The following is a 144,179-nucleotide window of genomic DNA, read 5'->3' on the forward strand; positions in this document are numbered from 1 at the left end:
CTTATAGTGTCTCCTGTTCCCTTCCTCTCTCAGTCCCTCCCTCCCATCTCCACATCTTAATGTAAAATGTAGTATTAGTTGGAAATCTCAGTCATGCCACAATGGTTAGAGAAAAGTAATATGAAAATAAACGTTTTATTGCGAATAACAATTAGAAGTTGTGTTTGCCTGAATTTTTACTGAATATTTGCGAATTAAGACTTATAGTCATGTCATTCCTTACTACTGATTTAAAACATTAACGTGCAATCAAGAAGTTAAAACTTACCTAATTTCTTCTTTTGTGTTTATTTTGGGGTTGGTATTTCCATCTGTTTTCATGTTAAACAATGTTGTACCCAGCAAAATAGGTGATTTGTATGTATTCCTTAAAATATTTGTTATTATAAGATTCTACTAAGAAAAGAGTTGTCTGACACTAAGAATAAATTACTTTTTTTTTTGTCGGGGCCTGGGAGCTGTCCCTCTGCCCTTCAGTTCAAGGTGAGCACTCTACTGCTTGAGCCACAGTGCACTCCTGGTTTTCTAATGGTTTATTGGAGATAAGTCTCAAGGCCTTTCCTGCCAGGGCTGGCTTTGAACCATGATCCTCAGATCTCAGCCTTGTGAGTAGCTAGAATTACAGGCATGAGCCACCAGAGCCCAGCTGATAGATTACTTTTTACCTACACTCTCTTGAAGACCTTCTTCTTGATGAATATAATATTGTTGAATTAATATGCTATACAACTAATTTCTGTAACTTCTGTACCTTCAGAGACTGTCTCTCTCAACCCTGCCCATAAATACATGACTCCCATTCTCCATTTGGAGACACTGCGAACATTTTGTCAAAATCTTAGCTTTTTTTTTGTCAAAAAGCTTAGCTTTTTCTTGAAAAAAACATTTTTATAATAATTTTATTACTTAAGGATTCTCAACCATATGGAGAAATAGTAGTTTATATGTATATATATACACATCAAGTGGCTAGCTTTACAAGTTTAGAGATGTTGAAAATTAACACATTTTCCTACATAATTAATCAAACTTCTTCCAGGTTATAGTATCCAAATAAGTATAAATATCATATCTCTGTCTAGACTTTGCATGTATATGTATATACACACGTGTGTATATATACATGTGTACATAGAAAACATCTATTTGAAGGAATTGTTAGCATGCTTATGGAGCCAGAGATGTCCCACCAATTACTCTCTACAGTATAAATAGAATCTCAAAAATATATTGAGTCCCATTTGTTAGGAAATGGAAAGACTTGGAAAAATTTATATTAAGCAAAATAAGCCAGAGCCAAAGAAACACAGGTCCCATGGTTTCCCTTATTTGCAATAACTAGTATACGACTAAGATAATCTTTCCAGACAAGCAGAAAAGGTCAAAAGCTATGTACATATGACCATATGAGAGGATGCTAAGCAAAATGAACCCCAAGATAGGAACACAAGAGATTTTTTTTCCTTTGTCACTGTTGTTTTTAATGTACTATGTGATTTTTTTTTGTTTCTTTGTATGTTCTTCCCCCATGGTATAACCCCTGCTGTCACTGTATTTGGTTCCATTACCCTGCATCTTGTATATACATTTTTCTAATTTGGGGAGGGGAAGGTAAATAATAAAATGCTGAAACAAGGATACAGTTTGACCCATTGTAACAATGAGACATAGGAGACACTAGGTTGAAAATGAACCTTACAACTTTCAGGGGCAGAGGTGGGAGGAGTTTGGGAGGCAGGAGGAAAGGGATGGTAGGGAAAAAACAAAGGAGGGGTAACAATGCTGGCTAGGAAATGTACTCATAACTTTACTCATGTATCTATAATTCTTCTGTACAGTATCTTTACAATAAAAAATTTAAAAAAAGAAAAATCCCACTAGAATGCTAAATATGTGTGTGTGTGTGTGTGTGTGTGTGTGTGTGTGTGTATTGAGATGAACTTTAGTTTAACCCCAAAATTTGAGAACCAAGAACTAAACAGGTGCTCTTTTATTTGAACAATTTTCCTAACTCTTTTGCTTTACGGTGTTTTTGTTTTTCTTTTCTTTTGTGTTTTTGTTTTTCTAGACATGTCTCACAGTTTTGCCTGCGCTGGCTTGAACAAGGATCCTCCACATAGCCAGGATTATAGGCCTGAGTTACCAGGCATAGCCTCCCTCTGTCTTTATTCTCTCCTTGTTCTCCTTGAACTCCTGCTTCAATCTTAGTGCTAGAATCACAGTGGGCACCATCGCTGTAAGCTTCTCTAGTTAGATTTTAAACTAAAATGGAAAGCCAAAAACAAGAACTGATGAAAAACATGAATTGTAGAATAATATTTTTCTGAATAAAAAAGGTGAAAAAATAGCTTAGAGTTTAAAGACATCATATTTATATTGTTCTGGTATGATGCATTAGGATTTACAGCTTAACAAGTGATTTGGATGTTTCTCTTACTTTTCAAGACAACCTTGAACTGGCAAAAGCTAACTACCACTCTTATGGAGAAGGATGTACAGGTCTCTTCTGTAACAATTATACTGTCATAAACAATCATCACACTATAAAACATTGTCTGCTTTATGCCAAAACTATATGCTATATTTTCTGACAAGTTGATGTTCTCTCTAACATTGAACTTCACCATCAAGAAGGCAGGGCAAACCAAAGTAACAGCCATACTCAAAACACAATATGTTGGAAATGAACTGTACAACTTGGGGAGGTAGAGGCTATGGGGAAGGGAAAGTAGTAGAAAAATGAGGTGTGGGTAACAAGTTCAACAAGAACTGTACTCATTAGGTATATAATGGTAACCTCACTGTACATCACCTTGATAATAAAATTAATTAATTAAATTGATTAATTAAAGTGTTTTTTCAATCTTTATATATTACCACAGCAGTGTAGTTCAAGCAGATTTGTAAGGACAATATTTCATTTTGGTGGAAAATTGGTAAAAGGAGAGATAGAAAAGAGCAGGAAACAGTATAGACTGAATGATCCCAAAGGCCCTGTCTTTGGGAGAGATAAAAGGAAATCCTATTCCAGAGAAAATTGCCCATGCTAATAAACATTGTATCATCCTGTCTCCATAACTCCATCATTCCCCCATCTGCCCTAAAGATCCTGAAAGAGAGATCAAAATTGCCTTTGAAAAGGTTAATTCATTTTGTCTCAATTACAAAATCTCCTATATAACTTGAATTTCATTCATAAGACAGTCTTTAACCTTCCAACCTTTACTTCAGATTGAAGAACTCAAATTCTTTTCTTTGTTGTTTTTTTCCTGTGTCCCCCAGGCTTTTCTCATTCATTGAATTCTGACCACATATGATGATGCTAAGTGAAATGACTCCAAGACATGAACACAAGGGATTTTTCTTTGTTGTTGTTTATAATATACTATGTGGTTTCTTGTTTCTGTGTGTTCTTCCTCTATGGTTTATCCCCTGTTGTCACTGCATTTGATTTTTGTACCCTGGATATTGTATATATGTTTATCTGAACTAGGGAAGGGAAGGCCAAAAGCAAAATGGTGAGACAAAGAACAAGGAGGGAACCAATGCAACAGCTATACTCACAAGACAATATGTTGGGAATGATCTGTATAACTTGCTGGGGGGGGGGGGTAGGATTAGGAGGGGAGGGAAAGAGGGAGAAAAATGAGGGAAGGGATAACAAGTTAAACAAGGAATGTAGGCCGGGCGCTGGTGGCTCACACCTGTAATCCTAGCTACTCAGGAGGCTGAGGTCTGAGGATCGCGGTTCAAAGCCAGCCCGGGCAGGAGAGACCGTGAGACTCCTATCTCCAATAAACCACAAGGAAACCGGAAGTGGCGCTGTAGCTCAAGTGGTAGAGCGCTTGCCTTGAGCTGAAGAGCTGAGGGACAGCGCCCAAGCCCAGAGTTCAAGCCCCACGACCGACAAAAAAAAAAAAGAAAAGAAAAAGAAAAAAAAGAAACAAGGAATGTAATCATTACCTTGCTTATGTAACTGTAACCCCTCTGTACATCACCTTAACAATAAAATCAAAAGAAGAATGAAAGAAAGAAAGAGAGAGGGGAGAGGAAAGAAGGGAGGAAGGAAGGAAGGAAGGAAGGAAGGAAGGAAGGAGGAGCCAGTTTTTGAAAGGCCTAGATCATGCTTAGAGTCAGGGACTTGTTTTTCTTTACCAATAGTCCCTTGTGTTTGGCACTAGCAGAAATTATTACAGTGCTAGTCTCCAAAGAAAGTGTCATGACATTTGACAGCAGTGATTTTTTTCCTGATTCCAGCAGGCCAAGTTCACATACATGTGGCTGGTACAGCCACAGTGATCGAAGAGAAACAGGTTCTGTTCTGTGAGAGAATTGTTTCCTAGATTTCTTTAGAACATTCAGGAATGTATCTGAATAGATGAGTAGGTTAAATAGGCCACAGGATACAATGATTATCTAAGTGATGCATTTGAAAACAGACAAATTTACTTTTTAAATAAATTTTAGTATTACTCCTGTTAGTTTTACTTATAGCCAAACTTTAACAATCACTGCCCTTTCTTCTCCTGACAATTTAAACTCTTTTAGACACAACATAACACATACAAGCAGTTAATAAGTATTCTAATGTGGTTGAGTCCTTAAATTATACATCTAATATTGTTCCTAAAAGCTTTTGTAGGAGTCAAAAATACCATGAGAATTAGATATCAGTTCTTATGTAGTGAGCTAAAGCAAAGATTGTCATAGGATGAGTGAAAAGTTGTATCTCTGTTGCAGAAATTCCAATTAATAAAATGTTGAATCTAATATACAATGTAAGCTTTTTTTTATAATTTCAGGTTTAGAGTAGGACGATCTGTCCATAAATAAGGTGAGTATACGTCTGGTCCCTGTCTTATCTATTTTCTTTCCCCTCATCATTAAATGATGCATTAAAACCAAGTACACTACTATTCAGAATGATATTTCCATATAAAAATTTGGATTAGTCCCTGCAATGATCAAGAGTATTGTAATAACAGATAAGTGCTTCAGTTTTGAAAACTTTAATCTAGAAAATTGTATCAAAATATGAAATATTTACCTATGGTAGTCTATGACAGAGCTTCATTGGTCAAACTTCCCATGCAGGACCTTGCAACAAAATCTTGGAACAAAAGGAACCAGACAATTTATAAACTTGTAAGTACAACTAAAGAGAAAAAAAATGAGGAAAAATAAAGTCTTACTAAAATCAAAGAAATGAGAATTCGTGTGACAAAAAGGGCTTGACAGAAACTATTTTTGCTTTTCACATTGAAACACTTACACGGCAAAGCCTAAAACTGTAGGAGCACAAATTTGTATATGTTTTTCTTTTCACTTAAAATGATTACAAAGGCAAAAGTAAGAGGTCATAATTAAAATTTATACTAAAAGCTTGAAGTCCAGCCTCCTAATTGCATGAGATCTCTCTCTCAAAAAGCCATGAATTTCCTGGGAATTTAATTTGACTTGAAAACACCATGAGCTATGTGAATAAATATATTTCTATTCTAATGAATTCTTCTTTCCTGCAATTACCTGCTACAAATTCAAAGTCCAAATTGATGTATATCTTTAGTGAATGTGTAAAAATTTTACATATTGAAGTCCACACCTCATTTAGTTTCTTTTATTGTGGATGCCTTTTTTTCCCATTACCCTGAGTTTTAGAGACGTTATTTTCATCTTGTTAGCTTACAATTTTGCAAAGTATTTTATTTAACAGTTTAAGAATCTTAATAAAGATATAAATACATTCTCATCAGATGAGAAACTATATAGAAAATTAGTTTGACAATACTGAGACTATACTTAATAAATATATGCTAAATTATATTTTATTTATATAATGAGAAATATGAGTCAAAATATAACTGTTAGTAAATTATAGTATAATAATTTAAAGAACATGAAGAATAAAATTGAAAGTTATTGTATAATAAAATTTAACTTGTATTATAAATTATAAATTATTATTGGAAGCATTAGTGAAAAATCTGAAGGAATAAAAGTACATTATTTTGTGCATATGAAAGCAAGAAATAGGAAACAGGAGAGATCAGTAAAGGAGTATTATAGTAAGTTAGAAGTGCTTTAGTTTTGAAAACTTTAACCTAGAAAATTTTAATGTACCATAATATGAAATACTTACATACAGTAGTCTCTGTCAAAGATTTGTGTTATACCCATAAAAAGAAATATTTAAAATTGTTAACAATCTTATTAAAGGCAACTTCTCAGGTTATATAATTTCAAAACATTACTGTTCTGTCAGCTCTACCAAAATAATTTTATCTTTCCAAAAGAATTACTGTTAAATTTTGGCAAACATTAACTATTTTTATCTACATTAGAAATAAATTACTTATACTTTGCATAGCTAAGTCTTTAGTCCTTAGGCAGAATAAATGTGACAATTTTTAATCTATTCCTCACACAATTCAGACATTGTTGAACAAAGAGACTTCCTGAAATCTAGGATTTCATACATTTGGGGTTTTATTGTGGTGAATATAACATATATATATATATATATATATATATATATATATATATATGTGATGCAATTATGCTACATATCTCTTGTCTACTAGGCCTGATAAGAGATAACCTTTCCATCTGAATTTAGTATGATGTAGGCACATTGTTTAATGCTTATTTCCACAAAGTTGAAATTAATTACACTGCCAAATGTATGTAAGAAAAAGCAGAAACATCACGACCTCTTGGTAGAATAGACGTGGACTTCCCCCTGGAGATGGAAGCGGGCAGAATGCAAGGAGGTGAGCATCTCTGACTCCTTAAGCGGTTCAACTGCGAGGCATGGCTGGGCAGAATGGGTTTATTAAAGCATCTCCATGGCTCCTCACAGAGACAGGAGACAAGCAAAACGGACCAGAGGAGCCGTGACGTGTGGCGTCAGACTGACAGCAGAAATGTGAGAGGAATCTGTGCAAGTCAGGGCTCAGGCTGAAGGCAGCTGGACGATGACAGGGGAGCCGCGAGGGTCGCTCCTAGCACAGCACTTGTGCCATGACTGAGGGAGCCCTGGGGCTTGCCAAGGAGGAAGCAGCTGGACTGGGAGGCAAATGCAATTGCTGAGGCAGGAAGCAGGTGGCCACGGGAGGTGGAAAGGTTGATGCACATGCAAGGGAGCAGCTGCCCCTCACATTGCCTCCTGCAGACAACTCCACAAAGATTAAAACGTGAAGGCAAAAGCATTTATTTTGACTAATCATCCTCCAAGGCAATTTTGACACCATTGCTGAAAAGTAGGAGTTGCTGTGGACCAACATTGCAAAAACGGTGGATTCTCTTGGGCTAAATTGTCTGAGAAGAGCAGTAGCTACAAGCACGTTTCCATAGAGGCTGCTGGTCAGTGAGGAGGAATACATCATTTACTCCTGACTTACATTGACTGATGTGTGCTTCCAAGCAAACTGCTAAGTCCCTCTGAACCTAGAGTACCGCTGGAAAAAAAAAAAAAAAAAGGAAACCTTGCTATAAAATATAATCCTTCTTCTTGCAAACAAAAAGTTCCCGGACAGGCTATGTATACAAAATGCTCCAATGGCCAACCCAAAGTGCTTTGGTATAACTTCAAATTAAGTTGAATAAACAACTTTCAAATTAAATGAAAGTCCTCTTTGTAACATTGTATTAATAAGAATACATCCTGAAATCATTCAATGTGAATTTGCTGAGCTGCTTATTATTAAAGTTTTCTACTGAATTAACATAATCAATAAATCAAACATCAAATTTTCTTCATATTGACCATTTTAAAGGAGATAAGCAAAAAAATTAAGAACATTTTTCCACTCACTCTGAGAGAATATAACTTTAGAGCTTAGTTTAGACAAAATCCAATTCAATCTAGCTTGTTCCTGAAAAAGCTCTGGTGTCACTCCAATATGAGAAGTCTCCTCACCAAAAACAATGGTGTTTTTCCAAACCTAAGGAACAATAGATAGCAGATGCTTAAATTCTTAGTAGATTTTTGGTACAGCAATGTAATCTGCATTTTAGTGTTCCAGAGAACAAGGAAGTTTCAGAAACACAGCTCCACTAGTTATTAGAGAAATAACTCAATTCACCTAGATTCTGTCTTAGGACAGACCATCCGTGACAACAACTAATAAATTGTGCATGAAATTGATTTTATCTATACTGGAGGTACAATTTGTCCAGCAACATGTCCTGTTTTCTGTTGATGTACATTTTCATTTTAGTTGTTTGTATATAGTTTTAATCTGTGCATAACCTCATTTATAGGAAAGATTTTAATTTCTTTCAATTATGAAGTTTATTTTTCTCCTTCCTTTCAGCTGACTGATTTCTCAGTGAGGAAATTTCAAGTCCTAGAATTCAATTTCTCTCTAATTGATTTTACTCCAAGGTAAAAATTCTTAAAACAATCAAGGATCAATTAAACAAAGACTATGGTCACAAAAAGAAATGAACATCATACTTCTGTGAATTCTATTTATTTTTGTTTTATGCTTTGTAAATACTATTCACTTGCTGCAAATTAAAACTGATGTCGTAGTTAATTTCAGACACAAATAGGGTGGTTCATGCTCTTTTTATCTTATCCCATGCTCACTGGTGCTGTTATAATGGAATTAAACTGAAATAAGAAATAAACATTTGAGTTTGTTTCCTTGTTTTACAACCTTTGCACATTCCAGCTTCTCAGCATAAAAAAGGATTAACTGAGCAGAGGGCACTGTACCAGAATACTAAATATTTCTGTTTTGTATGTCCTTGAGCAAATTTGAACTGAAGAAAGAAGGAACACAACCATACTCTTTACTCACCCAGTACAATAAAGCAACAGACTTAGGGACTAAATTCTTCCACCGTCTAAGCTATGTCTCATGAATAAATAGTACACTTTAAGAAACTACAGAAGATCTTTCTGATCACTAGACTTTTATTCTAAATACTGTTGATATAATTTTTCATGTTATATATAACAAGTGAGTATATTTGTTGATGAAACAATAAAATACTGGAATGACAAAATTATGTGTATTTATACCCAAATTATGCATTATGTCAGAGTATTTTTTCCTTACTTTAATAGATGGATGGCATTCTGTTAGTTCAAGAGGAATGTGAAATAAACAACAAATTTAAGATTTGTTGAGAAATTATTAATTTTCAATTAGTAATATGTAAACCAAGTTTTTACAAATAAAATATTTCTTACCACTTTAAGATGTATAAAATAAAAGATATATAAACTTTCAAAAAGTAGAGATTCTGTAATTGTAAAACTGAAATAGCTTCATTCTAACTATTTACAATATTAACTAACTTTACAACTTTGGGGCGGAGGGAGATGGGAGGGCACGTATGGGAAAGGGAAACAAAGGAAGAGGCAAAATGCTTGATAAGAAATGTACTCATTACCTTGCTCATGTAATTGTAACCCCTCTGTATGGTATTCAGTTAAAAAAACTTATTAATTAAAAAAATATTTACAATATCCAAACAAACCCAAGAGGAAACAATTACCAATCTTAAATTATAATTTTTCCATATATGACTTAAAACACATAAAATCTAGAACCAGGAGGTGTTTATCCTTCATTTAAAGTTCTCTGGCAGCTTCTTTGCCTTGACTTGTACATGTATATGCATATGGGTATGTATATGTATATGTGTGCATATATGTATACACGTGCATACACATGTATCTACATGTATGTGTTCATATATGTATTTGTATATATACATATGTGAATAATACATTCATGTATATATATATATATATCCTTACAGAGTTTTTGTTTTTGTTTTTGTTTTTGTCGGTCATGGGGCTTGAACTCTCAGCTTATGCACTGTCCCTGTGCTCTTCAGCCCAAGGCAAGCACTCTACCACTTGAGCCACAGCGGCACTTCCGGTTTTCTAGTAGTTTATTGGAGATAAGAGTCTCATGCACTTTCCTGCCCGGGCTGGCTTTGAACCACGATCCTCAGAACTCAGCCTCCTGAGTAGCTAGAATTACAGGCGTGAGCCACTGGCGCCCGGCTTCAGAGCATTGTTTTTAATGACTCATCAACTCAAAATATGTGATCTTTTTCATGTGGATTTTTTTGTTTAAGTTTCTTTTTTGTTTGATGTCAGTCCTGGGGCTTGAACTCAGGGCCTGTGCTCGGTCCTTGAGCTTCTTTTGCTCAAGGCTAGCGCTCTGCCCCAAATGAGCCACAATTCTACTTCCAGCTTTTTCAGTAGTTTAGTGGAAATAGGAATCTCACAGACTTTGAACTGTGATCTTCAGATCTCAGCCCATTTAATAACTATGATTACAGTTACAAACCATCAATGATTAGAGTATTTTATGATTTTTGTTGTTGTTGCTGCCCCTGCTGCTGTTTTGCCGGTCTTGGGACTTGAACTCAGACCCTGAGCTTCTTTTGGTCAAGGCTATTGCTCTGTCACTTGACCCACAGTGCCACTTCGGGCTTTTGCTGAATAGGTTATTGGAGATAAGAGTCTCACAGACTTTTCTGCCTGAGCTGGCTTTAAAATATGATCCTTAGATCTCAGCCTCCTGAGTAGCTACGATTATTGGTGTGAACCACCAGCACTTGTATATTTTATGTTTTTATGGGCAGAATTAATTTCTCAGATTTCATGCATTCTACAAAAAGTCTGTTATCCCAGAATGGCCTAATTCAGAACACTCAGTAATATTGAGCATCAGAGATGTTCCAGGATCCAGGGCCATCTCTGTGACTTAAACACTACACATCTGTCAAAAAACAAACTTTACAATTTGTGGTGGGGGGAGAAAGGATGGTAGGGGTGTAGCTGAGGAGGTAGGAGGAAGGGATTGCAGGGGAAAAACAAAGGAGGAGGCAACAATGCTGGATAAGAAATGTACTCATTACCTTGCTCATGCCATTGTAACACCTTCGTACAGTATTTTCACAATAAAAAAATTTAATTATAAAGATGTGAGCTGTGTTTTCTTTAAAACAGATTTTATCCTTTTCAAATTTTCTCTTAGGTTTAAGTAGAAAAAAATGTTCAAAGGATGAGTAAATTTTCAAATACTAATTTTCTGAAAGATCTATATTGAACAATCTGCATTAATTTAAGCCAATTTAGCAGCCAAATAGCAACTCATAAGAAACACAAATGTTAATTGAGAAAGATGGAACAGTACCACAGTGACCTGTTTCTGTGAATTTGATGTTCTATTGCTAAATATTAATATGTCTGCCTAATTTTAAAAGCAAGCCCCATCTCTGAACCACTCAAATGTGAAAGTAAGTACTTGGATAACACTAAAGGTGAGCACCCTCTTAAACATTTACACATTGGAATATTCACTCTCCTTATTCTGATCCCATTCTACAAAGAGAAAAAAATGTTACTATGTTCCCAAAGGAATGTCAAAATGTCAGTTTAATGCCTAATTTGGTTATGACCAAAATCTGATATAAAATCAATTCCCTATCATCCAGTGACCAGTCACTCCATTGTAATAATTCACCAAATTAGTAACTGAAATTATACAACTTATCTGTTGCTACCTTTTTCTTATGATTATGCTCAAGTTCATGATTATGTTTACCTCTGTGGATTTCATCGAGCAAATATTACTGATTGGTAAATGAAGAAATCATCGAATTATAGAAGTTTCACATTAATTTATTAATGTCTGGACACTTGGCCCACAAAATCAGCTTTTATGAAATAACATTCCTTTAACTTTTCTCTAATAGAAATTAATTTCTGATTTTTGTATATCTGTTTTGAGTGCCTGATGGAAAAGTTGTAATCTTATTTATGTTCAAAGAGCTCTCCACAGCTTCAGGATTCTGTGAACAATGAGATGTTGTACAGTTCCCAATCACTAAAGCAGGATATGAGAGAAACCGTAATATGAGTTCAATAATCAGAGTCCCTAGAATTATTTTCAGCCTCAAACTCACAGTTTAAATATAAGTAATACACAAACTCTATTCCTTAAGCGATAATGTTTCAGGGTCACGATGAGAAAATCTCTTTAAAAAAGGGAAATTTAATCACAGAATGCACTATTAACCAATGAGCACAGTGAAGAAAATTGAGGAATTACCAGCAAGGACAAGTTGACAACTGCTAATTGAAACACTAAGCAAAGGTCAATCATGGTAAATGATTGCAATTTTCCCAAATACTGCTAAAATGAGATCTCTGTTTCTGCTGTACTAGGGCACTGCTAATTAATTTTCACACTGGAAGGTGAGCGTAGATGACTATGACTTTTTAATTCATAGTTTAGTTCCACTGAATGAGGGCATACCTCGGAGTGGGCCTCTAAGGAAAGTTCAAAATGGTAGAAGAAATAGGAGGGGGAAATTTCTCCATTAATTTGAGAAACAGCCTGAGGCTTTAATTCAGTTTCTTCCTTTTCAAAGGCAAGGGCACTTCTAAAAGGATTGACAAAACAGCAAGTAAAGTGGGACCAGTCTTCTGCTGTCAGTCTTTCAGTCTAATTTGATATTGCCTCTTTCCACCTAAATTCCCATCTGATTTCTCAGCATAAGAAGCTTTGCCTGTTGATTTACAAATAGGAATCCCGAATTTGGATTTGCTATTGCATGACTTCAGTGTTTTCAGGGAGTAATAGTGAATATTCTGATTGTTTCCATTTCTTTGAAGAAGAGTTACTTTAATGATAATTTCATAATCTGAATTGTAGTGAAGCAAGCATTAAGAATAGAGGTAAGTTAAACACAATTTAAGTAACAGACCCAAGTGTTCTATGAGAGGAATTACTTTTAAGGGCACATTTTGATCTGGGTTCACTTCTAATCATAAATAATTAAATTGAAGAATCAGTAAAATGACAGCTTCCACTTCATTTCTATTAATCACTGTTACAGAGGAGTGGGAAAGTGACATGTAGTTTTAAAATCATGATGTGATTTTGCTTTATAAATATTTATATCTGACATAGTTTGATTTTAACAGCTTTCCAATAAGTGTATGAGAGCAGAAAAATGCCACACTTCAAGAGTAACATTTTATCGTAGGACAAATAATTTCCCTTTCAAATCATTAGCCACATCAGAGACAGTTAAAACATCATTTTATATTGTGATCAATAATGTAGATATTTTGTACACTTGTAAACGAACATAGTTACATACTCATAAATACATACACACTTGCATGCATATTAGTTAACACGAAGGTATTTTCCTCACTCTCTCACCACATATATCTTTTTTTAATTTTTTTTCTGTATCTGATCACATGAGTATAACTGTAAAACAAAATGTTGCAGGAGGCCAAATATTATAGAAAGCCAAACATCATTGAAAATAAAGCCAATAATGTCCTTTAAACATACAATGTGTGTGCAAATTAAGAGAAGCATGACATATAATGCTGGATTAGCATTGTTCATTTGTTACTAACATGTAAGCATTAAGACCACAATACTATCAAGTAAAAAATATATGCCTTGGTGTATGCATTAGAAAACATCTTATATTTATAAATTGTGGCTGGAGAGAATGATAAGTTTCCAGTATTCTTTGATTTTTATTTAAATTACATAATTTTACATACAGTCTAGTTTATACATACCTATTTTTAAAATGTGGTTTTGTATCACTTGTGAAGTGTGCTAAAGGAATCAATCATATCTTTAAAATTTACAAATAACTTTTAATGTCATTAAAAAAGATTAAAATAAGATCCAGGAATTCAAATTTGACACATGTTTATTATCAATTTACTCAACAAGAACAGTGAGTTCTTCTAGTGAATATGTGTAATTAGAGGTCAGTTACATTGATATAATCAACTGGACATCTGATTGTAATATTATTATATAGGACTTTTTAAATTTTTTTAATCGAGGACTGTCAGTTGACCCTAATTATTATTTTTTACAATATATTTAATAGTCACAGGCATTTTTTGCAATAAGGTAAAGATAACAGACAACTCAATACAGGAAAAAAAATACAATACAACAATAGTTTCTGTGTTGGCGATTGGAAAACATTTACAGTAATATTGAATTTTTCATAAAACTGAATATAAATGTAATTTTGTAAAGTTATACGTATAATTTCATATAAAATGAATATTGAATTAAATATTCAAAGTTGCTGAGACATTCACCCCACAGAAAATAAGTTGAAAATTATCATAAGAGGTCCATAGAAATCTCATTTCTAACTGACTAGTCTAAGAAAGGCTGCAAAACTACTATATCAGTCTCAGATCTGAAGAAAATTAACAATATGAGTCAATACATTTCTCAGCATCTATTAAGTTTTAATACATTTTATGCAACTTAATTATTGTTTTTAATTTAGTTGTCAAATCTTAAAACGTTGAGAGGACAAAGAGGACATGTTGGTACTTTAACTATATAAAATTCATGCACTTTCTCATATACTTACCAGTATTCTCTTTTTATGTGATGTAATGAATAGCAAGAAGTTGAAATATTTGTAGGCCAGACACTACTATAGAATTCAATATACTACAAAAGTTTAAAAAGTAATTAAAGGACTGGGTAGGGAATGGGTGAGAATGTTGAAATGAGTGACCTTGATCAAGATGCATTAAATTCATAAACTGTTTTGTTAAATGGCAACTCCTTTGTGCAACAACTTAAAATAAGTTTAAAATGGGCGAGTATCTAAACAAACATGGACCAGAGTGCAAGTAAAAATTTTTATCACTTGTCATGGAAATAAACTAAAACACTGAAACAAAACACTGAACAAAACTGTTCTTGGATAACTATTCTTTCTTTATGCTGTTTCAAATGAGGCTAGTTAGTGTTCTTTCTAGTTACCTTTCTAACATTTAGAGCACTCGTAGAATATATTTTCTTCCAATCAATGTTTAGTAATAAGCAAAGGATCATAAACTCATCTGTGACTATAAGTTGAAATGCAACTTGAAAACTATTTTAATTAGAAATTAATTTATTCTGAATTAAAAAGAGAATAAAGAGATTTTGTCTAAATGTTACTTGAATAACTAGAGAGAGGTTTTTTGCTATAACTGACAGAGGAAATATTATGGAAACTTTCAGGGATTTCTTTGAGCATAATGACAAGGACTCTTTTCACCAAAAAGGAAATTTAATATGGAGAATAAAGGAATGCAGCAAAAATATAACCTTCTGTGAAGCGTCATTTACTCAATTCCAGTACATGTAACTTCTCCATTTCTTCTCCCTCCCTTTCACTATCTTATACACATTTATAAACACAAACATACTTACTTTTCTCATGTATGCACCTTCTCTCAGACTCATGCTTCAAAGCAGAGCTTTTCAATAGCAATTTCAGATGTACTAAAGTATTAATCTTCATACCACACAACATGTAGTGAGGAACTAGTAGCAACCCTGGCAAAAGGATCTTCTTCCTAATTCTGTGTTCTTAATCTATCATCTACCATGGACTATAGTCCATGCATTCATGAATTTCAATTTTTTTCCATTTATGTTTCTTGCTACATCAAGAAATCTTAAGAAACATCCCAGTTCGAAGACTATTTATTTCATGTCTCCATATAGCTAATATCTATACCTGCTACACAAATAACAAAAGATTTAGTGTATAAGTAATGATATGCATATTTACTAAATAATGATCATTATATAATTTACATAATAAAATGTCAAGATGGGTCATTTATCATAGCCCTTCTGAAGATTTCACACCTAACAACACTAAGTACTATTTAATCATACATATATCTTTTTTATTTTACAAAATGGTTTATCATAAAATGCTGATACATATAATTTAATGACATTACACAATAAAAAGTAGTACTTCTTTAGTATAGGGAAAAAATCATCAGATTTGTTTTTCTGGTTTATAAGTATAAATTTGTCATTCCAGATAGAAAAGTAAATAGCTAATTTTACTTGATATAATGTAAGCAGCTTCGATCATTCTTGGCAAATTCATGATCACAATAGTGATATATGCTTTTGAAAAATGATTTTTATTGTTTCAACTAACAATATGAAATACACTTCTAAATGTGTAAAGTGAACATTTTATTATATCTATAGGTGATAATTCTTATGAACAACCTTTCTGCAATAATTTAACTTTTTTAAAGCTTTTTATTGTAAAAATACTGTACAGAGGGTTTATAGTTACATGAGCAAGGTAATGAGTACATTTCCTATCAAGCCTTGTAGCCTCTTCCTTAGTTTTTCCCCTACCAGCCCTTCCCTCCCACCTCCACAACTACACTACACTCCCCCCACCCTTAAGTTGCCCCTCCCCCCATCTACATTGTAAAGTTCCTTTTTCAACATAGTGTCTTTCGCATTGTTACAATGGGTCAACCTGTATCCCTAGTTAAACATTTTTTCCCTCCCCCTCCCCAAATTAGAGATGCAGGGCACAGACATCAAATACAGTGAAAACAGGGTTATATTGTGGGGGGGAATATACAAGCAACAAAAAATCACATTAGAAACAACAGCAAGAAAGAAAAAACCACTTGTATTTCTATCTTGGGGTTGATTTCGCTTAACATCATCTTATCTGGTCATACGTACATAGCTTTTGACCTCTTCTGCTTGTCCCAGACATATACTAATTATTGCAAATAAGGGAAAACATGGGACCTATGTTTCTTTGGGCCTGGCTTACTTCACTTAATATAATTTTTCCAAGTTTTTCCATTTCCTAACAAATGAGCGATTATATATATAACACCTCTTCAGTAAATGATGCTGGCAAAATTGGTTAATCACCTGTAGAAAGCTAAACCTAGATCCTTATATATCCTGCACCAGAATCAACTCCAAATGGATCAAAGGCCTCAGAGTCAAAGCAGACACCCTGAAAACATTACAGGATGGAATAGGAGAAATGCTAGATCTCCTAGGCACAGGCCAACATTTTCTTAATAGAGACCCAGAAGCACAACAAATCAAAGAAAAGTTGGACAAATGGGATTGCATGAAGCTGCAGAGCTTCTGTATGGCAAAGGACATAGCTAGCAAGATCAATAGAAAGCCCACGGATTGGGAAAAGATTTTCACTAGCCATCTTCACTAGTCTCATATCTAAAATATGGAACTCAAAAAATTAAATTCCCCAACAAATTCTCAGAGAAACAACTGCCCGATAAATAAGTGGGCTAAGGACTTAAAGAGAAACTTCTCTGAAGAGGAAATAAGAATGGCCAATATACATATGAAGAAATGCTCAAGTCCTCTGGCCATAAAATAAATGCAAATCAAAACAACATTGAGATACCACCTCACTCCAGTCAGAATGGCTATAATCAAGAACTCTAATAACCACAGATACTGGAGAGGATGTGGACAGAAGGGAAACTTACTGCATTGTTGGTGGGAGTGTAAAGTTGTTAAACCACTTTGGAAAGCAGTATGGAGGTTCCTCAAAAGACTCCACGTAGAGCTTCCCTATGACCCAGCAATCCCACTTTCCGGCATTTACCCAACTAATCACAAACAAGACCATACTAAAGCTACCAGCACAACTATGTATATTGCAGCATTATTTACCATAGCTAAGATATGGAACCAACCCAGATGTCCCTCAATAGATGAATGCATACATATATTTTTTATAATAAAATGTATTCCATTATGAAAGCTAAGCTTAAAAATAGAAAATTAGACTGATATTTGTATTAGTTTGTTCATTTCCTTTCAATTTACACATTTCTCATAATATTTTAGTCACTGTATAAAATTACACATACAGTTTTGTACAAATTGCCAATTCCCAAATATTGTTGATGTCCCTATCTATACTGTAAAAATGTTCTTATTACATATTTCATAAAGCCTATTAAGTTAATTAGCTATATATTAATCATTGCATCATGCATGAAGTAGTGCATTTAGTAATCACACCAGCAGAAAGTGACATTTTATTAACCATTGAATGAATAATTCCAAATTAATACTGATAATTCCAAATTAATATATGACTGGTTAATATTAGTTTTCCAGAATATGACACCAATGTGAGTATCTGTATGTGTGTCAACAGAATTGCATGCATATCAAAGTACATGAGTATACATATAACTCTTAACTGCTTTCCAAGAGATTTGTACTGAATTTTAGTGTCCCCAGTGATATGTGAACACATTTTAACAGCCTCTTTACTTTTAGCAAGTCCTTGCTTTTAGCTTGTGGAAGATGTGTACTTTTAAGAAGATTGGTAGTCAACAGATATTCAAATTTTCCTCCTTTTTCATTGCCCCTGCTGAGTTTTTGGCATCACCCTCTCTCTCTGACTCTTCATCTTAACAAGAGCAGCAAGAGCAGCTGGTGTCCTATGTCAATGATTTTATATCCTTATGATAAAATTATTTTTTCCTTTTAGACATTTCTGAGAAGCTATCCAAGGGGACTTCTCAGCAGTAGTAAGAGGGCACCAGGAAAGCCCAGCAGTGTGCACAGTTTTGCCTGACTTTGCACAAGGAAGTTTCTACTCCAGGATTTGTCGGTTTTGATTTTGCAGCTCAGTCAGCAATGCCTTGTGCTGTTTGCTTCCTGTTTGAGTTGCAAAATAAGGAGTCATTTTCTCCTCCAAGGTGACAAGTTCAAAGAAATAAAAATAAAAACCTTTATCTCTCCATATCTATTATTTGTCTACCTGGATGATGTACATTTTTGAGACATAAGAAATATAGAATCTTGGAAGGAAAGAATATACAGGAAAAGTTAAGCCTATTTTACTAGCTACTACATAAAAAAGAGATTTCAAATGGCAACAATCATCAATTTTATTAGATGATGATGTGAATCGCAAGACATTGAGTTATAGAGAATAAATTTCTAATTCATTATAAATCCTGAAGAATGAATTTGTAGAAAATGTAAATAATGTAAATACTGAAATGTGTTCTTTTTACTCATTTACACAATGCTTAATGTTTTAATACAGAGTACTCAATATCTCTTCTGAGTTTACTTACTATTTTTTATTAACTTACTTTATTGTTATTATAAAGTGATGTACAGAGGAATTACAATTACCTGAGTGAGGTAATAAGTGCTTTTCTTATTGTACAATGTCTTCTGTTCCCTCATTCTCTTCCAGTGCATTCTTCTCATCTCCACTCACAAGTTGTATAGTTTTCATTAGTGTCTAGTGAGCTCTACTGCTGCACTTTTCACTCTTTTTCCCTCAAGTTGTTAACCTTTCCCGACACTTTTCTGAAGACATACATTTGAATACATGATACATGAGTTAAAGAACAAAGAATCATCAAAAACTAATTACTAAAAAATGAAAAGAAAAAAAGAAAGGGAGAAGAAAAAAAGAACTCTCTTGTTTCCAGATCTTGGGGTTTGTTTTAATGTATATATTATTTTATATAAATATGAAGAATCACATAAGCATTGTGCCTTTGTGTGTCTCTTGTAAGAGTATTCTCCTGTGGTCTCCTTGTGTATGAGTATCTAGAATCCTGTAAAATTTGTCATAACCCAGTTCATTTGAGTTCTAATTTTCACATATTAGTGAGAACATGCTCCTTTTGTCTCGCTGAGCTTGGCTTACCTCACTTAACATGATTTGTTCTAATTCCATCCATTTCCCTGCAAATCACATTATTGTAGTCTTTCTAACGGCTGTGTAAAATTCCATTGTTAATAGGTACCACATTGGTTGGGTCCACACACTATTGTGGGACATCTGTCTGTTTCTGTATCTTTTAGGAATAGTGTGGCAATGAACATGGATGTGCAGGTGTCTTTATCATATCCTGGTTCATGATACTCAGGATAGATGCCCAGGACTGGTACAATATGTCTGAGACATAGGGGGATGATCTATATTTAGTTTTTTTGAGAATCACCAGACTGCTGTCCAGAGTGGTTGTACTAGTTTACATTCCCTCCTACAGTGAAGTAGGGTTCCTTTGTCCCCATATCCCCACCAACAGTTTTCAAATTCACAATATTAACCAATATTAATGAGATAAGATGGAATCTCAGTGTTGCTTTGATTCACATTTCCTTTATGACCAAGGATGATGAGCATTTCCTCATGTGTTTTTTTGCCCCTCTTACTTCTTCTTCAGAGAAGTCTCCTCTTAACTCCTTTGTCCATTTAATGATTGGTTTATTAGATTTGGGAGAGGTTAGTTTCTTGAGTTCCTTGTATACATTAGCTATTAAGCCTTTGATATCTTGCTGGTTAAGATCTTTTCCCAGTTTGTTGACTATCTTTCTAGTTTTGTAACTATGTACTTTGCTGTACAGACACTTTTGATTTTGATGTAGTCCCATTTGTCAAGTCTCACTCTTACCTTGTATGCCCTTAGGACTCTATTCAAGAAGTTTCTGCCACTCCCTCTTGCAGTAGTTACAAAGTTTCAGGGCTGATCTAGAGGTCTTTGATCCACTTTGAATTGACGTTAGTCTTGCTTACTAATATATGACTTGTGTTCTAAGTCTGTTCTCTGTTATCTTCAAAGTGATTTTAACTGTTCATTAGATGAACTATGTAGGTTTTGCAATACTGGGATACAGTTCTGTCAAAATTCCTCCATAACCCCATTGTGAGGAAGTAAGAGGTGAGGAACTGACCAGACTCTAGTATTTCAAGGTAGGGCTTTTAAGAAACAAGTAGGATTGCCGTCATTTTGGTAGAACCCTCATGCAAGAATCCTGGTGGCTTTGTAAGAATTGAGATAAGAACAAAACCCACATATATACTGCCACATGATGATTTGTCCCTTCACAGACTTCTGTCAACACAAGCTCTTCATTAAACACAGAAAGAAGAATCAAAATAATTAGCTTTTCTTTTAAATTTTCCCAGTTGATGGCATTATATTATTACAAACAGAAAATTAAGACATCAACATTTCTGTAGTATTCAAAAATAAAAAGAAACCTTGGCAAACCAGAACAACTTCAACTATAAAGAAATAAATACTACCAGGCATATGAGTATCGTTCTTTTGATTATACACAAATACAGAACATATTTATGTGACAAAGCTTGACTCAGACCTCAAACATTTCTTAAAGCTTTCTTTCATTTTCTGTTAAAAATTTATTTACCTGCATCCCACCTCATTTCAGTCTGATTCTGATGCTGGCTTTGTTTATTCAAACTTCAAACTAGGGATTGGAGATGATGTATTTTAGTATAAGTTTTATATGAAGGTTGAAAATACCCTGTGGTGAATTGGCCTACAGTCATATGGTGGAGGAAGTGTGGTGGAAGAGGAAATGTTATCTAGATCTGTTGTTTGGTTTTTTGATGATTTTCTTTTGTTTTCTTCTACACTATAGCATTTAAATTCAGTGTCCCACATTTGCTCAGCTTGCTAGTGTGGCTGGTGCTCTATCATTTGAGCCATGGCTCCTATACAGCTTCTGGCTGGTTGTTTTGGAGAGGAAATTTTGTCTTTTGGATTTTTCTTCCCAACAGTTATCCTCTAGATTATCCTCAGCTGACAGAGCAGTTAGAACTATAGGCCTGAGTGACTAGAACCCAGCAAGTCTCAGTACTTTGATGAATCTGGGTCAATACACTATGTCCTTCACAAGGACTATCACAAGTGCTTCTCAAATTTCTTTCCTATAAAATGTCAAGAAATGACTGCACTTGAGTACATCTCTTCTTCAAGTTGAGACTCAGATAAAAACACCAGTAGGTTAAGTTCTGGTGAGATAGTTTTTCTTCAGATGTTCTTAAGAAGAAGAGATGGCATTTTACATATTTAAAAATGGCTAATTACCCATAAGAAATCACCAATACTAGATGAGCTACAGTTTAAGTTTACTTTCTACCACTGGTTCTTGTGCAAGTATCTACTTAGGAATTCTATAATGTGCAATTGCGATCTCCCATGTAAATTTGTCTATCTCCCTAAATTTATGGCTTATGATTGCTGACTTCCATTGCATGATATCCCTATGAAGAATTATTAATTTTGAAGTTGATTGACTTTTTAACTTGTTGCTAAGATAGAATAATAACTTCCAAGCTCCTATTTGCAAATCTGCAGTGTAGAATAGAACAAGAATTATTAAAGTGGCCAATACTGAAGGAAATGGCAAAAGAAAAACCTTTAGTCAGCATCTAGTTATGTCAATCTTTCTTTTGAAAAATGTCCATTTTTAGTCTTATTGTAAAATATTATTTTTCATTCCAAGCTTAATTTTCCACAAATCTAACATACATATATATGTATATATTCCAAAGGTACCCTAAATATACAAGTACTATTGCTACCTTGCCATATGTGCTTGTACACTAGATGTGTTCTCATTTCTTCTCTGCTAAAACCTTCCAGACCTATGATTTTATGTTTAAAACAATTTTTCCATATTTCACAAGTAAATAGAGATAATAATAATATATTGATCATCATTAATGGTTGAACTTTTTTAAAATATGAGAGAGTATGAATTACTTAAGATTATGTTTTAAAGCAGAACTCATTTTGATAGCTAACATTGATAGAAACTATCCTTTTTTCTTAATATATATTTTAATTGTAAAGATTCTGTATAAAGGGGTTACAATTACATGAACAAGGTAATAAATCCATTGTTACACCCTTCTTTGTTTTTCCCTTACCATCCTTTCTCTTCCCACCTCCCCAACTCCTCCCCCCACAAAGTTGTAAAATTTGTTTTCAACATAATGTCTTATATGTCTCATTGTTACAATGGGTTAGCCTGTATCCTTGTTTCAGCATTTTATTATTTCCCTTCCCCTCCCCAAATTAAAAAAAATGTATATACAAGATGTAGGGTATAGTTTGTTTAGCATCAGGTTATATGGTCATATGGTCATGTGTAGGAACTTTATTTTACTACTTAGATAGATCACAAAAAGGAGTGCTAAACTTTCTATTTTTGAATTATTTTCTATTAAATTATTTTTTGCTGCTTTCCAGATAATTTATCTTGCAGTACCTCACTGCACAATTGTAAATAATCCATGTAGTGTAACTTCACTTTCAGGTATGTGTAAAAAAATCAATTAATAAGCTGCTCGTTGGTTGAAAAAATAATTATTTTTCTGTTACTGTTATTTTCTTTTCACCTAGGATGGAGTATGCATCACTGAGGTGAAATTGAAATACATGTTATAAGTGAGTTGTAACAAATACTCACCTGTAATATGGAGATCAGTCACGAACCAAATCTACCTTCAAGATTGAGAGCATTCTTTCCTATGATAGAAAGGAAGAAAATGAAGGTAGGAAGGAAGGAAGGAAAAAAGGAAGGAAGGAAGGAAGGAAGGAAGGAAGGAAGGAAGGAAGGAAGGAAGGAAGGAAGGAAGGAAGGAAGGAAGGAAGGGAGGGAGGGAGGAAGGAAGGGAGGGAGGGAGGGAGGGAGGGAGGGAAACAGGGAGGGAGGGAGGGAGGGAGGGAAGGAAGGGACTATTAACTCTTCTTAAAATGTTTGTCTATCTCTCTATTTATCTGTCTGTCTGTCTACCATGAGAGAGAGAGACAAAGGGTTCACAAAGCAATAGGTTGCCTATTAACTTAGAGAAGCAGAGAAATGAATATAGAAAGTCACAATTTCCCAATCTAGAAACTCATTTGTATCCTCTTTAGAATTACAATGTCTTAGAACAAGATTATAACAAAAAACAGTTTAATCTGCTTATGTGACTATTTACCTCTCATGGGAAATCCTGACTCCATATTTTCTTTTTGTGTTACTCTCCCAATCTAGTATACTAACGTAAGTCATGTACACAGAAGACCAATGGCTTAGAATGTTATTATTTTAGATGCTATCAGAAAATAATTTATAACACAAATAAATGATTGAAATTATACAATACTTTACAATGAAATTTTGTATTTTAATTTGGTTTATTTAAAACACTATACTATTCTAGTAGTTAGGCCAAAGGAGTTACTCAACCTAAATATGATCCTGATTATACTTTTTAATATTGTTACTTCTAATTAGATTCACTAGATTTTATACAGAAGGAGGAGTGAGGGAACAAGAGAGAGAGAGATCATTAATTTTGTTTTATAGCAATGTTAATGAGGGATAAAATGATGCATTTAATGCTAAAATTAAGTAGAAATACTGTGAACTTCAACTATTCATCTCCTCTTTCTCGCATTAATGTGATTAATTAAAATGCCTTTTATTTTATATAATAATGAAGTATTTCAGTTTTATATGAATTATAGTTGTAACCTAAATGTCATCTGGCCTTTCTAGGTTATAGATAAAAATAGTCTCACCTTGATATTTATCCCCTACTTCAGTCTCACCCCTTTCTCTCTTTAAGGTGTCACCTACCATTTCAGAAATTCTCCAGAAATCTTTCTTGTCCACAGCATCTTCAAAAGTCCATCACCCAACTTTCTTCTCTTCTCAAACAATTTTGTCCAGTGAAGCTACTGTCAAGAGCATCAAAAGTTTTCAGCTGCTGCCACTGAAAGGACACAAATGTCCACAGGAAAATAAGTATCTCCTTGTACAAGGAGATCACATGTAGCTGTATCACATGTAGCTGTAAAAATTTAACCTGAACTCTACTACTTACCACACTGTTCACTTTTCCCTAGGCTCCAAAATAGTTTAGTATATATTTGCAGTTCCATAGTCCCATGAAATTAATTTAATTGTCCTCACCTCATTACGCATTAGTGGTCTCCTAAAAACTATGCTCACTTCCTTGCTCATATGTACATCATGTTCAGGGGGAAGGGAGAAAACGTAATAATTGAGTATGAAACAGATGAAATTAGGTTAAAAAATCTCAAAATTAGATCAGCCTAGATTTGGTATATCCTACAAATCCACCAGCAGTTGACATCATATGAAAAAGGAAGATGGTGAAATACACAGAGACACAAGGATGAGACAGAAGAAGAGAGAAACAGATCTTGGAGTTATGCTTTCACAAACCAAAGAATGAAGGGGGCAGGCAAAAGATAGTAAGAAGCAAGCAAGGTTTGTTTTCTACTGATCCACATTGCATTGCTAAGCCCTACAGGTGAGAACCATCCAAAAGCCACATTTCTAGGTGCTAAGATGTAGGATCTCAACATATCTGTTTTTAGAAGATACAATTCAGTGGATAAAAAGCATATTTCATAATAAAGAGGAAAAAACTTTTGAAAGATGTCTGGCATTTGTAGAGGAAGTCTCCAATTAAATGAGACATAGTGGATAGTGGAGAAATACTAAAGTCTAATTGAGTGCAGTGAGGTAAGCCAAGCACAGTGAAGTGGCTAGATGGAAAATTGTGTGTGTGTGTGTGTGTGTGTGTGTGTGTGTGTGTGTGTGTGTGTGTGTGTGTGGTGTGTGTGTAGAAACTGAGTCTAAAGATGGATGTTCCAGTGGGAGCATTTCAAACCAAGGTGAGAGAGAGAGAGAGAGAGAGAGAGAGAGAGAGAGAGAGAGAGAGAGAGAGAGAGAGAGAGAGAGAGAGAGAGGAGTCAATCTACAGGATATGTGAAACGTGGGATAGCCAATCAGCAAAATCCCCCCTGTAACCCACCAAAGCCTGTGCAGCAGCAGGAGCAGGAGTAACAAGATCAGCAGCAGCAGCAACAGAAATAGCACCAGCAATAGCAGTGTTATTTTCCTTTCCTAGCTGACCAATATCTCTGCAAAATGTCTGTCTTGTGCCAGTATCATAATAAATATTTGTTTCTCCTCTTCCTTTGTCTCAGTAAATTGTTTTACCCACAAGTGGCTTTAAAAAAAATTCCACAACAGAACTCTTGGGTATTTTGACATAGAAAAGGAGAAAGGAATGAAGGGAGAAAGGAAGGGAGAGAAAAAGGGATCAAGGGAGGAAGGGATAAAGGGAGGGAGGGAGAGAGAAAGGGAGAGAGGAAGATTGAAAGAACTTCGTAAATGATTCTAACTTCAGTCACAAACTAGGATAGTGTCTACCCAGAAATGCCCATATTTTTGTTTTTATCCAAAGCCTTAGCCTCAAGGGAAATGCATTTCCTCTCCTAATTACAGAACAGAAGTTCCATAAATTGCAGTGATTGCTAAGAAATTGCCATGGGGAAAAATAACAACAAAAAACAGAGAAAGTGTAAAGATATTCTCTATGTTATATGCTAGTATCTGCGTCTAGATTAGCCCATCTAGATAAACTATGATTCTTGGATTTGTTTTATGAGAGTATGAAAAACATTTTCCCTTGTAGTTAATCAACAAAACATCTTAAGAACTTCAAAATATATTCAGAATATACTCTAAACTGATAGCTATGTAAAGCAATACATTAGCATATTTAATCGGGTCTCACATGAGGATAGCTAAGGAAAATGAACCTCCATATGATTTTCTTATTTAAAAGATTGTATAATTTCTTATCTTCCTTGAGGTACGTTTTTGGATTCATGTCAGGTCACTTTCCATTCATTTCAGCACAATAAAATGGCCATTTTCTGTTTGTATCGTGTGTGTATGGGAACTAACAGATATTACAATATTCAGGGAGAACATACAAATGCACAACCATGTTAGGGAAGTGTCCAATTTATAGGAAGATAATGAAATGTATGTTTTATGAAGGGCAAGTGAATTTTCTCAAGGCTTATTCTTAAGGGAATCGTGTCTGCTTGAAAGAGTACACTCAGAAAGCAAAATCTATACTGTTCTACAGCAGACACTATAAAAATGCAAATTAAGGTTGAAACATGCTTTATTCATGAATTTCAAAAAGTATTGAATTTGAATCTCTTAAAAATACAAAGCTAAAGACAGTTTTCATTTAAAAAGCCAAAAAATAAAATATGTATTTAAAGGGATAAATTATACATAAGCATGATTTATAATTTATTGCCTATAAAACTTTTATCAAAGAAACAAGAAGAGTGGTATGTATGCAAATACAAGGATGCAAAATAAACATATTTCTATAAGCTGTGCAATGGAAAAGAAAGGGCATTTGATTTATATTGGTTTTTCTTTTAAATGCAGCAGCAATCCAAATAATATTTTTAAATAGTAATGCTTAAGGTATTGCTTAACACTAGAGATGTGCTTTTTTATGTGTGCCTTGGTATTAAATCAAAATATTTTGCTTGAGTAGGGGTACCTTCTGTTCCGTTTCACATAATCTAGTTAGTAGTGGTACATGTGCATTTATTGACTTTAAAGACCATTTATTTTCTGTCGCTTGTACCCTGTTGAGTCCTGTTTCCTCTGACTTATTTCCATAAATGCCTTATGTCTGAGAGTTCCACACATTTAATAATCAGGTAGAGTATCAGAATCCTAAATCATGTTTAGACTTTCTAATCCACTGCTTCTTGCCTTCCTCAAGAGCCTTTGTGTGAGCTATGTAAACCACTCTTTTTTCACTTGAAGTCTCCTCTTCAGCTTTATGATAATAGAAAAATATAGCCTGTATCTGGGCCTGTTAAAAGAAAATTATAACCATAGTTCAAAACTTAATGGACTATAGCATTGGTTCAGATTCACTCAGGATTAGTTATTAGCTTCAAGAAATTGGTTACATTTATTACAGTACCACACAACCATTTTGACAATATACAGTAAATAGAAGGAAGAAGGGGGAAAAGAAACCATTGTTTTTAAACTTCTTTCTTTCTCTCACAATATGAGTACATTTTCAAGATTTCAAGCACTTTGTTAGTTTGCTTATTAAACACTCTTTTCTTCAAATGGTATATTCCTCATGAAAAGTATATATTCCCAACCCCAAATTTATAAACTGTTACTTACTCATTCCATGAAAATACATGGCATTTAGAATTTTTCAGAAAGAACTGCACAGGTTAGAGAAGAACAAGAGTGAAAAAATATTTCCCATGTAGTGTTCTGAAAAAGGAGGAAAGAATTTAAAGAGGTTTTTCTAATTGTAGTGCTTAATTTTGTAATATATCACTTCTTAAGGGATGATGAAAGGGATTTACAAAATTATTATCTAAATTTAGGATAATTTTATACTTAAAATGTATTTAAAGGACTTACTTGACATCAGTTGGTCTTAACTGTCATCAATAACTCATTTTATTTTGTTATATTTTCTGATATCTTTTCATGAATTCATTGACAAATCTCTTATTTCCCAATGACATTACCATTGGTTATATTTATTGCAGAGTATCAAGTTACTTAAACAATTTCTTGAAATTTAGAATTTGATGAGGGAAGATAAGGCAATTAGTAGCATGGAAAGGTGGAAATGGAAATAGGATAAAGTCTAGAAAAAAATGTTGGACATGTATTACAGTCTAAATTGTCAATGTCCTTCAATTGCCATGCATTAAAGTCTCAATTATCTGCCTGTGACATTATTATGAACTGGTGAAACTTTCAGGAGTAGGATTTCATGGAACAAGGGTAAGTTATTGGAGACAGTCCTTTGAAGGCAGTATTAGTACTGTATCTCCTTTTTCTCTCTTGTTGCTTCTCCACCAGCTATGATGTAAAAAGTTTTGTTCTACCCTAAGCTCTCCACCATGATGATCTGCCTTATCACAGACGCAAAAATGATGCCAACTGACCATGAAGGAAAACCTTGGAAACTCTGAGTACAATTTTATTGTTCCAGGTAGTTTGCCACATCTATGGAAAGTTAAGCACTTATGACACACAAACCTGTACCAGATTAAGAAAAAAGAGTACATCATTATTGATGAATATTTGCTATGATCTGCAAGTTTCTGTCCAACTAAACTGCCTATGTTGAAATCCTAACCCAAGGTGATGCTATTAAGAGGTGAGGCCTGCCTTCAAAAAATGATTTAAGTCATAACAGCATAGCTCATAATCCTCGTGATGGGATTATTTGTCCCTATAAAATTGAACTGGTTAGCTAACTGCAATGACTAAATAATCGCCTTTTCCCTTAAGGAAATTTTAAAGGTATAAAAGAAATTGTACTACCTAAGGATTATAGTTTGACGGAGCCTGGTAAAAATCACCTCATAATGGAGAAAACAAAATCTTAATTTGTTACCATGGTGAGTAATCATTTCTTTGTATTTAACACTATTATCAGGGTTTAATAATTTTAGAGTATAAATATCTATAGCAAAATAGTGAGAGTGGAAAAGGAGGATGTGATAATGAAACAGTCTATACTCTGTAACCTCATCTTCTTTTTGAAAGAACTGTGCTATATATTTTTTTAATTTCATCAAAATGACATCACTATGAAATTGACCGGACTATAAATAAATAAAGATTTGGGAAATTAGAATGAGTTGCCACAAAATATTTATATATAAAGCAGAGCTAAGCTTAGGACCGTTAGTTGACATTTTCCTACAAGGTCCTGATGATCTTGGTAAGCTGTACAAATCCTTACACTGAAAAATTATAAGAAAGCAGTGGAACCCTGACCCAGCCTCTCCCAGGGCCTCACTTCAGCATTCTGGGACAACTACTTTTTCTGGGATCTGAATTATTTCACCAACCAGATATTTCCTTTCTTTCTTTTTTTTTCTAGCAAGATTTCAGTAATAAACAACCCCTAGATTTTAGTGGCCCACAAGAAGATTTAGTCCTCACATTTAACTTCAGTTGGCCACAAAAAGGAAGTCTTCAGCTAACTTCCATATATTTCTCCACCTATTTCCTCTTTCATTCTCCTAAGACCAGAAAGTGTATGCTCATAGAAACCCACTGCTCTAGGCCCTGCCCCCACTCCTTTTTTCCTAGTATTCTGGCATGAATTCAGGGTTGCATGCTGTGTAACAGTTACTCTACCACAGGAGTTACACTTCTGGCCCTTTTTTTACTTATTTATTTATTTTTTAATTTTCAGGTAGGGTCTGCCTTTTCTTTTCACTCCAGGGCTGGCCTTTGACTTCAGTCTGCCTACCAGTGGTTGAAATATAACGTGTGTTAACAGACTCAGATTACAGACAGTACCTGTCTTCTTTGTTTCGATGGGTACTTGGTAATATTTCACTGTGTGAACCTCAAAACCATGCTTCTCCTGTCTTTTACCTCTTGAGCAGCTAGTATTATAGGAGTGAGCTACCTCATCCAGCCTCCTAACATCTCCTAAATCTTCTTTCCAAGCTCTAGCTATCACATCCCTTTGTATCCCATTGGATGAAATAAGTCACCCAGCCCAGCCTAAGGAAAGGATAGTCTTTCAAAAGGAAACACTGAAAATTGTGTAGCTCCTCCTGCAAGATTACATAGCTCTGTCAATTGCCATAGGACAGCATTGCCTTCCTGTGAGAGATGTACCTTAAATGTCAGAGATGATTTTTTCTGATAATTGAGAATAATATGCAATCTACCAAAGTTAGATGCTGTCAGAAAAATCATTTCTGACATTTAAGGCAAGTTATTGATGATTCTTGACTTCCCGGCAGCAATTCACCTATTGTCACTTTTATTATGTTTTTCCCTGGGGGCAGTCTAGTCTCAACTGATAACATCTGTGACTAAAATGCATTTCCTGAGAAAAGTTGTCATTTTATGAGCATGGATTTCAAATACACAGTGTTTCCTCCTGGCATCCTCTTGTACATTAACCCTAGTGCCTTATTAGCTAAATCCTTCTCTCTAACTTTTCATCCCTGTCCCTTGGCAACTACCCACCCTCCCCATACCTGATTATTCTGTGCTTCCATTTCAAAGTCATTTGGCTGTTTTCTTTTGCACCCTTCTGTCATTGTTTTCACTAATGGTTGCATTGTCAGTCATTCCTTATCATGTGACTCATTTACTTCTTTGTCTGGTACCCCTGTCCAGGAATGTTCCCCAGAAGAATTAGTGCTTATCACAGTACAGTCTAATTTCATTCTCCATATTATATCTGCATCAAGATACCCTAAGTTCATTTGTGGTAGTCATAAACCATAGTAATTTGGGCTGATCTCATAGTTCTCTAGTGCCTTAAAATAATTTTTGATGCAGTTACACTAATTCATTGGTTCTTTTATTTTTATTGTTTTTTTACATATAAATATTTTAGGATGTGTATTGAGCTTTGAATTATGCATTGATTATGTTTTGTTTGATTCAGGCCATTCCTTATCTTGGCAAGAATTTTAGAATATACATTTTGCTTCCAATCCACTTACCAACAACTTACATTCATGTTACCTGCATATAAAATGATCATGAGTACTGTCTGTTATTAAAATATATTGATAAAACTGATGGGTGGAACAGTTTTAAAGCACAGTATTCTGAAATATGTGTGAGATCTTATCATCATCATAGACCATGATTCAATAATCAGCAACCACCTGTCCCTCAATTCATTGTCCTTTCCAGCAGCCAGTGTGTTTCTGCTTCTTATCCACAAAGATATCATGTCAGAGCTGGAACTACTGTCAACTTGCAATCACCCTATCTGTTACCAGAATCAGTGATGTGGCACTAAGAGTTTCTACAGATACTGCCTCCCCCTTGCTACTTTCCACTGGGTCCTCCAGAGTTGTATGTGTATTCCTCAGAAGAGGGCAATCTTGCAAATACTCATGGATTACTATGTTAAATGCATTGCTTACATTTATATTTATTATGTGTGACTTCCCTTCAACTACCAATCAGAAATGAAAATGAGATTAGTTTATAATGTATTCAGAAACTACTCCTTTAATAATGATTAAATGGCCCTTTGATTTTTTCAGCCCTCTACTGATTACAAATTTAAATATTACCATCTACTAACATCTCCCAATCCATATGAAGATTTTTTTGTTTTAATTTCACAATTTTATTTATTAACTGGAAAAAATTTAACTGCCTGATTGGAGCCAAACCACCACATTTCGTTCCATCACCCACCTGGTAATTACATTTTCAATTTACTAGAATTATTTGTGATTAAATGTAATTTGTTTCATCTATTTTTTTTTCTAAAATATTAGCTACTTCTGTCCTAGTTTTCAAATTGCTATATATATATATACATATATATGTATATATATACATATATATGTATATATATATATATATTCTATCAATTTATATGCTATCTACCAGACTATAAGAAAATATTCTCAGCATTCAAGATCAGGTATAGGCTCTTGCATCTCAATTTTGTGAGACTTGTGTTAAACATGATCAGTCACCTCACTCAGAAGAACTGGACATGGGACAATTTGTGAGAGAAGAATGGAATGTGGCCATGTTCTTAAAAGTCTGATGAAGCCAGCAAAGAAGAACAAACTTACTGAAAAACATAGAAGCCATAGGATAAGTGGAGCAAGTTGTAATCCCTTTTGTCAGAGACCTGAAGGGTGAACTATCTGCCCACTCAGTGTGAAATCTCTGCAGCTTTTATATGCTCTACCTCCTGTGAAGACAGGTTTTTTTTTTCTCTCACTAATAAATTTTGGTATCTTAATAGGAAATTAAAGCCTACTTTCCTGAATTAAATGCAAGGTATTTAATTATCCCTGGTTTCTCAGTACTGAGTCAGGTTTGAGGTAAGATATATCAGGAGAAATGAGGCATAGGGAGACAGTAGTGCTGAATTCAAGACAAACATTTTGCACTAAGCTTGATTAAAAGCTCACCAAGTCTATTTTTGCTTTAAGCCTTACACTCTCTTATCTGCTGCAATGGTAGTAAAAAGAGGAAAAAATGAGAAAGAATAGGTTCACTCCTCTGACCTTGACTAATTGTCCAAATAATTAGTGTGCTCTGGAACTGAGCAAGAATACCTGAAAGTAAGAAATTTATTCATGGGGGGGAACCTAGAATAAAAACTACTTTGGCTGGGCGCTGGTGGCTCACGCCTGTAATCCTAGCTACTCAGGAGGCTGAGATCTGAGGATCGCGGTTCAAAGCCAGCCCGGGCAGGAGAGACCATGAGACTCCTATCTCCAATAAACCACCAGAAAACCGGAAGTGGCACTGTGGCTCAAGTGGTAGAGCGCTTGCCTTGAACTGAAGAGCTGAGGGACAGTGCCCAGGCCCAGAGTTCAAGCCCCACGACCGACCAAAAAAAAAAAAAAAAACTACTTTGGGCACAAATTTTGTTTAAAACTACTTATCTCAAAGATGGACACCTGTCTTGAAGGAAGCATGTGGCAATTCATGCTTCATTTGAAGAGATGTCCAGCCATCAATGATCCAAGTTGAGTGAGAAAGACGTTTTTTTTGTTTCTTAATTTATTCAAAATTTTAACATGGATGCATGCACAGTGGTAACATTAAAATTATTAATCAAAATACAAATATTGCAAAATCATAGACAGGTATCATACATTCAATAGTTAGCACTTATGATTCTAATAATAATTTTGATTAAGATGATGATGACCACAGTGTAGCTTGATAATGACAAGGTTGTGATTGAAAAGGAAAAATTTTTAGACATCTTTTAAGCCAGATTTCCCACATTGAATACATAGTACTAAAAAGCATTGGATTAATACAATAAAAATAACAAAAGGAGAGTTTCAATATCAAGAAATACAATCACATAAACATGTGAGAGGCTAAAAACCCTAATGTTATTCTTTCAGTCTCTCTAAATATACTCACTTTTCTTGGTACTATTGTTTCCTTAAAAATAAAATCATTTATTTGCACATGTTTATTATCTCATATAGATAAAATATAATAAGCTGAGTGCTTTCTGTTACAAATGATCTTGTTTGTTCTAGCCTTGGGAATTTAGGAGAAAGCCTTTCACTACCCACATAGCCATTGACTTAGTTATATATCCCTTAGTTATATATCCCTAGTTATATATATATATATGCCTCAAGCATGCTTCATTCATTAGGCAGAAGTCCATGATAAGTTTTAGTTTCCATCCAGTTAGCTGGAGAAAATCTAAGTATAAATTTATTAAGAACACTTGGCAACAAATAAAGCAATAAGAAATACTTTGATAGACTAAGATGTAGTTTTCAACTCAGTGTGATTAGTTCAAATACCATTCTCATAAAGACACTATTCAATAACCAATGATTTCCAATGACATATTCTTCAATATGGCTGTAAACACATGTCACAATTTACATAACACAATTTACATAACAATATGGCTGTAAACACATGTCACAATTTACATAACACCACTTACATATCTGGAGTTACCTTAAAAAGACACAGTTTTAAACAGATGCACAGCAAGAATGATAGAGTTTACCCAACATCAGAGAAAAGGCAAGCACTTTTCCAGATAACTTTGAACCAAAAGTTCAACTTTTTTCATCGTAAGTACCTCCCTGTGATGTGAAAGCATTTGTGGCACCTAAGATCAGATGTGCTCATCCATACCCAAGTGTTGGTTTTGCAGTATCTTCATGTTATGTTGAATTACTAATAAACTTTCTTGCTAACTACCTTGGTGTATCCTCAGATTTATTGTTTTAATGAAATTGTGAACTCAGTACTCAAGGGTCAAGAAGAGGCCTCTTTCCTTTTGGAGAATCCTTCCTCCATTGGTTACTGATCCAGTAATAGATGTTCCCGGAATCACTCTGCTATCTGTCGATCATATCCTAACTTGTCATCTTTCCCTCTGGCCCCACTCTGACTTCTACTCTAGGCCTTATAATATAGCTTATTCACTAATGTCAGTATCCTGATGAGGAATCAGACTGTGATATGTGAAAGCCTTGCAACATTGACTAATAAATATTCTTTTTCCCGACTTCAAAAATCAGTTTGATTAATGTAAGGCTTGTGCTTTGAATTGTTTTTCTGAATTTCTTATCAATATACCCATACCCACATAGATTTAGAAGAATTCTTCAGGGCTGAGAAGGTGGCTCAGTGGTAGAGCTCTTGCCTTGCATGCATGAGGCCTTGGGTTCGCTTCCTCAGCACCACATAAGCAAAAAGAAAAAAGCCGGAAGTGGTGCTGTGGCTCAAGTGGTAGAGCGCTAGCCTTGAGCTGAAGAGCTGAGGGACAGCACCCAGGCCCAGAGTTCAGGCCTCACGACTGGACCCCCCCCAAAAAAAAGAATTCTGCATAAAATACTAATATGTGTGTATGTGCACCCATTAATACAACTCCAGTACTTTTCAGTGACCATGAGAGAAAAGATGCCCAAAGTATTTTCACTGTCCTCAGCATCTTATTATGGTACCTGTGTATGTCAATCAGATCATAAGATAGAACCCCTCACCAGAACCATCTTCACATAGACTAAATGTTCCACCGTTTCCTACTGATACAAATACATAGCATTTTCTGAAAGTTTTGTAATAATAATTTTTAAAAACTTTGTTTGGGCAGGCTTAAGTTCATGCAACTGTATAGAAATGTTGACAATCCCCTCACTGAGAAGAAAACAGTTATTTATGTAAGCAACTAGTACAGACTCTTCTTTCAAATATCTTATAGGAAGACACAAAATTGTTGAAATAAAATGACTTTGTCATACTACCAAGACAAGAAGAATTCTGAAAGGGAGTTAGTACTAACTTACAAAGCATTGATATAATTTGGAATGGATTTCTAGAGGAGCTAGAATTTATGGTCTAAGGAAAATAGGGAGTAATCATACCATATTTGGAAAGAACTGAACCCATTTTTTTCCAGGCTTTCAACTGTACCAACCATAGACCTAATAAGAGGCATAGAATTCATTATTACACTGTAACAAACACTGAATGGTATTTGTAGATTATATATATTGATCTCTGAATCAGACAAAATGCTAATAACTTTAAATGCACATGAATTTCACATGAATTCTCTCTCAATCTCTCACATCTAAAAGCATATAAAGATACACAACTTAGAACATAAAAATAAAAACAGTAGAAATGTATTAATCATTACCCTCATTTTGTCAGCAAAGAAACAATTTCTCATTACCCAAGAAGATAAAATGAAGATTTTTTTTAATATTTTAAAATATACTTTAGTTCTGTGATAGAAGGTTTATCTTAAGTTTCACCCTACAAACTCATCTAGTAATCCTGAGGCCTTGAGTTCAAACTCTGCTACCACACAAAGATACACATATACACAACAAAAACTCCACCAGAGACTTTTAAATGAGGGGGAAAGAATGAATAAGAATACCTATGTACCTGGGAAATATATATATGTATATGTATATATATATATATATATATATATATATATATAGAGAGAGAGAGAGAGAGAGAGAGAGAGAGAGAGAGAGAGAGAGAGACTATGTACAATGAGGAAAGCATATAATTTCAACTACTCCAAAGGCAGAAACTGAGAGGTTCATGGTTTGAGCCCTGCCCAAATAAAAACTTAGTAAAACCTCATCTGAACAAATAAACTCTGTATGGCGATTTATGCCTTTAGAAAACTCTACACAGGAGATGCTGGTAGAATCACAATAAAGTCTAGCATAAGACACTACCTGAAAAATAACTAAGGCAGAAAGGGCAAAGTTCAAATGGGAGAAGCTTTGCCTCACAAATTTGAGACCTTGACTGCAATCCCCAGTACCACCAATAAATAAGTAACTAGGGACTTTGAGATCAGACTGAGATCAGAGAATTAAGGTTCTGAACTAGTCCAAGTGGAAAAATCCACGAGATTCTATCTCCAATAAACACCAACAGACTGCAATAGAGGCACAATCACGATCAATGAGCAAGAAAGCTGAGTAAGAACATGAGTTTCTAAATTCAAGCCCCTAACCTACACAATAAATAAGTAATACTATTGTAATCCAAACTTTGAAAGGTGTTATTTCATTGAAATAATATGATTTAAAACTCTACTGTTCGTAAAATGCCAAAAGTAATTATTCATAACTCTACCCAAATCCATGTAGTCTATCACCAAAAGCAAGAAACCATTTTAAAGGCACAAAACTACTATGGTTCCCCACACCACCCCTGTAGTTTATGTCACCACATTTGCCATTTTAATGACTGGTGTTCGGTACTGAAAGACAGGTGTGGTAATGAAGTACACAGGATATAGCAGTTGAGAAATTGAATTAATAGTTCTGTAGATGCAGTGTTTCTACTCAACTCAATTCTAAATCAGCATACCCTTATTTCATTTTTGTTTTTTTTATTTTTTTTATTTTTTTGGGGGGGTCCGGTCGTGGGGCCTGAACTCTGGGCCTGGGCGCTGTCCCTCAGCTCTTCAGCTCAAGGCTAGAGCTCTACCACTTGAGCCACAGCGCCACTTCTGGCTTTTTTCTTTTTGCTTATGTGGTGCTGAGGAATTGAACCCAGGGCCTCATGCATGCAAGGCAAACACTCTACCACTGAGCCACCTTCCCAGCCCCACCCTTACTCATTTTTGAGAAATGAATGCACACATTCTCCCATATAGAAAAGGACATTCATTCATTAGCAACATACAGGCAAAGAACACTTCCTTCTTTCTCTAAGTTCTTTCCTATGCTATATAGTTAAATTTCAACTAATTAGTAAAACTTCTAGACCACCTTTAATCAACTTAATAGGCATTTAACAGGAATTTTACCAGCACTTTCCTAAGTGTTACTGATGGTAATGATGATGATGATGCTTTAAACCACAGGTTAACTTTTGTGAAGTCATTATGGATAACTTTCAGGAGTAATCTTCCAAGTCCCTTGGAGATACTTGAGAACATATGCTATTGCTCTCTGCTTTCCTCTTTCAGCATTGCTATCATACTAACTTTCCCCTCAACACTCATTTTTCCATGAGATAATGCATACGGGCAAGTCAGTGGATATAATTAACCCTGAAATAAATTTGTAATAATGCACATCTTCCTATCTTGCTTTCATCCATGCAAATGCCCAAATCTAAGAGAATTCTAAGGATCCTGATGGTTCTATTCTATTAAATTCCTATGTTAAAAATGTCAAGTTTGATAAGATTCTTCTTATTTTTCAATATTTTATTTATATTTTCATATATTGAGTATTTGGGAATTCTTGATAATTTTTGTATTCTAAAGATTTAAGTTATTCATTTTTGTTTTTTTGTGTTTGGTAGTATAAAATAAAACAAGCATTATTATTCTAAGATAAACATCACATACTTCAGAATTTCAAAACATAGTTAACATTTTTAAATGATGTTTAAATACATATGTGACTTGAGAAATTATTAATATGTAATTCCTTAAACATTGTGTAATCAGATCAATAATATACTATGCATGTTAGCATATGTACTTGTTATTCTACACAACTTGAGATTTCTTTTATTTTATTTTTATAAGTTGTTTATTGTGGAAAAACAAAACAGAGGGGTTACAGTTACAAGAGCAAGGAAATTAGTACATTTCTTATCAAGCATTGTTGCATCCTTCTTTGTTTTTCCCCTACCATCCCTTCCCCCATCCAGACTAAATTGTAAAGTTCATTGTTCAACATTATCTTGTACATCTCATTGTTACAATGGATAAAACTGTATCCCTTTTTAAGCATTTTTTCCCTTCCCCTCCCCAAATTATACTGACATCAAATACAGTGAAAGCAGGGGAGAAACATACAAAGCAAAAAGAAATCACATTGTACCTTATAGATATATTAGAAACAATAGAAAGAAGGAAGAAACCATTTGTGTCCCTATCTTGGGAATCATTTAGCTTAACATCTTCTTATCTGGTCATACATACATATACATAGCTTTTGATCTTTTCTGCTTGTCCCAGACATACACTATCTATTGCAAATAAGGGAGACCATAAGACCTATGTTTCTTTGGACTTGAATTACTTCACATAATATAATTTTTCCAATTCCATTTTCTAACAAATGGGGCTATGTCATTCTTTCTGATGGAGGCATAGAATTCCACTGGAAATATATATATATACATATATAGTATATTTTCTTGATCCATTCATCTACTGAGGGGCATCTGGGTTGGTTCCATATCTTAGCTATGGTAAATAATGCTGCAATAAACATAGTGTGCTGGTACCTTTAGTGTGGTCTTGTTTGTGATCATTTGGGTAAATGCCCAAAAGTGGGATTGCTGGGTCATAGGGGAGCTCTATGTGGAGTCTTTTTAAGAACTTCCATTCTATTTTCCAAAGTGGTTGAATAAGTTTACACTCCCACCAATAATGCAGTAGGGTTCCCTTTTGTCCACATCCCCTCCAGCATCTGTTGTTATTAGAGTTCTTGATTATTGCCATTCATACTGGGGTGAGTGGAATCTCAGTACTGTTTTGATTTGCATTTCTTTTATGGCTAGAGAGATTGAGCATTTCTTCATGTGTCTATTAGCCATTCTTATTTCCTCTTCAGAGAAGTTTCTCTTTAAATCTTTAGCCCACTTATTTATTGGGCAGTTGTTTCTTTGAGGATTTGTTTTTGAGGGATTTAATTTTTTGAGTTCCAAGTATATTTTAGATATGAGACCCTTATCCATTATATGGCTAGTGAAGATTTCTCCCAATCCGTGGACTTTGTTGATCTTGCTAGCTATGTCCTTTGCCATACAGAAGCTCTGCAATTTCATGCAATCCCATTTGTCCAACATTTCTTTGAATTGTTGTATTTCTAGGTCTCTATAAAGAAAATTTTGGCCTGTCCCTAGGAGACCTGGGAATTCTCCTATTCCCCTGTAATATTTTCAGGGTATCTGCTTTGACTCCGAGGTCTTTGATCCACTTAGAGTTGATTCTGGTGCACGGTGAGCTATAAGGATCTAGCTGTATTTTTCTACAGGTGATTAACCAATTTTGCCATCACCATTTACTAAAAGAGGCTGTCTTTCTTCTATTCTATTTTTTTTAGCTCCCTTATCAAAGATTAAGTGGCTATAGGTCTGTGGGTTCATTTCTGGGTTTTCAATTCTATTCCATTGGTCCTGATGTCTACTGGTGTGTCAGTACCAAGCTGTTTTGATTACTCTGGCTTTATAGTAGAGTTTGAAATTTGGTATTGATATTCTTCCAACACTGTTCTCTCCGTTAAGGATCATTTTTGCTATTCAGAGTCTTTTATGTTCCATATGAATTTGTAGATTGCCTCTTCTATTTCCTGGAAGAATGAGGTAAGAATAGTAATAGGTATCACATTGAATTTGTAGATAGCCTTGGGAAGTATTACCATTTTCACGATGTTGATCTTTCCAATCCAGGTACATGGGAAGTTTTCCACTTTCTAAGTTCTGTTTTGATTTTCTTTTTTGCGGTTTTTAAAGTTTTCATCATAAGGCCTTCACTTCTTTAGTTAATTCCTAGGTATATTATTTTTTGTGGGGCTATTACAAAAGGAGTTGCTTTCCTGATTTCAGCCACACTCTTCTCATTGTTGGCATACAGAAAAGCCATTGATTTTTGAGGGTTAATTTTATATCTGCTACTTTGCAAAAGTTGTGAATCACTTCGAGTAATTTGGTAGTGGAGTCCGTGGGATTCTTTAAATACAAGATCATGTCATCTGCAAAGAGGGAAGGTTTTACTTCATCTTTCCCTATTTGGATCCCTTTTATGTTTGCATCTTGTCTTATTGCTGTAGCTAGGCATTCTAATACTAAACTGAAGAGAAATGGAGAGAGTGGACATCCTTGACCGGTTCCTGATTTAAGAGGAAATGGCTTTAGTTTTTCACTATTAAGTATAATGCTGGCTGTAGGTTTGTCATATACAGCCTTTATTGTATTGAAGAATGTTCCATGGATTCCTAATCATTCCAAAACCTTGATCATAAAGAGTGTTGGATCTTGTCAAATGCTTTTTCTGCATCTACTGAGATAACCATGTGATTCTTATCCTTGTTCTTGTTGATGTGATGATTTATATTAATTGATTTGCATATATTGAACCAGCTTTACATCCCTGAAATTAATCCTATTTGATCAGGCGTATGATTTTTTGGATGTATTGTTGAAGTCCATTGGCCAAAATTTTATTGAGAACTTTTGCATCAATGTCCATCAAAGAAATGGATCTATAGTTCTCTTTCTTTATGAGTCCCTGCCTGATTTTGGGATGAGGGTTATGATGGCTTCATAGAAAGAGTTCTGTAGTAAACTTTCTCTTTCAATTTCATTGAAGAGTTGGAGGAGTATTGGTGTGAGTTCTGTTTGAAGACCTTGTAGAATTCTACTATAAATCCATCTGGTTCTGGGCTTTTCTTAGATGGGATGTCTCTTATTGTTTTTTCTATTTCAATGCTTGATATGGGTCTTTCATGTTAGTTTAGTTCATCGTGGTTTAGTTTGGGGATGTCAATATTTGCTAGGAAATCGTCCATTTCTTCCAGAGTCTCAAACGTAGTAGCATAAAGGTTTGAGAAGTATTCCCTTTTAATGTTCTGAATCTTGGTTGTTTCTGTGGTGATATTTCCATTCTCATCTCTGGGTTTGTTTATTTGGGTGTGTTCTCTTCTATTTCTGATAAGTTTTGCTAAGGGTCTGTCAATTTTTTCAATTTTTTGGAAAAAACAACTCTTTATTTTGGTGATTCTTGCTACTTTTTTGAATTCGAATTCACTTAATTCTGATTTAATTTCATTTATTTATTTCTGTCTACAGGTTTGGGGTTTAGCCTGCTGCTCTTTTTCAAGGAGGTTCAGATGTCTCATTAAATTGTTGATTTCAGATCTCTCCAACTTGTTGATGTAGGAACTCAGAGCTATAAACTTGCCTCTGAGTACTGCCTTTCTTCTGTCTCAGAAGAGCTGGTAATTTGTGTGTTCATTTTTGTTGAATATATTGAACATTTGAATTTCCTTTCTAATTTCTTCCATGACCCACTGATGATTCAACAGTGTGTTGTTCAGCCTCCATCTGGTACAGGACTTTCTTTGGTGGTTTTCAGTGTTGAGTTCTAATTTTATTCCCTTGTGGTCTGAGAGAATGCAGGGGATAATTTCAATGTTTCTGAATTTGGACGTTTTCTTTGTGAGTTAAAATGTGGTATACTTTGGAAAATGTTCATTGTGCTGCTGAGAAAAATATGTATCTGATGCTGCTGAGTGAAATATTTGGTAGATGTCTGTTAAGTCTAGTTGATCTTTGCAGTTGTTTAGATCTGTGGTTTCTCTGTTGAGTTTTTGCTTGATTGATCTGTGTAGGGGTGATAGTGGTGTGATAAAGTCCCTAACAATTAATGTCTTTGGATCTATTTGAGATTTGAGGGAAAGTAGTATTTCTTGGATAAATTTGGATGCTCCATTGTTTGGTGAATAGATATTTAGAATTGTAATATCCTCCTGAAGGAAAGATCTATTAATTAGTATGTACTGACCTTTTTTCTCTTCTCACTAATTTTAATTTGACATCTATTTTATCTGATATTAGGAGTAAAATTCCCTCGTGTTTATGGGGGTCATTGGATTGGTAGATTTTATTCCAGCCTTTCACTTTCAAAATATGTTTTGTTTTTTTTTTAATTAGCAAGATGTGACTCTTGAAGTCAGAAGATAGAAGGATCTTGCATTTTCATCCAACTAGACTGTCAATGTCGCTTAATTGAAGAGTTAAGTCCATTAATGTTGAGAGTTAGGACTGAGAGGTGTTTGGTAGTTCCTGACATGTTATCCACCTTTGTGAGGGTTGTGACAACTGAGCTCTTCCTATGGTTCTTAGATTCTCAGCTTGGTGTGGTGTCTTGTCCTTTTTTGTGGTCTTATTGGTTTTCTATGTGTAGGACATCTCTAAGTATCTTTTATAAGGCTGGTTTGGTGGAAGTATATTGTTTCAGTTTTTCCTTGCTATGGAAGGTTTATATCTGACCTTCTGTTTTGAAGGAGAGTATTCTTGGTTGATAGTTGTTTATCTTTAGGGCATGACATACATCATTCCAGGCTCATCTTGCTTAAATTGTCTCTGCTGAGAAATCTGAGGTGATTCTAATTGGTTTCCCTTTATAGGCGATTGATCTTTTCTCCATGACAGCTTTAAGGATCCTTTCCTTCGTCTGAATTGATCCTGTACGGATTAAAATTTGATAGTGGGATGTCCTGTTCAGGTCTGATCTATTTGGGGTTCTAAAAGCTTCTTGTATCTGAATAGGCCTAGCTTTTTGCATGTTTGGGAAGTTCTGCTAGGATCCTGTTAAATAAATTTCCTATACCATTAACTTCTGTCTCTAGGTGCTCCTCTACACCCATTATCCTCAGACGAGGCCTTTTGATGGTGTCTTCCAGATGTTGAATAGATCTAACATATTTCTTGGATTTGTCTTGGATAGTTGTGTGTTCTTTCTCTATAATATCTAGGCTGTCATCAATCCCTGAGATTTGATCTTCTGCATGGTCTAACCTACAGTCAAGACTTTCTACTTTGTTTTTGCTTTTTTTTTTTTTTAAATTTCCTTTCCTTCTAATTGGTCAACTTTGATGGCTTCAAATTTTTTGTTGTAGCTTTGTTTTAGATCTTGTATGGACTTCTTTACTTCCTTAATTTGGTGTTCAGTGTTTATTCTCAAATCACTTAGTTGATTGGTTATAGTTTCCTTGGGCTCCTTTTCCTTTTTTTTTTTTTTGGTCGGTCAGTGGGGCTTGAACTCTGGGCTTGGGTACTGTGCTCAAGGTGAGCGCTCTACTGCTTGAGCCACTGCACTACTTCCATTTTCCAGTGGTTTATTGGAGATAAGTCTCACGGACTTTCCTGCCTGGGCTGCCTTTGAACTGTGATCCTAAGATCTCAGCCTCCTGAGTAGCTAGGATTATAGGGGTGAGTCACCAGCACCAGGCTTCCCTTTCCTTCTGATGGGGTCTATTCAGCTTTTCCTTTGTGGTGTCCCTGGATTCCTTCAGCTGTCTGTTTATGGATTCCATGAATGCCTCTTTGTCTATTCTCTTCCCACTCATGCAATTCCTGTATTACTCTTTGACTGTTCTCAGCCTGCTCATGCAATTCCTGTATTAACCTTTGATTAGCTTCCTCAAGCTCACAAGATTCCTGTATTAAGTTTTTGTTAGCCTCATCATGCTCACCTTGGATGGAGCTGAGCCTGGCAGGTCAGGTCAGGTCAGGTTCCTGTGACCTGTGGAATGTCTCCTATGTTTTTCTTCCAAGGCCTGAGTTGGAGCTAGCTGCTCTGGCCTGGCCTTTGTCAATATCAAAGATGGAGATCTTCTCTGGTAGTGGGGGAGGGGCTACCTTCCCACTGCTGCTCCATGTACTCATGTGAGGATGTCTTGAGGGTACTCATGCTCTTGGTTCCTGGGCCTTCCTTGGTCTGCGATCAGCAGGATGAAAATTTGTGTTCCTTGTCAGTTCTTGCTGGTGGTGAGTAGAATCCACTCACACACTGCGCCTGGCACCTTTGTCCCCAGTCTCTCTCTTGATATGGCAGCTGCAGCAGCTGCTGCCGCCACTGCCATCAGGCAAACACCACCAAGTGCTCAGATCTGTCTCCTTGACCAACTGCCTGGATTTTCCCTCTCTGGCCAATCTCTCTGTACATTGATGGCACGTTTGGTGTGATTCTCTAGCCAAGGACTGTTCACTGGAACACTAAAACTACTTTCTACATGTTTAGCCTCCAGCTTCTCCTCTGCCATCTTCCTCTGGTTTACAACTTGAGATCTTAGAATGAAAAAAGTTCCTTGTACCTTTATGAATCTTTTCTATTGATTTTCATTCCTGAACAAACTGTGTTTTTATAATTACAGAATGATATTTAAAATTCAGTAAATTAGATTCATTTTATCCATATGCCACCAAAGGTCAACTTCCATCTGTGGCTTTATTCTAACTTCTAAAATGAATAATGTTTACATTTCTGAAAGATATACAGATACCATTAGCCTCAGGGAAATCTAACCTTTTTGTTTTCTCAATAATTTTTGTGGATTTTGACATCACTGCAGGAGATTGTGAATTCAATTTATGGTCCCTATTAGAACCTTAGTAGTAGGCATAATAAATGGCATGACAATGTTTTATTCATTATTATGTGTTCATTGTGTTAATGAACAGAAATATGTGTGCAAGTAAAAACCATGTTCCATAACAAGAAAATGCTGCTTCCAATAATGTAGTCCATTATGAACTCACTAGCCATACTAGTTACAAATTTGCATGAGAACCTCTTATTTTTCTATAGGGAACAATAGTATTTTAACTAAGATCATAGAGATGATGAGGAAAAAAGTATTGAATACCAACCACTTACCTAGGCAAATGGGCATTTATGTTTCAGGTGATTTCCACTGAAACATGGTACATACTTTATTATGTTAAATGCTAAATTTGTATTTGTATCACTTAATCACAGGTTTCCATCAGTATGGAAATTAAGTACATAAAATGGGAATGGAACACTCTCAGAAATGTGTGGATAAGCACAAACTGACCTGTTTTTAATTCTGACTTCATTTGTATATTATCAGGTTTGTCACCTTGTTTCCCACCATAATTCAATTTAATATAGTGCTTTTGAATATTTTTATAGAGTACAAAAGACAGGTTACTCAACCATTATGCACCATGTGCAGAGTTCCCTCATATGGATTCTTTTTAATTATCAGTCTTTTATAATTACAATGGTAGAAACCATGGTCTTGCCTTGCATAAATTTCTCTAATGGTGGAAAAAACAGATAAATGCAAATAAATTTATATTAACATTTTATATAAATCACACATAATCAAATGTCATCTACTCTCATCATTTCTGAATTGCTAAGGTAATTAGATAATAAGACTCAAATGAAGTTACCAAGAAAGTTACATTTTGTGTAACTGTAATACTTCTGTATTTCCTCCTAATGCTCAGGATAGAACACAGAGGTCCACATATCTTTGGAAACCATTCTAGAACTAAGACACAGCCCATGTCCTTTAATGGAAATTCTTAACTAAATGTGGCTATAGGACAAAGAAGAAAAGACATTTACTGCTTTAGAAGTTCTGCATTAAATTTTATTCACTTTTAAATAAGGATTTATTAAATATACTTAATTTATTAAGTATACTTAAGTATATTTATTAAGGGTTATCTATGAAACAGGTCCTTTTGCATGCACCAACTTAAAAATGGGAAGGTGGCTCAGTGGTAGAGCGCTTGCCTTGCATGCTCGAGGCCCTGGGTTCGATTCCTCAGCACCACATAAGCAAAAAGAAAAAAGCCGGAAGTGGCGCTGTGGCTCAAGTGGTAGAGCACTAGCCTTGAGCTGAAGAGCTGAGGGACAGCGCCCAGGCCCAGAGTTCAGGCCCCATGACCGGACCAAAAAAAAAAATAGTTATGTAATAAAAATATCCTTATATTTTTAATGGGAAAGGAAATAGTATTGTGTGAGTAGTAGTAAAAATCTCTTTGTCAGGAATAGAAATCTAAAGCAAGGTGATTATTCTGAACCTGAAGTAAGTTCAGATTAAGAATATTACTTGAAAATGTGGCATATATACACAATGGAATTCTATGCCTCCATCAGAAAGAATGACATTGCCCCATTTGTTAGGAAATGGAAAGACTTGGAAAAAATTATATTAGGTGAAGTAAGCCAGGCCCAAAGAAACATAGGTCCCATGGTTTCCTTTATTCGAAATATCTAGTATATGTCTGAGTCAAGCAGCAAAGGTCAGATAAGGTGATGTTAGGGAAATGAACCCTAAGATATGTATTCAAATATTTTTTCTTTCATGCGATTGTTTCTAACACATTTATAAGATTAAGATTATTTCTTTGTTGCTTTGTATGTCCCTCCCCCACAGTATAACCCCTGCTTTTAGGTGAGCTGAGCTGAGGCAACCTTTAAGGTGTATCATGGCAGGGAGGAAAAGCCCAAACAGCTCAAGTACCAGATGCTAGCCAAAATCTACCAGCCTCCAGCCTTACAACGAACCGCTTCCTGACAGGTTCCACCTGAACCCTGCTATATCTGTTTTCAAAAGAGGCCCTAGATGGAAACCTGCCCCCTGAAGAAGCTCTGTTACCCAGATGTGGCCAGCCAGGCCTCCCACAGCCACATGAGCCAATCCGACCATGCCCCAGGTTCAAAGATTCAGGGAATTGGGCCATGGACTGTCCATCATCGTCTTGGGGACTACAGCCATCCACTAAGGCCCCATCGCCTCCTCCTGGCACTCTGGGATTGGCAGCCAGAGAAGACTGAGGCAGCCCTGGACTCCTGGCTCTGACTACTTCCATCACCAGCAGGAGCCCAGGGTGACAACCATGGTTGCAGGTAGGATGACCTTGATTTTGGTGGACACAGGTGCTATGAATTTGGTGCTCACTAAGTTGCATGGCCAGACCTACCTAGCCGACACCTCCATAGTCGGGGTAGAGGGAAAACCTTACAAACCCCAACCGCTCCTAGGAGTGTTCTGTCACTCCTTCCTCATTCCCCACTGCCCAGTTTCACTTTTGGGAAGAGATCTTTTGGCCAAATTTGGAGCCTCTATTACCTTATGCCCCTCCCAAATGGCACAATGTGATATTGATTTGGCCTCCCCTGCAATCTCCTTGTTGATGGTGTTAGTAGGGTCACCTAGTGACACCTCAGATTTCCCTTTTCCACCCTCTGATGTGGATCCCAAGGTGTGGGATACCCACACTCCTCTATTGCTAAACACCACCCTTCTATTCATATCTCTCTGAGGGACCCCCAATGCTTCCCTTTACAATCCCAGTACCCCTCCCTTGCCGCAGTCTTCTGGGACTGCAACCAATTATAAAAACCTTACTAAGAAAAGGGCTGTTATGCCCCACTAACTCTCCCTATAATATCCCCATCTTAGAAATATCCAAAACTAATGGTTCATTTCTCCTGGTACAGGACCTTTGCCTTATAAATGCTATTGTTACCCCCTACAACCTGTTGTACGCAACCCCTATATTCTGCTTTCCACAATTCCAGTGACGGGTGCCTCTTATTTAGTATTGGATTTAAAAGATGCCTTTTTTTTTTTAACTATCCCTTTAGCCCCCTCCTCCTAGGATCTTTTTGCCTTTACGTGAACTGACCTGGTCACCTCTCACTAGTGGGTATTAGGGGTCCCCTATCTAGTTTTTTTTTTTTAATTTATCCCAGATGTCTTAAGCAGATTGATTAATAAACTGAGGAATTAAACAGTGAAGTTTGTCCACAGATTCAGAATCTAGGTTAGTATATTAAAGGAAGGTCTGACACAGTCTGGCCCAAAAGACAGATGGGTTTTCATTTCTGTCTTGTATGACCATGGCCATTTTGTCATAGTTGATGGCTTTGCGGCCTGCATGCTTGAGACCCTCCATTATACAGACAATAAATTGGTTTCACCTTTGGCGACCACCCAGGGATTTATAATCCCAGTGAGGGTCCAGGTCGGGCTCTGCCTCAGTCCCAATTGGGCGATTGGGGGTGGTCCGGTGGGTCTCATCTGCATAGTGGCGGGCCTTTTCTCAAACATCCCGCTGTTACCCTGGACTCAAGATTCATATCCATCACTCCAGGTTACCCCCTACGATAGGGCAGCTCCTTGATGTAGGCAGTGGAATTGATGGAGAAAGATCCCAGGCATGTCTCAATCTGTGCTAGATCATTTAATCAGAACGGCATGTGTACTCTGACTATACCATCAGCCCCTGTCACCTCATGTAATGGGAGAACATGGCTTGAGGTAGAACGAACTCTGATCTGTAGCAGGCTCTTGGGCCTGGGTAAGGATGGTACTCAATGTTTCTGTAAAGTGTACAACAACCTCCAGGACGTCTTTCAGCTGAGACAGCTGGTTTGCAGTGGCCAGGCCAGGTGTGCTTTTTTCCTGTGGGGGAGGAAGGGATGCCAATGGAAGGGGGCCTTGGCCTTGGTTGGTAGTGGTAGTGGAGGGTGAGAGAACAGGTGACCATTGGTTTGGGGGTTGCCAGATCAATGGTGGGGGAGAGGGCTGCCACCTTTATTGGAAGTCCCACCTCCTCTGGAGGAAGTCCCACCTCCTTTGGCAGAAGTCCCACGTCCTTTAATGGAAGTCCCCACCTCCTCTGGTGCAATGGGACAGGCTGGTGCCCCACGTGTTCAAAATGGTGGCAACTCATCCGCTGGATCTGGAATAGATTCTGGGTTATGAAGTGGTGGCCTTGTGGCCAGGAGGAATTGGGCAGAGCAGAAGTTGGACTCAGGAAGAAGTTTAGATTGGAGGAAGGAGAGAAAGAAAGAGAAGGCATCTACCTAGCTAGTTTCCTTTAACTTGCCAGACCGCCTGCATAAGTTAGATAGATTCTGTATAATATCAGGATCCAGTGTCCCATGAATGGGCCACGTGGGCTGATTGTCCAGTGGATAGTTGGGCCAGCTCTCAGTACAGAAATGTATGAGCTCCTGTGAATCAAGGTCAGATTCAAGGTTAAGCATTTCTATATTATTTAGGAGAAAGCCCAAGGGGGATTCCAGAGGATAACCAGGAATATTAAATTGTGTCCCGACCAAGGTAAGTTATCTGGAACCAAAAGCTTCTGTGAAGCATCCTATGCAATGCAATTTGCCTCAAAAAGTGGGAAACAACCAGTGGGAAATATGTTTCTCCACGGCTTCCTGGGCCATGGAAGCCCTCAGAAATGCGGCTTAGATACTTGGCCAAGTTTTTCAGGGGTGGGGGCTCTGAAGCTCCCTGAGAGAGGCATGGAGCTTGCCCAGTGAAATCTAAGCCTCTATACTTCAATTACCTAGGGGGTCCAAATTGATCAGCGCTGCTGGCCATACAGGATGCGTTCAGTCAGTAGGAAACCAGCTGGGCTGACTTTTGGGTCTGCCTAGAATCGTGGCTTAGGTCCCGGGGTTGTGGCAGGACCCTCCCAGTCACTGAGGGGAGCAAATCCACTGGGGAGCCTATCCCCATACGGGCCACCAAAATGAAGGAGAAAAATGTAAACCTGGGTAGGAAGAAATCCAAAGGAAGTAACCCAAAAGCTACACGGACAGAAGTCAAGTAGAAGGAAAAATTTATTGCCAGCAGAGCTGACAAGGTCAAGTTCTCATGAAGAAAGGGAGAAAATGGTGCCGTCTGGCTCTTTGGAGGCCCCTTTTTTATCGGAGGCCAGAAGTGAAAGGTGCCTAACCTACTGCTCAGGTGCCGCCATGAAAGGCAGCGATTAGGCCTGTGAGGTGAGTGTTTCCTTATAGTAAGTTCCTATGTCAGTACAATAAAACAAAACTGAACAAAAAAATCTGTATACTTATAGTTTCACCCTTGCAGTACTTTTCAGAATTTTTGTTTGGCGGAGTATTAAATTATTATCTCTCTCTTGCTGCTATGAAAGCTGAGATTCAGTGTATTCAATGGGAACTAGATAGTGGAAGAGGCTGAACTCAATTTTTCTGATTCCAAAATTGGTTGTTTATATATATAACCTATCCACAGGAAGTGCTTTTTAATGTGTCTGATTTGATTTAAATAAAATCTTAAAAACCAGAGGGTCTGATGGAAATGTATTGGTGCATATAATTAGTCAAGAAACTAAATAGCTTTCATCTCCCATGGGGTTTCTTATGCTGTCTGGTTGTTTTCAAATTATTATACACTATTTTATATGGTCTATTTCACTCTCATACTGTCTGTCTGTCTGTCTTCTCACTCTCTTTTCCAGTGAGATGATTGAAGCTAACTGAAAAAAAATAAACATAACCAAGATAGTCTGTTGTGAGTTTTTAACTTTAAAAATATCTTTTGCCTTTTAATATTTTTTTCAAAACAAACTCTTCCTGAAATGCAAAGTTCAGTATGAATGGGATTATATCTGTGTCATTCTGAAAACATGAAGAACTCTACAACTTTTCATCACTTCAGTAATGGTGTGCCATTCTTTTCCTACTATGATCCAGGGTCACGGGAATTAGTAAATGTAACTCAAAAGACCTTGAACACTTTGGAGGAATCAGTGTCACACAAAAGTAGACAAGACTTCTGCAGATTCTGAAAATATAAAAGAGAAACTACCAACCCCATGCTAGTTCATTTTCACACATAGTTTCTAAGTCATGCATCATTACAAAATAGAAAAATCACCACAAGTACCCTAAAAATGAACACAACAGTCGTGTTCCACATTAACTGAGTACCACTTTATGACAAAACTGTAGGTAAGTATCAAAATGTTAGAAAGAAAATACAAATTATCTTTGACTTCCGATGGTTATATGTCAGGTTTTTTTCAACTTTATGATAGTGTGAGTTTTATGTGCATTTGGTACAAAATACACTTTACATTTTAAATTATAGTCTTTTCTCAGGCTAGGCATAAACAGAAGGGTGACTTCTCTCACTAAGTACTGAGAAGTGACAGGAAGTCACAGCCCCCAAACAGTTATGTACCTACGATTCTACAGGGTCCTGTGTTGGTAAGCTAGTATTTAAGTATGTTAAAGTTCATTAAATGTATTGTCTGTTAAATTTTTTTTACTTAAAATATTTTTTAACATACTATATGTTATCTATGGCAACCCTACTGGACGTCAATGAACTTGTCTAACGGCATAATGTGCATAGGGAAATTAGAAATGGAGTTTCTATCTCATCATTGAGTCATGGGAACCATACTAGGATGAAGATAGGAGCCAAAATAAACTCATGGCAGCTTAAAGAAAATGCATTTTGTGTATTAATAGAAACAAACACAATTAAAATGATGAATACATTTTTTTCAACACAATGTTAAATGCTCAAAAAAGGTCAGAAGTTTGATTGGCTTTTCTTTCTCTGAAATTCTTCATAAAGTTTGGTTTGTGAATATATTTCTGCAGCATCAATTTCTTTTAATACTAGATTTGTATTATCATTAAGTAGTTGCAGTATTGGCATTTTATCATTTCAAGCCTTTTTATATATTGCTATTTCAATTTGATAATAATTGTATTTTAGACAGTAGAATTGATTAGTATGTCATGCTTTTTGTATCTTTATTTATGCATATTTTTATTATCTTAAGCAGTGTATAAAGGAGATTCCATTCAATTCATCCATTTGTAAGTACAATACATCTTTTCTTGCGGGATGGTAAAGGAAAGAAAAATTCTATTCTTGGGAGTATGCCACGGCTGCCGCCTCCTCCTCCTCCTCCTCCTCTTTCTCCCCCACCTCCCCCTCTTCCTCCTGCCCCTCCTCCTCCTCCTTCTCCTTTATTTCGCAATAGGGCTGTTTTCTATTATAAGTTAGTTTGACAGTCTTTATGATGTTCTTGACAGTGCTTTATATATTTTTTTTCATTTTCCACTATCTGTCCCATCCCCTCAAGTTTACCTGGTTCCATTTACTCATAAATATATAGATTATTTTCCTTCCATAAATTTGTCTTTTTTAAAGTTTCTTCCCTTCATTATTAATTATCATTCTATTGTGCTCCATTATCCTGCATTGTTTATATATTTCCATTACCAAGACTGTATATTTCCAAAAGTTATTACTTTTATAGTGCAAGATAATTTAATAAATTTCACATTTGAGAAACCTGTTCTAAAATTGTACACATACCATTCAACACTTATGTTAATACATAACTATTTAATAGAAACATTTTTAGATGTGTAAATGATCCATCGGATTCATCTCACTTAACATTTGACTAAAGTATTTTATTAAAACTTTTAATAAAATTGTATCACACACACACATATATGCCAATTTATTTGTCTTTACAGTGAATAGGTGAAGAAAATTACACAATATTTGGCTGATATCTAAGGGAATTCCATTTGGTGATTATTTCTTTCATTCAGTAGAGTGGGCATTCAGCCTTTAGGGAGCTTGTACATGTGTATCCAGAAATCCTGGCATTAATTAGGGAAACTAACAATAGAGCTGTTAAAATGTACCTGAGCCACACATGTAGCCTTGGATGACTGTTTTGGGGGGTTTTTGTTGTTTTGGGGGTTTTTTTGCTTTTAAAACAATTGTAGAATTAATTCATAGCCAAATGATAGACATCTGGTTACCATGAACAAGAAAATCAAGGAAATACAATGAGAAATTATGCTTTGTTAAATATTGAATCTCAGTTGACATTTCATCTTGATGTTATGGAGGAAAGTAGTAGCTGATACATTTTAAAATTATAGGTACATATTGGTATTTAGTATTCTAAACATTATTCCAAATTTGACCACATTTATCTTTTTTAAGCAGGTGTAGAAGATTGAGATATACAGCTACTCTCATAAGAAATATATATATATGTATATGTGTATATAAGTATACACATACACACACACACACACACACACACACACAGAGCAGCTTAATGTATATGGTAGGTAGAAAAATAGCACCACAAAGACATTTTCATCCTAAAGCTATGAATCTGTAAAAATCCTGTCACAAAGCCGGGTGCTGGTAGCTTATGCCTAGCTACTCAGAAGGCTGAGATCTGAGGATTACGGTTCAAAGCCAGCCAGGGCAAGAAAGTCTGTGAGACTCTTATCTCTAATAAACCACCAGAAAACCAGAGGTGACACTGTGGCTCAAGTGGTGGAGTGCTAGCCTTGAGCCGAACAGTTCAGGGACAGCACCCAGACCCAGAGTTCAAACCCCATGACTGACCAAAAAAAAAAAAAGAAGAAGAAAGAAAATGTCACATGGCAAGAATATCTTGCAGATGGGATTAAGTTAGAGAATTGAGTGAGTAGATTATCCTGACTTATTTAGATTTGACTTCAAAATGAATCTTTAAAATGAGAATAGCTTTATGGAGTGTGGTCAGAGAAAGGGGGAGGTTTAATATATACATCAAGTGGTAATCTCCTTTACATATCTACATAAAATAAAAATATGCAAAATAAAGATATAAAAACATGACATTTGATCAACTCTGATCTCTAAAAATATAATTATTGTTATCAAATTGAACTATCAAGATTAAAAGGGCTTGGAATGATTTTTTTTAAAGATACCATTTTTACAAAGCCAGATTTGCAAGACTGCTGTCTTTGAAGCTTGAGGGAAGGCTAGCAGGAGTCAGAAAATGTGAACACCCTGTGGAAAAGTCTAGGAAAGTTTTCTCCTGGAGTCTCAACAAAGTAACAATGTGATGCTCACACTTTGGTTTGAATCCACTGAATCCTGTCAGAACTTCTGCCTTAAAAATGGAAAGATAGTATTTAAATTAGTTTTAGTCACTGGGTGGTGTAACAGGAGCCATAATAAAATGAGCACACTGTGTCTTCTATATCTCATTGTAGAAGACACTATGTTGAAAAACCAACTTTACAATTTAGGAGTAGGGGGGAGGAAGAGTGTGTAGTTGTGGAAGTAAAAGTGGAAGTGGGAGGGAAGGGATGGTAGGGGGAAAAGGAAAGAGGAGGCAGCAGTGCTTGATAAGAAATGTACTCATTACCTTGCTCATGTAACTGTAACCCTTCTGTACAGTAGTTTTACAATAAAAAATAAAATGAGTACACTTTAGTTTGTACTTATAGAAAAAAACTAACTAGTTTTTTGTCTACATAAACTTTAACAAATCAATGTTACTATGGTCATAGTGACCTCTAGGTACTTCATAAGCATACATACTATTTCCCTAAAGGTAATGAGATTTAAGCATGTTTCCCTATAGATTGAATAACTCTAATTTTTACCTAACACTGGACCTGGGATGCAAACACTACTGTCATGCATTCACTTAAAAGATGAGTTTCAGAGCAGTTTGGCTGGAAAAAACACACTTTTATTTCTACTAGAATAATTTGTTAGAACATAAAAGTAGTGATGCTGTCTGTACCCTACTTCACTTTTGGCATCATGGGACACTAAATATTAAATTAACTCTCCAGCAGGTGCATCTGTGTAGCATGTGGTTTCTGCCACTTCCCATACCATGGTCAAGTTAGCTGAATGAAAACCCATTCTTGTGTGACCAGACACGTTGGAAAACACTTAGTGTACTCTGCATGAAATAGAGATGTGAATTTGATTATGGTTAAAAGAGAGTTGGGTATTGCCTGGTCATATTAAATTTAATATATATTAAGATATAATCCTGATCACAGCATCTACATTTTAATGGTATCATTAGGCATGATCATGATAGGAGTTAGAACAAAAATGTGAAGTTCTTTCAAACCCAGCCTAACTATTTTTACTGTACTTATTTATAATTTATGCACTGATATTTTAGTTTATAGACTAGAATATGTGGTTTGTTCTCATCATAAATTATTCTATTGCTGAATATTCTTAAGTATGGGTCCTAAGAAAGGAGTAGCTGCATGTCTTGTCTAGGAAGAATAAATGCTTCTTTGCAGGTGCATGCTGGTAAATATCTGCTAAGGCACTCTAATGTATGAGGAAACAGTAGAAAAATTTATCTTATACCATTTGTCCATTTCTGTAGTGTGAGTAATTCCACTATGAATAATTTCAAATTACCACATTGAAGTTACAGAATATAGTAATTTAGTAGACACTGACACTGGGACAGTTGTCTGGAGACAGAACTCTGGGAATCCCATACCCAAGGTCTGAAGACAGAGCATCATCTCCATGAGTGGGGAAGAGTAGCTGAGCATCTTTGGATATTCAGTCAATAGTGAAGATGCTATACTATTTTACTATAACATTTCTTTTTACAGTCTAAAACTAAAGATTCACTTAGTGGTTTTGTGGTTATATGAATTCAAACTTGGAATGAACATGAATTACTGGAGAAAAGTTATTCCTAAGTAATGAAGCCAAGGGAGCAGAAATGGATGTAGAAAGACTGGATTTTCTCTTTTCTATTGGATACCAACCAGATTTTAGAAGAATGAACACTTGAACAACTATATTGATATTGGTTAATTTCTTGCAATAGCATTAAATGTAGTTAAGTACAACTTCTAAATTTAATGTTGTATTTTCTTCAAAGTTAATTGGCAAAAATCTTAATAATTAAATAAGCAAATCACCAGTAAATTTCTTATTTTTGCAACAAATAGCAGACTAAAATTATTGTCCAAAAAGCAGAAAGAGGTTGAAAATATAGTTCAAGTGGTAATCAGTCTAGCAAGCAGATGATCTTGCACTCAAATTCCACACTGCCAAAAATTCATAAGGCAATGGAAAGACTTGGGAAAAAATACATTAAGTGAAGTAAGCCACACCCAGAAAAGTGTAATTTGCATGTTTTCCCTCATTTCTGGTAACTAGCATGTACTTTAAAATCTATAAGAAAACAAACTAGATGGTAAGCAAAGGGCTGCAAATGAATGAACTGAAGTGCAATAGACTCTACACAAAGCGTAAATAGTACTGTTCTTTAAAAAGACAAAGGCAAAATCCAACAAAATGTGTACCAGGATATTGGTACTAGTAAGAGGGGAAAGAGGAGCTAAGGAAAGAAAGGAAGAAGAATGAAAGGAGAAAGGGGTGAGAATGTAGGCAAGAACTCATTGTATGTACAACAGAATTGAGAAATGGGTGAAGATGTTGAAATGATGGCACAAATCAAGATGCATTGTACACATAAACTACTTTGTTTAATGGCAAAAAAATCAATACATAACCTTAAATTAAGGAAAGAGTTGAGTTAGGAGGAGTGGGTGAGAATGCTGACATTGGTCGAGACATCCTATGTTCATAAATTGCTTTGGTTAAAGGTAAATCCTTTATGCAACTAAAGATAATAAAAAACACTTAAGAAAATAAAACAAAAAAAGGAAAAAGAATATTGTATCCCTATAAAAGTAGTAAGGACTGTACTTACTAAAAATACACAAACGGTGCGTCAAGTTTAATTCTGAAAACATTGTTTTAAAACTTCATTATATCAATTATTGAAAGGATTTTTATTGAAACTTGTTTTTAATTTAAAAACTGAGATCTTCAATAAAAGTAGGATAAAATTGACTTTCCCTGAAATATCATAGATGTGAACTTTACAAAGCATTTAGATGAATTATAAATAGTGAAACCTGAATTTGATATGACTTATATTTCAAAGTAAATTCATTGAAGACTAAAAGAAGTACTTATAAAACAATTATGCATTTCAATATGTAAATCACAATTGAGAATAGCCCCCATTTGCAGGTTGGTCTTTAGCCCAAATGGACCACTTTATCTTAACACCTAATGGTTTAGAGAGAAATTATTGGAGGCATGACTACAATTTTGATTAATTAATTAAAATATTATTGAATATATATTTTCAGAAAAATGAAAATAATTTGATTGGAGACAGATTTATTAGAGTGTTGATATACCATATATACAAGAATAAGTCACCTGAATGGTTTAATATTCTAATATTCACTAAAAATTTAAATATTGGCTTGGTGCCATTTGGCTCACACTTTTAATTCTAGCAATTGAGAGGCTGAGATCTGATGATCATGATTTGAAGCCAGCCTGGGCAACAGAGTTTGTGAGACTTTTCTCTCCAATAAAACACCATAAAAGCTGGAAGGACTGAAACCAACAAAGTAAAAATAATCTTTAAATATTTCCTTTAGTACACACCACACACACAGTGTGTATGTGTGATGCAAAGTTTCACTATTTTGGTCAGATTGATCATAAATTCATGATCTTTCTGTCTGAACTGCTAGGATCATAGGCATGCCCAGTTGTTGGTGTATATTATTTTACATTTAATAAATCATTTTATATATAATTTTAAATGACTCTATTTAAGAGCCAGTTAATGATATTAAGAAACCAGTTAGTTCATGGTCCTGTATGTGTTTTTAACTATGGTAATATTTTAAGTCCAAATTTCACATATGAGAAAATGTTCAACCTTTTTCTCTGAGTCTGGATTCCTTCACCCAATATGATTCCCCCCCCCAATCTGTCTATTTCCCTGCAAATGTCATAAAATAATTGTTCCTGATATATACATATACATATATATAATCATAGTGTATACAATGAAAAATGAACTAGAGGACTTGAGGAGATAAGTGGGTACAGAATAGATGGAGGAAGGTCAATAATGGAAGAGATTACTCTGATCATGTTGCTTTATAAACATTTGGTGATATGTAAACTGGAAAACTCTTTATACAGCTATTGAAAAAAACATTTAAAAATGAAGCCAGTTCGTCAATCCATAAATTAATATTTCAAAGCATGAGTTAATTTTAACTACTAAATACCATAAAATAAATATTTCAAAGCATGTGTTAAAATTTAACTACTTAATCCTACCTTTGTTCCATCATTTGGAAAGAAATGGAAGAACCTAGAAAAATATGTTTAGTGAATCAGGCTCAGAAAAAAAGGTTACACTTTTTTTTCCTATATGGAAGCTAGAATTAGTTTATAAATACATAAGTAAATAATTAGGGATGCATGCAAATGTACACAAATGCATTAGCTGAAATACAGAGGAGAACTCAATTAGTGTAATTTCTTAGAAAGGCTACATCAAAGGACAACAAAATAAACATCAGGAAATGGGAACTTGAAAGGGGAGGGTATGTTTAAATGGAAGGGAGTAGATGAATGAAGAGAAGAAGGGAAAATGGGCACTGGTGGCCCATGCTTATAGCCCTAGTTACACAGGAGGCAGAGATCTGAGGATAAGGGCTCAAAGAGCTTTGTCAGGAAAGTCCATAGACCTTTTTTTTATTATTGTGAAAATACTGTATAGAGGGGTTACAATTACATGGGCAAGATAATGAGTACATTTCTTATCAAGCATTGTTGCCCCCTCCTTTGTTTCCTCTTCCCATCCCTTCCCATCCTCCCCCCCCCCACACCACCAAAGTTGTAAAGTTCGTTTTTGACATAACAACTTGTACATCTCATTGTTGCAATGGGTCCACCTGTATCCCTATTTAAATGATTTGTTTTTCCCCTTCCCCTTCACAAATTATACTAACATCAAATACAGTGAAAGCAGGGGTTATACCGTGGGGGAGGGACATACAAAGCAACACAGAAATAATCTTATAAATGTGTTAGAAACAATCGCATGAAAGAAAAAAACATTTGAATACATATCTTAGGGTTCATTTCCCTAACATCAACTTATCTGACCTTTTCTGCTTGACTCAGACATATACTAGTTATTGCAAATAAGGGAAACCATGGGACCTATGTTTCTTTGAGGCTGGCTTACTTCACTTAATATCCATAGACTCTTTTTGCCAATTAATCACACACAAAAAATAAAGAAAGAAAGCTAAGTGGAGCTGTTACTCAAGTAGTAAAATGCTAGCTTTGAGCAAGAAAGCTTAGGGACACTATAAGGCCTCAAGTTCAAGCACCAGGGTCAGCATTAAAAAAAATAAACAAATATTTTTTAAATGCTAAGCACAGGTGGCTCATACCCAATCCTAGCTACTCAGAAGGCTGAGATCTGAGGATCACAGTTCGAAGCCAGCCCGAGGAGAAATGTCCCCATGAGACTCTTACCTCCAGTTAACTACTCAAAAACTGGAAGTGAAGCTGTGGTTCAAACGGTAGAGTGCTAGCCTTGAGTACAAAGAGGCTCAGGGACAGCACCAGGTCCTGAATTCAAGCCCCACAACCACCACCAACAACAACAAAACTGTGTATCTTATAATTAAAAAAAAACTGAGGGAAAGGGTTTTGTAAAAGGGAATGAGAATGTTCAAAGAAAGACATTGATATTTGTATTCATAAACTGCTTTGCTGAATGGCAACTCATTTTTATAATCACTTAAAGATAATACTTTGTCTTAGTTTAGATAACTTAATATATAAATATCTATTAATATATATTTATACATTATATATTATATAAGTATTTTATTATCTTTAAAAAGTTGTACAAAGATATTTCAATTCATCATATCAATTAGTGAGTACAATTCATCTTGGCCAATGTTACCACTTCCATCCTTATTCCTCATTTCTCCCAACTACATCCATCCCCTCGAGTTATCTAGTTCCATATATATGTGTGTATAATATATATAATATATATAATATGTATGTATATATACACATATATATGCTACTCTAGGACTCATTGCTTTCTCTTACCCTCTAGCTCAAGACAAAATTCTCTCCTTAGTTCAATTTAAGAACTCACCAATTTACCACAATCTTCCCTTCCCCCATCATGTAATGAGACCTGATGGTCCCAGCAATTTCAGGTAACCAACTATTGGGATAACAGAGATTCAAATTCAGAACATGTAGAAAGAATTGGCTTCAAGCAATTTTTGCTTTTTACCAACTTACTAAGAAGTAATTGTATATGAGTTTGAGGAATGAGGAAATGAACAATGTTGTACAAGCTATCATCTTACATAGTATGTTATTTCTCTCTAGTTACAAAATAATTCCTGTGTTGTAACTAGTCTTTGTGTAAACTTTTCTCTTTCTCTTTATGTCAGGACATTTTCTTTCTGCCACCTTGAATTGCCTACGGAGAGTTCCTCAGATCGGAATCATAATTCATGTCTAAGAAATGCTATTTTCAATTAGTAGTGCTTCCCCAGATTTCTTTCAATTGACTTATTTGATAATATGTGAGCTGAAATAGAAGCTGGATAACGTCTGCTGTGAAAAAGGATTACAGTGGTGAAAGAACTGCTGAGTTTCTGTGAATAACTACAAGTGGTGTTTGCAAGGAGATGTCTTGCAGACATAATGATCGAGTGATGTGAAAGCCTTTGTTAACATGCAGACATACTCAAATTGATTGACAGTTAAATCTTGTAGAAGAAATGTGTCCTGTCCTCATAATATTCTTATGAAATTCATCAGTAGCAATTTGTTTATACTCTAGTATAGCATATCTTTGCTTTTTAATAGTGGTGTACATGCCTATCTCACTCGCTCAAGATTTCAGATATTCTTATTACTTTGGGAACAAAATATACATTCAATGAGTAACTGCTGGATGAAAGAATCACAAATTCAATCATTTGCACAAATATGTCACAAATACTACAGATGTTTGAAAAATTAATGAATTATTTACATTCCTTTTTAGTATTTTAGTACCTTTAAAAACTTGTACAAAAGGGACTGGCAAGGTGGCTCAGTGGTAAACCGCTTGCCTTGCATGCCTGAGGCCCTGGGTTAGATTCCTCAGCACCACATATGCAAAAGGAAAAAAGCCGGAAGTGGCTCTGTGGCTCAAGTGGTAGAGTGGCTAGCCTTGAGCTGAAGGACAGCGGCCAGGCCCAGAGTTCAGGCCCCACAACCGGACCAAAAAAAAAAAAAACTTGTACAAAGGGATTTCAATAGCAATTTATGATTACAACTAATTTTGACCAGTGTCATCTTCCATCATTATTTCTCATCTCTCCCAACTATATCCATTCTATTATGTTATCTCGTTCCATTTTCACATATGTACATTGAATAATAAGACTGCATTTGCCCATTCATGCACTCTACCTTTTTCTGCATTATTGTTACATGGCCTGTTACAAATCATGGAGAAGCCTGGCTTTGTCTCATTCCAAATATCTTTGCTTTGGGAAACACTGTTTATAGAACTTATGCTTATTTTTCTAATGTTCAGTACTAGATTGCTTAGGATTTAAAATGTCTAGTGTTTTTGCTTTATATCCATAGTCTCTCTAGCTTCAATTGCTGAGATTTCCATGTAAAATTTGACAGAGGTTGGAGACATGGGTCAGATGGTAGTGTTCCTGTCAAAGAACCTAATGTGTCAGATAGCAATTTTGAGTTCTGATCACTAATGAAAATGACTTGACAAAAAGGGAAGTATATAACTTTTATAATTACACAATAACATAAAAATTATTCACTTATGATGCTGTCTTCAATTAAGAAATAAATTCAGTTTTGACCCAAGAAAGATTAATTTGTCCAGGTCTAAAGGACTAGTTAGTAGAGAGATCAGAAAATGAACCAAGCTCCTTATTTTTTTTCATGATACAAACAAATTATTTGCAAATAATATGATTCCACCAGATTCTCAGTGCTAAGAAAAAGGCAGAAATTAATCTTGACTCATCTTGATATATCCCCCAAAAGTGAGGATATGCTCTGTCCATAGGAATTTAGCTAAAGTTATAGGTATGGAGTATTTCCTCTAACTAATCAGAATTCTCTTTACTCCCTGTTTGAACCCAGGGATCCATCTTACATTTCAGAGCATGATGGCTATGGCAATATAATAAATTGGTCGTATATCTTATCATGCACCACACCTCTCGAACAACTGCCACCCAGCTAATCAGTGGAATGGCTATTGCAGTTATATCTGAAGCACGAGCATGTTATCCTCCCTACCGAAACTGCAGCTTTCCAAATGAAGTGAGAATTTTGACTCAACAACCACTGCAAGTTGATTGATTATCCCCCCCCCCCGCCTTTTTTTTTACAAAGTTACAAAAATTTTTTTGGGGGGGGTTCTGGTTGTGGGGCATGAACTCTGGGCCTGGGCGCTGTCCCTCAGCTCTTCAGCTCAAGGCTAGCGCTCTACCACTTGAGCCACAGCGCCACTTCCAGCTTTTTTCTTTTTGCTTATGTCGTGCTGAGGAATCGAACCCAGGGCCTCATGCATGCAAGGTAAGCACTATACCACTGAGCCACCTTCCCAGCCCCAGTATTACAAATTTGTAAAACAAGGACTGAAAACAATGTCCCCACAAAATATTATTTCAAGTAATCAATCCTCTGTTTCCACTTGGAAAATGTGTACTTTTTACTTCAACAGCTTTTGACTTCTAGATCTAGAAATGATGACTCCCCAAGTAGGAACGTGATGCTCAAGGGAAGATGTTTTGATAAAGACTGAGTACTTCATGGTCGTATATACTTTGTATCTTTTGGCCCCAGCAGGAACAAGATCTGTTGCATGAATGGAAATGCATGCTATTAATCCCATTCATGATATAAAGAAGAGTGTCTAACTATACTATAGAAGCCCTTAAGCCTTTAGATAGAAGCACTGGTATTTTTCCATCATTTTCTATAAATGTGCATAGTGGAAGAGTGCTTCCAGTACAAAGTGTCCTCAGAGTCAGCTTGCAGGAACATCTGGCAGTAGCTTTATTCTCAAGTAGTTGCTTCACATGTCCCTCTTAGCCCTTATCATGTCAAATAAAATGGAAAATAGGAAAACTTGTAGAAAAGTGAATCATTTCCATCTTTTCAGATAGGAAGAAGTAAATAGATAAAAGTTTATTTTTTAGATTGTTCTATTTTTTTAGATTGTCCTATTTTTTCTGTATTTGTTTCAATATATTCTCAATCTTACTTCAATAAATTCTCAATATTACTTATACTTTCATCTCATATTTTCCTCTTCCTTATTATCTCTTTCTTCCTTAGGCTCCATATTTTATTTGTTTATTATTAGTATTTTTTGTCTATACTAGTTTTAAATTTTTGGAGTTTCCTATAGTTATATTAGCTCTTGTCTTCATCTATTATTTTGAGAGAACTTCCATTTTTTTAGTATTTATATATTTAGCATGTATGTATATATGTCTCATGTATATTATTTCTGGAGTTATTAAAATAGACTTTCCTCAGAGTGTGAATTGAGGCCTCAGGAAAATGCTGATTATTAAACAAGGCATTATATAAAGCAGGAAAATATGTCAATCTCAACATATGTTTATGTGAAAATTAGAGATATAAGAAGTAGAATACAACAGAGCTATATGACTTCTCAAAGGTTCCTATGTATGAGTTATTCCTGTCTATATCTTCAGGAGGGTGGGAGGAGTACACAGAACTCAAGAGAAAAAGGTATAAAGTACAACAATGAAGTTTACTGAACATTCATGGGTGGAAACAGGAAAGAAGGGCTGGGGAGAGTGAAGGAAGGGAAGATACTATATGAAAAGAAATATACTTATTACCTGATTTATGAAATTGTAATCCCTCTGTATATCATCTTTATAATAAAAATAAAGTAAGTAACTTTTCCTAACAAACTGGACACAAGTACCTCACACCTGTAGTTCCAGGTACTCAGGAATCTGAGATCTGAGAATGTATGTTCAAAATCAACCTATGCAGAAAATTCTGACTCATCTCCAGTTAACCAGCAAAATGCCAGAAGTAGAGGTATCACTCAAGTGATACAGAATCAGCCTTGTGAGAAAAAAAAAAAAAAGGAAAAGTGCAAGGTGCTGAGTTCAAACTCCAATAGCAAAATTAAAGTTCATAATTATCTAACAAATGAATCTAAAAATAGTAAATGGTTTGAAATTGATCCAATTTCTTTATGAATATTCTCAATTAAAAAGTAGAAAGGCCTTCTGACAGAGCATAATGAACTACAGGACTTAAAGGTATATTAGAAATAATAGAAAGGGTAGAGGAAGATATCAAAGAAATACAGTTACAAGTAATTCAGGATTCAATATAAAAGACCAAACAAGGTATGGGCATTGATGAATGATAAAACATGATAGCTACACACACAAATATATATATATATATATATATATATATATATGTATATATATAATATATTCAACAGTAATATCATAAGTTTTTCCAAATATTAAAAAAGAGAAGCTTAAAGAACGACCAAAAATAAAGATCAGGGAAAAAAATTATATTAAGTGAAGTAAGCCAGGCCCAAAGAAACGTAGGTCCTATGGTTTCCCTTACAAATATATGTCTGGGACAAGCAGAAAAGGTCAAAAGCTATGTACATATAACCAGACAAGATGTGTTAAGTGAAATGAACTCCAAGATAAGGACAAAAGTGGTTTTCTTTTTTTTTCTTTTGGTTTTGTTTGTTTGTTTGTTTGTTTTTGGTTGGTTGTGGGACTTGAGCTCTCTCAACTTGGGCACTGTCCCTGCGCTCTTCAGCTCCAGGCGAGCGCTCTACTGCTATTGTTTCTAACATATTTATAAGGTACCATGTGATTTTTTTGTTGTTGCTTTGTATGTCTTCTCCCCCACAGTATAACACCTGTTTTCACTGTATTTGATGTCAGTATAATTTGGGGAGGGGAAGGGAAAAAACAAAATGCTTAAATAGGGATACAGGTTGACCCATTGCAACAATGAGATGTACAAGACACTGTTGAACAATGAACTTTACAATTTAAGCGGGGTAGTTGTGGAGGTGGGAGGGAAGGGATGGTAGGGGAAAAACAAAGGAGGAGGCAACAATGCTTGATAAGAAATGTACTCATTACCTTACTCATGTAATTGTAACCCCTCTGTACAGTATTTTCACAATTAAAAAAGCATAAAAAATAAGACCCAAGCATCTCTTGTCAGCAAGAATCGTATCTATATTGACAATAACAAACTTTTGCATCACAAAAAAGCTGGGAAAAGACTTAACATAGATTAGAATAGCTATACTTGTAACTAAAAAGGTAGATTTCAAATCAAAATTAATCAAAAGAGACAAACAAATTACTTACTGTTAGTAAAGAAGACAATAGCTAACAGCTATCGACCAAATGTAGGGGTACATATCTTTGTTATAGAAACACTATCAAACTTAAAAACACACATAGATGAAGTAAAAACACCATATTTTTTAAAGAATTCAATACCCTCCTCTCATCAACAGATAGGTTATCCAGGCAAAAACCTCAACCAAGAACCTTCGAATTTAAAATATACCATAAACAGTTGTACCTAACAACTATCTGCCAAAATTTCACCCAGCAACTACAAAATACACATTTTTTCTCAGCAAACTATGGGACTCTTTCCAAAATCGATAATATTCTAGAGCATAAATGCTTTAATATTTTATGATGGAAGAAAATTGGAGGATAACAGAAAAAATACTTACAGAAAATATTTGGGTTCATGGAGACTGAACATGGAGATTGAACTATACTGAAAGGCAAATCAATCATTGAAGAAGTAAGAAAAGAAAGTTTCTAGAATCCAGTGAAAATAAACGCAAACACACTCACACATATATATATATATATATATATGCTGATATATATACATATATGTATATATATATGTATACACATATACAAACAAGCCAAACCCAGGAGATGGAAAAAATTAAATTAGGACAGAAATAAATGAACATAAATGAAAAAATATACAGAGATTTTATTATTTTATGGGATGTAATAAGAAAACTTCAGCCCCTATCCTCCATCATTAACCTCTTTGTTTTTAGAAACTAACAATATTCTTGCCAGCTCTCAAGGTGTTATTCTCAGACTTGCCACAGTCAAATATGTACTTATTCTATGTGAGTCAGTTCTCCACAGCTGTCATTTTGACCTTGCTGACCTACCTCCACCCTATATTATTTCAGGATTATATATTTCCCATTTCATCAGGGACGTTTCAGGTCCCCAGATATCAGTGTTAGCTCTGTCTTCCTTCCAATTTTATGAAACAACCTCTTCTACTGACAAAATTTTTCTATGGAGGATAGTAACCACTGACCTGAACAGCAAAATGAATGTCTTCTCACCTTATTGCTGTGGAAAACAAAATGAAATCCATCTAGGCCACCACAAAATTCAGTCTACTCACATGTTTGTGGGCCTTAAGAAATTTATCCACTCTCATAACCTGACTTCTCTAAGTATTTTTTTTCTTTTATTACACTATTTGCCAACTTAGATTTTGGTGATTGTATTACATTCAAAAAAGCCACCATTTCCGCTCCTCTTTCAAAAACCCAACCTGAAAATAAACATAATTCTCTGTCACTCTTGTCAGAATGTGTCTGATCTGATTATTGACCAAGATCCTCAAGATCTATTCCTACATGTTCATGGCTCCTGGCAGTACTTGTAAGCTCAGTCTCATAGCTCTTTCTGAATGTAGCTCATTTTGTCTCTAGGGAGTTTTAACAAATATCTGAATACATTTACTATGACTTATTGCAAGTTTCCAGTCTTTGGCAAAGACATCAGGATGAGTACATCTGGAGAACATAGGATAAATGCTCTTCTTTTACACAAAGATCTACATTGTCTTAATCACTTTTGAATTGGAATTCTGACCTTTACATAGCGTATTTGCTAAGGCTGATAATTCAGTCTTCTTTAGGCCTCTGCTACCTGATCAATAAGACTTGCATCTAATCCTCAGCTTTTTATTTTTGGCTGTAGGAAATGAAAATTTTCATACTCTGCTAAAGAGCTTCTCTAGTTTTCATATTGCTCTTTAAATAGCAGATTAATCATACATGCTTTTTTAAATTCTTTCTCCAGTAAATTGATCAAGTGCAGCAATAAACATTCACCATTGACATACATTTATGGCAGTTTAAGGGCACCTTGAATTTCTAACTTTGCCTGGGCATTTTCTTTTATTGGTATTATAAACTACAAGACACTAAGAAATAATAGCAATTAATTTATCTCTTAATAGGATCAAATGAACCATCTGGATAGTGGATGATTAGTATCAAAAAGCTTTTTTGTAAATCTATTTCCATCAATTTCCCTCAAATCCTAACAAATATCATTTTGCTGCACTTTTGCAAATAAGCAGTACATTTTGTTTTCTATTTTTGTTTCTTTGTTTTTGCCCGTACTGGCGCTAGAACTCAAGGGGCATAGGCATTGTTCCTGAGCCACCACTTTGTACTCAAGGCAAGTGTTCTACCACTTGAGCCACAGATCCACTTCAGTCTTTTTCTGAGATAAGAACCTTAAGGACTTTCCTGCCCAGGATGGCTTTGAATTGTGAACCTCAGATCTCAGTCTCCTGAGTAGTTAGGATTGCTGGCATGAGCCATTGATGCCTGGCTCCAGGAGTACTTTTATTAGTGTCTACTACCGGTGCAGTGTGGTTGGTTGCATTATTTCCATTCATACCCATGTCTTTTTTTTATCATAATTACCTTCTCTAATACCTTTGATTGTCACCCTTTTAACACTTTAATGTGTTTCATTAATATGGTTTCTTGTTTAAATTAATTCTACCTTTATCTTTATATAATTGGTAAAATGAGGTTGAAACAATTGCTTTATATTTCAATATTGATAAGAAAAATGTGTCTATACTACATTTGGAATAGAGATGAGCAAGTACATTTAAAAATATAGTCACATGATTTCTATATACAGATTTGATTGATAAAATTAAAGTTAATAAGCAAACAAATAAAGTAGGCAGTTGATTAGTTAAGGTGAGGATGAAAAGTTGATTAGTTAATGTGAGGACGAAAATCTTCTCTTTAGAATTTATTGGATAGAGTAGGTTATTTTGCAGTAAGAAGATAAATAGTTGGTGGATGACAATGGATGGAAGGGAGAAAGGTCCCAAACCTTTGCTCTTCCCACTTGCAAGTCCTCCCTATGTAAATTTTCTTTTTTTTCTGGGTTTTTGGAAGCATATCTTCAACAAACAAGTAAAACACCTTGCAGATATTATATTTCTTTGTGCACTTGTCCTAAAATTTCTCATGCCAGGCTTTGTTGGAAACTGTTCTCTCTTTGAGAATCAGATCTCTTATCATCCATGCTGTACTTATTAGTTGATAATATTCTTTCCACATCTTCAAATTTGTACATGCCCTGGAAGTTTTGGAGTTTGTGAAGATGCAGGTATGTGGTGGCCATTTCTACTCTATTATCTTGTCCTCTCCCAAAATGTTTTCTACATTCACCATATTAAGTTTTTATTTCTTACTCGAAGAATCTAGGACTAGTATCTTACACAATTAATTATTTGCTTGGTAGAAACAGAAGTTTAAAAAAATGAGAAATCAACAAAAGAATAGAGCCCCAAGATAAGGATTCAAATGGTTTTTTTTTCTTTCTTGCGATTAATTCTAACATATATATAAGATATTTATTTGTTGCTTTGTACATCCCTCCCCCCACGGTATAACTCCTGCTTTCACTGTATTTGATGTTGGTATAATTTGTGGAAGGGAAGGGAAAAAACAAATTCTTTAAATTGGGATACAGGAGGAACCATTGCAACAATGTTATGTAGAAGACGTTATGTCAAAAAACGAACTTTACAACTTTGGGGGGGAGAAGAGGAGAAAGGGGATGAGGGGCGGGGATGAGAAGGGGAAACAAATTAGGAGGCAACAATGCTAGATAAGAAATGTACTCATTACCTTGCCCATGTAATTGTAACCCTTCTTTACGGTATTCTCACAATTAAAAAAAAAGAAATACAATGATATTGGAACAAAATATACACCCAATTTCAGGAAAGCTTAATTATATTATAAATTAGAAGTGATCCCTTTTATGAATTCAAAAATATTTTATAGCCTGGCACTGATGTCTTATGCCTGTAATCATGGCTGTTCAGAGGGCTGAGATCATAGGATCATAGATCGAAGACAGCCTAAGCAGGAAAGTCTGTGAGCCTCTTATCCACAATAAAATCAGAAAAATCTGGAAGTGGCACTGTTGCTTAAGTGGTTGAATGCTAGCCTTGAGAAAAGGAATTTCAAGGACAGTGATCAGGTCTTGAGTTTGGACAGAAGAAAAAAATAGTTTAAGATACATGTACTGTATTTGATGTTGGTATAATTTGGGGAGGGGAAGGGAAAAAACAAATTGTTTAAATAGGGAAACAGGTGGACCCACTGCAACAATGAGATGTACAAGACGTTATGTTGAAAAACAAACTTTACAACTTTGGCAGAGTGGGGCGGGGGGGGGGGGGGCGGGAAGGGCAGAGATGGTAAGGGGAAATGAAGAGGGAGGCAACAATGCTTGATAAGAAATGTACTCATTACCTTCCTCCTTGCTCATGTAATTGTAACCCCTATGTATGGCATTTGCACAATAAGAAACTTATTAATATTAAAAAGATACATATACTGTTATTTAAGTTAATTCAACACCTAGAGAAAAATGTACAAATATTATACACAGTAATGATAATTGTGATAATCATGAGATCATTAATTTAATAAAAAAAGATTTTTGAACTTTTTTTTTAGTAAATAGGAATAATCAAAGGACAGAAGTTAGTATTAATTCTCAAGGAAATGTGTATACATCCAAGAATCCCTTTGCTATCCAATATGTTTTTGCCCATTTATACAAACATATGAGCAAATTTGGTGGGAAGTATTTTTATTTAGATTTTTAAATATATCTACAAAAGAACATAACAATGATATATATAACAAAATTGATTTTTTGGAGGGGAGGGGGTTCCGGTCATGGGGCCTGAACTCTGGGCCTAGTGCTGTCCCTCAGCTCTTCAGCTCAAGGCTAGCACTCTACCACTTGAGTCACAGCCCCACTTCCAGCTTTTTTTTTCTTTTTGCTTATGTGGTGCTGAAGAATTGAACCCAGGGCCTCATGCGTGCAAGGAAAGCACTCTACCACTGAGCCACTTTCCCAACCCAACAAAATTGATTTTTTTTTCTCTAACACTTCCTCTTTGTATGAAAAACATTTCTAAGAAAATGCTTAAATAGGGATACAGGTTAACCCATTGTAACAATGAGATGTATAAGACACTATATTGAAAAGGAACTTTACAACTTCAGGCTGGGTGGGGGAGGGAGTAGTTGGTGAGGTGGGGAGGGAAGTGATTGTAGGGGAAAAACAACAAAGGAGCGGGTAACTGCTCAATAGAAAATATACTCATTACCTTATTCAGGTAACTGTACCCCTCTGTACTGTATCTTTACAATAATATATATATTAAAAAATGAACAATGAGGGATGAGCAAAGCTAATTACAAAGGTAAGAACAGGAAAAGTATGTTTCTCATTCATAGAAAAGTTTTGTGAATATTAAGTTAATTATATAGGTAAGGTGTCCTTTTATGAGTTGCCCAGTTAAGGATCCAGAATCTCTCTGAGTGAGTTATCTTTGCAGAAATTTTCTTTTTCAGGATTTAGGCTAAGGTTTCCATGAAAAAGAAATATCCATTCCTAGCCCCTGATTTTAACTGGGATGCTTAAAACCTATTATAAATTGTAAAATACCCAAAAAAGAAAAAAAATATTTTCCTTTCCATTTTTAATCTATTCTATTTACTAATGTATGCAAAACTTCCTCTTCTTCCAGTTTGATAAAGAAGACTTCTCCACTGATGAATTTCAAAACTACTTATATACTAGTGATATTGAAATGAGAATACCTAAGTAAAAAGGGAAAAACAAGAGAAAGAGAGAACCCATCAACTGCTATGTTTATGGCCTGTATATTGAGTATTATATGAGAATTAATGAGCAGACCACCCTATCCCAGCCCAAACAGCAGAATGAGCCAATCATTTTCCCCAGTCTAACTAAGTTTGAGATTCTCTACAGTGTTCCTCCTACATATCCCTCACTATTCTTTCTGACCACAGAGACAGCAAAGATAGAAAAATCCTGTCTCCTGGTGAGGACCACTGGGTATATTTATACCCTGGCACAGAGCTTCAGTTTCATCACTTACCGTATCTTATTATCAGCAAATTTTAGTTCAGTGGCAGCTAAATATTGGTTGAGACATTGAGAACCTCTAAGTTGCAGACTTAAGAGAGAATTCCCAGATAATTAATACTCATCATATTGTTTTAGGAAAGGGCTAGGTATTAGAGAGAAAATGAAATGATAATAATTCAGTACAAACAAATGGAAGAGCCCATGTCAACTTTTATTTTAAAGCTTCAAAAAAGGAAGAAGTTTGAATAAAAATGGAGGCCAAGATGGTTAAAGTAAAGAATGAGCTGCTGTTGTTTGATAACAAATGCCTTTACAAGGGCAACTTTGAAAGAACTATTGTTTTGCCAAGAGCATAAGAAAACTCAGTCTGTCAGTTAGTCTGTTATGACCCTATGCAGCAATACCCCAATGCTTAACTACATAGTTCAGTAACAAACCACATCACATATGTCATATTTTGCTTAATGCTAGTTAAATTCTAGCTCACTACTTCTCCTGGTCATATGCAAACTCAAAAGAAGACTTCTTGAATACCTACTGTAGGGAATAAGGAACTCTTTGCCACCAAAAGCATAATAACATTGAAAAAGTCTTAGAGACTTGTTTGAAGTGAAATCTCCAATATTTAAGGAAGCAGATTTAGAGATAGCCCTCTTTAGAACAATAAAGCCAGGAACCAAAAATAAGAGGATACATTATTACTATGAGTTTTTTTTTTAAGTTGGTAAACTAGCATTCTGGGAGGATAGACAGCATTTGCAATTATATAGGTGTGAATACCTACAGTAGGTCCATTACAAAACCTCTCATGTTCTTATAGCTGACTCACTAACTTCCTACATGTTTAAAAACAATTCTGTCATGCCACTAGTGCAAATATAAAATGGCAGGGGCTGGGAAGGTGGCTCAGTGGTAGAGTGCTTGCCTTGCATGCATGAGGCCCTGGGTTCGATTCCTCAGCACCACATAAGCAAAAAAGAAAAAAGCCGGAAGTAGTGCTGTGGCTCAAGTGGTAGAGAGCTAACCTTGAGCTGATGGGCTGAGGCCCAGGCCCAGAGTTCAGGCCCCACAGCTGGACCCCCCCAAAAAAAATAAAATTAAAAAAAAAAAATATATATATATATATATATATATATATATATATATATATATATATATATATATATATAATGGCAGTAAAAAGTATCCACAGTTGGATAAGGATGTTTTTCATCCCTTCTTAAACTCAGAAAAATAAACGTTTTCTTAGTCTCAAAAATAGGAACCTGAATGTGTTGGCACATGCTTCTAATCCCCAAAATCTAAAAGCTAAGCAGAAGGATCACAACTTTGAGACCAAACTAGGATAAACATAGTTAAACCCTATCTAAAATTTTTAAAAAGGCAATAGAAAGCTAGTGTTTCACACCTGTAATCCTAGCTACTCAGGAGGCTGAGATCTGAGCATCATGGTTCAGTCTGCCCAGGCAACAAAGTCTGTGAGATACGTTTTTAATTGTGAAAATACCATACAGAGGGGTTACAATTACATGGGCAAGGTAATGAGTACATTTCTTATCAAGCATTGTTGCCTCCTCCTGCCTTTCCCCTTCCCCCTTCCCCCCTCCCCTCCTTCCCCCCCCCAAAGTTGTAAAGTTTGTTTTTCGACATAACATCTTATACATCTCATTGTTGCAATGGGTCTACCTGTATCCCTATTTAAACAATTTCTTTTTTCTCTTCGCCTCGACAAATTATACCAACATCAAATACAGTGAAAACAGGGGTATACCGTGGGGGAGGGACATACAAAGCAACAAAGAAATCATCTTATAAATATGTTAGAAACGATTACAAAAAGAAAAAACATTTGAATCTTTATCTTGGGGTTCATTTCGCCTAACATCGACTTACCTGACCGTTTCTGCTTGTCTCAGACATATACTAACTATTGCAAATGGGACCTATGTTTCTTTGGGCCTGGCTTACTTCACTTAAAATAATTTTTTCCAAGTCTTTCCATTTCCTAACAAATGGGGCAATGTCATTCTTTCTGATGGAGGCATAGAATTCCATTGTGTATATATGCCACATTTTCTTGATCCATTCATCTACTGAGGGGCATCTGGGTTGGTTCCATATCTTAGCTATGGTAAATAATGCTGCAATAAACATAGTTGTGCTGGTAGCTTTAGTGTGGTCTTGTTTGTAAACATTTGGGTAAATGCCCAATAGTGGGATTGCTGGGTCATAGGGGAGTTCTATGTGAAGTCTTTTGAGGAACCTCCATACTGCTTTCCAAAGTGGTTGAACAAGTTTACATTCCCACCAACAATGAAGTAAAGTTCCTTTCTGTCCACATCCTCTCCAGCATCTGTTGTTGTTAGAGTTCTTGATTTTTGCCATTCTAACTGGAGTGAGGTGATATCTCAATGTTGTTTTGATTTGCATTTCTTTTATGGCTAGGGATGTTGAACATTTCTTCATGTGTCTATTGGCCATCCTTCTTTCTTCTTCAGAGAAGTTTCTCTTTAAGTCTTTCGCCCACTTATTTATTGGGCAGTTGTTTCTTTGAGGATTTGTTGTAAGAAAGGTTGGACAAATGGGATTGCATAAAGTTGCAGAGCTTCTGCAGGGCAAATGACATAGCTAGCAAGATCAATAGAAAACCCACGGATTGGGAGAAGATCTTTACTAGCCATACAACGGACAAGGGTCTCATATCTAAAATATACTTGGAACTCAAAAAATTAAACCCCCCAACAACAAATTCTCTTTAAGTCTTTAGCCCACTTATTGAGACTCTTATCTCCAATTAACCACTAGAAAACTGGAAGTGGTTCTGTGGCTCAAAGTGGTAGAGTGCTTGTCTTGAGCTGAATTACTGAGGAACAGTACCTAGGACCAGAGTTCAAGCTCCATGACAGATAAATAAATATATAAATGAATAAGAAAAAAAATAAATTTAAAAGAAAAAGAAATAAGATGAGAAAAATATACTAAAGAGTTTTGACTTATTTGCATTAATAGTTCAATGTAGCATAAAATCAATAGTTTCATATATATATATAGGAATATATATATATATATATATATATATATATATATATATATGATTCCATCCATTCCAGCTTTCTTACCCTTAAATTCCAGGACTGAAGAAGTTTTGTAGATACAGAAATTTATATCTGAACATACCTGAACTCTGTAGACCTTGACTGGCAACTGTAAGCTGACATATTGTACTAAAATGAAGATTTGAGGGAAATAGCTGTCTTTCAAGAACTTTGGGTCTGGTTATGATATATGTTATGTATTCAAAGATGCATTTTCTACATATGTGATCCTATAGGGAAATCATATTTGTGTTGTTGATGCCTACATTCTCTATTAAAAACAGAAATAAATTATGTATTATTAAGTGTGTACTCACATATTAATATATCTAAACTTGTATATTGATATCACAAGTAAGTTTAAATTTAATAGCTTTGTTTATATGCAAATACACATTTGTTCCTATGATGGCAAAAGAGGGAAACTCTGTATAACAGACAAGTTAGAATTTAAAAACTAGAAATGAGAACAAAACTCCTGTTCAAACGGTAAAGACCTAGAATTTTTACAACAATTTTCAAGTTCATAACTTTATAAGTTATTAGACAGATACAAAAGTAGTCATTTTTGAAGCACTTTATGTTAATTATTCAAAATGATGGGTATGCTACTTGTTTTAAATATAATTATTTAATTATTTAAACTGCATTTATAAATTATGATATTACTGTTCACCTAATAGATTATTCAGTTTGAAGTTATTAGAAACCGTTTTTAAGTAAAAGTTTATGTTTAGGTTCGTTTCAGAAGTCGTTTAATAAATACTTTGCCTAACTTTTCCCAGGTACTTTAAATACCAATTGACTTTTTTCTTTGTGAATTCATATTTTAGAGGCAGAAGGGTATGTTAAAAAATAACAAAACATGGCTATGATAACTATTATCACAGAAACTTGAAGTCCTTTAGTTACTATGGGATTAGATGATACAGAAATTTATTCTAATTATAAGATTTTATAAGACCTGTTGATACAATGAACATTCAGTACATCTAGGATTTCAGTTGTCAAGTAAAGTTGTATAAGGCTGGGAAGGTGGCTCAGTGGTAGAGCGCTTGCCTAGAATGCATGAGGCCATGGGTTCGATTTCTCAGCACCACATAAGCAGAACTAAGCCAAAGTGGCGCTGTGGCTCAAGTAGTAGGATGCTAGCCTTGAGCTCTTCAGCTCCCAGTCCCAGAGTTCAGCCCCCTCAACCGACAAAAAATAAAAAATAAATAAAAATAAAAAGCATACGCTCTCAAATTAGAAGCAGTCAAAAAATTTTTCATTGTGTCTTAAAAAAATGAATTAAAAATGATAACGTCATATCAAAATTGTATGAGATGAATAAAGCATGATAAAAAGGAGTTATAAAATTGTGGCAAGGCTCAATAACGGACAATCTTAAATCTCATGGTTAAAAATTTAGGATTTTTCAATAGGTGATGAAGAGCTTTTTAAGGTAGTCTGATCTCATACCTTAGATAAGAAGAGTTGTGTGGTTCTTTGCCACAGGGAAGATTTTTTTTAACTAGAATGATTTATGATATTTTGAACATATTTTGGTAAGAGCAAAGAAAAGTAAGTTAAGTTGGCTTATTTCAAAAATAGAATTTATTATATCAGACAAATGAAAATCAAAACAGTGATTGATTCAAAAGCTCAATAGATGTCACTTGAGTGTCATCTCTGTCCAAATATTTGCACTCTTGCACAGATATGGCTCAACTTTGTTCCAAACTTCCTCATGATTACAGAATATCAGCTCTAGGTCCAGATTCTAATGAGTAGATTTTTGACCTGCAGAAGGTTGAATTTTTTTTTTACTTTTTAAAGATATTGACAAATCTATTCCAGTAATTACAGTGAGAAGAAATAGAATTAGCAAAAATAAAATTTGCTAAAAGAAAGAACAGAGTTAAAAATCTCACATTGCTATCATCAAACTACATTAAACACAGAGTTTAATAGACCTGAAGAAACCAACTAAAGGTCTATAAATTGACTCACTTTGACAACCAGTTACTGTAAGGTATTTTCACAATTAAAAAAAAAAAGTCTCATGGATTTTATTGCCCAGGCTGGTCATAAACCACGATCCTCAGATCTTGGCCTCCTGAGTTAGGCTAGGATTACAGACATGAGTCACCAGTGCCCAGCTAACCCCGGACATTTCTAATGAGTTAATTCTAAGCAAAGCCCCTTCAGATAATACAGCACAACTGTTTATCCCAGCATTATTCACCATAGCTAAGATATGAAGCCCAACCAGATGCATTGTACATATAAATTGATACATTGAGTTGAAATCCCTTTGTAGAACTACTAAAAGATAATAGTAACAATCTCTATATTTAAGGAAGTATTGATGGCATTCGTGAGAAAGGTTTCTATAGTGTGTTTGAGTTTAGTATTCATCGAAGAAATAGCCATCAATGTGTGCTCAATCTCAGCCATTTCTTCCTTTCTTTTTTTTTTTTTTTTTGGTCTCTCGTGGGGTTTGAACTCTGTGATTGGTGCTGTCCCTCAGCTCTTCAGCTCAAGGTCAGCACTCTACCGCTTGAGCCACAGCACCACTTCCGGTTTTTTAGTGGTTTATTGGAGACAAGAGTCTCACGGACTTTTCTGCCCCGGTGGCTTTTAACCGTGATCCTCTGATTTCAGCCTCTGAGTAGCTAGGATTACAGGCCTGAGCCACGGGCACCCAGCTCTCTTTCTTTCTCTCTTTCTCTCTTTCTTTCTCTTTCCTTCTTTCTTCTTTCTTTCTTTCTTTCTTTTTTTTCTTTCTTTTTCTTTCTCTTTCTCTTTTTCTTTCTTTCTTTCTTTTCTTCCTTCCTTCCTTCCTTCCGTCTTTCCTCCTTCTTTCCCTCCCTCCCTCCTTCCTTCCTTCTTTCCTTCCTCTCCCTTACTCCCTCCCCCCCCCACTCTCTCCCTTTCTTTCTTTCTTTTTTTTTCTGTCAGTTGTAGGGCTTGAACTCAGGGCTTGAGTGTTGTCCCTGAGCTCTTTCACTCAAGGCTAGCACTCTACCACTTTGAACCAGAGCACCACTTCCAGTTTCTTTGGTGGTTGACTGGAGATAACCCCAAGATAAAGACTCAAATTTTTTTTCTTGCTTGTTATTGTTTCTGACATACACGAGAACTTTACAACTTTGGCACTGTGGGGGAGAGGGGAGGCGGGAAAAGCTGGGGGTGAGGGGAGGCAGGGGAGATGGGAAAGGATGGAAGAGGAAACAAAGGAGGAGGCAACAATGCTTGATAAGAAATGTACTCACAAGTGGAAAAGGTCAGATAATGTGATGTCAGGAAAATGAACCCTTAGATGTGTATTTTAATGTTTTTTTTTCTTTCATGCATGTGTTTCTAATGCATTTATAAGATTATCTCTTTGTTGCTTTGTATGTCCCTCCCCTACAGTATAACCCCTGCTTTCACTATATTTGATGTCAGTATAACTTAAGGAGGAGATGGGGAAAAACCAGTTGTTTAAGGATACAGGTGGACCTGTTGCAACAATGAGAAGTACAAGTTGTCATGTCCAAAATGAGATTTATAACGTCGGTGCGGGGGGGGGGGGGGGGGGGGGAAGAAATAGGATTGGGATGGGGGGGAGGGGGGAGGCTGGGAAGGGATGTGAAGGGTAAACAAAGGAGAAGGCTGCAATGCTTGGTAAGAAATGTTTGCATTATCCTGCCCATGTAATTGTAACTCCTCTGTACAGTATGTTCACAAATAAAATAAAATTTAAAAAAAAAAAGAAAAAGAAATGTACTCATTACCTTACTCATGTAATTGTAACCCCTGTGTAAGGTATTTTCACAATTAAAAAAAAAAAGTCTCATGGATTTTATTGCCCAGGCTGGTCATAAACCACGATCCTCAGATCTTGGCCTCCTGAGTTAGGCTAGGATTACAGACATGAGTCACCAGTGCCCAGCTAACCCCGGACATTTCTAATGAGTTAATTCTAAGCAAAGCCCCTTCAGATGATACATGACATTATATATATATATAAATATATATACATATGAGATCTCAGCTCTGATCAGCTAAACATGCCTCACACCAGCATGATACACCTAAATTCAGAAGGTGAATTAAAAAAAATTGTTCTTTTAAGCCATTAAATGGGATTTTTTTTAATTCAGCAGTTACCTACTACTCCTTCAAAATATTGTTAAAATACAAGTTGCAACTAATTTACTAATTGTTCTTGGTTGGTATTTGGTTTAACTAATTCTCCTATCACCAGAAGAATTCAAAAACAAGTGGGTATAACTGTATGGAGCATTATAATTCACAACTACACTAGCTAACATAAAACTCAAATATTAATTACCAGTATTTTTAAATTTTTCAAAGCATATACTAATTATTACAAATGAGGGAAACCACGGAGCCTATGTTTCTCCGGGTCTGGCTTATTTCACTTAATATGATGTTTTCCAAGTTCTCCTATTTTCTTATGAATGGGGTCATGTCATTCTTTCTGATGGAAGCATAGAATTCCATTGTGAATATGTACACATTTTCCCGATCCATGCATCAGAGCGACATATGGGTTGCTTCCATATCTTAGCCATGGTAGTTAGTATATGTCTAGGATATCCTAACAGAGGATCACAGTAGCTCAATAAATATGTGCATATGATCATATAAAATGATGCTAATGGATATGAACTTTAAGATATGGAAACAAGAAGGGTTTTTTGTTTGTTTTGGTTTTATAATATATTATATGAAGTTATATATTTTTTTCTTATTTTTCCTTTGGCTTATCCCCTGTGGCCACTGTTTTTTATTTTGGTACCCTGTGTCATATATGTATGTTTATCTGATTTGGGGAAGGGAAAAGGACTAACAAAACAGTAAGACAATGGACAGTAAGCCAATGCAACAGTGATACAAGACACTACATTGAAAATGAACTTTACAACTTGTAGGAGGAGAGAGTCAAGGAGGAAGGAAAGCAGGAGAAAAAGAGGGATGGGTTCACGCTATTTAGCAAGAAGTGTACTCAATATCCTACTGATGTAAATGTAATCCCTCTGTACATCATCTTTATAAGAAAATATTATTTAAAGAGTTCTTCAAAGTTTTAAATAAAAAGTTATAATGTACATAATGTAGGGATACAAAGAACTAATTGAATAATTTCTCCTTGAATTTCAAAGTAATTGCCAGAAAGTCAACAGATAATATTTTAACTGTAGTTTTAAAGTTAGAAAAAAATCATACAATAAAACAGAAACCACCAAAACCCACATTGGTCATATTACAGTATAAATCACCTTTAGACACATACATCAATCAAATAATATATATACATATATATAATACACAAGGAAAAACCTTGTAGGAATAAAATATCAAAAAAAATTTCATTGCATATTGCCAGAAATATGTTACAGGGATAATATGTAGTTGTTTTTGACTGTGGGGACACTCATAAAATTGGTACAATAACACAACAAATCAATCATAAGAAACTAGAGTTTCATAAATATAAGAAGCAGTGGCATATTTTACTTATTTCGTAAGGGAATATAATGATAAATATCAAGCAGTAAAAATGACTCTCTTATTTGAAAAAATAATGATAATAATGAAAATAATAAGTATACAGTAGAATCCACTAAAATGTAAAATAAAAGGACAATTATGGGACCATGAAAATATAATCATAAAAAATGACTTGTACCTCATATTTCATGACATGTGAAACCCTATAATCCCCTGTGAATGTGTTTAGTCTGATGATACACCAACAATCCTAAGCTCTCATAAAGTACTTGAGAAGAAAAAGTAACCCACTTAGAACTAATAATGTAGCTAGCTTACCCATAGGAAGTAAAATGAAAACCCATAACTCTAATTCCCTTTCCACTAATTAAAATGGCTAGTATAACTACAGATAAGTTGGAATCCTATCACTTCTAAACAGCAAAACTTACTGGTGTGAAAAGGTTCATCTCATGCATATTCTTGATCATCATATTAGAAGCAGAGTGATTCATTGATTACCCATATCATTTACAAGCTCTAATTTCAGTTGTAAGAACAACTGCTCCTGTGGTAATTAATTCTGGCCAGGGAGTTAATCAGGCATTCATCTTTATTGGTTCATTACATGATTAATATGCTCTTGTTTGTTAGGGTGTAACAAGATTGCATGCCTGATTTGGACAGGTCAGATCTAGTAGATTATTCAAACTATAAAATTCAGTAAGGATTTTTTTTAATCGTAGGGGAAATTATTTGGATAAGTATTTGAAAAACAGATGTATCTTAGATAGGCAATTCAGATTTCAAGTGCAGAATTAAGAAGAAAGAATTTCAATATTGCAGGTAATACGAGAGGAAATAAGTTATATTGAAGTATAATTGAGTATGCATCAATTATAATTGAGCTACCTAAAAATAAATTGTTTTTCAAAAAAAAGTTAGAGCTGAAATATGGAGGTAGTGTACAGAAAAGGGTAAAAGCATCATAATGGATTATAATGGTTCTCATTGTTTGAAGGATGCCAATAAAACATTGTTGAAAATGAGATAATCTGTATCCTACTAATATGCTCACAAGTAGGTTTCATTAAGGAATACTGCTGAATATATCTAGGAATTTTAAAATAACATCACCGAAAATTAATTCTCACAAGGTGGTGATGTTCCCTTGTGTTTATTTTCCACCACATAACACTCTTCCCATCAAATGCTTTGGAGCAATGCCTGTTGAGGGCTGTGATATATTCTCACATAACAAGATCATTTAGTGCATGTTGATAGTTATGAGTTCATGGAGATCATATATTTATTTCACTAATGATCTGTCAACCAATCTCCCCATTGTAGTAAATAGCTTAATGGTTTCCTAAGCAACAGACTGAAGATTTTTTCAGGAAGGAATGACTATTTTGTGTACTTCAAAGAAATCTGGACATAAATACATAACTGTAGGTTGAATGTAATCCTAAAAACAGATCGATTAGTAAGCGATTACCAGCTTCACATAGTTCTTATTGCCTCATTAATTTCTTTTGAGAAGTGCTTGGGGAATGTAATATTTTATTCTGTTTGTTACTGTTATAAAAGTAGTCAACTAAGTTTTACTCATTAAAAGCAATCTAATGTTATCAACTTAGTGTTGAATAATATTTTCAATTTATTAATCAATGTATGTATATAATGCTAAAAATGTCTCTAGGTAGCTGTGATTACAGCTGCATCCAACTTAAGCAACAGTTAATCAACAAGGGACTTGTAATTGTCTGAAATATTCTATATCAACTCATTATTAGCGATATATTTCATTTAGTATGCAACCAAAGACCAAAAACATCTGCCATTATTTCAACTATAAATTCAATTAAAATCAAGTATAAATAGCTTCTTAGCCCTGGGGGATACTGATCACCCGCAGAAACACTTTGAAACAGATATGAGTATGCTGCATGTGAAGGTAATCTTAAGGAACAAAACTAATACAGATTGAGATTTCAGATTTATAACTACAAGTGATACTTGAAGGCTAATGCAGTCCATAATGAACTCACAAACAACAAAACAAATACAATTACTTTCAGCCTATCAAATCTTAATCTACATCAGATTCTCATTTTTTTGTCATTCTAAATTGTCCTTGGTCCAAGGGAATCTTTTATCTTTTTATTTCAGTTTAGTTATATCTTCTGTCTAGCAAGACAGAATACAAATTACACTGTGTTATTTCTTGCTGTATTTAATGTTCCATGAAATGTCAAATAGTGATATATTATCTTTATGAAATAAATTTACATGTGTCAAGCTATGGACAATTCTTTAAAAATCACTTTAATCTATAATAAAACTGTATCTATCCTCAGAATTAGGACATTTGCTATTTAGAATGGTAAATGAGATGTGGTATTGAGTCATTAGAAACTAATCCTGTTTGTTTCCCACCTAAGCCTTAACTCAAACTGATACCTTAATTTTTTTTCAAACCCAGAACACATACCTGTTACACCTTAACAACTTATTTTTGCTTTTGTAGCCATTGTTCAGGTGGATTGGCCTCTTAGATAAATAAAATAAAATAAAATGTGCTGCAAGAGATGTTCTATTTGTATAAGTACCTTCTCCAAAATTGGCAATATAACATGTAAGTCTTGAATTAAAATTAATTTTTAGTTACAGATGCCAAGCCTCAGTTGAACAGTTCCCTTGTGTAGTAGTACATTATCCAGGGATTTAAGTATAAAATATAACGGCAAAATGGCTCCAAGGTTTTCTTCTGCTTGCTACTTTGATACTAAAAACTTAAAATGAGACTATCCAACATCATAATATTAAACAATAATATAATTATTAAAAACACCATATTTATTAAACAATAAAGTAAAATCTTTTTTAAAGAAAATTCTTATCACTAGCCGTACCATTTTGAATTTTTTAAGAAATTAAGTTCTTCATTTTTTAAATGGGAGAATTGTAAGGACTTTTTTTTTAATTGTGAAAATACTGTACAGAGGAGTTACAATTACATGGGCAAGGTAATGGCATTTCTTACCAAACATTGTTGCCTTCTCCTTTGTTTCCCCTTCCCATCCCTTCCCATCTTCCCTCCGACCACCAGCTCCATGCTTCACCCTTCCTCCCCCGCAACCTCCCCCTTCCCCCGCCAAAGTTGTAAAGTTCGTTTTTCCACATGAAGTCTTGTACATCTCATTGTTGCAATGGATCCACCTGTATCCCTATTTAAACAATTTGTTTTTTCCCTTCCCCTTCACAAAGTATACCAACACCAAATACACATTTTTAAGGCAACATTTTCCACTGTAACTGCAGTCCAATTTTATAGGAGGACTACAACCATGGTTAAACTGCCATTTGAAATATATTTGAAAAATGCTCATACAACATTTTGCAGGCTTGTTAAATGTTACATTTGGGAATGAGCAAAAATAGATATTTTAATGAATTTATATTTGAAAAGGTATGAGCACTAAAAATAGATAATAAAATTTGGTTAATAAACATTTCAACCATACTGTTATAATATTTTCAGGAGTTCATTGCCATACAACATTTTCTGTTTTTTGCTATAATGTGAAAAAGAAAATCTTAAAAAATACTTCCCTGAGTAGTTGATTTTGTTTTGTAATAAAGACATCATGAATATCTAGTGCACAAGCTTATATCTGTCTAGATGAAGACAATAAATAAAATAAAATAATCATAAAGATACTTGATAATGGATTTGTAAATACATGAAAGAGCAAAGAATAACCTAGTTCCATGCTCAAACTCAAAGAAAAGAACTATGCCTACAATACCATGTTTCCATCATAAAATATACTGTAATTATAAAGGAAGACACAAAAAATTCTATTATATCATATGCACATTTTTGTTTAATAACATTTTTGTGATATGCATATTTTTAACTTTTCCATTTTCAAAGTTGGTTTTGAAAGGACAAAGGATGTAGAAGCATTCAGTGACATTACGCTAGAGGAAGTGCTGTACTTGGGATTCCATTTATACATCTCAAAGAGAATCTCAAAGGAAAGTGGATTTTTTTTCTTTATTTCATTTTATTTTGTTTTATTTTAGTTTAGCTGCTAGAGTGCTTTTTAGTCTGTAGATAGTGTGTGAGCTGGGAGAATTCTGTTTGTTCTTTTAAAAATAGTCCAAAACATTTCAGTTGTAAAAATTTTTCTTGAAACTTAAATAGGAAATAAATTCAAAGTCAAAATCCCTATTAAACTATCCATGTTACTTGTTTCTTATTCCACTGAGAACAGTGTATCATAGAACTACTGAGGCTAAAATCAGCTGCATACAAAAATGGGAATCAACTGTAGAAAAGTCTTTTGATTTTACCTGAAAGTCAAACCAATCTTGAAGTTACACAAGGACATTTCTAGTTTGCTTTTATTTTTATAGTTTAAAATGGTTACTATTGCCAACTTTAGTACTCACACATTGTTTAAAATTGCCTTATAGGAAATTTGTATAGTCATATACATATTTTAATAGTTTATATTTTCTTATAAAATTAGATTTCTGTTTATGTATGTTACATGGAGAACTAAGCCAATATGAGGCAGCAAAAATTCCCTGCCATTCTTTATGAAACCTTTAATGAAATGCTACCATTTTTAATTGTTGGGGTAAAGGAATAAATAAATAGTTGCTAGATCAAAGCAGTTAATTCTAAACAACATTTTTATTCATAATGTATCCGACTCAAAATTTAACATTAGTGTGGTCAAATTGTAATGGTAATGTACACTAAACTAATTTTCAGGATTTTGAGCGTTCTCATGAAAATCTGTAGAAAGAAATAATGAAAAAGTAAATATACAATTTTTAGTCACATTATATGTAATAATAATTTAATAATGCTAATAAGATTTTTAAAATTCATTCCTTAAGATGATTAAACATTACCTGCAAGACTCAAATAAATTATTATTTCTTAAAAGCTATCAGAATTAAACAATGAAGGAATTTAGAGGCTTAATTTTTTTTTCAGGTAAATTCAGGTATTTTTCCTCAAATGAATATTATTGCAACCTTGTGTTGAAATGGAAAGAACTAACAAAAATCTGCTTCTAGTTATTGGAAAGAGTATTATCTATGAGGAGATCAAAATAATCTAAGCGATTAGATTTTAACACATAAATCTTTGCATGGGGGTATGCGAATATTTTATTCATACTCACATTGACAGAAGAGCCCATCTCTGATTTTTATATTTTCCCAAAAGCAAGGTTTGTCTGTTATCTCTTTCTTCTAGTTTCTTATTTAAATTTTTAACATAATTTTATTGTTATTGTTAAGGTTTTGTACAGAGTCTTTACCATTTAATATATCAGGAAATGAACACACTTCTTTTGGACAATGTGTTGCTTTCCCCACAGCCCTGACCACAAGTTGTGTAGTTCATTTTCCAGCTAGTGTACACCAAATATCATCATTGCATTTGTTCTTCCATCTATTTGGAAATGGTTTCAAATGTATCTTTTTATGTTTTGCTTTATTATTTTCACCATATAATATAAAAGTATTCAAAAAGTTATTATACACAACTAATTTATAAAGTATAACAACATAAACTCCTACTAATTTCCATGCCCAGAATAAAAATAAGAATATAAGCATGAATTTTCATTTCCATATGTATTCCTTACCAGTTTCAGCCTTTGGATAATCCTAACCTGGGAACAAGTTCAGAGTTCAAATCCCCAAGATAATTCTAAACTTTTTGGCAGAATTAATTGACCAATTCATAATTTCATTTTTTTAATCCTTCTATCAACTCGTATTGTTTTCCTATTTTTTGTTTTCTTCAAACATTTTGGATAGTAAAAAGATATCCAACTCTGGTACTGATTCTATTGCCTAATACTTTAGGAGATCATGAATGTTTGCTTGGTCATACATCTTCCCATTTTTATGAACTACCTGTTGGTTAATTACCTGTTATTATAAAACAACTTTTCATAAACTTAATTATCATCTCAGTGAGTAAGTCAGAAATTTAGAAAGGGCTTAGTAGGGTCTTTACCTTTTGAGTCTCACAAGACTGTGTACAGTAAAGTTTCACTTAGACACTGAATTGTAAAGAATTCATATGATCTCAATCTATTAGTCAACTTTATTTTGTTGTTAGGATTGATGGCCTGGACCTCTTAATTTCTATCAGCAGAAAGATAGACTTGATTTCTATCCATCTCTTAGAGGTTCAAAACTATTCTATGTCTGAGGATTCCCTCAAAATAGTAACCTACATCATCAATATGTTTCCAAAATAATTTTGTTAGACAAAACTCTTGCTATAATACATCATAATCTTAAAAGTGTCATTCTGTCACAATTGCCAGAATTTTTTATGTCATTAGAGTAAAAAAACAAAAACAAAAAATTTAAAAACATGCTCTTTTGCTAGATTGGTAGTAAGGTTGTTACCACTTGGGTCACATTCCTAGCCTTTTTACTTCCACTGTTGGTTGTTTTGTTGTAATAGATTCTCATATTTATACCCTGGCTTGCCTAGAATCTGATCTATCATACTTTCTGTACAACTAAAATCACAAATATGTGAGATATGTGTAACTACATGCAGCTTTCTTTCTTTCTTTCTTTCTTTCTTTTTTTCTTTCTTTCTTTCTTTCTTTCTTTCTTTCTTTCTTTCTTTCTTTCTTTCTTTCTTTCTTTCTTTCTTTCTTTCTTTCTATGTTTGGTTGAGATGGGCTTACTCGAGCTTCTTGCTTGAGTTGGCCTCATATCAGAATCTTCCCAAGTTGCAACCACTGCAGGAATAATCCTAGTAAAACTGGACTGACGTTTGTAACGGTTTTCACCAAAACTCCAGGAAACCAGATTACATAATACATGAACAAGGAGTCAGAGTATATATGGGGGCCACCCTAATAAACATTTCCCATGTGTTTATTCTGTTTGCCTATGCCTTGCTCATGCATTTTCTCTAGTGATTTCAGTTACTAATTTCCAATCATAATAGTCTAAAAATAATAAAATATTCAAAAATGAGCAATTCATCACTTTTCACTTCTATATTGCTCTGATTAGAATGTTTAATTTTCATTTCATTCTCTTCTTTTTGGCTGTGATAGAAATTGCCATTTTTGTCCAGTCTAGCAATGACACATATATAACCTAATCATTAATCACTAGTTATCTCTGTTATCAAGTTACTGTTAAAATATCACAGATTTTATTAAAGTAAATCATTACTTTGCATAAGAATGACTGAGAGAATGAGTTGTGATTTTATTTTAGTTCCCTGTTATGATTATTCAATCAGTAATAATTTTTAATTTCTGCTTATGACTAATATGTGGAGTTAGGTTCATCATAAGTATTTTAAAAGTACATAGAGCACAATACTGTCTCTAATTTCAGGCTGTCTAAGGTCAAGGGCTTGAAAATGTCTCTTGCAAGTAATAAAAGTTAATATATTTGCTATTTTTCTTCTCAGCGATTTATATATTGTCATATGATTTTTGTCAGATACTTACATTTCACATATTTTGTACTAGTATAGCTTGTCTTTCTACTATTATAATGGGAAAACAATTTTTGTTTTGTTTTGTTTTTCTGGGTCTGGTTCCAAACACAGAACCTTGCAAATGTTAGATAAGTGTTTCACCATTGAACTACTGCCCACATTCAAAAACTCTTAATTTTAATGGAAGCAATTTTATAGATTGTGTCTGTGATTGTTACCATTAAAAAAAAACATTTTGAAAGACATTCTTCAATCTGGAACATTTTAATGTTTGAACTTCATTTTTAATTGGATCCATATATTTCTGGCTTCTCTGCTATTCAGCTGATACCATTAATCCATTCTGTCTAATGTTCTATGGCATTAGATTTGTAAATAGCTTTGAAACAGACTTTTAAAAAGGCAACCCTCCTCTTTCTATGCTTTAAGACTAACTAGGTTAATGGTAACATTTGCTTCTATAAGTTACATCTTACAATTAATACTTAAAACTATATTAGTATTAAAATATTAATGATGTTTTCATTGAATTACTTCAAATTTACTGGTACAAATGAGAAAATAAATGAATGCTAGATTGAATATTCTTTCTTCTTTCCATGTATACCTCAGTGTGAGTCAGAATTTTTCCAATCATAAAAATCTTCCTATTTTCTTTTTGGTTTTGTTTTGTTTTATGTTGCGTTTTGTTTTGTGGTACTGGGGACTGAACTCAGAGCTCCTTCTTGATAGACAAACATTCTTCCATTTAGGCAAAGCTTTCAGTATTTTGCCTTTTAATTTTTTCCTAAGAAACGGTCTTGTGTTTTCATGGAGTTGGACTTGGACCAAGATCCACTGACCTCTACCTCTTGAGGTTACAAATACATTCTACCACATCTGGCTTATTTTTTAAAATCCATTTATTTTATTATTTATAGAGGTGATGTCCAAAGAGATTACAATTTCATGAGTCAGGTAATGAGTATATTTCCTTTCAAGAGTGTTTTCCATTCCCTGATTCTTTCCCAGTCCTTCTCTCCTATCTCCACCCATAAGTTGTAGATTGCCCTTTCTCCTATTGGGGAACTGAACAAAGGAAGTAAGTGTTTCCTTGTGAAGTAGGAAAGAGTTGGTAAAGTGGTCCCAAATGGGTTGTTGATCTCCACATTGGTGAGGAGAGTAAACACATAGGGCAAGTCTGACTTAGGTTTCACAGTCTAATAAGAAAGAATCTTGTCAGAGGTAGAACATGGTAAAGTGCAATAAAACATGTGGAGATAAGAAGGTGAATTGGATGAAAGCTAGGTGTAGGGTATCACAAAATAAGACAAACTGTGATAGTAGTATCCATGTGGGAAAAAGTTAATATGAAAATCTTTGGGGTTATTTTAGTATCTAAAGCTTTTAGGATTTATTTGTTCACAATGATAAGGACTAACTTAAGTTACAAATGAATATCTGGAGATGATGCAGAATAGTATCTGAAGCTAGGTGATAAAAGATTTTAAGCCTGTATCTTACTTTCTTACTTTCTGTGGGACAAATCAACTTTGATATTGTGAGGACACTTAAGCAATCCAATGGAGAAGTCTATGTTGAAAGGAACTAGAGCTTTTTATTTTTAATTTTGTTTTATTGTAAAGATGCTGTACGGACGGGTTACAGTCAGATGAGTAAGGCAATGAATACATTTTTTGGTTGAGCAATTACCCCCTCCCTTGTTCTTCTCCCACTATCCCTTCCCTTCCCCACAAATAATGACAAAAGACATTAATTATCTCTACCAACAGTCATACAAGGAAGCCATGTTTAAAGTAGACCAACCAGTCACAATCAACAAAACTTCAGTAGACAACTTTCCCAGACAACATCCAAACTCTACCTCTTAGGAGGTTCATATCAAAAACATTCAAATAACCTAAGGCACAGGAACTTTCTGAGTTAATAAATGTTGGTTGTTTTAAGCTGTGAAATGTTGGAAAATGTATTATAAACTTTTTAAATCAATGAAGAACTATAAAAATAAAAATAATTAAATGAAAATTTAAACACACTTATTCAATGAAATCCAAATTTATAGGATACTAACAAAAAAGATTACCTTATTGCATTGCACATTATAATGTCTGAAGTTGGAAGACATAGCCATTTATTTTTTGTGAATTTCTCCTGAGAACATAAACTGGAAAATGCTTTCAAGGAAAACACCTAACAGATAGACACTTTGATTCCAACAGGGTTTTAAATCCATGAGATGAAGATTTTTCCTTTTAACTCAAAATAGCCATTAGGAAATGGAGTAACCAGCTTCATTATTTATCAAAAAATAAAGTGAAAGAGAAATATGGAAACACAATTTTTCAGAAGATTCATGCAAGATAGCCACCTCATTCTAAAGCTTCTTCCTGAATTCACTCAAGCAACTCAACTTTAAGATACTAAATTAAGATCCTGGCAAATCTTAGCGGTCTCTTCACATAGCTTTGAGACAGTTTTAATTCCATTTCTGAACACAAGTTTTCCTTTACATATTTGGAAATCAGACAGGCACATGAACACAACAAAGGAAATGTTTAATTGTTTCATTTACTTCAAGAAACTGTGGGAAATGTCCAAGTATTTGGGGGTCTTTGTCATAGTCTAGCAATCAAATCAAGTAAATAAATAGAATTAAAATTGTAGTACCTTGGCCTTTCAAATGGTCAGATAATTTTAACTGTTACTTTCCATGGTTAAGCTAGAAGTAACAGAAAATCTTAGATACCACTAATTAAAGAACAAATTGAAAGTTTGTTCTGAAGGAAAAATTAAAGTATATAATATATAGTCTTTTGATGTAATAAAAATTATAATTATAAACATCAGTGGCACATACTGATACACAAAATATTAAAAGTTAATTACTTATAATAAAAAGTAATCTAAATGTCAACAACAGAAAATCAGTAAATAAATAATAAAATGGGAATGTCAAACAATTTTCATTTGCTTAAAATGAAAACCAACTTAGAAATAGAAATTTAACTCCTAAGTCCTAGTTTCAAGTAGGAAGCAAAAGAAAAAAATTCAAATGATAAAATTCTTCTGTTGATCTGTTTATTATTTTATTTATTTTACTTTATTATTTTATTTATTTTATTTCAATTAGAGCACAACTCCCTAATTTTCTTTCCGACATGACCTAAGTTTCCGTAGCAACTATCTTCCATCCTATTAACTTTTCTGGTCTTGTTTGAGTATTTTCTAGTAGCCACTGTATCTATCATATCTTCTATTCATGCTCAGGATACCATCAAAGCTTTTGATCTCATAATATTATTCTTTGGGTCTACCCAATCTTCTACCTGTTGATAGATTCACATATATTAATGTAAGCTAGAGGCTCAGAGCCACTGTTGTTTTACCTGTACAATCCAAGAGTCTTCCATACTTCCCTCAAAAACACTTCTTCAGCACACCTCATGCAGTAATCAGGTTCATGATTGTATATGAAGCTTTCATGACTCTATAGTCTCCACTGCACAATCTTGGAAAGCCTAAGGCTCAAAGTTCTATGAAACTCACATCCAGACATTTAAGGCTGAAAGAGAGCAGTAACAATGTCTCTGTTGTATGGTAATGACTCTGATGCCCAATCCCTACAAATCAGTTTTACTATGTCAATCTGAAAGGAAAGGAGTTCTTAAGAGAATTATTCTGTAGTACATGTTATAAACTCACACTTTAAGTCATCCAGACTGGTCCCTTGAAACCTGAAATCTTATTTTGTCTTACTGAATGCTAGTAGCTGCAAAAAAAAGCTTTGTTCCCAGGATTATAATATATTTCAAAATCCACTTTGCACTTCAGTTACAGGATTTTTTAAGTTGTATATAACTGTTATTTTCAGGGCAGAGGGTATTCAATTCTTTGAAGGAATCAAAGAATCATATGATAAATATGATAAATAAAGATGGGCAGGCCATATCTTAATATTTCATTCATGAAAATACACTGAAATGAAAAATAATGCTAAAATATTTAACACTCATATATAACTATACTCAAGATTTTCTGTAAGAAAATTCTTACAGTGAATATACTGCTTGTGTAACCTTGCATAATACTTCTGCACATCTCTATTCTCATACTTTCTGGTTCTATTATTGATACAGTAACATACCTAGTTTTTTTTTTGAACAAAGTGATTTCTCTCCACTAACCCTACCACTTGAATTTACACTTATTCGCATTAAAATTCCCCTAATTTTCCTTTGTAGTATACTACAGCATACTTGCATATTTAGTACAGACTTAAAATATCTATATCTGTATGAGAAACTTGTCAATACAAAATATAAAGCACACCATCCATAGAACATGTTTATCTTTAGCTGTATATTATATCTGATGTGCTTTCTACAAGGAATTTAATTTCTACCCAACAATTTACCCTGTCAACCTTCAACTTTTATTTTTGTCATGGTGTTATTTTTTAAAGAATCAAATAGAATACCCAATATTTCTGTAATTTTTATTTTATGGCTGTGCAACCAAGATCTACCATGAAAAGAAGATATAGGTTGTTAAAATCCCTACACCCTAGTTCAACAGAGCCTAGACATAAAAACATTGAAGAAGAAATCCAATACCTCTTTCTTTGAAGTATGCTTTTGTTTCTCTTAAAATACTCTATTTCCCCAGGTCCCTAGAGTCTCTTGGACAATGCCCAAGAGAGAATTTTTAAGAAACCTGTGTGTTTCTTATTTGTTGACTGCTGTTGGAGTTTTCCTCTTTAAATTCAAGGTGGCTATGAACAATTTTTTTTCATGACAACAGGGAATTTGCTTTATTTGAAAGGAGAATATCGGATTTTAGTGTATGATTCTGATAGAAAAACTAAAGTAAAGAAACTCTAATACCTACTGAAAATAGTGTATTCAGATCTGTTATGCTATAGTAGTATAAAGTCAATTCCTACAGTGGTTGGCTGCCTTAGCTTTTTCTCTCTCAAATAATGTAGTTTAAGAAAACATAGGAAATAAAATAAGTTTTTCAAATTGTTTGGTAGAAGATATATTACTACATTTGTGTGTGTGTGTGTGTGTGTGTGTGTGTGTGTGTGTGTGTGTGTGTGTGTGTGTGTGTGTGTGTGTGTGTGTGTGTGTGTGTGTGTGTGTGTGTGTGTGTGTGTGTGTGTGTGCTGGGCCTCGGCACCGTCTCTGAATTTTTCTGCTCAAGGCCAGTTCTCTATCACTTGAGCTATACTTCCACTCTGGCTTTTTTAGTATTTAATTGGCATTATGGACTCCTGACCAGGCTTGCTTTGAACCATGATCCTCAGATTTCAGCCTCCTCACTAAGTAGGATTACAGGCATAAGTCTAGAGCACTTGACTTACATTTCTACATTTTAAGTAAGATAAAATGGGTCAGATATTGTGTAAATTTGTCACATGACAAATATGCCTTATTTACCAAAGGGTCTCTGGGAGATATTTATCTTCTCTTATTTATACTGCTTTAAAAATGTTATTGCTAAGGAAGTCTTAGTAAATAAAAGCAAAATGGCTACTAAAACTGGCAATTATAATTTATCTAGTGAAATTATTCCAACCCTTTCATAAAAATTTAGTGAACACTTTAACCAAAGATGTATCATGATATTTGGATTGGCTGCACAAAGGCCAATTTCTGGTAGCTGCCAAAACTGCTTATGTTACACAGACTCCTGTTCTTCTTCATTTTAAAAAATGAACAGTGAAGCTCTTTATTTCCACCATTCCATGTTTTACAGCTGAGTCACATTTTTTATTTACAAGACACCTGCCTCCCACATTACACATCTCTAAAGCAAAAACTGGAGAAAAGAGGAAGCCCAATTTTAAATTCCATCAACACACCAGGCATTTGTTTCAATAGATACCATTCCACCCAGTGTCTCTGCCTACATTTTCCATGTGGGAGAGGAAAAAAAAATTAACTTCCTTTCCAGAGCTAAACATGTGCACAGGATGGCTAACATTCAATTTAAGTCTGCCCAGGTGTAGGATTATTGACAGCAGTCATGGTCATAGTTATAGACTTTAACCCCACAGAACATTCTCTGTGCTTCCAGGAAATCTGATGGGTGATATTCTAACTGCCCTGAGCTCCAAATTGTAGACATCAAAGTGCATTACAAAAGGGAATCTCACACAACTGCAAATACAGCTCTGTGTGGTTCTTGGAAGTGAACGTTTACTGGAAGATTTACAGGAATATATAATGTTATGAAGATCTCTGGAGAGAAAAGTACAGGAAGGGGCTCTCAGCCAAACAGAAGTCATTTTCAAAAGTAGAGTGCTGGTGGTTGTGTAGGTATATGATTGCTTCAATCCTCTGTTAGAGTTGAATTCTTGAGTTTTTCATTATTCTCTTTCTCAGACTAACTCAAATGTGTTACATAGTACTCACAATTGAAATTGGCTTTTCAGGAACATATAGCTTTGGAGACCTATTGTTGGCATATGAACTGATATTCTATCTTCTATTCAAAATCAAAAGGCAGGGTTTCATCACAAAGAAAGTCCCTGATTACAGAAATTCACAATGTGTTCGAATGACAACTCATTATGGTTCCTTTCCACATGTGGAAGACTTTAATTGCCATAGAAATGCAATTTGTCCTTTTGGTTTTAGCTTGAAAAACACTTGATCCGAGACTCTATCTCAGTCTTTAAGCAATCCCTGCACCTGCTTCATGTTCAAAGACTTCTGAAGCTAGTTCATAGGAGTGTTCAATAAAGTGAAACCTGGGATTAAAAAAACTGCTGGTTTTCAGGTTCAATATGGGTCATAATTTGAATTTAAAGAAATATGGAATCAAACCCTGTTAAATTTCATGATATCCTTTTGTATTTTCTAATGCTCTGGATCAATCTAGAAGGTTATTTGGTTTAGACAGATATCTACAAAGGAAAAAATTTTTGTAAAATTGCATTCAGAATGAGAGTATATTGGCATAAATTTCCTAAAGAGAAAGAAGTTTGGGTACATTTCAAAAATGGTTTACTTGATATTATATGAAAAGTTCATTAGGGTCCTGGTGGCTCATGCCTGTCATCCTGTTTATTCAGAAGGCTGATATCTGAGGATGACAGTTCGAAGACAGCCCAGGTGCCTGGAAGTCTGTGAGACCCTTATCTCCAAAAAAAACTACTAAAAAGAAACCCCCAAAACAAAAACAATCCCAGAAGTGGTGCTGTGGCTAAAGTGGTAGAACACTAGCCTGGAGCAAGAGAAAGTCAAGGATAGCTCCCAGGCTCAGAATTCAAGCCCCAGGACTGAGGGAGAGGGGGGTAGGAAGGAATTGTCCTTCACCAAGGTCCTATAACTGAACAGAAAACTGTAGTAAAAATTGCCCCCCCCCAAAGAACCTTTAGACCACACAGGTTCAGGATTTAGCTTCTCATTACTAACATAATTATCACATAAATAACGCTATATTACATTTATTCTAAAAAGGATAAATATACGCTGCTTTTTATACAATGTGAATCAATGTAGTCTTCTTAAAAAAAGTTCCATGACAAACATGATTTATTCTTGATTAGATAATAAACACATAGATGATAGATAATAAAAACCAATATTTAATTTAAAGTACACAGAATTTAAATTGTTTACTTCTTTTTATAACTGAACAAAGGAAAACACAAATATTAAAGTAATTTGATTTTCATATTCATTTAAATGTAAATATACTTTCTGTATATATTTTATTTTCTTAATATTTTTGTTGTAAACATGATGTACAGAGGGGTTGCAATTATATAATTCAGGTAATGAGTAAATTTCTTTTTGAACAGTGTGTACATATTTTAAAAACTTAAGTTACATACATGTAAAATGGTGATTATAGAAGAAAGGAAATAACATCTATCTTTTTCTATAATTTTTTCCTGTGATATAAGTAGCTATAATTGCTTCATTTAGCAAAAATTATGAATATATGTATGATTTTATATTGCTGTCTTTCTTTCTGCACACTCTCTGCTTCATTCTCTATTTCTATATATTTAAGTTTTTGGTATATGATTTTTAGATTATACAATAGTTTCCACTATGTGGAGCTGGCTCATTGTATTAAGCATACAATCTTTTAGTTCCAATTCATATTGTGGCGAATTATGTAACCTTTTTTTGCTATAAATATAGGCATACACACAGCTTCTTTATCCAGTCTTCCATGGATGGAAAATTAAGTTATTGCTATTTTTTGGCTATTATGAATAATGTTGGAATAAACATGGCATTACAGATACCTTTTTGGGTGGTGATTTCCTTTAGCTTTCAGACTATGCCCAGTAACAAGATTGCTGTGTTTAGAGCTCCCCTATGACCCAGCAATCTCAGTTTGGGGCATTTACCCAAATGATCACAAACAAGACTACCAGCACAACTCTGTTTATCGCAGCATTTTTTACCATAGCTAAGATATGGAACCCACCCAGATGCCCCTCAGTAGATGAATGGATCAAGAAAATGTGGTATATATACACAATGGAATTCTATGCCTTCATCAGAAAGAATAACATTGCCCCATTTGTTAGGAAATGGAAGGACTTAGAAAAAATTATATTAAGTGAAGTAAGCCAGGCCCAAAGAAACATAGGTCCCATGGTTTCCCTTATTTGCAATAATTAGTATATGTCTGAGACAAGCAGAAAAGGTCAGATAAGTTGATATTAGGTGAAATGAACCCCAAGATAAGGATTCAAATGCTTTTGCTTTCATGAAATTGTTTCTAACATATTTATATTTCTTTGTTGCTTTGTATGTCCCTCCCCCACTGTATAACCCCTGCTTTCACTGTATTTGATGTTGGTATAATTTGTGGAGGGGAAGGGAAAAAACAAATCATTTAAATAGGGATACAAGTGGACCCAGTGCAACAATGAGATGTACAAATCGTTATGTCAAAAAACGAACTTTACAACTTTGGCAGGGGGCGGGGGTAGGGATAGGAAGGGGAAGCAAAGGAGGAGGCAACAATGCTTGATAAGAAATGTACTCATTATCTTGCCCATGTAATTGTAACTCCTCTGTATGGTATTTTCACAATTAAAAAGATTGCTGTGTTTTGTGGTAATTCTGTTTTTAAGTTTTTTTCAAACCTTCATACTCAATTCCATATTTGCTATATCAACTTACATTTTCACCTAGCGAGTACAAGGATTTCCTGCTTTCACATTCACACTAGCATTTAATTGCAGTAATAACTATCCTAACAGATGTAATGCAATATTGTACTATGGTTTTAATTTACATTTCCTAGATGCTTAGTTATCTTGAGCTTTTCCTCATATACCTATTGGCCATTTTATGTCACAGAAGAAGAGGGAGAACACTTGAAAGTTGGTGCTTAATTCTGTTTTTTTAGAGCCCTTGACACTTCAAGCTGTAATTTATTTTTTTACTACAGAAATTTTTGAAGGATAAAAGCTAGACTCCAGTTTAGCAATGGTGTATAATATATAATTTATCACAATTAATGGCATTCATATCCACTTTGTATTATCTATTTTTTGTAAACATTTTTGTATCTATTTTTGTAAACATGTCCAGCTACTATTATACTCTGACCATTAAGCTCTTTCAATTCTCACTCTCCTCCCAATTCACATTGATAATATTTTTGTTTTATCTTGCTTTTATAAATCAATTTCCCAGTTTTCCATTGTTGGTGTCAATTTTATTTGAGCTTCACCTATACATAAATACTACGAATAAAATTCCCCTGGACAATAAAATTTACTCCTATTTTGAAATCACAGGTATTTTAATAATTGTAGAATATATTTACAACATTTTATAATAATGCATTTATTGCAAATGAGAATCTGGTTTTAAAAAAAGGACATTAAATTATTAAAGTATCCAACATTATAGTCCCAAAAAACTGATGTATATCCTTAATTGTTCAACATAATGTTGTGCATATAGAAAGATCTTATTTTGAGGAAGAGGGTTTTTTACATATTTTGAAGTGATTAGTTGAATTAATTGACTTTATAATGTAAAATATGGATTTTTCAACATCTGGCAAATATCTTTGACTAAGTTTTATTATAATTATAAAAATTAATTCAGATGGATATAATCTTACTCATATTACTATCTACACATGATTTTCTGTACAAATTAATTCAGAACTATAATTCAATCTCTTAAAATTCCATGAAATATTAATTTTTTATCTTGAACCTCTACCAATTATAAACAATTAGTCTTCCTGATCAGGAATAAATCTACTAAAATATCTGTGTGCAATAATTTGTCATAATCATGCATTTTGAACCTTAAAATGAAATTTACAAAGTTAATAATAACTTTTTTCCAGTGGTCAATGTTAATAGAGAACAGTTTTCCTAGTATTTTTCTTCACATTTATATGCTGCATAGGTACTTTTACCATGAAAAATGTCTTCAGAGGGACTTTCAGCATTCTAGAATTATAGCTTAATCCTCTGTATACAATTTCTGTCAAGTCCTATCATTGAAGGGAGCTTTTGCTTCTTTAAAAGGTGACATTACCTAGGCCAGGTTGCAATTGATTAAAACTGGACTCTAATTGAGTGCATGTGTTAAAGTTTTCTATTTAAAATAATTTAGATATGGCCCTGCAAGCAATGGGCCTTATTAAGAATTTCATCTTATCTATAGAGTGGAGTTCATGTCATGGGTGCTTTTGGATAATTTGTGCAATTGTCTGTGAAGTGTTAGAAGACAATTTATGTGACTGTTTCTGTCTTTTCATTCAACTAAGACTCATAATAGACCATTAAACTTGTTTTCTGAAGATACACATTAATAATTTACACAGCATTACAGTCAAAACTTGCCTATCACTGTTCTTAGCAATGAATGTTTCTAGAAATTTAATTATTGAATAAATTACCAGTTGAACTTAACAAGGTATATAAAATCTTGTAATATTTGTCCCAGAATATCTGAAGCCTATTAATATATATTAATATAGAAGGGAAACACTAGTTAAATGGTAGTTAAGAAAACATAAAATAAAATGTATAAATCATATGTTGATAAAATAACACATTTTTAAAAAATATAAAGTTTTATACGCTCTTCATATTCTAATTTTTCTATTTGTATGCCAAAATCTATGATTTCTTTTCTTCCTCAATTTCTGCTCTCTCATGTTTTTATCCTGAAGTAATTTTATATGAAGCCTCTTAGCATAGTACTTTATTATTTATGGTCCACAAATCTGTATCAGAAGCATTGTTCAGTCTGTGAATTGTCATATCTTATAAGGATGGCTCAGGTTAGCCTGAAATTATCAATACTTTCTAAAGATTTGTCTTCAAATCCTTGTGGAAGCATCCACAGTAAGTTCTTCATTATTGATGTAACTGAGATTAGAGAGATTGCTATTATTGAGCAGAGTAGTCACTGTCTCAAAGTGTGAATTTTCTCCAAGATGTCTTTGAGACCTTAGATCAACACCATATTGTTGCAATGGTCTTGGAATATCCATGAAGAAACTTATTTTGGGGGCCAAAACTATTTTAAAATTTGGAAAGTTTTTGTTTTAACAGAGTGAGCATTTCAATCTCAGCAAGCCATGGAAGCATTGTCTGATCAACTAGGCAAAGCTGTGCTCTCCAAAATACATCAGACAAAATTTCTTGAGTTACATACACTCACTAAAAAACCCCCAACAAAATTACTGGATGATACATGGGTAGAGACTTGATGACATCTCTCAGGGAGTATGACATTGTCTCATCACAAGTGTTCTTGTGTGAAGACTTAGGAGTGTGCGATACAGAAGTTTGTGTATACTACACCTTCATTATGAATTTGGGTTTCCAATAAATTAAAAGCCTGAAAATCATTTCTATCAACCACAGGAAAGTTTGGGGAAATGGCCAGACGCTCTAATGCAATTTCACCTTATACACATTCATCAGCTATTTTACATGACTATCAGCTAATGTACTTTAAAAAATTAACCATGCATTTTATTTATATCAGGGATACTCCCCAAATGACTTTTTAATGCATTAAGATGATATTAATATATCAGCATCTGCTGAGACCAAGTTAATTATACATGATGACTCCATTTCAATGAGAAAATTTTATTTATTTGCATTTAGTCTGTAAGGAAGAGGACCATTTTTTAAGGAGAGATGGGTTTAAAACTAAATGTTTTACTACTTGAAATTTCTTTTATTTTGCTTTAGATGATGATTTGGTAAGCAAGCATTTTGGCCTTGTCTACATGATTATTTGAAAAGAAATTATACTAGTTAAATGTCATGTCTGGAATGCTGGAAGAAATTCAGATGAAAATCAGCCTGTGAGTAAGTTTGTATACTCTCAAAGGAAGCAATTACCACCCCAAATATACTTTCTGTGACTACTGAGATGAACACAATCTTGATAAGTGTGTTGACAGTCTTAGATTCATTACAGACTAACCTTCGTGAGAAAGTCGTCACCAGATTCTCTGGTGAATGGTATGTGCAAGAGATTCTTATGCAGAATGTTACCCAGCATGTGACCCTAAAACAAATTGCCCCTTCTTCCAGAAGGGGAACTGCCCTGAAATAGATTGCCCATTTATTCACCCACTCTCTAAGCCAATGCACACTGATTGAAAATTCCAGGGCACGACTTTTCCTGGAGCTGTCCTCTGTCTTAATTTTAGCTGTCCAGAAAAAGACAGGATTTCCAAGGTTTACTCTCCCCGCCCTTCAGTTCCACAGTAACTGCTGTCATTGTGTTACTTTCTGCTGGCCAAGCAGGTATGAGTCTTCCACTGAGGTGGATGTTAAAACAGTCAAATGGGTCAGCAAGCAGATGGAGAAAAGGACTGGACATAGCGAAATGGTGCCTGCTTTTCGAGAAGACAGCAAACCCCAGGTCACACATGTGCTACTGGGTGATCTGACACCACAGCATTGACAGTGGTTAGATCAAATGTAAAAGCTCCAGAGCCTTGTAGTTATTTTGGCCAGATGAGTGCTTCTCACATCATCTGATAGAGTGCTTTCATAGATTATTTTAACATTTTAAGTAAAATGTCTCCTAAAGACCTGACAAAGGTATAGTCATGTCATTATAAGGCCCTACGTTGCATGTTTGTAAAAAGTAATTTAGCAGGATTATGGGATTCTTCCTGAATCTTGTGAAGTAAACGAATCACAATTGGGAAGAAATACAGGAAGTAAAACATGGAAATAACAAAAATATACTGACACAGCAGTCTCATATTCTACCGGTAAATACTATTTATCAGCTCTGAAAACAAAGTAATCTTGATAAGAGTCCAGAAACACATTTTCCTGCAGCAGTGGTTAGCCTCTCATCCCCTTTTCTATGACTTGTATTGTTTCCTATTTCTAGAATTGGAAATATAATTTCCATTTCCAGTATGTGATCCTTAAGTACTTATACAGAGGATTTTCAGTTCACTGTACTCAATTTAGTACATTATACCTTGATCTGTCACCCCAACTGTCATTCTCCCTCATCTTTCCCAACCTCACTCTTTCAAGTTATCTAGGTTTATTTTCTTTTATTTTCTTTTTTTTTCTTTTATTGTGAAAATACTGTACAGAGGGGTTACAATTACATGGGCAAGATAATGAGTACATTTCTTATCAAGCATTGTAGCCTCCTCCTTTGTTTCCCCTTCCCATCCCTTCCCATCCTCCCCCCAATAATCCCCGACCCCCCCATCAAAGTTGTAAAGTTCGTTTTCCACATAATGACTTGTACATCTCATTGTTGCAATGGGTCCACCTGTATCCCTATTTAAACGATTTGTTTTTCCCCTTCCCCTCCACAAATTATACCAACATCAAATACAGGGAAAGCAGGGGTTATACTGTGGGGGAGGGACATACAAAGCAACAAAGAAATAATCATATAAATGTGTTAGAAAAAATCACATGAAAGAAAAAAAATATTTGAATACATATCTTAGGGCTCATTTCCCTAACATCAACTTATCTGACCTTTTCTGCTTGACTCATACGTATACTAGATATTGCAAACAAGGGAAACCATGGGACCTATGTTTCTTTGGGCTTGGCTTACTTCACTTAATATAATTTTTTCCAAACCTTTCCATTTCCTAACAAATGGGGTAATGTCATTCTTTCTGATGGAGGCATAGAATTTCATTGTGTATATATACCACATTTTCTTGATCCATTCATCTACTGAGGGGCATCTGGGTTGGTCTAGGTTTACTTTCTTATATGTACCATCAATATTATGACTGTATTCACACACTTTCTTCATTTGTCTGTCCCTTCCCCTTTGATCTTTCTTCCCCCAAACAACATATTTCAGTCTCCTCATGTGTGAGGAGACTGTGTGTTAAAACTATAACCATTTAACCTCAATCACAGCAACCACTCATAAGTAAAGTTTATCCTTCATTTTCTGTAATTTGACCAGTACATACACTCAATAATATCCTAGAGGACCTGAGTGACTATGAAATAACTTTTATGCATAGGTGGAGACACAATCAACCAGCAAGTATCTAGTGTTTAAAGACAAAAGAGAGCTGACACCCAATGTGACTTAAAGTGCCACATTTTCACTACTTCAAGGTCAGTCAATGAAACCAAAACTATCACACTGAAACTTATTAGAAGGTAACATTAGAGAATAAAGTACAAGCGCTAGCCTTGAGCTGAAGAGCTGAGGGACAGCGCCCAGGCCCAGAGTTCAGGCCCCACAACCGGACCAAAAAAAAAAAAAAAAGAGAATAAAGTACATAATGATGCCATGGAGAATTATACACTATTGAACCTATAAAGTCAATATTTTGGGCCCACTTGAAGGCACTTAAAATATTTTCTCATAAAAGACGTTGAATTAATTTATTTCCACTCATCAACTCTAGTTTTCCCTATGTTTTTAGAATTTCACTAGGAAATAGACTGAGTAAGAGATTGTTTATGGAGATTAAACAATGGATATTAGTTAACACTTTGAGTATAGTGAGTAAAAGGACAAAGAGAGAAAAAGAATGGAGAAGTGAAGGTTTAGGATATTGTTCAACATCCAGACTTGGTCCACTGAGTTGTACCTTACATCAGAGAAATGATAAATACTTTGTCAGATCTGAAAGTAAAAGTACCTCTGTTTGTTATTTCTCAGATCTATCTCTACATCTGGAGAGATGTGTGCAGGAGAAAACTGAATCTTTCCCCATTGATCACAAAAGGGTTTAAAGCAAACATGTGAATGCCAAGACTGAAGTTTCTCATACCATGAGTGGACTGAGATGGTCACTCCAATAGACTGTTAGAGGCCATAGCAGTTGCAATGAAGAAGAGACCTTATCTGAATAAATAAACAGATGATCTTTGGAGAAATAGACTTATATTGGAGGCTATGTTAGTATGTCTTGGGTCAAAAACTAATTTTAACCTTGAAATTTGTAAGACCAGCTTTCTGCTTCCAAGAAAAAAAGTAACAGATTTTATACCTGTTTAAGCATGTCTGGCCCAAATTATGTATAAATAGACATTAGAAGTTCAAATATGTGGTAGTGATACTCACTAGACACTACATTGAAAATAAACTATACAACTTGTAGGACAGAAAAACTGGGAGAGAACTAAGGAAGGGGTGACATTGTTCCAAAAGAAATGAACTCTATATCTGACTTGTATAACCATAATCCCCTCTGTGCATCACCTTTACATTAATAATAAATAAATAAACTATCACTTAAGGCTATGAGAAATATAAAAAAGGCATTTTATTTTTGTATTTCTGTAGCTGAAACATTACAAAAATGGCTATATTTCAGGACCAACATAAAAAGTAGTTTGTGCTACAACTTTATTTCAGAAGAAACAATATCTGTGGGGTTTTCAGATTGTTTTCACTGCCAGCAAGATACAGATCTCAAAGTCATGAAGCCTGACAACCCATAGACCTTGGAGTTTGAATTATAATCTGATGACATGCTACAGTTATGCCTTAATTGTTCATCTTCTAACTGATGCCTTGGTGTATCTTAACATAAATCCTTTATATACTGGCATAAGTTGGCAGCATTGGGAACTCACAACCAAGAAAGCCAACTGTGTTAAAACTCTTAGCTTCCTACCATTAATGGCAGGTTTGGAATCCCTGGGGAGTTGCAGCTGATATGTAACCTTTTCCTCACTCAAGCATATTGTTAGTCCATAGCCTTGAGTGAGGAAATAATTGACAGTCTGCTCTATATACTTCTGTATAAGACTGCAGGGCACAGTCAACCATGTTAAACAACTGCTAGATGACTGCTTCAAATATTGCAGTCTTCTACTGAATCCTGCTCAAAGGCAAGAACTTCCTGGAGGAGAAAAAGGAGATCTTAATACCAGTGTTCAGGTTTCTGGTTACATCACACATCAAGACTATAGGAAAACAAACTACTCTAAAATCAAGAATCAAATACATCTAAATACATGGGATGATAAAGCATAACTCTCCATTTAACATTTGCACTCACATTGAATATCCTCGCTTGTATTGTTAATCATGAGATGAACCTTTTCTTTTTGTGTGAGTTGATGCATAGAGACAGAGCAGAAGAAAGTAAAAAATTCAATATGTTCAATTCAATTAAGTTAAATATTTCACCCTTCAGGTTTTCTCAAAATTGTAGAAATTTGTTCCTATGAATGTAACATTGTTTCATTAGTAGTCTCTATGTATATAACAAACCAACCCAACACATAATTTATTATTCCTCATTCTTTTCTGAGAACTGCTTGGATCAGCTGGGTGATCTCTACTTGGGGTCTACCATATGTTTGCAGTCACATAATGGCTGGAGCTAAAGTTATTTCAATGCTTATCTATTCATATGTCTAAAACATAGACCAGGAGGGATGAAAACACTAGGGATTAATGAGAATTTCATTCTATTTTCATTTTGCTCTTCCATGTAGCTAGGTAGACTTCATCTTCATGTTCAAAGAAAATAAACTTTTTTTCATGAAAAGATTTAGAAGAAAACAAATCGTTTAAATAGGGATACAGGTAGACCCATTGCAACAATGAGATGTACAAGTCGTTATGTTCAAAACGAACTTTACAACTTTGGTGGAGGGGGGGAGGAGAAATCGGTGGGGGGTCAGGGGAGGTTGGGAAAGGATGGGAGGGGGAAACAAAGGAGGAGGCTACAATGCTTGATAAGAAATGTACTCATTATCTTGCCCATGTAATTGTAACCCCTCTGTACAGTATTTTCACAATAAAAATATGATTAAGTTCCAGAAATGGCATCACTAATGCAATATATTTAAAATAGTCACAGAATCATCCTATATTCAAGAGATGATTATTCTTGTTGGTAGAAGGAATATCCAAAAGGTGTTGTTTTATCCCATTAAAGCTATATTAAACATGTTAATTGGTATATAAAAGCTATATTTTAACATGTTAATTGGTAAATTTTGTACTTAATGAAACAGTTGAAGATCCGTAATGCTTTATCATGATTTTCTAGTATTTATATATACAAATACATGTATGATTTTTACATGAATTACTTTTATTTGATTGGATATTGTAGGGTATAATAAATTGAATTTATTTAGTTATAATTCATCTCCAAGGTAATTCATATTCCAAGTGTATAAGATCAAGTACATATTCCTATGTGTATGGTTATTATGTCGCTTATATAGTTTACATAATATAGAGTGCATTTTATTTCTTCAAGCAAAGATTAGTTAATTTAGGATCAATGGGTTCTATAATATGAGGTATATTAAACTGCAATTCCCTGACTCTATGCGTAGATACAAAATGTGTACTCACTTACATGGCATTGTTACTTAAAATGTGCTTTGTCAATCATGTAAAAATATCTTTAATGGTAACCAAGTGGTATTACTAAAACTATATTTGCCTGCAAATAATGTGATGGACTAATGTGAGTGGTTCACATGTAGATAGGCTATTGATTCTGACAATAAATTGGAAGAAAAATAAATGGAAAAGAAACCTAGGAGAATTCTCACAGATACATAGGCTGGAAATAACTACCCATTCCCCTCCAAAAAAATTAAGATGTATATTTATACATTATGCAGCCAGCACATGCCAGACCAGGTCTCTCCCTGTACTTGGTAGCTTATTCACTGGTACAGTAGAGAGGAAATAGCAAAGTGAAAATCTCCAAGTTGGAAAGAGCAGACCAACTGCAAAGGCTGGTGCCCTCCTATGGATTAAGCAAGCCAGCATCCCCAGATTCTGTGTAGACCCAGGAAGTTAGGTGTGATGTGAATTTTGATTCCTGGACAAAGATCTACTTGGATGAAAAGCACTATATGTGTAGAAGAAGGAAATCAAAAGAGCATTAAAGATAAACAAACAAACAAATAAATAAATAAGCATGGGATCAACTTTCAATAACTCTGGGACAAGATCAAGAGTCAAATCTTTAATATCCATGGAGAAGAAGAAAGAGCTGAATATATAGGGTTAGAAGACTCACTCAATTAAATAATAGCAACATTTTTTAAACTAAGAAAAACGTATTGATAAGAGTCATCTTGAACCACAAAACATGACCAGGAAGAAAGAACACACACACACACACACACATACACACACACATACACACTTTCTCTCCAGTTAAAATGCTAAGCAAACAAAGAAGAAAAATAAAATATAAAAATCCAAGGAAGAAAAATGCTAACTTATTTTCAGTGGCAAACTCATCAGGATCACGAAATCTTTCAGCAAACACCTTTTTAAAAACAAGGAAAACATGTAATATTATATTTTAAACTTTGAGATCATACAAATACCAAAAAGATCAGCATATCAAGCTAATTTATTTTTTTAATTTATTATGAAATACTTTCCAAGATAATCAAAAACTAAAGAAATCCACAACCTTTAAAGAAGATACCTAAGAAATCCTACATAGATGTGTAGAAGAAAGACAGCCACAAATTCTATGAGAAGGATAAACAATGAGGATCAAGAATGGGTCAATTATATTCAGCTCAATAAATAGGCAAACTCTCCAGAGGAATGAAAGAGAAAGCACAGTCTCTTTAAATCAATAATCATGACAAAAAAAAAAAAGGAAAGAGGAGTCAGTAAGTATTTCCCCAAATTGACTAATGCAGTAACAGTGCCATACTGTTTTTGCTAGTATTGTCCTTTAATATAATTAGAATTAGGCATTGAGATATTTCAAGCACTGGTCCTTTCACTCAGGATTGCTTTTGCTATTCAGATCTTTTTGTCATTCCAAATAAATTTTAGGACTGCTTTCTCTATTTCTGGGAAGAATGCCAGTAAAACTGTCACTGTGATTTCGGTGACTGTAAAAATCTTGCAGTAACATCTACAAGACTAATTGTTTTGTGACTTTATGACAAATCTTTCCATCTTCCAATGTCTTCTTAAATTTATTTTTTCTTCATTTTGTAGTTTTCATTGTAGAAGTTTTTGAACTCCTTTGTAAAGATCTTCTTACTATTTCTAAGATCAAAGAAAAATAAATAGGCAAAAAAGAATTTTCTTATCAATGAAGATATATTTTCTTTAAAAGTATTTTGTAGATTTCCCCTACATTAAAACAAAACAGCTACATATGCCTAACCCAAGCTGGGCCAAACCTGCTTTAACTCAATGGAAAAATCCTTTACTTGATATATCATCCTAAATGAAATTGTGTTTCCCAAAGAGATTTGAGGGAATTTTTTTAGCAAACAATGAACAGCATTTATAAAATGAGTTTTTCATGTAATTTTAGTATAAGTTGAGATTATTTTGTCATACTTTCCAGTAAGGGGTTTGGACTACTCTGTATGTCTTTACATGATCTATCACTCACTCCTCTTGTCTTTGAGTGAGCTCTACTAAAATGGAAGATGCCAATCTTATTTATATGTACTTTTAACAGAGTTTTAATTTGTTTCCTCTGTGGCTAATGGAATATAATAACAGAAAAACACCAATGCAACACCCATGACACAGACTGGAAAGTTTTTGCCCATCATGTTCTTGGTAATTTCTATTTCTTATGTTCCTTACATGTAATTTTACTAGACTTGTATACATCCTAGTGAAGAGACTTTTAATAATGTGTGTGTGTGTGTGTGTGTGTGTGTGTGTGTGTGTGTGTGTACATGCGCACACACACACTAGTACATGCTGATATTCCTACTTAGGACATTCTGCTTTCATGCAGTTTTCTACTTATGGTCTTCTCTCTACTACTTGAGTTATGTCCACATTTCTGGCTTTTTGCTGGTCATTTGGAAATAACAGCTTACTAGAGTTGTCTCCAAGTATGCTTTTGATCATATCCTCAGATATCAGCTTCCTGAGTAGGTAGGATTATAATGTGTAGGTGCCAGTGTTCAGCTAAAGCCTCCAGTTATCTATAATTACCACTGGCCAGCACAAACATATATCTATTTTTAAAACTCTTAAAATAAGTTTAAAATAGTGCAACAGAATTGAACATGATTAGTCAAATTAAATTTATGAAAATATTACTTACCATATAACATTTAAAATGTTAGATCTGAATAAGAAAGAGGTTATGAATCAGACTTTTTTAAACAATGGGAACAAATTAAAGGAAATAAGTGAAAAATGCAACTAATGAACACTTTTTAAATTTAATTTACTTATACTGTTCTGCCAGTAGAAAAAAATGTGATTTCTAGCCAATTATAATCTAAAATTAAGAGACAATGTCCTTTCCAGAAGCAAACATCAGGAGTGACTAACTAAATAAACTTGGATCTAGAATGGATGATGTCATTTCTATTTCTGACATATCTACTTCTTCAGTAATCCTAGAAAATAAGAATGAATTAGACTTTTGAACTTAACTTCTTTATTAGTGCTTCCAAGAAAGAGGATAGATAAAATGGCTTACTGCGATATGGTGGGCACTAGACTATGGATCTACATTAATTAACTTCTGTAATACTCCCCAAAAATCTATCAAGTAGGCACTATTCCCATTCTGAACTTCTGAGATAGCTTAGATAATTGAAACAAATTTACTTGATGACAAATTTTGAAATCACACTGTTAGAAAAAAATTTTCATTTCTCTTTACCTCTGCTATTATGTCACAATTTTATGTATATGCAATTGAAATTTAAATGCTGAATTTCAGTATTTGAATTAAACCTTAATGAAGATACAATTTGAATTAAAAATAACATATTTCCAAAGCAGATCTTCTTTTTTAGATCCTGTGTTTTGAAATTATTTCTGTAATTCTCAGTATAGAAATGATATTCACCCCCAACCACAAAATGATGTCTTACATACTAGTTCTGAATGTAGATGTAGTGAAATGTCATAACCTATTTAGTAGTCTTATCTACTACGTGTTCAATGGTCACCAAGACACAGAGCTCCCAAGAAGCATCTGCCTTAGATGACCCAAGAACATGAAGATAAAATGATACTGAACATTTGGAAAGTCAAAGAATTAGCTGCAGATGTAGTACAAAATGTATGAAAAAAGTGAGGCAGAGACTAAGGAGTCAGAGGGGACAAACCTTCACACACCGATGGCTATTTCTTCTAAAATCCCGGCAGAAACTGGCAAAGTTCAACCAACCCCATTAAGTTGCAGATGAATGGAAAGAACAGAAGCTGTTCCCAGGGTCCTAACAAAGACCTAGATTCCAAGGTTCCTATCTAATAGTCAGTGTAATTCATTTGCAAAGCACTTTGGATTTTTATGTTATTACTAAAAGGCAATTTTGTTTACTCAGCTCCACTTCAACTCCATTTCTGGCAGTAGTAATACTAAAAAGAAATACTACAGGTACAAATTATACCTTTAATATATGAAAACAAGATATTTTAGTGTGCTAAACATTTGGAATATGATATTCTATATATTACTGTATAATCATCATGGGTTTTTTCTCATAAAAGATTAAAATATGGTATGGGAAAGGGAATGATACATAATACATATTTAAGTGCTTAATAATTTACATTTTGTTAATTATTTTGACTGATTTGGGATAAAGATTGTTACAACACATAAGCAGACCATCTGTTGCTGTTAGAATTATTAATAAATACTCCCTGAACTAAGTATTTTAATTAAAACTAAGATACTGCATGCATTAAGGCTCATCTTAAGTGGCATGCTCCAAAAGGAATCGCTAGCACCTCGAGATGCCAATCTGGAAACAGTGTGGAAACATTACAAAGTTTTATTCATGAGAAACTGCCCAGATCTGAATGATTAGAAAGTAACCTGGTAGGTCGTCTAAAACTATGGAGAATCTAAGGGTATATCAATTAATAAAATTATACTCTCCATTCTACATACACTCTCACAAAAGTAGCAAGAGTTAGAACAGTGTAAACTTTTAATTATATCTTTTTTTTGTCTTTAGATAGGAGGAATAACACAAATTATCTAGCAAGTCAGTGTCTTGAAGACTACCAACTTCTAGATGGTGTAAACAGGTCTGTGTAGTGAGATAGCCATGGTTGTAATTCTACCTCATTTCCTGGCTCTGTCACTCCGAGTACATCATTCAATCTTTCTATGCATTTCTTTCCTCAGCAGTAAACTGAACATGACAGAATCAGTTCCTTCATATAGTTGTTTTGAAAATTAGGATTTAATAGATATAAAAGACCTGGGACAATTTTTAAATACATTTTTATAGTAAAAAATACTGTATAGAGGGGTTGCAGTTACATGAGCAAGGTAATGAGTACATTTCCTATCAAGCATTGTTACCTACTCCTTTTTTTCCCCCTACCATCCCTTCCCTCCTACCTCCACAACTATACTCCTCCCACCCCCACCTACCCTGCCTAAATTGTAAAATTCATTTTCAACATAGTGTCTTGTACATCTCATTGTTACAATGGATCAACCTGTATCCTTATATAAGCATTTTGTTTTTTCCCTTCCACTCTCCAAGCTAGAGAAGTATTTACACCAGATGCAGGGCACTGACATCAAATACAGTGAAAATGAGTTACACCATGGGGGAGGAACATACAAAGAAACAAAAAAAATCAAATGGTACATTATAAATACTTTAGGAACAATAGCAAGAAAGAAAAAGCCCCTTGTGTCCTTATCTTGGGGTTCATTTCGCTTAACATCATCTTATCTGGTCATATGTACATAGCTTTTTACCTTTTCTGCTTGTCCCAGACATATACTAGTTATTGCAAATAAGGGAAACCATAGGACTTATGTTTCTTTGGGTCTGGCTTACTTCACTTTTTAACACATCTTAAATGTGTAATTTAATGATGGCTTCTGGACTTAGTACTCCATTATATTGTCATTACTCAAAGCATTTTGCAACTTTTCTTTGAAGGTTGATTTTGAAAAATGGGGTGTATACTTTGTATTTTCTTGGGAATGTTAGGTCTTCAGTTTTAAAAAGCTGACCTGGTTTGTTTTTCCTTTGAAATAGTGTTGGTTGGAAAAAAGACAATGAAGGAAGTAAAAACAAAAGTAAGTTGGTAATATCACTTGAATCAAACCAGATGCATGGCAAATAAGGAAATCTGTGTGTATAGTTTCTATATGAAAAAAAGGAAAGTACATTATTGCAGGTGTTCCAACGTTCCTTGGAACACATTTATCAAATGAAGTGTGGGAACACTGATAAGGAAAAGTAGAAACAGAGGAAAAGATAAAGGAAGGGAAACAAAGAACATTAATTAATGAATATACATGTGTGTGTGTGTGTGTGTGTGTGTGTGTGTGTGTGTAGGAATGATTATAATTATGAAAATGCTTGAGAAGGTAACCTGGGATTAAAAGAAATGAGAATATTAAAGAAGAATAGTATGTAAATATATTACCTCAATGAATGAATATTGCAAAATGAAACTCACTGAGTGCTGTTGAGTAATGGAGATAGGGAAAAGGAAAAGTAAGAGTTAGGGAGGGAGTCAATCTGATGCATGAGTGAAATACCATCATGAAACTCCTTTGAGCAATTAATGTAGGCTTTCAAAATAATGAAGAACAGGAACCCGAAACAGGTCCTGTCTGGCGTGTGGATACTAGTGGGAAGAAGGAAATTGAACAGAGAATGTGAAGGAGGATGAATATGGTCAAAATACTTTATGTGGATTGTAAAAATGGAATAATAAGCCTTGTTGAACTGGGTTTGCAAAGGGGATATGAGGGGGAATCATGGAGGGAGTATTCCTAATCAAGGTACATTGCATGCAATATGGATGCATCAAAATGAAATCCCCTTGCAAAACCACTTGAATTAACGTTAATAAAATATGTTGGGTGTGAAGAGAAAAGAGAAACTCAATAAAAGAATAAGGGAGAAAATGAGTGTCAAATCTCCAATTCTGAATAAAACGTCTGGAAAGAAAAAAAGAAGGGAAGGAAGAAATCCCCTTTTGTTAAATGCTAGAGTTTAAGATAGGTTGTACTCTTGATAGTGCTGTTAATATGCATGTTCTCTGACCACTGCACAGGGTGGCACAGTTAAACCACCTTGCAAGTGGTCCTCATTTGATTCTATGCATTCACATGCCTGGAAACAACCAGCTTGGGCAGGTATTACACTTGAGCCATCAAGCACTGATGAGAAAGCACAATTTTCCCAGTCAGAGTTCCCTGCGGTCTGTCAGTGGGAACCGGAGAGGCGGCCTCCCAGCGACAGGTTAACCTTCCCCGTTACTTAGCCAAGTCCTTAAAACTGTGCAAGGCACATTCGCTTACATTGAATGATGAGTTCATCAAAGCCACTTTTTAAAGTCGCTATTGCGATCCCCCTTTTATAGATTAGAACACTGAACGTCGAGGAGCGAAGTAACTTTCTTCAGGTCACAAAGCTAGAATGTAAGAGTCAACACGGAATTCAAAGCTAGCTGCTTTTCATTGTCAGTCAAGCTCCAGTGCCTTTCAAACTGTGAGATTCAGAGCACCATGGTTCTTTGTGGAGCCTAAAGGAGGAGCACAGAAGCGCCCCAGCAGGCACAACCTGCGCCTCCCACCCCGACCCTTCATCTCCTTCCCCTCACAGCTCTGACCACGGTTTAAACAGCTGAATACAAACCAGGTTTGTTTTCGTTTAAATTACTTTAGTGCTAAGAGAAACAATTTGAGAATAATTAGAAAATGCTTTCATTACCCATTGCCTGTCAGTGTTTAGATGATACTTGTCATGGTACTTGTAATGATGCTCCATCCTTATTTCACTCTATAATTCACATTGAATGGTGTCTGTACTCCATCTTTCATGTGATATCAACTGATCTCATTATGTTATAAAATGATCCACAACAAGGAGAGTTTAATGTACACCTATGCTGCCCTAAGACTGATGAGGAAACTGCTAAGTTGGTCTACGACAGGAAGCCCGGGAAGAATGCAAAGCCACATATTGCTGCAACAAGTTTGGTTACACAACAAAAATAAAAGCAACAATTGGTTGGATGAACTATGCAGAGTACTACATTGATTTATGTTATTGCATTGTTCCTAATGCTGAAGTCATCGATCGTTTCTCTAGGATACTTTGTCTTGGAAACTTGTAGCCCACCCCATTTCCCCCCAAGTTATAATTAGACCTTTCTCAGTTGCAAAGCTCTGTTTGTTCTGCCCAATGTCTGAACTATGCCGGACTGTTCATGACTTCATCCTGTATCTCTTTGTCTTGTTCTCATTTCCCATTCTGGGTGAATTTCTTACATCTTTGATTGAAAAACCTTTTGTATCTGTGCTGATTCCATAACTTGGGTTAACATTCAACCAAATAAAATACCAGGAAATAGGCACACAAAAGGGGTGGGATGGGCTTAAAAAGAAAGAGGTGGAGAAATACATAGGAGAAGAGGGAAGGAAGGCAGTCAAGAACTCAGTGCAGAATGGATTAGAAAATGTTGCATGCACACAACACACACACACACACTCACACACACACACACACACACACACACACACACACACACACACACACTGGAATTCTATGCCTCCATCAGAAAGAATGACACCGCACCATTTGTTAGGCAATGGAAAGACTTGAAAAAAATTATATTAAGTGAAGTAAGCCCATGATTTCCTTTATTTACATTAACTAGTACATGCCTAGGACAGCAGAAAAGGTCAAAAGCTATGTACATATGACCATATAAGATGATACTAAGCAAAATGAACCCCAAGATATGGACACACGAGGTTTTATCTTTGTTGCTGTTGATTTTAAAGTACTTATAATGTGCTGCGTGGTGTTTTTGTTCATTTGTTTCTTTCTTTTGTATGTTCTTCCCCCACGGTATAACCCCTGCTTTCACTGTATTTGATTCCAGTGCTCTGGAATGCTCAATAGGAAATGTACTCATTACCTTATTACTCATTACTCATTATCTCATATAACTGTAACCCCTCTGTATAGTATCTTTACAGTAAATATATCAAATGTCTTTTTTCTTTCATGAAATTGTTTCTAACATATTTATAAGATGATTTCTATGTTGCTTTGTATGTCCCTGCTTTCACTGTATTTGATGTTGGTATAATTTGTGGAGGGGAAGGGAAAAACAAATCGTTTAACTAGGGATACAGGTAAACCCATTGCAACAATGAGATGTACACGTTGTTACGTTGAAAATCGAACTTTACAACTTTGGTGGGGGGGGGTCAGGTGGAGGGAGGTAGGGGGAATATGGGAAGGGATGGGAAGGGGAAACAAAGAGGAGGCAACAATGTTTGATAAGAAATGTACTCCTTATCTTGCCCATGTAATTGTAACTCCTCTGTATGGTATTCTCACAATAAAAAAAAAAAGAACTCAATGCATATCCTACAAAATTAAGAAAATTAAAAGGAATATGTAGCAGGAGGATGGGTAAGAATTTTGAAAGGGGTGACATTAATTAAGACACAATATATTCATAAACTACTTCATTAAATGGTAACTCCTTTGTACAACTACTTAAAGGCAATTTTAAAAGCACTCCAATCCTTTTTAAAACTTTTGTATTTTTTTCTTTAGTCTTTGACCCACAATTATCTCCTGAGCCTCAGACTATTTAATTTCTCTCCAGACATCTTTATCAGATGTTTGTTCAAGTACCTCAAGTTAAATATTTGTAATAAGAAATTTTTGTACCTGTAGTCCCTCTGTTTGCCCAGAGTGTGTGTTACTAAGATGGGGAAAAATAGAAGAGAAAATCAATAATCATTGTTTAAAAGGCAAAGGAGGGAAGGGAAGTGTAAGGAGATGAAAGGAATGGGAGAAAGAGGAGATGAAGAGAGGAAAGGAGGAGGAGAAAAGAGGACAGATAAGAGCACAGTGATTCTATGAATACTCAGGAGAAAGAAAGACCTTCACTCAAAAAAAAAATCCAGGTATGGTGGCGTATACCTCTAACCCCAACTACTTGGGAAGCAGAGTTAGGAGAATTGCAGCTCAAGGCTAGCCCAATCAAAAACTCCACATCTACCCTGAAAAATAAAATTAAAGATAAAAGATAGGAGTGTGGCTAAAATGGTAGACCATTTGCTTAATAATTACAAGACGTAGGTAAAACCCCAAGTTCATAAAAAATCAATGCTATTTGAATCCATTTATATGAAATATACAAACAAGAAAATATAAAATAATTGGTAGATATCAAAACAGGTTTTATGTGTGGTGGGATCACATAAATTAGTCCTAAGAAAAATTCTGGTTAATAAACTGCTAGGTACTAGATACAAAGAAGCCAGAAGTATTCAAAAATTCACATGTGAACTTTTACTTACAGTATATAAAATTTATGTACATTATTTTCAACTAAAAGTAGTTAATATAGATGGTTGCAGTGTCTCACACCTGTGATTCTAGCTACTTAGGAGACAGAGATGGTGAGTGACATGGTTCTAGTCTAATAGGGCATAACGTTAATAAGACCAGTTATCAACCAATGAAGCTTCTCATAATAGCTGGAACCTACCATCATAGCTATGTAGGAGTTACAAATATGAAACTGGTCCAGAACATCCGGAAAAAACAAAGTGGGACCCTATTAGAAAATTGCTAAGGCAGAAAAGGCTTAGGGGTATAGTTCAAGTGTTAGAAAAATTGTTGAAAATGTGAGAAGTCTTCCCACCAAATTATGTATTTGACACATATGGTACATATGCATCTTTGAAATCATATATTAGAAAAGTAATACATCTAAATAGGTAGATAGATGCATGCATGCATACATACATACATCTAGGAAGCAAGTGTAAATAAGGGTTTAAGTTCAGAAAGCATGAACCCCTATAAGTTGAACATTATTTTCAATATAAACTCTTCAAAACTGCACTATAGATATGCTTAAATTTAACTCCACAGTCTCTCAACCTGTTTGATATTGAGCACTAATGAACTGTAAAGCAATTCCCAGTGCATTTCAACCACCTTACACAATAGAATAAACATAGTTTCCTAAATGACCATACTCCGTTGTCTCTATCACAGCAGAATAAACTATTCTATGGTATGCTGGATGATACAGTTCTTTTCACTTATAATTATCTTTATACACAGGTTTTCTATAATATTGCTGGTGCCCATAAACAAAATTTGGATGTCAGAAATTGCATCTCATTTTAAAAAACATGTTTGCTCCTTAATTGAAAAATTCTATTGCTTTTGGCAAAAACAGAAAAGGCAGCCATTAAATAAGGTGTAGATAGTGTTAAATGACTACGGATTATAAAAAAGCTTTTATAACCTGGAATCCCAAGTTACACACTAGCTAAAACACATTCAAAGAAGAGGACATTTTATGGTTGAAGTGTGAGGAATTGGCACTATATTAAAGCAATTTATTTTCATTTTTTCTGTTCTGCACTCATCTGTGATAAATGCTACAAGACAGTAGACTACAGGTGGCAGATGGTTATTTAATAGAAAAGTCAAGGCTAAAGTATGCACTCTAATCAAATACCTTCAGGTAAAAGAGAGAGCCTATTGTCATTGAGAATAACAAATTCACCAATAATTACAAATGTATTCATCAGTCACAACAAAATTATAGCAATAACTGTTCTGGTTTTTATATTTTTATACAATGTATTTACTAGAAAAATGGAGATAAAATCTGATAAAAAAAATAAGCACTTTTAACACAGATATACTAGAAACAAATCCATAGCATATTGGGTCTTCTCTGCCTAAGTTCAAATCTGAGATTTAAAAAAATCTATTGTTATAGAAGCATTTTAACAGGATAGGCTCTCTGCTGATTATATAATGTCAGTTATCTCTCTCTACTAATTGTAATAAAATTTCAATATCAAGTATGGCTGCCATTAAGTCTTTCTCTAAGACAGGGTCTTTTCTCAGTCTGAGATGTTTTTGAGAGATCCTTTTGAAAACTGGAATTGTGGCATATCAGATCCTGGACCTCTGAGAATATTTATCCTTGCTTCATGATCAAAATGCACATATTGTATTGTCTAAATGTAAATAAAGTCTAAACCTAAAATCTGACAGAGTTCCAACCTTTGATGCCAACATCTTGACCTTCTTAACAATTTTAAACGAGATTTTGCATTTGGTACTGCTTGAATCCTATGAAGGATAGTGCTTATCTTACCCCAGGCATATGGGTATAGTCAACACCCAGTCTGAGCATTACCTACCAATAATACCAGTGAGTTATCTGGGAAATTCAGCAATATGAGCTACCTTAGAAAGGTATAAGTCACAGACAACATCTGACTTACAGCTCTATGAGAATCTAAATGATAACTATTCAGCTAAGATCAGACAATGCACCTAGCAGTAATAAACTCCCAAATACTCCCTTGAAGCCAACATGTTTGCATGACCTATTACATAGAATTAGAAAGAGAACAAGTAGCTACTCAGCCCTACTTAAACTACATGGCAATTCTATGAAATCTTAGACATTTCTATTGTGTACTGTACATTCAGCTGTACAAACAACTTTTCTAGGGGTAGAGCTCAGAGGTAGAAGTGTACCCTATCTCCTATTTTCATTGATATCTAAATATAAAGTTCTCCAGAATGCAGTGATAATGAAGAAAGTGAAGAAAATGAAAGAGAATGAATCAGGAAAATCATGAGTAAGAGATGAGCCTGGAAAACAGAGCAAAATCCCAATTCAAAAACCTAAACTAAAATAAAATAAATAAGCATATAGTGTATTCCTGGGTTCCCATTCTAATTTTGCTACTTCTACTAAGATATTTTATATTTTTATCTCATTAAAATTTTTCCCAGATTCCCATTGTACAGAATTCATTTACATAAGTAAAAATTATTACCTGTGAATTTTCAAAAGTTATGTCCCGAGTTTTGTCTTCCAATACTCTTCATTTCCTCCAGAATATTCTGAGCATTAAAAACTATAGATACTTCCATGTCCATGCAAGAGAATTATGCTAACGGTAGTATATTACTCACTCTCAGTGAGGTATGCTCAATTCTTATGATTATGCCCTTTTCTCTCCCCTACAAGGTCATCATTAATTTGTAATTGCTCAAAATTATTTTCCCACACATACACACCCATGAGGCCTTTGTGATGGGAATTCATTTCTCAAAAGGGAATTTAAGACCACGTCTCAGATGTTCAAAAACTGATGAACCAAGTAGTTGACCTGAATGAGCTAATTAAGTTAGAGGAAGCCACAAGGGAAAGAAAAACCATGTCATTAGGTTCACTTTGCAGAAAAGTAACAATTTCAGGGTTTCTGGGAAAGCAAATGATACCTTACACAGAATTTCTTAAAATCTCTCCACTTTGAATGCAATTCAACTTTAATATTTGCCTACAGCACTCACTTCAGTGAAACAGCTAATAAATCATTTTACTGAAATTGTTAATTAACTCTAACTCTGGAATAAATTGTGAATTATTATTTTGTTTTGGTTTAAATTGTTTTAAATGATGTTGAAAAAATGTTTTCAAAAAAGAGAAATGGCAGGAAATAATATCATTTTAACCAATACTTCCCAGATAATTTAATTTGTGATTGAATTGTATCTATATTCAATCACACAGAGCATTTATATACATGATTAAAAAAACAACCAGATCAGAAATCTATTATAATTATATTTTCTCTGATAGTGAAGAAAGATATATATATATATACATATATAGTAACATATATTAATCTCTATTGAAGAGGAATATATTGACTACCTATCCATAAGATACAAAATAATGATTATCAAACTAATTATTGACTAACCAATATGAAAGAGTCTACCATCCCATAACCAGTTACAGAAAGTGAAATATTCACTCCAAAACACTTTCAGTTCATGTCATTCTCCCTTCAATTAAAATACACATTAAAATAAAAACACATAATATTATATTTCTCATGTGATGTCATTAAATGCTGATTTTTTTTTCTTGGCCCAAATTAATTATTTAAAACATTACTTTGGGGAAAAGTGATGAATTGAGGTATACTTTTAAGTTTTATTAGCTTGTCTATTTCTGCATGACATATCACCCCAATCTTAAAGAGTTTATATAATTCTTATCTTTCAAGCTCTAATAGGTTCTGCAGGTCAGGTATTGCAAAAGTATACCAGGGTCTCTGCATTTACAGTTTGATGTTATCTGGGCAACTGTCTTTTGAAGACTTGTCTGGAACTGGCAAATCCATTTCAAAGATGTTTTATTCTCAAGACTCCCAGAGTGGTTCCTCTCTACCTGGGCTACAATGGAGACTTGATGATAGAACAGTCAGTTCATCCTAGTGTGAGCCAGGAAGAAACCATGAAGGAAGCCATAATGTATTCTACAACCCAACTGAGAGATTTATTCACCATCTTTCTGCAGAATTCTATTAGTCAATCAAACTTGTCAATGCTGTAAATAATATGAACTGTCAGATAAATGGGTCATGTTGGAGACTGGTCACCAAAGCAATTTTGTGTATAATATCATAATATAAAAATCATATAGATTGCCTGGTACCAGTGACAACTTAGGAGGCTGAGATCAGAGTATCAGCAGGAAGTCTATGAGATTCTTATCTCTGATTAAGTACCCCAAAAAGCCAGAAGTGGAGCTGAGGCTCAAATGTTAGAGCACTAACCCTGAGTACAAATCTCAGGGAGAGCACCCAGGTCCTGAGTTACAGCCACAGGATTGGCAAAACAAAATAAAACAATTAAAATCATGTAGGTGATTTTATTTTTTGCACTCTGATGGAAAAAGCATTTGGCATGAGTTCTAGGAAAAGTTACTCATGTAACTTTGATGTTCAAGGCATATAATCTTAAAAGTTACTCCTGAAGTTTTGGGTTCATAGTATTACAGTAACATTCTAGTCACATTTAATGTATCCATTTCTGTTTGTATTCATTTTTCATTCATTCATTTGCTGTTTGCTAGTTTGTCTATTTGTTTATAATACTGGGGGTGTTAAATTTAGAGCCTTTGTGCTTCTTGAACTTGCTTGCTTAGCTGGTACTCTACCACTTGAGTCAAGCTTCTAGTACAGTATTTTGATGGTTGATTGGAGATGGCGTATTTTAAACTTTTCTGCCAGGGCTGGCAACCCTTTGAATCTCAGCCACCTAAATCACTAGGATTAGGGAAATAAACCATTTGTATTGTGCTTCTCTCATTTATTTTACTCAAGTAAATTTACATTTGACACAAATTAAATAATAAAACCATAAATACCTTCATTGGAATTATTTGAGTGCAAGTAAGGTCATTTCCTTGAAAGTGCTTTACTTCAATTTTTTCTGATTAAACTTTGAATGAGGGAGGCAAAACTCAAGGGCTAATTTCATATAAAAGTAAAGCAAATTCAAATAGAGGAAAAAAATCAGAACAAAGAGCAAGAGGAAAAGTTAAGTTATGAGACTCAGATTAACAAAACAGCAGAAAAACATGATTTAGTAAGAAACTTGCATTTTACCATCCTGATAGACAGGAAATCCTGAATGGCTGCTCAACCATGATTAGTTCAATAGGCACAAACGCAGAGACTGGACATAGTTGCATGGCAAAGCTCAGTCATAGTGATGTTTGTACACTTTCTATTTTACTAATATGTTCAGAAGTCAATGCTGATATATTCTAGTTGTACATTTTCATGAGTATCATCAAGTAAAATGTCTTATTCTATACCATTTGCTATGCTAATTTTCTCCAAAGGCATGGACCAGTATTTTCTCAAAAATAATAATAATATAGTTATGTAATAACAGGAAACGCTGCCTTGTGAAATTGTTGTCAAAACAACTAAGCCTTCATATATTTAACTGCATAAAAATGTGACACTAAGCCAGGCACTGGTGGTTCACGCCTCTAATCCTAGCTACTCATGAGGCTGAGATTGAAGTTCAAAGCCAGCCTGGCCAAGAAAAGTCTGTGAGATTCTTATCTCCAATTAACCATCAAAAAACTGGAAGTGGCACTGTGGCTCAAGTGGTAGAGTACTTGCCTTGAGCTGAAGAGCTCAGAGACAGTGCCCAGGCCCAGTGTTCTAGCCACATGACCAAAAAGAAAACAAAAGTGACACTATTACTATCAGTTTTAGGGGAAAAAAACCATTTCTTGAGCTTCTTTTCTTTAAATTGAGATTCTTTATGTCATAGTGGGAAACATGTGGACTTTAAAGATGTATTTGAAGTCTAGGTTCCTCCTCACATGTTACGTAATGAAGGGCAGGCTACCTTTAATACCTGTACTACTTCATTCATCAGATGGGAAGAATAATTCTCAGAAAGATTCAGTAGGATAAGAGTTATAAAGGACCTCATCTAATAGATAACTATTAAGCTTTTGTTATCATATCTCTTCCTCTTATTCGTTCTTTATGTAACAATATTTTATTGTATCAGATCTATTTAGTGGGAGCCAATATTTAAAATTTCAGTGAAAAATTTTCCTAAAGTCTTCACCTTTTGAATTACATATTTTGCTCATAATACTTTTTATTTGAAGGAACAAGACTAATAGTACTTCCTCATCAGTCTTATGTTTAGTTCTTCTTATAAAATACTACTTGTAATTTTTGCAACCATTCTTCAGATAATCCTCAACATTAATTTTCATAGCTTCTCAAATATCTTGTTCTGCTGATTATTTATAGGCCACTTTTTGCTCTTGTTTGCTTATTTTATATGAAGTAATATTGAGTCCTTATCTCTTAAAATTGTCAGTATTGTCATTCTCAACTTATCTTTCTTTGACCTATATGTAAAATATAAAATCAAAATAATGTGACTGCTGCGTGGGACCAGAAAAATAAAAGTCGTTTATTACTTTTTTAATCCTTAACATTTCTACTCCCCTTTTCTAAATTATTTTCCAATAACTTCATTATTCATAATTTGCATGATCTAATACGTAGCTAACACAATTACTTCCCTTCTTATTCTATATACTTTCCAAGTTAAAAAGTGACATATTTTCCTACGCCAAGTGTGTAAGTGTTATTATAAGTTTATTATAATCATAAGTTTATTATTCCAATTTCCAGTTACCATTTTCTTCCTCTAGTTCTCAACAACAAAAGTAAATGTAAAAGTTATGTTTGAATATATAAATACCATGTGTGTATGTGTATATATGTGTGTAAAAAAGTGGTGTATGTACAACAACTCCCCTAGTGTGTTAAATGTAATTAAATGTAAATACGTTTCTGATAGTAATGCAGCTTATAATGTTTATTATCTGAAAGTTCAAGTTGTTATTAAAAATTCTGATACCCTTTTCAGGTTTAAATTTTTTCTTTTATAATGTCTTCAAAATTATTTTTAAACTTGTACCAATTGACATTTTGATCACATAGAAGTATTCTGGTTTCAGTTGTATTTGAATAATAGGTCAAACCAAATTCTCTTATAAATAAAATAAAATGAGCTCATTAATTTATTTGAGTAGTTTCTTATTTAAAACATATCTTGAACTCTTTACTAATTCAAGGTCTTTGAATAATATGAAAAATATCATATCTTGTGAATTTCAGTCTGGAGCAATGCTGCTTATTTACTGAATTAAAAACTCCATGGCAGAATTTTAGAAGCACTGCAATGTTATTATAATTGAATAAGTGATGTTATAAGTTCAACAGTCTCACTTCTAAAGAAGTCCTGGTCTCTAATGACCAGACAACAGCCTTTGTAGATGTAATCAAGTGGAAGATGAGTCATTAATATGGGAATCATCCAATATGACAGATAATCTTTTAGTATAGGAACTTGTTGAGCTAGCCATAAACATTAATGGAGGACTATTATGGAATGAGTCATGAGGAAAAGGATATATGAATAGTAGAGTAATGGTGTCACAAACCAAAAACCATGTGGATCTAAAGAACCTGAAAACAGCAAAGAAGCATCCTTCCCTCCCAGGTTTCAGAGGGATGATGGTCCTGTTGACACCTTTATTTTGAACTTTAAATATTCTAGAAGTTAGAGAATGCATTTCTATTGCTACCCATCAAGTTTTTGGTATTTTGTTAAACTAACGTAAGTGAAAAGCTAGAAGCTATTTTAACATGCCAGTTACACATGACAGAGACTAGAACTATTGCTTTGAAAGATTTATTCTTAAAGGACTCACTGATTTACCACCATGGATGTTTCTCTATTTTGATAATATAATAAAGGAACTTCAATGGATATTTGTATATATCGAATAATTATATATTATTGCCCAATATTTTCATTACAATTTTAGGAGTGTTTCACTTGTCTTCATTTATTCCATCCACTCAACTACACTTTATAATCATCACCACCATCATAATTCTTACTTTGAGCCACAACCATTGTAAGTATAGACATCAACCTAAACACAAAAATCTACTAACAGCATCCATTATCTCAGTTACCACATATTGAACTTCAACCAGTCTATCTCCTCAATCACTCAATCAATGGTTGGCAATCAGACTGTGCCCTCTGACTTCAACCATCACTAGTTAATATTTCACTCTGTCAACTTTCTAAAGCAAAGCTGTGGAGCTGTCATTTAAACTTCTCCCAAAACACAACTTATTTTATCCACCAAATATCTCTCAGGTTTTTCAGCATGGAAAGCAGCATTCTGAAGCCACTACAACCTGACATAAACCAACACAGATCTAGTTACATATGTGAATAAACATTTATGGAAGGAAATTGCATAAGCGAATTTGGGGAAGAGTTGAGGAAGGCAGAAGCATCATGATTTTGTTTCATCCTTTTCATGAGATTTATGAGACAAGCTAAAACATCTTGCTCTTGGCTTACTTACATGTCAGGTCTTTATTCTCTCCTCTCCTTTATGACTGCACACACAACACATATTTGTACTAGTCTATTCTTAGCTATGGATGCATATATTTGCTGCTTTCTTTTTCCCAATTTTCATCTTAGGATCACTTTTATTTATTATCTGTGATGAAGTAATAGTTCAATGTCTAAGGACTGAAAGAGTATACAAATTAAAATGGTAAAATGGATAAATCAATGATTTGAAAAATACAGAATGCTAGAAAAATATAGAAATACATAATGAAGATCAAGTTCAGTAAGACACCAAACCTAAGAAAAATTCCTAATGTTACCAAGGCATGCAGTACCCTAAATCCTATAAATAACACTAGCAAACTGAAGAGGGCCTATGAAGCCAAATGCTGAGACAAGATCACATGTTTGGGAATAAAAGGTTGGACAAATTTGCACAGGTCATATCAGATTGTTATTACAAGCAAACAGACAATTGGGAAGACAGGAGAGAAAACCAAATGAGAAAAAATATACTATAGTAGGCTTAGATGGTAAAAGTCAAGCAATCTTTAAAAGGGAAATTTTATAGGTAGATGAATTATAATTTGGAAATAACTTTTTTTTTAATTTTAAATTTTATTTTATTTTATTTGAGAACATACTGTACAGAGGGGTTACAATTACATGGGCAGGATAATGCATACATTTCTTACCAAGCATTGCAGCCTCCTCCTTTGTTTACCCTTCACCTCCCTTCCCAGCCTCCCCCCTCCCCCCCACCCAATCATACCCCCCTCCCCCCCACACCGACATTGTAAAGCTGGTTTTGACATGACATTTTGTACTTCTCATTGTTGCAACAGGTCCACCTGCATCCTTAAACGACTTGTTTGTCCCCGTCTCCTCCACATGTTATACTGACATCAAATATAGTGAAAGCGGGGGTTACACTGTGGGGGAGGGACATACAAAGCAACAAAGAAATAATTTTATAAATGTGTTAGAAACACATGCATGAAAGAAACGAAAACATTAAAATACATATTTAAGGGTTCATTTTCCTAACATCACATTATCTGACCTTTTCCGCTTGACTCATTTTTGGAAATAACTTTATTGAAAGATTAAGTGGGCATTTGCTCATAAAACTCTTCAGGAGTAACAGTCACTAATAAATACAAGACCAGGAACAAATCTGAGAGAAGTTCAACAACAATTTTACTAAGTATTGACGACTTCAGCAGATTCTTGTTTACACGCTAAAATTCCCGGAATTCTTATTAAACAAGAAGTCAACTTCTGTGTGGTAGTCAAGAGTCATGAGCTCCATGATCCAAATCACTGCTGTATCCACAAGCATGCTATCAAGAGGGAAAAGATTAAATCAATAAATCATTCATTCACAGCATTTACCAATTTCTCTTCAATATTTCTTTTTTTTAATGCATTGAATCCCTGTCAAACTGTAACCTCATTGTACAACTAATTGGTGCTATAAAAAGTTAAAAAACAAAATTCACTCATCAGAATACCTTTCACTCATTTGCCAAAATAGAAAATTATGAAACATCAGCTTCTCCTTCCATCAGCTTCCTATAATTTGCATGCCAAAAGTCAACATTTACTAAGTCTACTTCTAGAATTTAATGTGAATTGATATATGTATGCCACCCTCTCATTAACATAGTGGTAATTCATGAGCTGCTATTATTCATTTATATTGCTGCTATTTTTTCTGATTATTTCCTCTGTTCTTCATTATTCTCATGAAATAAATTCTCCAAATTAGAACCATATTATTAAGTATTATGGGTTGAATTATGTATCTCAAAAATTAATTCAGTCCTACCTACTAGTATCTCTGAATGTGAACACATGTGGACATAATTAAGTTAATATAAATTTATACTGAATTATAATGGGTCCTAACTCCAAGACTTACTTCCTTCTAAGAAGTGATGGGATTTCAAAATAGAGATAAACAGTGATTGTCACATACTGATAGAAGCTAGAAAGTATCTAGAAAGCAGCAAGAAGAAAACAAACATATTTATATATTACCTCCAGAAACAGCATAATCCTCCCTTCTAACATCCAGTTCAATAGCTTAAATCTTAAAATATCCCAAAATACTCATATGTGTTAAATGCTCTCACCTCTCTATTGAGAGGTGAGATATAGGAGGAGTGTATCTTATAATTGGTGGCATACTATTGAAGGAGATAACGGGACCCCAGGCTCTTCCTTTTTGATTCACCCTTGTGTCATAGGTATGAGGGAATGGCTCCGCTCTGCCACACACTCTACTGTAATCTAAGATCATTGCCCAGGCAATGGAGCAAATCCATCAGAAACTGAAACCTCTAAAACTGTGAATCCCCTTTATAAGTTTATTTTACTCAGGTGTTCGTTACAATAAAGGAAAGCTAACTAACACACCTTGATTTTAAACTTCTCACCTCCAGAACTGTAAAAATACATTTCTGTTTTGCTGGATCTCCTGCTCTACAGTTATCTCATAGAGCATCCTTAGGAATCTAATACAATATGCAAAAACATACGCAGTAGCTCAATATTCTTCTTTAATAATCTTCTTAGCTAGAGTACACATCTTCTTATAAAACCTAAAGGGCCCCATGTGATCCGGATCCTTCCTAACTCTGACTTAATCTCTTGAAAATTTCACTTTCACAGTTTGCCACACTTCAGAGAACAGGAATTATTTACCTTTCCCCTGATTTCCTCTGCTTCTAGGTCCTCATACATGTACACCTTTTGTCTGAGCATCCTGCTTCCTTTCCTCCCCATCACTGTGATTATTTCTTATATATTCTTATCTTTCTTATTCCATCAGGAAAGCCTCTTAATATAACTAATCTAGTTTAGGCTCCCCTTCTGTGCAACTGTATAGTACAATCTTCACTGTAAGTACAGGATTAATTTTTCTTTGATTCTCTTTCTCCATGTTGGAGCTTCGCAGAGAGGGGAGAAAAGCATCTTTCATATTTTTTGCTGCATTTCTTTTGTGCAGCATACTCTCTCACATATGCTCATGATTTCCCAATTCTTGCTACCAGTGATAAAGAGCTAAGAATTATTAAGCACATGGTAGTATAAATAATTTTCCAATAACTGCAAGAAGTATGGTCCATCACCTAACTCTCTTATCTGTTAGTGAGCAGAGATGAATTATTATTTTTAAGCTATACGAGAGAAAAATGAAGTTTAGAGTGGTTGAATTTCTAATACAAGGTCAAACTGCTCTGATTTAATAGAATGGGATCTTATCCTTGCCCTTTCTAGATTCAAAGGCCATATTCTTAATGATTTGCTCTTTAAATATTTGTTGATATTCCAACAGAGAGAGAAACACAAATAAAGACCAGGTGTTGAAATTAACACAACTGTGTTTGAAAAGCAATAAGATAGAGATTTAACTTTTAGTGATAAAATGAAAGGAGTTTTTTTTTTACATAAAGTCCAGATTAAGAAGCAAATTTGAAGAAGATAATTGAGATCCTATGATTAGGTGGAAAGTGGTTTCTAAGAAGATAAGGTATGCAGAAGCAAAGACGTATTAATTGGTAAGCCAAACAAGCCCTTCCATAGAAGTACCACTGAATTAACAGAATGAAAATTGATTCCATCTCATCAAACATACAGAAACCTGTTTTTTTTAAACATTCAAATTCACTGAGGAAGCACAAGAGCAACATGAAGTATGGTGACATACATACATTGAAATTTTTTAGAGTTGCTCCAAGTTGGTGATTTTCTGAAAACAAATCATATGTGATCCAGCCTTAAAAACTATTTTATTTCTATGTTTCACACTTTTTAATAAGATTTCCAAGGTAATGTATAGTTTATAAAGTAGCCAGCTAAAGTTTGTACAATAATGTACTAGTCATTTTTTTCCCACAGACCTATGTTCTTAGGGCAGCAAGAAGAAATTTTAGAAGACTCTCTCCATGTGTAACTTTTAAATTAATTCAAAATCATTTATTCCCTAATATCACTGCATAAATATTGGTAATTTATTGCAGAAGTATTTGTTGCATGGATTGTCAACTTCCCAGTCAATTTAGGCAGCATGAAAAATCCACTCAAATATGGTGGGAGGAAGCAATAGCATCTGATAACTCTTGAAATTAGGATAAAAGTGGCAAATTCAAATTTTGATCTAAGACTTTAACAAAATAAAAATTTGACTTGTAGCTTTGTGTGGGGAATAGGCTCTTTAGCTACTTGGTGCCAACAAAGAAGCAAGTCTACCAGAAAATAGAGAAATAAGAGAATTACAAGATGGTACTAGAAATGAAAAGTTGAAAAACTAGAGAAAACACTTGGAATTTTTGTTTAATAAATATCCATGATAATTACAAGAAAAAAATAATTTTTCCAAGAAAATAAAGGCAGCGTATACATATGGAAGAGTTAACTAAAATTTACATAAACTCACAGGATCAGATATTGAAAAGAAAGAAAGCAAATATAAGAGTTACGTGAAGGTAAGAATAAAGCATTCCCAGAGTGAAAGGACTTTTAAAGAGATACTGCTCAACAATGACAAATACTAAAAAGAAGTTGAGAATGAATGAGGACCAAATTTCAGGATTGGGATGCCATATAACTGCAGTGTGTGGATTGAGTGCAGCAATCAAGAAAGTAGAAATGATGAAGGGTAAACAAAGGAGGAGGCTGCAATGCTTGATAAGAAATGTACTCATTATCTTGCCCATGTAATTGTAACCGCTCTGTACAGTATGTTCACAATAAAAAAATAAATAAAAATTTAAAAAAAGAAAGTAGAAATGATCACAAAGAAGCAGAAAGAAATCAATATAGATGACATGTTTTGAACCTGTAGTATAAAATTGTGCTTTAATCTACAAAGACATAGGCTGATTTAATTGGTCATTTCTCAGAATACATTCTTTTGCATAATCTGGATGATCTGTACAGGTAAGGATCTCATACTGTATGAGAAATAACTATGCAGGTTCTTCAATGAACATAAATTCCCTACATAGGAAACTGGTTTGAAATCCTTGCAAAATACATAGGAGGAAATCAAATTGTGATGCGGAGACAAACTTAGGCATGTGTTAAAGAAAGCATTCAAGCCACAATGTACTAATATTAATATTCACAACTATTATTTGTTAATTAAAATTTAAATTTATTTTTAAACAATCAATTAAACATACATGTATTTCAATGGAAATGTGATCATGAGTCCATTAAATACAACCAATTTGTTGGCTGGTGCAGTTTAAGAAGGTCTGTTTCATGGGAGCTGGGAAGGTGGCTCAGTGGTAGAGTGCATGCCTTGCATACATGAGGCCCTGGATTCAATTCCTCAGTACCACATAAGCAGAAAAAGCCACAAATGGTGCTGTGGAATTGCTCAAGACTAGTGTTCTACCACTTGAGCTGAAAAGCTGAGGGACAGGGCCCACCATGACTGACAAAAAAAAAAAAAAAAAAAAAAGAAGATGAAGAAAAAGAAGAAGAAGGTCTCATAGTACAAAACGGATTTGTCTTGAAACTGCTCTGGTAGCTTAGATGTGGATAAAACAAAACAAACAAACAAACATTAATTCCAAATGTATCAAAGGTATGAGTGGAGGCAAAGGCCTAGAGATGTCTCCTATAATAGTAAAAGGGAAGCACTAATAGAACCTTACAATCAAATTAGGATGACATACTAGAAAGAAGTGAAGTACCTTAAGAAGGGAAGATATTAGACAATTGAAGAGCTTGAGGAGTTATAAATAGATTGAAGAGGCCAATGTTTAACCTTTGACTGAACTGAGATGTGTAGTGAGATGACAGGATGGGACAGAAAAGGGGACTAGAGATCATGTATTTTGGTACTGACAGAACATATTTCTAGATGTTTTCGCTACTAATAAACTAAAGATTAAACTGTGAATGAGCACCAGTTAGGAATTCTGCTAAAATATTCTGGGCCCCAGTAACAGTGGCTCTGATTAAGTATACAAGGTACCCAAGAATCTTCATGTTTAAGAGTACTTGAAATAATTAGCATTATAGATATTGATGTAGTCTTTTTCCCATAATACGAAAACGAATAACTAGAGGATCAAAAAAATAGAAACAAAAAGTAAAGAATCACTTTATATGGTGAAAATCAATTCCAGATAAAGATATTTTAAAAGATCTTTTTAAAAAGATCAAAGGAATTAGCCTTACTTTGTGACAATTAGGAAAAATAATTACTTAACATATATACATTTGTATGTATAAATATATATATATATACATTTGTAGATTCTTGCTAATTATCTTGTGTGTATGTGTACATACACACATATATATAATGCATGTATACACTACATACATATATTTTCTCATATATATATATATATATATATATGAGCAATTTCTTTTTATTTCCATTGATGATACCAGGGAAAATTGACTTGAAGTAATGTAAAAGACTTATTAACAAGGAACTATGTCCTGGTTTTAAAAGTGACTTTAGGCTACTATTGTGATGAAGGACTTTTTGAAGAATCTATACTCTGATTGTTATTCCTGTCATCTTAATAATAATAATAGTAAAAAAATAATAATTTTTTTAAAGAAAATCTGCAATCATGGCTATTTTTATCATCTTCCTTCACCAATATTGAAAGTAGGGTCATGGACAGTAGAATATTTTGAGATCCCTTCTAATTCCATGATAGAAACATTTAATAAGGATATATTGCTCTTTGATAGGCTATGTAAGAGTGATTAACTGTGACTAATATGCTATGCCAAAGATGTGCAAGAGCAGTCTCATTAATCACATCAAATCACTGCTAACGACACTGTGTATATAAATGTGTGTGAGTGTGTGCATGAATATGTGTTTGTGTGTGTAGTCATTTATTAAACTCCTTCAGAGCTACAGCATAAAGACAATGAATTAATGGAGCCCTGTCCATGTTGACTTTTTTTTTCCTTTTCTCCCAAATCTCAAAGACTGGTCTAGCATCAAGGCAGCTGTTTTCCCTAGCCTCCATTTGCAAATGCTAAGTAGCACAGAGTTCTTCAAGCAAACAGAGGGCAGAATTCCACCTGGTTCTCTCTCCTTGCTACAATTTGAGAGAAGCTGTAGAGTTGCTGCAGCCCTCCCATGCTGTGAGGAGCCATACCAAAAAAAAAAAAAAAAAAGGCTAAAGTGACTACAGATGTTGTGTGAAATAGCCAGTATGTTTTCCACCTGTCTGTGTTTGCCTAAGGGGTCAGGGACAATCAAATTAAAGCACTCTGCAAGATGTGACAGATGTTTGTCCTATTGAGATAAATCTAGGCAAGTTGCAGAAAGGTAGAATAAATGTAATACATAAAACAATACACAGAAACCACTTTAAAGGGTGTTCTGAGAATAACAATATTTCTAAATAAAGATTCATTATTTTATGCCCTTCCCTTCAATTAAACCCATAATTGGACACTTTATAGTACCTGGTGGAAGCATAATTAGTCATTCTTTTTATAGCAGTGTAATTTGTTGAATGTTAGGTTGTTGAAGTAGAAGTGTCTTTAGCAGGAGTTTTTATGTCTTTTTTTTTGAAACAGGAAATATATGGCACATTGATTATTTTGGAAGAACTTGGGAGCATGTTCCTTGCTGAAATTAACATCCTTGGGACTATCTCATATACCTCTCAAAACAGAGCAAAGCCTTATCTGCTACCTCAGAAGCTGAACCAGATTTAAAAAAAGAAAAAGTCTTTCAATAACTTATTGACTAGATCATTGCTAATATTCCCTCATCAGGGGAAAGTAATTAGATGTAATATGCTGATTATCTATTCTAGAAATACAAGAACTTTTTTTTCTTTTATGTCACTATTATTTGATGTCTCTCATCAACAAGACAATGTATGTATTTGGGGGGGGGACTTTTATTTGATCTTTATCTTTCTGTTCCTATCTTAAAATATTTTATACTTTGAAATCTTAGCAACTTCCCCTGAAAACCACTAGGCTTTAAATATATAAATAATATATAAATATAGCCAGCAAAAGTATAAAACCAATCAGCCGTTGGACATTAACTCTTTTGAAGGTTGTAAAATTTTATACAACATAGCGATATAGCAGTGTCTCCATTTCATGGGAGGAAAATAATCATCTGTTCTAATTCAAGTCATCTGTAAATACTTTCGGGCATATCATAGAGGGTTGTATCTCTTCTTTTTTTACTTTCAAGTAAGATCCTATTTGATATCTGGCATATATTATACCATAATTTTATTGTCATAAAGTGACCTATGGGTCTGAATAAAGACAATCACTTGCTGGTCTTCATAGCTGCCACCTGGAAGTTGATTTAGATGCAACCTATGTAGCTACTCCTGAAATCCAACAGAAATTACATAGACCACATTTCTTCCTCTCCTGGTCTTTCCAAATCCTCAAACAGCAAGTCAAGCATAGCAGTATAATTGAGATGTGAAAGCCTTCTACTTGGTGCAGTTTCTCTCTTTGTATGTACAAAAGGATGATGGAAGTTGGTCTTCTAGTTGTAACTCTCCAATGTTGAGTAGTATTTAAGGATTGTTAACACTTAGGAGGTCTTTTCCAAGAGCACAACAATACTTTTAAAATAACCTGATTAGCTACGATTTATAGTCCTGGTTATTGAGCATAATTTATCAGGCGCTATACAACACAACTTTCTCCTTCCTCAAAAGCTGCTTTATTCTATGCTAGTGAGAGGGGAATTAACGTGCTGATAGTGATTTAGAAAACAAAGGAGTCCTTCCCTCTCTCCTCTTTCATCCAAGCCTTATAAACACAACATGTGTAAATCATTATAGAGCCCCTTGAAGGTCACAGAGAGTTCCAAGTTTTCCTCAGAGTTATTATTAAACAGAAGGAATGTTTTAGGGAAGTGCAAAAGATAGCTAAATAATACTAAATAAATAATACTAAAATGCCTGTAGATAGAAACTGAGGCAACCTCACTAACTAGAGCAATGCTAAGAGGAGTGATTTCTTCTTGTTCCATCAGGCAAGTCTGTCAATCACATGGCGTATTAGGAAAACATCTCTGCCAACACAAATGAAACAGATGCACTAATTTAACAAGTGCTAATCAACTAACTCAGGTGAAAATTTCAGTTAGATTGTGCTGATGTGTTTACATTGACAATAGGTTAATTCCTAGGGCAGTTCAAGCATTAGGAAATTCCTTGGCTAATAATGTGACTGATTTGTGTGTTTTGTGTGTTCTTCACGTTTCAAAGAACACCACAGCCTCAAAACACACTCTGAGATGATTGAAAAAGTATTAATTTTCTCCCTAGAAACAAAATCTCTGAAATCGTTTGTTCCATATTAAACAGTGATTCACTCGCCATTTAAACCAAAATATAGTTTATATAATTTTGTTTTCATGTATATAAATTTTAGATGCATTACTCCACAATTGTTTATTTGCATTTTCATATACATATGTGTACATTGTTGAGAAAAAATAACTTAATATTCACTTCAAACATAGTATATAGCTGGATTTTGGAAGATTATATAAGATTATAGACTTTCAGAAGTTAATTTGTACAGTAAAAGATATAGATCGTTCCTACCTATCAAGAGGTATACAATTGTGTTCCCTAAAAATATTCTGAGAAACATTTTTAAAAATATGATATATCAATAAATGAAGATCTATGGAATTCAGATATTCAAACTTCCTAAATTGAAGATGTTAAGAGATCCATCTGCCTCCATCAGAAAGAATGACATTGTTCCATTTGTTAGGAAATGGAAAGACTTGGAAAAAATTACATTAAGTGAAGTAAGCCAGGCCCAAAGAAACATAGGTCCTATGGTTTCCCTTATTTGCAATAACTAGTATATATCTGGGACAAATAGAAAAGGTCAAAAGCTATGTACATATGACCAGATAAGATAGGATCCCGAAGATAGGGACATGAATGGTTTTTTCTTTCTTGCTATTGTTTCTAACTTATTTATAAGGTACCATGTGATTTTTTTGTTGCTTCATATGTTCCTCCCCCCACAGTATAACCCCTGTTTTCATTGTATTTGATGTTGGTATAATTTGGGGAGGGGAAGGGAAAAAAGAAACTATTAAATAGGAATACAGGTTGACCAATTATAACAATGAGATGTACAGGACACTATGTTGAAAAACGAACTTTACATTACAATTTAGGCCGTGGGGGGAGGAGGGGTGTAGTTGTAGAAGTAGGAGAGAATTGATGGTTGGGGAAAAACAAAGGAGGAGGCAACAATGCTTGATAAGAAATGTACTCATTACCTTGTTCATGTAACCCATCTGTACAGTATTTTCACAATAAAAAACTTATTTAAAAAAAGAGATTCATCTGGTCAGATGAAGTGGAGAACTAAATTTAACACAAATGTCTATGAATGCAAAAGAAATAATATACTTATTTTTATAGAATTTATTCAACATGTATCACTTCTTGTTCGTCTATTGGCCCTCATGTTTGCCTCTCAGATGAGACACAGGAACACTTCAAATGTGGGCAGAGTAGGATTTTCTTCGACTTCCTGTTTATTTTCCCAACATTATAAAAATGACTCATTTTAATTTTTCTTTATGGGAAAGGAGAAAATAGATTTTGTTAAAGTTTAAGCCAAACATATAAGAAATTAATGAAATTTATATGCACTTTGGACATTAAGGTAATAACAAGATATTCCCCTTAACCATAGAAGTAATATTTTTAAGTTACAAACCTATAGCTTCACTTCATAATTAAAGATATGTATTATCAACAAGTATTTTTGATAGTATTATTAATTGAACTCAAGTGTGACAAAAGGAGTGTACTTTATATTTGAACCATTTCTTCATCCCTTTCTATTTATTTCTTTTATTTTAGTTATTTTCCAGTTTTCTCAAGGCTGGGCTAGTTTGTGACCCTCTTATTTATGTGTCTTACATAGTTAGAATCTCAGGTAAATATCACCATACCAGGCTTATTGATTGAAACAGATTCTAACCAACTAGATTTGAACTGTGGTCCTGTAGATCTTTGACTTCCTAGATAAAAAGATTAGCTTCATGCAATGGAAAGACTTGGAAAAAATCATATTAAGTGAAGTAAATCAGACCCAAAGAAACACGGGTTCCATAGTTTCCCTCATTTGTATTAATTAGTATATGTCTAGGCTAGTTCTAGCAGAGGATCACAGTAGCTCAATAGCTATGTATCTATGATGTTATAAAATGATGCTAATCGAAATGAACTACAAGATATGGAAACAAGAGGGTTTTTTGTTTTGGTTTGGTTTGGGTTTGGGTTTGGGGGTTATTTTTAGTGTGCTGTATGCAGATATTTCTTTTTTCTTTCATTTTATTTCTTTGGTTTACCCCCCTTTTACTGTGTTTTTTATTTCAGTACCCTTTGTCTTGTATATAAGTTTATCTGATTTGGGGATGGGAAGGGGAATCATAGAAATGGAGAGACAACGGACAAAGGATGAACCAATGCAACAGTCACTCTGTTGGAAATGAACCTTACAAATTGGGCGGGAGGGGAGTCCAGAGGGAGGGAAATCAGGAGAAAATAAGGGAGGAACAATGTTCCACAGAATTTTACTCATTATCTTATGTAACTGTAATCCCTCTGTACATCACCTTTACAATAAAAAAATGTATCTATGTGGGTAATATTTAAATCTCTAAAAATAATGTATTCACTTCTGTTCTTTCTTTTTTTCTTTTTTGGTTTAGTTTTCATTGACTAAAAAAAGAAACAAAAAATGTTCTCGTACATCCTTGTAATGTTCAAGAGAGAAGACACCCAACCAGATTAATCCCTGTCTTCTACATTAGGTCTGTACTTGACAACTCAAAGGCAGGTTGCTTGAGGCCAATGCTCTTAACCTGACCAGACTCAGTAATGAATTCTGTCACTAAATTTTGTCCTATTCCATAATAAGAAGTGAAACTTTTAACTATTAGAGCAGCTCTGGGCATAAAATCTGTATACCCACATAAGCATAAAATAGTCTGAAAAAGGATAAATTATTCATATACAACAATCCTGCATGATTATGCCAGGGAATTTCATGAGGTTGACAAATGCTGGCACTTGCTTCAAATGAAATACTGTGAGTTAAGGGAGGTAAAATCCATACATAAAGGACAACAAAATTAAAGATTTCATTCATAAAACACAATCTTGTGTTATATTTAAAAAACACCAGGAAGGATTTAATTGTAGACAAGAGAAATATATATATATATATATATATATATGAATAGAACATGAATATTTTATACATGTTCTCTTAATATATATCAATAGTCTGCTCTTTTATGTTATTAATCTCTTGAAACACATTCCCAGGGTTGCCTTGAACTCATTTTGTCATCCAGACTGGTCTCAATTTTACTTACATCCTGTCTCAGCCTAAGTTCTACAATTACAGGTATGTGCCACCATGACTGGTTAAATCCTCCTCTTTTAAATTTAATACATTTTTGCACTTCATTTTCTGGTTTATATATTCTGATCTATTAGTTCAGTCTATGCCCATCATTCTTTATGAATTTAACAAATTATGGAAACATATGAGTTTCTATGTACTTGAAAAGAAAGCCAAGTTTTAGTTCCAAGAAAGATGAAGCCACCAGTTTTAGCTACTATAACATGTTCATGATTACTATTACTATGAGCAGTGTTTTCTATTAATGCATGAATTTATTTCTGTAATATCACTTTAAATCAAGGATTCAGTCACTTCAAAATTTTAGTACTGGAAATTATTATGACTGGGTCAAATTTCTAGAAATCATATGTATGTTTTGATCATAATATATATCCTAAAGAAATTATTTTATGTGTACAAAAACTGCTATGAGCAATAAAATTCATTGTAAAGTTATATAGTACTAACAATACAATTTTATTTTGGTTTCAAAATTTTATGTATTAAAAATAATATATCTCTCCCAATTTTTTAATAGACACAAGTCTTTGGAGAAGCTACAGAATGAAGAGTAGATAGAAAAACTTTATGACAACTGGAAATATTTCCCTGAATGTTTTACACATACAGCAAGTGACCCAGGTGTCTACCAGTTGTGATTATAAAAACCGTGCTGTTATATTACTTGTAAGCAGTTGGAAAATATGTGCAAATAGAAACAGCAATTAAAAATATGCAAGACCGTTAGCCTAACAGACAAAACTGGCTGAGAAAAATTCATTTGCTGCCACAAAAAAATAAAAGTATAATTCAGTGTTTGTATTTTAATTGTCAATCCTCATCTGAAGCACTTTAATAGAAAACACGAATGTGGAACACTGGAATGGATACAAGTGATAGCAAAATAAAAATAAAATGGGAGTAAATGTTGCCAATAACTCAAGGCTACGGAAAATAATAAGCTTATCCTCATTCCCAGTACTCTCATATTAAGAACTGTTACAAATTTCAAAGTTTGGAGTTTTGATAATAACTTAATGTAACATGTTATTTCATTGAGATATTTACATTCACGTATATAAAGAACTTTGATCAAAGTCACTTGATCTATATTACTCTTTCTTCCTCCGTCTCCTTCTCTCCTTAACTCCCCTACTCTTTTTAGGAGTTTTTTTAGTGAACTAAACTGGGCTATTTTCAAGTTTTTGGATATTTTTGAACTTGGACATAATAGAAGTTGCTGAGAATCAGAGAACTAGATTTTGGTGATTTTCTTGTTATTAAGAGAAAAGGTAGAATACAAAGATTGCAGCAAAGATTTATGATATCATTTCTTTTATGGTCCAACAAAAGAGCAATTGATATCTTGTTTTGTGGAACAATTTGAGCAATTTGAGTGAATAACCTATGTAGGACAGAGGCACAGGGAGAGGAGAAATCTTGTCCACCATAATCCTGGAGCAGACATAAGAAATACCTATCAGGTACGATGCAGAGAATACATAATTGACAGAGGCCATGTATCATCATGTTCTCTATCCTTGAGTGACATATGCTACTTGGTTTGGGATTCCACAAGTGACAATCTGGAACAAGAATTGAAGTGCCAGTACTTTATTTCTGTTGTACTGCTAAGAAACCTCGTTCGTTAGACAGGAATATAGCATAAAGAAGTAAAGAAAGCCCAGGAAGAGCTATCACTCAGAAGGTGGAAGTACATAATTCGAAAGTAGACCCACTAGAGAACCCTAAAATCAGTGTGAATTTGCCCCTGAGTTATGTATACTAACAGACAGAGCTAGAGTAAGTGTTCACTACTGTGCTATACTAATTGCTTCTGGGATTACCTTACTCCTGTGGCCATAAAAAAGTCTAGTTCATAAGTACATGGAACTGACATCTTTACAAAGCCTACCAATGAAGACATTAGTAGCATGTATATGTGGACAAGACAGCAACAGGATCCAACACAGTTCATCAGTTTTTTTATTTTAATGTAAAGGTAGTATACAGAGGGGTTGCAGTTATATAAGTAAGGTAATGAGTACTTTTATTTGTGAACAGTGTAACCTCCTCTTCATTTTCCCAGTTTTTCCCCTCCCATTGCTCCTCCCCACAACTTGTATAGTTCATTTTCCAACATAGTCCATCATTTATATTTCTCCAAAACTTCAAGCCCAAGATAATGCCCTCTAAATTTGGCTCTCATTTTTCAAGATAGTATCAGCCCCTGGCTAATAAAGTAAGTAAAGGACAAAATGGGTGTCTTGTGGCAATTATTCTAGCTACTCACACAGATAGAATTTGGAAAAAAAAACAATAAAAATCTAAAAACAACACAGACAAACCTCTTGTGTAACTAAAGCAAAAAATAACTAAAGCCATGACTCATATGTCTAACAAAGGTAAAGACCCTAAACCAACCATCAGAATTACTACAACAATAAGTATAATAAAGTATGTGATGAAAAACTTGGAAGAAAATCTGTAACTACACATCTCTAGTTGCTACTAAGAATATACTTGATAGTCATAATTTCCTTCTATTCAATAATAGAATTTTCCTCACCTTTGCTCTTTGGCCAGTATCTATCACAAGTCACACCTTCATTTTGAAGGTTATCTTTCTGAAAATTGACCATTTACCGTTAACACTAAGGAAAAGCATCCAACGTTCAGGCAAGAGGGACTTGAGCATTTTCTAAATATTTGGATCCTTCCCTATATCTATTATATGAGAGGTAGTTAACAATTATAGCAAGTAACAATTTTACATGTAGTCTAGTGTCTTTGTTTCTTATCTATTAATCTACTATCACAAGGGTGTGGTGGATGGCTTATGCCTGTAGTCCTAACCACTTAGGGATCTGAGAAAAGAAAATCAAAGATCAAGACCATCCCAGGCAAAATGTTCACAAGCCCACATCTCCACAGAAATAAAATAAAATGAAAAACAGAAGTTTGATGTAATAGTGCATGCCTGTCATCACCCCAGCTATACCAGGAGGCATAAATAAGAGGATCACAGTCTAGGCTGGAAGTAGCAAAAAGCAGGAATATATCTCAAAAATAATTAGAGAAAAAGGGCTGGAAGTAGAACAATTGCCTAGAAAGCCTAATGACTAGTGGTTAAACATAACTACTGACAAAAACAAAGCAAAAAGAAAATATACCAGATAGCAGTTACAAATTGAGGACTAGTGAAAAATTGTTACTTGATATAAGCCTACCTTATGCATTCCTGAAACTGCCAACATCTAGTTGAACAAAACCTAAATTTGAAGAGATTTCAAGGTAATTTGGCACATTGGATATATCACGTCTACTTCTTCTCATTGGATACTGTCTTAAAATAGTGTCTTAAAATAATGTTTTTCTGGGCTGGGAAGGTGGCTCAGTGGTAGAGTGTTTGCCTTGCATGTATGAGGCCCTGGGTTCAATTCCTCTAGTGCCACATAAGCAGAAAACAGATGGAAATGGTGCTGTGGTTCAAGTGGTATATTTTTTTTTGGTCAGTGGTGGGGCTTGAACTCTGGGCCTAGGCGCTGTCCCTCAGCTCTTCAGCTCAAGGCAAGTATTCTACCTACCACTTGAGCCACAGCACTACTTTTGGTTTTCTGGTAGATGGTTAATTGGAGATAAAAGTCTCATGGACTTTCCTGTCCAGGCTGGCTTTGAACCATGATCCTCAGATCTCAGCCTCCTGACTAGCTAGGATTATAGGCATGAGCCACTAATGCCTGGCTGTGCATGGTATTTTATTGAGGGTGTTTTAATCACTTCCATTCATATTCTTCAGAATTCATGTTTTCTTCCTTGTAACTTTGGCCTCTGACGGACTTGATAATCTGGTTTTCCTGAAGATTACGACCTCATAATTATACTGACTACTTCGATATCTATAATCTAATCCTAATGTCCCATTACAATAATTATATTTACCACTTTGATAATTAAGTTCTGTTATATGACCTATAAAATGACAGAATATCATCATTATTTTATTAGGTAGCATGCTTCTGTGACACATAGCCTATAATTAGATAGCTCATATTTGTCAACAGCATCTGTATTTTCATTGCTATAGTCTTATTGTCTTTCTCTTAGTTAAGGGAGTAAGCTTTAAGATCTACTGGAAAACACAATCACCCAGTTGATTTTTTAGTTTTACAAGCATTCTAACATTCACATTAATGCCAACATCATTAATCATTAATTAATATTTTCCAAGGAAGCTCTGGCTAATCTATTCATTTACCATGGGTGATCATTTATTTCCAAGTGCAATGAAGCCATTCCAACAGAATGTGAGGACTAGTTTCTCACAGCACTTTTACTTCTGGATCTCGGGAGTTTTATATATCGATATACTCCTCCTTACATTGCCTTATCCCTAGAACATTCAATATTTAGTTTTAAGCATGTTCTTCCAATTCTTAGTGAAAAGAAATTCCATAACATAGAAAATAATTCCTTTATTTCTATACATGTCCACAAAATAATTTTCATTCCTAGTTATACGGTCCATTCTCTCTGTTTAAACCTTGAAGTGAGCATGGGAGCTCATGCCAGGATAGGAAGTAACTCCCATTGTTATTCTACTGTTGATGAAGTCTTTGGAAATGTGGCCATAAGTTATGTTAAAGCCACCATGCCATCTCTGAGTTGATAATCAGCTCCTTCAGGCTCCATGCTTTTTATCCCATAAGGCTTTTAATGCAGTTATCCTATTGATACCATATTTTTACAATTAGTATTGCTTAATATTTTCCAAGTTTTAAGGCACTTTTTTATTGTTGTTTTTTGCCTGAACTAAGGGATGTTCTCACCCTATTTCAACACAGGTGAGAGTCCTTGCACAGCAGAAATCACAAACACACAATTTACTACCAATAATGGTGTCCTTGTTTCCATATGGCAAGTGACTGATCCAGTTCCAGAAGCTTGCTTTGAGTTGACTCCTACAGCCTCTTTTGGCATCCGTTGTCTTTGCTTGGATTTTCCCAGGACCACCTGCTAAGACGAGGAAGTAAGTGTAGCTAAAAGAGCAAGGAGATATATGAGAAGAAAGGAAATCATCAAAATTTAAGATACCAAGTCAGCTTCCCCCAGGAACAAATAGCCTCAATTTCATTAAGGCAGATGTGGGGATGGTATCAACCCTTTGAATGGCTGACAAAGAGGAGATATTTATCCACTTTCTCATAGTATCATTGTTTAGAAAATCAATTTTCTGGACCTTCCAGCTTGCCACATACATAAAGCCAGCATGGTTCTGCAGCTAGATTAAAGCATCAAGCAGAGCCACAATTGTGCACATTAGTAGACTTCAAGGAACACATGTGTCCATAAAAAGAACATAGAATGACTCTGTTTTTTGTTTTTTCTGCTTTTTCTATTCAGCATGAATCATCTTTTTTCTTTTTCCTCATAAGAGTGAGAGGGGCTGGGAAGGGGGCTCAGTGGTAGAGCACTTGCTTCACTTGCATCAGGCTCTGGGTTTGATTCCTCAGCACCTCATAAACAGAAAAAACTGGAAGTGGGCGTTGTGGCTCAAGTGGTAGAGCACCAGCCTTGAGCTGAAGAGCTGAGGGACAGTGCCCAGGCCCAGAGTTCAAGCTCCATGACTGATCAAACAAACAAAAAAAAAGACTGTGAGAGTATTGTTAAACTATACATCTTCCTCTGGCCACATATGCCTGGGCAAAACAGGCAACTAACTGTATACACGGTGTGATGAAAAGTGCCCCAAAATGACACCCTCTGGTGATCTACTATTCAAATGTTCTAGTATCTGGAATTGCCCCCCTTTCCAATTTTTTTATTCCTTTGCCTAAAATATTGATAGCCTATGTTAGAGAGTAACTTATTCCTATAATAAAAATGTGCATTACATCATTGAATCACAAAATGAATATAATCCACAAAAGTGTAAAATGCTACTTTTAGTTTAACTACAAACTGAAGATTTTGACATTGAATCACAAAAGCCACAATATCTCTTTAAATGCTTAATATATGGAGTTCTTCCTAAGTCTATAAATGAAAAAAAGTTATTTTAGATATAGATGTCCATGAAGCTGTTAAGTTCACTCACTAGCTATGTGACCCATTCCAGCATAATAGCCTACAGCACGTATTAAGTGGTTCACAATGCAGTTTAAATTAATGCTCTGGAGTAAGCGATGGCCAATAGTCTCATCTAAAGTCCTTTCTTCTCACTCTAACCTGCAGAGCCTGAATCCATACCCTAGTATGAATGCTAGAAGTAAAATTTTAATTTGTACTTTAATAAGTTCAATTTGTGCCTTTCTTGAGAGGTTTAATAGTGAAAAATAAGTATCTTTCATATTTTATACCATATTCTTTTGGGAATCTCTTAAAGTTATTTTATGTAGTGCTAAAATTAAATAGTTCTGAATTTTTCATCTTTTTTTTCTTGAACACTTGTCTTCTCACACAAGGAAAGGCAAAAGAGGCATGTGGTGTTGAGCATAGGACAGCTCTACTTCAGGTCTTACGGAGAAAAGTCTCTAAAGGGGGTGTTTGCCACTTTTAAGTCTGCCTGTATCATTCAGGGTTCCAGCCAGAAACAGATGGTTTATTTGAATTAGGATAATTTGAGACGGATTTAATTAAGGGGCAATTTACAAAATGAGGGTAGTGTATAAAGAAACCACAAGGGATAGTTCTGCATCTCACATTATTACCACCCATAGACTTGAAGGAGTGAAGAAAGAGAGGAGTTACAGGATGCCAGGGGCCTAGAGAGCTGGAAAGGAAAGACCTCCCACAGAAGCCAGCTCTTCAGTCAAGTGATAAAGCCAGTTCATAGAGACCCTGCAGGGACAGAGACAAGGGAATAGCTACCTTCATCTTTCTCACTCTCCTCCCCCACTGACCTGCCACCTGAGTTTTCTTTTGGCCAGCCTTAGCTAAAACAGACAATAAAGGGATGGACCAATGGATTCTGTTCAAGAGACAGTGCTTAGAAACTCAGGGCATTGAGCAGGATGCAAACAGAGGAGGAATGGATTTGAAAAATAGACGTTAACAATTTCAGCTCATCCCATTTTTGTAGTAGAATTCACCAATGTATTGATTTGGCATAATTTAGGAACTATTGTCCAATAAAAAAAAGCTGAAACAATTATATATTTTCTGTCTTCAATTCTAGGAAGCAGTGTTTTCTCAGTTTTGTGCCCAGGAGAGGGAAGTAGGGTAGTATTAGAGTTAATTCTTGCTTCCTGGAAGAAACAATAATAGTGCTAGCAGTAACCTCTAGAGTCTGGGGTTGGAAGAACTAGTGGTAGAATCTAACATTCAGTAGACACAGCATTGGCTATCTACATAGCAAAGGTCACCTTAGATGACCTTGTCTCTGCACATACCCAGTTTACATTTTCCAAACCCAATTCTCTAGTTTTTATGTGTATGTGTGTGTGTGTGTGTGTGTGTGTGTGTGTATTATATGTGTGTTTATTTGAAATACATTTTCTTTCAGCTTAAATTCACCAGTCTATTTGTGGTTTTTAGAGTAGAAAAGAGTGATTTTCAATTCAAAAATATGATACAAAGAGTGAGATATGCAGATGACATTGGAATGGCTACCAGGGTAAATTTGGGATTTAGAGTTATGCTTCAAGTGTTCTAACATTAACAACTTTGGTAAATAAGAAAGAATCTAAAATTGCTCATATTGCTTAATTAGGGCTGTAAACAATCACGCAAAATCCATCTCCTTTTCCACTAGGTGAATTTCAACACTCAGCATGAAGCAGCACATCTACCATTCATTCATATTTCACCTACAGTAATCTGGAACAAAGAGCCCATTGAAGGCATTGGGAAACTGAGCAACTGTCATCAAACAGTATGCCAGGAATGAGTCTTTCAAGAACTACAGGGTGAACAGATGCTTCTAATGGCACTGGATAATTTAAAGAGAAACAATGTGCATGAGCCCAAACCTCAAAATTCTTGGCTCAAGCAACAGAATGAAACCCTGGAATTTTCTACAGTTAAGTTAAAGAATCATTTATTTTTTTTTTCCTGGAATAAGCTGAGGTCCAGGGGAGAAACACATTTAAGATTGCAACTAGGATGTCAATTCAAAAAATCATAACTGTATTATTGGTCTCTATCCCACATTTCCTGAACTCTTTAACTCTGTTTTGCAGCCTTTGCCTGCACCACGGTAGAATTTTGACAGCCAGGTGCTGCAATGGTTTGAGTATGGTTACTCTCACCTAAAACCCAGTTTAAAACCTGGCTCCTAGTATAAGAATGGCAATATCAAGGATGATTAGGACATTAAGACAAATTAATGGCTTTCTGGATCTGGGTTGATTCTCACAGGACTGAGTAAGTAATAATGAGAGCAAACTGTCAAAAATGGGGGCTAACCCTTGGTATTTTGTCTTTTATTAGCACAACTATTTGCCTTTCACATCTGCTTTGTGGAATGACT

The sequence above is a fragment of the Dipodomys merriami genome, unplaced genomic scaffold (genome assembly GCF_024711535.1).
Source record: "Dipodomys merriami isolate MVZ:Mamm:240054 unplaced genomic scaffold, mDipMer1.0.p SCAF_2, whole genome shotgun sequence".
Lineage (NCBI taxonomy): Eukaryota > Metazoa > Chordata > Mammalia > Rodentia > Heteromyidae > Dipodomys > Dipodomys merriami.